This window comes from Monodelphis domestica, chromosome 7 (genome assembly GCF_027887165.1).
Source record: "Monodelphis domestica isolate mMonDom1 chromosome 7, mMonDom1.pri, whole genome shotgun sequence".
Classification (NCBI taxonomy): Eukaryota; Metazoa; Chordata; class Mammalia; order Didelphimorphia; family Didelphidae; genus Monodelphis; species Monodelphis domestica.
Genome location: NC_077233.1, coordinates 250,946,859 through 251,091,037, shown reverse-complemented (window position 1 = coordinate 251,091,037; position 144,179 = coordinate 250,946,859).

Here is a 144,179-nt window from a genome sequence, read left to right as displayed (position 1 = left end):
TGAAGAAGTGGAGAAATGCACTGCAGGAAAGAAAACAGGAGTGTTTACAGGTGGCTGATAATCTTATCTTAATTTTAATTTTGTATCTTTTTCATAACACTACAAAGGAAGTATTTTTAATTTGGTTTCCTTATTAAGGTACAGTATTTCGCAGCCATAGTTCAGATAATATTGCTTAGTACTATTGGCTTGCATGTCATCAACACAACCTTTTTTGAGGACCTGGAAATCATGACACTGAACAACTTTTTGGAGTTTTTGAACATATAGTTAAATGCTATACTGTTGCAAAAACCATTTAGAATGTCTGAGATATCCCAGGATTATTAAAACAAGAGAAATTATAAATCATATCAGTAAAACATGTTGTGAACTATGAACTGATGCATTTCCCTAGACTTTGGGTTAAAGCAGGGGGTATTTTTGTGTTTTAATAACTGTCAGCATTGGTAGACCTACAGCCTGCAGGGTACTTTGCAGCACTAAAGTGTTTTTATTCTAAAGCAGAATAAAACTGTTCATTTAAAAAAATACATAGTATACCAAAGTTTACAAACAAACTTTATCTTACTTGACTTGACAGCAACTCTAAAAGGGAGGAAATATAATTATCCACCATTTTACTAAGAAATTAGAAACTGCAAAATGGCATATCCAGGATCATAAATATAATACATATCTGTGACAGAATTTAAACTGAGGCCTTCCTTACACTAGTCCAATGTTCTATACCATCCAGCCTCCATGATGTAGGTATAGCATTAGTGATACTAAATAAGAATGGGAATCGAGACTAGCAATTAGTTCTAATGACAACAAAAAGCTATTTACATTAAGGGTGATTCAAAGATGAAGATGGTTATTTAGGATACCTAGAATGATAATAGAGAACAATAATATGAATGCCCAATTTATTTTTATTCTATATATTGTGAAATTGAAAATCTGTTACCCTAAAAAAGAACTACATTACCTGGGAGCCCACTGACTTCCTGTCATTATGTACTTCCTGTAGACAGGATATTAGCCAGTGGGAGATCCTCTTGGGCCTCTTTAGCATGATGACATTGAGCTTGGTGGCTGTGGTAAGCTAATCATGGGATTTTAAATGGATTGATCAGCCATGGGCACGTGCTCTTTATTTTGTATCCTCCTTATTACTTAATTTCTAATGATCATTAATAAATCTCCTAAAATATAATATTTTATTATTTGAGATTAATTTTAATTTTTACAATTTTAAGAAGAATGATCTCTGGGCTGGGAAGGATAGATAGAACAAACATAGATATTATGAAATAGAAACCAAGCATTTGAGTGGAAAAGGGACAATTGCAGGGCTGTTAGCTGATCCACTGGGTCTGGAGTTGGGAAGGGTCTTGTTCAAATATGGCCTCAGGCATTTAACATATTTAACTTGGCCAAGTCACTTAACCTCTGTTTACCTTAATCCACTGGAAAAGGAAATGGCAAACCACTCCAGTATCTTTTTTTTTCTTTTCTATTTTTAACCCTTACCTTTCCATCTTGGAATCAATACTGGGTATTGGTTCCAAGGCAGAAGAGTGGTAAGAGCTAGGCAATGGGGGTTAAGTGACTTGCCCATGGTCACACAGCTAGGAAGTGTCTGAGGCCAGATTTGAACTCAGGGCCTCCCATCTCTGGGCTTGGCTCTCAATCTACTGAGCTACCCAGATGGCCCCTCCAGTATCTTTTCCAAGAAGACACCATGATCTAGTATAGTCCACAGGATTTTTTAAGAGTTAGACATGACTGAATAACTGAACAAACAGAGTAAATTATTTTTATTCCTACCCCCCCCATGACTGTGCACAGTCACATGTGCCTTCTTTTATATTTATTCTTTCCTAATCTTTGGCAAATATGTACCCCTAATGGATAAGTCCAGAGTAGCAGGTGAGCTTTTGAGCTTGAACCATCGGATGGTGACGAGAGGACTCTGAAAGGAGCAGCTGTGTTGGCCCTATAGGTAGTGGCCAATGAAAGAGGAGCCTTCTTCATTAGAGAGAATGACAAGGTTGTCATTGACCTAAGGCTGTCCATTTCACCAGAAGAGAGTATGGAACAGACAATGCTGAGCTGAAACACAAAAAGCATATTCTATTTCTAGTAGTCTCATAAGCTTGCTTTGCCTTCTGATGGGGCTCTCATATCATCCCTCAGTCTTAGAGCGTCTAATATCATTAACCTCCCACAATGCCTATTTGCATGCTTTATCAACGTGTATGTGGAGGCTGAGATGAAACCTCAGTACTATTTTGATTTCTATTTCTCGTAGTATTTAGTGATTTGGAAATTTCTTTCATATGGTTACGGATAGTTTACAATTCTTTTGAGAATAATTTAATCTAATCTTTTGACCATCTATCTCTTAGAGAGAAGTTTTTGATCTTTTATATGTGTATTCCTAGTACACTGTCACTTTTTTATTTTGGTTAGAATTGCCATCCCAGATTCAAGTTTTTCATATTCTGCCAATTACTTCTGTGTAAGTAATAAATCCTACTTCACAATGATTTATTTTTATTTTTCTCTTGACCAATTTGGGAATAATTTTACATAATTTCATTCTCTCTCAGGAATCCATAGTGTTCTATTTCTTATAAGATATTGCCTCAATTTTCTTTGTCTTGCTATGATTATTTAAAGATAGTTTGATTCATTTAGATGGGAATGCCCATCTTCCTTTCTGTTTTAATTATTTCCTTCTTAACCTATTTGCTTATAATCAGAATTTTTAGTGAGTTTTGATCTATCTAACTGTACTTAAAGTTTTGAAATAAATTTTGTTCTTGAGATCTTAACTTCAATTTTTTTGGTATTATGTTCCCTTTTTGTGTGTATTTTAATTTCTCCCCCTCTGATGGCAGATATACCAATGACAGGGCTTCAGAGCAATCTCAGCCTCCTCACATATTGAGGAATTTATCTTTCACAGGTCTTTAACCTCACCCTTAGAGATTTTTGTGGGGTCAGAACTGGTCTTAATTACATGCAAGTTCCCTTTCTTTCATGCCTGGTTCAGCTGCACAATTTCTGGTTCCCAAATTGAACTGTCTCTGTTTGGTTCTTTGACTGAATAGTTAGCTGCTGCTCCAGGTGGAATATGCTTTGATCTTCCTATAACTCCACCTTCTCCAGAAGAAGGTCATTAGAGTTAACTTGTCATTAAAAGATGGTCTAAGGACTGGGGCAGGGTATATTGGAAGAAATGACAGCAAGACTATTGCTGAGTGTAATCCAGAGCATAAGCAGGTAGACTGGGGTATACAATCCTACCAGGGTGCTGAGTAAAGGTTGGGAATTAGTTATTATTAGTCTTTTCTCCTGTCACTTCATTTAATTGGTGCTTTGTTAGACTCACTGATATTTGGTTCTGAGCAGTAAGCTGAAATCACTTTGTCTCAACACATATTTCTTATTTTAGGGAACTCTGAAAGTTCATGGTTAAAAAGGAAAATGCCCAGTTCTCCATTTTGTTGGTCTTGTGATATGAAAGTTTACCCCCCCCAAACTCATCTATAGAATTGTTTATGTAATACAAAAAATTGCTTAGCCATTCTGTTAAATCACTCTGTTGATTTCTTTGTGGTACTCCCCGGATTTATTCTACTCCACTTTGGAATGAGTAAATGTGACCAAAAGCAAATGATATGAAGTAGATTCCAGGTGCAAGTTGAAATGAGGTCATTGGTGGTACTGTTGTACTATCCATTAGAAAGTGACCAGAGCCTAAACATGGAAGTAAACTTAAACCTGAATTTACAAACAGACACACACACACACACACACACACACACACACACACACACACAACTGAATTCTCTGATTTCATTGTGCTTTATTTTTTCTTTATAATGGAGAAATATGAGTTAGTATTTTCAATAATAATTCTTGCATAATTTCAAGAAATTTCATGAATTTTCAACAATCATCATTTATTCAAGATGAAATGATCTCATTCTCAATTTTCTGCTCCAAATAACACACTGCTTCAGATTTCCTTTAGATTCCTGTAATACATTTATTTTTAAGAATAGTCAAAAATTAATTAATTTCATTTTATTATTATTTTAGTTACATCAAGAAAACTATTTTTTCTAAGCAAATTTTGAGGTTTGGATATTAAGAGATGAGGAAGGAGATCTTCTTTCTGAATGATTAGGAAATTTAGGAACCTGACTTAATTTTTGAAAATTTCCCCAAGGCAGAAAATACTCATCTAAATCTAATATTAACAATGGCACTTGAGGTTTAAGGGAATGAAAAATACTTCCCAAGATGTAAACTCTTTTGGCATGAGATAAAATCAATATTACCGGAGGTTCTATAGTAATCATCATTTCTCCTGACTATGTTGGAAGCAAGCGATTGGCCAAGTTCAGTTCTTTCTCTTGTTGCTGTTGGGTTAATTCCATGAATTGATCCTCCATCTTAATTCAGGGTTGCTTAAAAAAAAAAAAAAAGAATGACATTATTGTGATGGTTATCCATACAGTGTTCCTACAGCTTGGAAGTAACAGAAGAATTCATGAAAGAATACTTGGAGCCTCTCAACAGCTGAGGTCATTTGAAAGCTCTCTGGCATTTAGTAAAGAATCAAATTTAAACTTTCCTTTTTGAATCAGAGGTACATTTGTGCTATGAAAACTACTTGCTCTAAAAATATGATTGTACACCATCTCTCCTTTTAACATATCAGTTCTTCAAAAGTTTGTAAATTCATCATTTTAAGTATTGCCTCTAATTTAAGCCAATCTGTCATATCTAAATATTATAGTTTCAATTTGTTGGGGCTACAAAAAATAATGGTGTAAAAAAAATGGTGTAAAAACAGAATACAAGAATTGAGTAGACCTCAGAGAAGTCCTGTGATCTAATCAATCCCAGAACAATAATCCATTCTATGATATTTTTGAAAGGTAGTCCTCTAGTTTTGATTTATAGACTTCCAACAAAAAGTAAATTACTAATTATGAAGCTCAAATTTCAATTCTTGGCCAACTATAATTTTTAGACAGCATTTGTTTTAAATTTTATATTGTACTAATTAATGTACATTGTACATTTATTATTGTAGCCTTTAGTACGAGTCCCCATACCTGTTGTAAATCTCATCTTCCACATGGCAGTTTTTGAAATATTTAAAAACTACTATCATGTCTTGCATTAATCATTATATGATGCAATCTTGTAGCCCTTCACCATTTTGATTATTATTGCTGATGCTCCCCAGTTCAATATCCTTTGTAAAACTGTCAATTGGAAGAGAATGCAGCTTGAACAGGGGAGAATACATGGAAGGCAGTGTGGTACAATGATTCTACAATATATAACGAAATTCAGTCATGTGGTAACTATAATCAGAGGATGTTGATTCAAATCCTATCTCTGATACTTTCCATGTGAACTGAAGCACACAACTTTTCTGGGTCTCAATTACCTTTAAATTAGAGGGTAGGACTAGATGATCTCTGAAGACTTCTTCCAGACCTAATTCTATCATTCCACATATACTAAAATGCTTAGTCTCATATAATAATCTTCACGATTCCATCTTAGATCACATTAGATTTTTGGCAGTTGTCATACATTGTTGGTCCTCAAATGGAGCTTGTAGTTCAATACAGCTAGATGCTTCAGGATTTTAATAGAAACTTCTGTCTCTTCTACTTTAGAATGATTTGATGAATCAAAGTGTAAAGGGAAGATACAAACAAACAAACAAACCCAATAACAATAACAAAATTATTCTGAAAGATTTGTGTAGGATGGAATTGTTTGTGTTTGGAAAGGGCTAAAGAAGGCTTTGTGGAAGAAGAAACATGCTGTTTGAAGACACAATCTTAACCATTTAATAACAGCATTCATTAACCTCTACAGAAAATAGCCCCTGCCCTTCCATGCAGATTTCTGAGCCTTATAGCCCTTCAGTATATTTTATACCCCCTCAGCCAAATTATTCATGAGTTGACACTTTCAACCTCTTCATCTTATTGAGTTTAACACAGGCTTAGAAGAATTAGATAGATGAACCCACCTACTACAATTTATTATAATGAAATATTGTAATTCCCTAAATTGAGACAACCCTGATATCTTTAAATAACAACACCTCAAACCCAGAGGAAACATCTACATAATACAAAACAAGACCAAAACATTCCCTTCATAAAAGCACAGAGTTTGGACCTAATAGAAAATCCAAATTCAGGATGTAAGGCTGGAAGAAGCTACAAACAAACAAAAATATACCAACAGTAAAGAGCTATTATAGAGAAAGATTTGCCAGAGGCACCAATCCAGAAAAAGGGAATGACTTCAAAACATCTACCAACAAGGTCTCAAAGAGTGTATGTTGTCAGGGTTCAAATCTGGCCTCAGACATTTCCTAGCTTCCTTGGGCAAGTCACTTGCCTAGCCCTTCCCATGTTCCTGCCTTGGAACAAATACACAGTATTCTCCTAAGACAGAAGGGAAGGGTTTAAAAAAATTTATAAAAGGAGGACAGGTTGATCACATGTTCAGATAGAATTCCTGAAAGATTAAAAAAAGAGAGAGAATAAATATTGATTAAGGACATGCATTGCTATGTTGTGAGGACAGAAAAAGAGGAAAAAGAAAGACCCTTGAGGGACTCACAAGTTAAAGGAGGACACTTTATGCAAACACATATACAAAAATCTATATTAGGATAAATATGAAAATGAAGGAAGGCACTAGAAGGAAGTAAGAAGGTTGGGAAAATCTTACTATGAAAGATAAAATTTTAGTAGACTTAAAGGAAGCCAGTGAGGTCGATTCAATGGAGAAGAAAGTATTTAGTATCTCAGAGTAGTATTTAGCTTGTGATCCCAATTCTCAAGACCCTTTAGTGTTACTATTCCTTAGGCTGCTCCCCACCACCCCAAAAATCTACTTGTTTTCCTGACTCATTTTCAAAAACCTTGAGAAGAGTTTATCTGTACCCTGGGAAGAAAGGCAACTATAAGATAAACTGAATGAGGGAAAATGCAGTGAGTTTCAAAAAAGTATCATTATGGTCCCTGCCTGGGAATCCCATGATAGTCACAGGTTTTCTGGATTATGGTGGTCTTTAGGGGAGCGTAATGCTGAAAAGCATGTGCTCAAGACTGTAAATCTCACAGTCACCCCTTCTATGAGATTGGACAGAGGGGAGGAGGAGAATATTGCATTAGGATTGTTATAAAATCTCTGATTGTTCCTAGAAGAAGAGAGGACATTTTTTGCTCTGAGCAAGTCTCTTGTGTGGGCAGAATTTCTTTTCCTCCCCTTTTTTTTCCATTTTCCCCCTCCCTGCTGTCCACTGTTTTCTCCGAATAAAACAGCTTTCCTCTTCCAGCATCTTATCAAGTCTCCTCTCTGCTAATTGGAGTGATTTCTGGGGATATGAGCATCCCTAGAATTCCATTCCACATGTCGAATCATTATTCTATGTAATGAACATTAACTAAATAACTTTCCAGTAAGATCAGAGATAAAATAACGTGTACATTGTCACTACTAATATTATTTGGTTGACTGCCAAGAATAATATCAATAGTATTAAAAAAGAAATTGAGAGAAAAATTAACAAATAGGTAACAAAAATGATTAAATATGTAAGTAAAAAAAAATTACTGACTTAGAGAACCCCAGAGAATGAACTAAAAATAGTTTATATAATAACTTAAAGTAACAGAATATAAAATAAATCTGCAACTCATGAACATATCTCTAAAGTACCACAAAAATGAGAATAAGAGACAAAGAGATAATTAGAAATTATATAAAATACTTGGGATTTTATAATCAAAGACACTATAAGAATTAAATGAATACAAATACAAAACTGTTTATGGAACAACCTAAATCATAGAGGAAATATCGATCCTGATGGTTAGATTGAATCAATATGATAAAATAATAATATTACATGTAGCAATTTATTTACTAATTGACATACTAAACAATCAAAAGATTAAGTTATAGAGCTAGAAGAAATTATATTAAAATTCATTGAGAAAAAAGTTCAAATATCTTTAGGAAAGTAATGAAAAATATGAAGGAAGGAAGCTAAAGGATATCATATTGCAAATTAAAATACAATGCAATAATCAGAAGAAAATTATATGATACCTGATAGAAATACAGAGTTGTGTAGTGAAACAGATTTGACACACAACATACAGAAGTAGAAATATATAATTGCTTCTTATTTGATAAATTCAAAGACCATACCCACTGTGGAACCTAATCATTATTCAACAAAAAGTAGCTAAAAAACTTGAATCAATCTATTATGAATTAATTTCAGACTATCACCTCAAACTATAATAAAATATAATCTACAGTTAGATATATGATGTAAGCATAAAAGATGGCATCATAAATAAATCAGAGGAAAAGGAACTTTTGCTGCATGAATAGGGAATGATATTTTGGCCAAAAAGTGGATAAAAAGGGATCACAAAAGATAAAATGGGCAATATTCATTACATAAAAATAAAATTTTAGCCAAATAAAACACATGCAGCTTCAATAAAAGGGAATATACCTATTTATGCATATTGATGATGGTGTATTGAGAACACTACAGAAGTGTTCATATCATCTCTTCAGAATAATGTCTTTATCACATATCAGTGTGGCTCCATTAGCACTAAGTAGCTGAAATTTACCATGGATTTTTGATCCATAAATAGCCTTCAGGGATTCAAAGAAGGATAGATATGTATAAATGTATGCATTTCAGAATCAGAATATAGCCAAAAGAGATAAAAAAAAAGATAACATATATGACATATATATGTATATATATGTTTGCACAAATTATGGTGTATTAATTCAAATAAATATTATTGCTCTATAAGAAAAATATCACATATGAAGGCTTCAGAGAAATATGGGAAGATTAATATGAATTGATGCATATAGATGAATATAGCATATGCTAAACCATAGAAACAATTTGTACAATGAGTATAATCAAGTAAATTATGTACCTCTAGTATTATTAAATATAAATTAAACTGTACCCCCTATGGTTATTGTGAGGCTAAAATGACATGCTTATAAAGCATTTGCAAAATATTGATGTATTCTGTATAAATGCTATTATTATAATTATTACTCATTATCGTTATTACTGCCTTTCTTTTTCATCTTCTTTTTATTCCATTTTTTATTTTTTTTAAGTTTGAACAAATAAAAATTAAAGTTATAAATATTGAAGCAGAGATGGGCACTAATAAAATTTGGTGCAGCTGTTAAATGATAGAACCATCCTGGAGAGCAATTTGAACCATATCCAAAGAACTATGAAATTGTGCATACCCTTTGACACAGCAATTCTACCATAAGATCTACGTCTCAAATAGAACAAAGGTAGGGGGAAAGGATCTGCTTCTACAAAAATATTAATAGCAGCTCTTTTTGCAGTGGTGAAGAACTGGAAATTGAAGGTATCACTCTTTGTAGATGACATGACGGTATACTTAGAGAAACAACCAAAAACAATGAAATAGTTCACAACTTTAGTAAAGTTGCAAGATATATAATAAACAAACATAAAATATCAGCATTTCTCTATTCTACCAATATTCTACAAAAAGATAGAAGATAAATACCATTTAAAATAACTATACTCAGAGGCAGCTGGATAGCTCAGTGGATGGAGAGCCAGGCCTAGAGATGGGAGATCCTAGGTTCAAATCTGGCCTCCGACACTTCCCAGCTGTGTGACCCTGGACAAGTCCCTTGACCCCCATTGCCTAGCCCTTACCACTCTTCTGTCTTTTATCCAATACACAGTATTGACTCTAAGATGGAAGGTAAGGATTTAAAAAAATAAACTAACTGCACTCAATACAATATCCCTGGGAGACCAATAGCAACAACAAAACATTTTTCATACAAATAAAGTCAGATCTAAACAACTAGGAGAAAAAAAAAACAAACATTAATTGCTCTTGGATAGACCAAGCCAAATTAATAAAAATGAAAATTCTACCTAAATTAATTCAACTATTTAGTGCCATACTAATCAAACTGCATAAAATTATTTCATACAGCTAGTAAAAATAATAAAATTCATCTGGAATAAAAAATGCCAATATTAAGGGGATTAATGAAAACAATAGGAAGGAAGGTGGTTTAGCTGTGTAGTCCTCAAATTGTATCATAAAGTAGCAACCATCCAAACAATCTGGCACTTATTAAGAAAAAGAATAGTGAATCATTGGAATAGATTAGGCACTCAATAGTCATAAATGACCATAGTAGCCTAGTGTTTGACAAACACAAAGATACAAACTTTTGAAAGAAAAACACTATTCCACAAAAACTGTTGGCAAAACTGGAAAATAATATGGCAGAAATTAGGTACAGATCACCATCTCAAGAGATATAGCATGTTAAATGCAAAGGTGATACATGATTTAGAAATAGACAGTAATATCATAAACAAATTAGAGATGCATGGAATAGTTCACAGAGACAAGGGAAGAATATATGTCCAGATAACACATTGAGAACATTTTGAGCTATGAAAAAGATAATTTTGATTAACTTCATTAAATTTTAAAAGTTTGCATAAACAAAACCAATGCAGCCAAGATTAGAAGGAAAACAAAAAGCTGGAGGAAAATTTTTATAGCAAATATTTCTGACAAATAACTTAGTTTTCATACTTATAGATAACTAAGTCAAATATATAAAAATACAGAGCATTTTCCATTTAGAAATGGTCAAATGGTATAAACAGGCTAATCTCAGATGAAGAAATTAAAGTTATCATTAGTTATATGAAAAATGTTCCAAATCACGATCAATTAGAGAAATGATAAAGCAATTTTGAGGTACCAACTCACATTTATGAAACTGACTAATGTGATAAAAAAGGAAAACTGTACTCATGGGAGAGGATGTAGAAAAATTGGGACACTAATACACTAGTGGTGAAGCTGTGAACTGATAGGATCATTCTAGAAATCAATTTGGAACAATTTCCAAAAGTCTACAAAACTGTGCATATTCTATGACCCAGTAATCTCACTAGTAGATCTGTATCCCAAAAAGAAGAAGAATTGGGAGAAAGGGTCTTCTTGTATAAAAATATTGATAACAGTTCTTTTTGTTTTGGTAAAGAACTAGAAATGGAAGAGATGTTCATCAGCTGGGGAATGGCTGAAGAAGCTGTGGCATATGATTATAATGGGACATTCTTCTGCCATAAGAAATGACATAAAAATGATTACAAAAATACAAACCTGGATTTATATGGAGAAGACAGTTAAAAAAATGTCAGAAAATTATTATTGAAAATTCTATTGATATGAAATTTGTGAAGAAAAATTAAAGAAATGTGTATTAAATTTAGTGGAAGATCAATATGCTTGTGGTACCTTTTGAGCTCACTTTTATATATATTTTTAAATATTTCAATGACATCCTTCATTCTTTTTGTTTTGCATTATTATCTCTACCCAAGAATCCCCCTCCTCATCTCCAAAAACCTTTCTACTAGCCAAAAAAAATCCCCCCAAATAAGAAAATATTTTCCTGGGTAACAGTTATTGTCAAGAAAATGCACATACATAAATACTTATGCACATATACATTGTCATTTAACCCTCATTGCCTAGCCCTTACCACTCTTCTGCATTGGTTCCAAGACAGAAGGTAAGGGTTTTAAAAAATAAATAAATATCCAATTGTCAAGTTTTAAAGATTATTTAAGGAGAAATAAATTATAACATTTTAAAGCCAAAAACAATCATAAAATACATTTGGACAACATTGGGGGAAAGCCGACACAAATCATGACATTTATTTTAATGGTATTTGCGTCTTCAACTCCTTTAATATCTTTTAACTTGAAATTTTACTCTTTCTACACATGAATAACTGTAAGAGGTCATCAGTGGTCCTCACTACACCTAAGTCCTTTTTTAGAAGTCAGTAAAGAAAATAGAGACTCTTAACCTCTAATATATATTTGTTTAGAAATAAGGAAATTATTTTTAATAACTAGGAATAAACACTTAGATAATTTTTAAGTCTCTGTTCTTATGCTTCAACTACCTCTTTCTATTTTAAAGAAATCTTGAAACATTTTGAGACCTTGCATCCTTTTCTTCTTTTTCCTGCTATCACCGAATATAGTTCTTCAGAGGATAAATCACGATTTTACATATATTATGACAGTGTGTCATTATAAAATATTTTATACCTGATGACCTTTGAGCATTTCTTATTCAAAGATGTATGAAAACTTAGCATGAGGTATGTCTAATGATCCCTGTATAAACACCCTGAAAGCTCCCTCCTACAATGACTCAGGCAGGTAGAAGACACATTTTCAACACTAGTCTTCAATCTAAACTTCACTGGTAGTGCCTGACAGGTCTCATTTGCTAAATAAAGTACAATATGTCAGTTTGAAATAAATGTAAATTATCACCTTTCTTCCTAGTTAATTAAGGTCTGATTAATGCAATCCTGGCAGTTGTTGAAAGTACAGTAAGAGAATAGCTTTTGTTGAAAAAACAAAAACTCAAATATAAATCATGGCCCTGTCTTATATGTTGGGTTTTGTGTTAAAAAGATTATCCAGGATCATTCGTACAATTTGAATATAGGCAGATCTTCATATCTAAATGAATGAAACCCACAGTTTGAGTATCAAAAGTCTCCAAATCTTCTCTATACATTTGAGATACATAAATCGAAGCATGCATCAGTCATTAAAGGTCAAATTCTTACCTAAAGTAAACCAATGTAATTCACAAGTAATATAACTCAAATCACATCCAAGTGATTAAAGGAAGACTTAGACACCAAAAGATGTATTTATTGTATTACACGTTATATTTTTATTGGGTCTCTACTGGATATTTTTTTCTATTATGGATCTAATTAAGTGTGATAGAAGGTGAACGTGATAAAAATTTAACAATTAAAGAGTATTTTAAAAACACATCAGATAATTGTTACTTTAAGGGAAATTAGAGTAAGTTGTGCTTTTTTATTGCTTGTCATTATTATTTTTATTAATAAAGGAAATTCTAAATCACCTAAAGATATAAATAAGCATTGTCCTTGAATTAGCAGTCAAATATAAATCAATAGATTTAGACATCTTGTCGTTCAATTTTAAGATTATACAAATAAGGTTTACAAGGAAGAATAAATGACTTGCTAACAATCACAAAACTTGACAGTATGAACCAGTACCATAATACATTATGAGATTATAAGAGATTTAGAACACTTTTTCATGTGTATTAATACTTTTGATTTCTTTAACTGAAAATTGCCTATTCATGTCACTTTCCCATTTTTCAACTGTAGAATGACTTGATTTTTTTGTACAACTGATTTAGCTCTTTATAAATTTGAGTAATTAGATCTTTGTCTGAAGTTTTATAATGAAGATTATTTCCCAATTTGTTGCTTCCCTTCTAATTTTAAATGCATTAGTTTTGTGTGTACAAAAAACTTTTTAATTTGATGTAATCAAACTTATTGATTTTATATTTTGTGTTTTTTTTGTAGCTCTTGCTTGGCTTTAAAGTCTTTCCTTTCCCAAAGATCTGACAATTATACTATTCTGTGTTCGCCTAATTTGTTTGTAGTTTCCTTCTCTGTATTCAGGTCATTTACTCATTCTGAGTTTATCTTGATGTAGGGTGTGAGATGTTGATACAAACCTAATCTCTCCCACACTGTCTTCCAATTTTCCCAGCAGTTTTTTTTTTTATCAAAAAGTGGGTTTTGGTCCCCAAACTGGGATCTTTAGGTTTGTCACAGACTGTCTTGCTGAGGTCATTTACCCCAAGTCTATTCCACTGATCCTCCTTTCTGTCTCTTAGCCAGTACAAAATTGTTTTGATAACCACTGCTTTATAGTGTAGTTTGAGATCTAGGATTACAAGTCCTCCTTTCTTTGCATTTTTTTTTCATGATTTCCCTGGATGTCCTTGATCTTTTGTTCTTCCAAATGAACTTTATTTTTTTTTCCTAATTCAGTAAAAATGTTTTTTGTTAGTTCAATTGGTATGGCACTGAATAAGTAGATAAAATTGGGTAGGATTGTTATTTTTATTATGTTAGCTCGTCCTCCATGAGCAACCAATGTTTTTTTTTTTCAATTGTTTAGATCTAGTTTTAATTGTGTGAAGAGTGTTTTGTAGTTGTGTTCATGAAGATAGAGTACTGTGGGAACAAAAAGAGATGCTATTTTAAAGCATTTTGAAAACCTTAAAGCTCTATATCATTGTCTATTGTTATTGTTATCATCACCCTCATCAACATTATAATAATCATTTTTACATGACATGAACTCAAGGTCCTCCATGTTATTGACTGTCCTCCTCTGGACAGTCTATATAGGGTTGTCAATATTCTTACACTGTATTTACCAGAATTGAACACAGCACTACCAGTATAGTTTGACTAACACATGCCAAAGAGACAGCTCTATTCCTGGAAGCAATACCTTATATTAGCTTGGGTTGACACATCTAATCCAGTAAAACCACCAGATCCTTTTCAGGAAGATTGCTGTCTAGCCATGCCTCTCTCAACCTGTTTTTCTTATTTCTTTACTCAAAATTTTCAGGTTTCCATTGTCTACCATATGAAGTAAAAAAAAAAAATTTAAGAGTATTCCCCAATCTTTCACTAATTTATTTTTATTGAATGTTACTCTTCATCATACTTTATACTTAGGCCAGATCACATTATTTGTAACTCTGCTAATATTCCCTGTTTTCTCTCTTCTCTGCCTTTGCCTAGACATTCTTTATGACTAGAATCCATGTACTACCTTTTCCACATCATCTCTATTGAAAGTCTACATTTTGACTTCCGGTTAAGATGGCGGCTTAGAGAAAGCTGAAGTTCAGATCTCCGGAAAACCCTTCCCGACCGATCTCAAACTAGAAGCTCCTAAGGCACCGAAATTCAAAACGATCAACAGCACAGACCCTGGGAACCCTCCTCCTGGACCTGGACCCGGTTCAAAAGGTACGGCTCCCCTTAAAAGCCAGAACCCGAGATCCCTCGGACCTCAGGGGTAGGAGCGCAGAGTCCAAGGCTCCCGGAAGCGGCAGCCGCGCCGGGCTCAGAGAGCAGGGTCTGAGGAACAACAACCCTCAGGGTCTTCTACCCAAGTCCCAGTCCGGGTGAAAGTTACTGCCTGGGGCCTCCGCTGCAGAGAGCTGGTCAAAACAACAGCAACCCTCAGGGCGGGCAAGACAGCCTCACGGGCTGGATCCTGCTATCCAAGTCTCAGTGAAAGTCTGTGCTCTCGGAGCTTGGGGAAGCGGCAGCCCATCCCCCCGCAGGCCGACGAAACAGCCTCACGGCCAGCGATTCTGAAGGCAACTTCCGGAAATCGAGCCAGGGGGAGAGTGTGGCCTCGTGGTCCGACCCTTCCATTCCAGTTCCAGTGAGGCATATTCAGTTTAACCCAGGGAACGCTCATAGAACCAACATCTGCCCAGGACTAAAGCCTCTGATCACCAGACAAAGACAAGAAAAGCCAATCCTCCACGTTCAGAGATGACAAACTCCACAGAAGCACCGAAGCCCCAAAATACCAAGAAAAATAAGAAGAAAGGGGCGACTCTGGACACATTCTATGGAGCCAAAATACAAAATACAGAGCAGATAGAAGAAGATATACAAGAAAATTCTCCAAAATCTTCCAAAGGAAATAGAAACTCTCCACAAACCCATGAAGAATTTGAATCAGAAAGGACCAAAAAGATGGAAGCCCTCTGGGAGGAAAAGTGGGAAATGATGCAAAAGAAATTCACGCATCTACAAAACCAGTTTGACCAAACTGTAAAAGAAAACCAGGCTTTAAAGCAAGAACTAATAAAGCAAAGCCAAAACACCAAGAAATTAGAAGAGAACATAAAATATCTCACCGACAAGGTGATAGATCTGGAAAACAGGGGGAGAAGAGAAAATTTAAGAATAATTGGACTCCCAGAAAAGCCAGAAATAAACACCAAACTGGACATGGTGATACAAGATATAATCAAAGAAAATTGCCCAGAGATTCTAGAACAAGGGGGCAATACATCCACTGACAGAGCTCACAGAACACCTTCTACACTAAACCCCCAAAAGACAACTCCCAGGAATGTAATTGCCAAATTCCAAAGCTATCAAACAAAAGAAAAAATCCTACAGGAAGCCAGAAAAAGACAATTTAGATATAAAGGAATGCCAATCAGGGTCACACAAGACCTTGCAAGTTCTACTCTGAATGATCGTAAGGCATGGAACATGATCTTCAGAAAGGCAAGAGAGCTGGGTCTCCAACCAAGAATCAGCTACCCAGCAAAACTGACTATATACTTCCAAGGGAAAGTATGGGCATTCAACAAAATAGAGGACTTCCAACTTTTTGCAAAGAAAAGACCAGAGCTCTGTGGAAAGTTTGATACCGAAAATCAAAGAGCAAGGAATACCTGAAAAGGTAAATATTAAGGAAAGGGGAAAAATGTTATCTTCTTCTTTTACTCAAACTCTCTTCTATAAGGACTACATTTATATCAACCTATGTATACTAATATGTGGGGAAAATGTAATGTATAAATAGGGGGTAAAGAAAGACCAAATAGAATAATGGTTCTCACACAAAGATTCACAGGGGAAGGGGAGGGGAAGAAAACCCTATAAGAAGGAGAGGAAGAGAGGGGGGGGGGTTACTTATACCTCAATCTCAGGGAAATCAACTCTGAGAGGGAAAAACATCCAGATCCATTGGGATCTTGAATTCTATCTTACCTAACAAGGGTAAGGAGAAGGGAAAACCAAGGGGGGGAGGGGGAGAGGGAGAACAAAAAGGGAGGGAAAGAGAGGGGGGAGGGGGAGGGAACAAAAAGGGAGGGCCTAAAAAGGGAAACATCAAGGGAGGGGACAAGGGGGACTGATTCAAAGTAAATCACTGGACTAAAAGGTAGAGCCGAAGAAGAAAAGGTTAGAATTAGGGAAGGCAATCAAAATGCCAGGGAGTCCACAAATGACAATCATAACTTTGAATGTGAATGGGATGAACTCACCCATAAAACATAGACGAATAGCAGAATGGATTAGAATCCAAAACCCTACTATATGTTGTCTTCAAGAAACACACATGAGGCGGGTTGACACCCACAAGGTCAGAATTAAAGGATGGAGTAAGACCTTCTGGGCCTCAACTGATAGAAAGAAGGCAGGAGTGGTAATCATGATATCTGATAAAGCCAATGGAAAAATAGACCTGATCAAAAGGGATAGGGAAGGTAATTATATTTTGTTAAAAGGGACTCTAGACAATGAGGAAATATCATTAATCAACATGTATGCACCAAATAATATAGCACCCAAATTTCTAATGGAGAAACTAGGAGAATTGAAGGAAGAAATAGACAATAAAACCATACTAGTGGGAGACTTAAACCAACCATTATCAAATTTAGATAAATCAAATCAAAAAATAAATAAGAAAGAGGTAAAAGAAGTAAATGAAATCTTAGAAAAATTAGAATTAATAGACATATGGAGAAAAATAAATAGGGATAAAAAGGAATACACCTTCTTCTCAGCACCACATGGCACATTCACAAAAATTGACCATACATTAGGTCACAGAAACATAGCACACAAATGCAAAAAAGCAGAAATAATGAATGCAGCCTTCTCAGATCACAAGGCAATAAAAATAATGATTAGTAATGGTACATGGAAAACCAAATCTAAAACCAATTGGAAATTAAACAATATGATACTCCAAAACCGTTTAGCTAAAGAAGAAATCATAGAAACAATTAATAATTTCATCAAGGAAAATGACAATGGCGAGACATCCTTTCAAACCTTTTGGGATGCAGCCAAAGCGGTAATCAGAGGCAAATTCATATCCCTGAAAGCTCATATTAACAAACAAGGGAGAGCAGAGATCAATCAATTGGAAATGCAATTGAAAAAACTCGAAAGCGATCAAATTAAAAACCCCCAGCAGAAAACCAAATTAGAAATCCTAAAAATTAAGGGAGAAATTAATAAAATCGAAAGTGATAGAACTATTGATTTAATAAATAAGACAAGAAGCTGGTACTTTGAAAAAACAAACAAAATAGACAAAGTACTGGTCAATCTAATTAAAAAAAGGAAGGAAGAAAAGCAAATTCACAGCATTAAAGATGAAAAGGGGGACAGCACCTCCAATGAGGAGGAAATTAAGGCAATCATTAGAAATTACTTTGCCCAATTATATGGCAATAAATACACCAATTTAGGAGAAATGGATGAATATATACAAAAATACAAACTGCCTAGATTAACAGAAGAGGAAATAGAATTCTTAAATAATCCCATATCAGAAATTGAAATCCATCAAGCCATCAAAGAACTTCCTAAGAAAAAATCCCCAGGGCCTGATGGATTCACCTGTGAATTCTATCAAACATTCAGAGAACAGTTAACCCCAATACTATACAAACTATTTGACATAATAAGCAAAGAGGGAGTTCTACCAAACTCCTTTTACGACACAAACATGGTACTGATTCCAAAACCAGGCAGGTCAAAAACAGAGAAAGAAAACTATAGACCAATCTCCCTAATGAATATAGATGCAAAAATTTTAAATAGGATACTAGCAAAAAGACTCCAGCAAGTGATCAGAAGGATCATTCACCATGATCAAGTAGGATTCATGCCAGGGATGCAGGGCTGGTTCAACATTAGGAAAACCATCCACATAATTGACCACATCAACAAGCAAACTAGCAAGAACCACATGATTATCTCAATAGATGCAGAAAAAGCCTTTGATAAAATACAACACCCATTCCTATTAAAAACACTAGAAAGCATAGGAATAGAAGGGTCATTCCTAAAAATAATAAACAGTATATATCTAAAACCAACAGCTAATATCATCTGCAATGGGGATAAACTAGATGCATTCCCAATAAGATCAGGAGTGAAACAAGGATGCCCATTATCACCTCTACTATTTGACATTGTACTAGAAACACTAGCAGTAGCAATTAGAGAAGATAAAGAAATTGAAGGTATCAGAATAGGCAAGGAGGAGACCAAGTTATCACTCTTTGCGGATGACATGATGGTCTACTTAAAGAATCCTAGAGATTCAACCAAAAAGCTAATTGAAATAATCAACAACTTTAGCAAAGTTGCAGGATACAAAATAAACCCACATAAATCATCAGCTTTTCTATATATCTCCAACACAGCTCAGCAGCAAGAACTAGAAAGAGAAATCCCATTCAAAATCACCTTAGACAAAATAAAATACCTAGGAATCTATCTCCCAAGACAAACACAGGAACTATATGAACACAACTACAAAACACTCGCCACACAACTAAAACTAGACTTGAACAATTGGAAAAACATTAACTGCTCATGGATAGGACGAGCCAATATAATAAAAATGACCATCCTACCCAAACTTATTTATCTATTTAGTGCCATACCCATTGAACTACCAAAATACTTCTTCACTGATTTAGAAAAAACCATAACAAAGTTCATTTGGAAGAACAAAAGATCAAGGATATCCAGGGAAATAATAAAAAAAAAACACATATGATGGGGACCTTGCAGTCCCAGACCTCAAACTATATTACAAAGCAGCAGTCATCAAAACAATTTGGTACTGGCTAAGAAACAGAAAGGAAGATCAGTGGAATAGACTGGGGGAAAACGACCTCAGCAAGACAGTATACGATAAACCCAAAGATCCCAGCTTTTGGGACAAAAATCCACTATTCGATAAAAACTGCTGGGAAAATTGGAAGACAGTGTGGGAGAGACTAGGAATAGATCAACACCTCACACCCTACACCAAGATAAATTCAAAATGGGTGAGTGACTTAAACATAAAGAAGGAAACCATAAGTAAATTGGGTAAACACAGAATAGTATACATGTCAGACCTTTGGGAGGGGAAAGGCTTTAAAACCAAGCAAGATATAGAAAGAATCACAAAATGTAAAATAAATAATTTTGACTACATCAAACTAAAAAGCTTTTGTACAAACAAAACCAATATAACTAAAATCAGAAGGGAAACAACAAATTGGGAAAAAATCTTCATAGAAACCTCTGACAAAGGTTTAATTACTCATATTTATAATGAGCTAAATCAATTGTACAAAAAATCAAGCCATTCTCCAATTGATAAATGGGCAAGGGAAATGGATAGGCAGTTCTCAGATAAAGAAATCAAAACTATTAACAAGCACATGAAGAAGTGTTCTACATCTCTTATAATCAGAGAGATGCAAATCAAAACAACTCTGAGGTATCACCTCACACCTAGCAGATTGGCTAACATAACAGCAAAGGAAAGTAATGAATGCTGGAGGGGATGTGGCAAAGTAGGGACATTAATTCATTGCTGGTGGAGTTGTGAACTGATCCAACCATTCTGGAGGGCAATTTGGAACTATGCCCAAAGGGCGACAAAAGAATATCTACCCTTTGACCCAGCCATAGCACTGCTGGGTCTGTACCCCAAAGAGATAATGGACACAAAGACTTGTACAAAAATATTCATAGCTGCGCTCTTTGTGTTGGCCCAAAACTGGAAAACGAGGGGATGCCCATCAATTGGGGAATGGCTGAACAAACTGTGGTATATGTTGGTGATGGAATACTATTGTGCTCAAAGGAATAATAAAGTGGAGAAGTTCCATGGAGACTGGAACAACCTCCAGGAAGTGATGCAGAGCGAGAGGAGCAGAACCAGGAGAACATTGTACACAGAGACTAATACACTGTGGTATAATCGAACGTAATGGACTTCTCCATTAGGGGCGGTGTAATGTCCCTGAACAACTTTCAGGGATCCAGGAGAAAAAAAAACACCATTCATAAGCAAAGGATAAACTATGGGAGTGGAAACACCGAGAAAAAGCAACTGCCTGAATACAGAGGTTGAGGGGACATGACAGAGGATAGACTTTAAATGAACACTCTAATGCAAATACTATCAACAAAGCAATGGGTTCAAATCAAGAAAACATCTAATGCCCAGTGGACTTACGCGTCAGCTATGGGGGGTGGGGGGGGGGAGGAAAAGAAAATGATCTATGTCTTTAACGAATAATGCTTGGAAATGATCAAATAAAATATATTTTAAAAAAAAAAGTCTACATTTTTTTACAATTTAATTTCATTTTCCCCCAAATACATGTAAATTTTTTTTAATTTTTAAAAAATAATTTCAAGTCTTGAAATCTTTCCCTCACCAATCCAAAATGGTAAGTACAATTGCTTACCATTTTGGATATATATATATATGTATGTATATATACAGGCTCACAAAGGTAGAGACAGTATATTGCAAGTCCTGTGCTCTATCCACTCCTATAGATGAGGAAGAGAACTGTTCACCAGGCAAAGAAGGGGTGAATCCATATCCTTGGATTGACAATTATAAATTCTTAATTTAAGTGTTGCTATTATATTTCTAATTATAATATAATATATATAATATATAATAAAATTTTTGCATCTTTTGTTTTTTTCAAGATTGTACACTAGCCATATAATTTTGATTAAGGAATTTATTTTTCTAAATCTAACATTTCTTTTTCTTATGAAAGTAATTAGGTTATAAATTGTTCAGTTGCTCAATTGTGTCCAACTATTCATGACTCTGTAGGTGATAGTACACCAATCAATTATCAATAGTAATTTCTTGGCAAAGCTACTGGGGTGGTTAATGATTTCCCTCTCCATTGGATGTAGGCAAATAGAATTTAAGTGATTTACATGAGAGTTGCAGAGCTAGTATGTTTCTGAGGCTGGATTTGACCTTGTCTTCCAAATTCCAGGCCCAAAACTCTATAGATTGAGCTAGAAATTTGCATTATACTCTGAGTAATTAGTTAATGTTTTTTTTTTTTTTACTAAATATCTACCTGAATTACATATATTAAGGAGAAACAGAGGTCTGAATTACTTAGAGGCCTTTTCCCACCCTACCAACATAAGGCAGAGGCAGCCCTATGATTCCCAGTGATCAATTAGGAGGCTTTTGTCTTTAGACCTAAAATGTATATAACAACTACAACAACAAAAGTCTATACAGGACCACTGAAAGAAACAATAAGTGATATGTTTCCATTATTCTATTTCAAAACCACCATTTGATGTTTTATATTATGATAGTAATGATAACTTCTAAAATGCTTTAATTTCCTCAAATGAAAATTTTTTATTAAGTACATTTCTTTAAAAAGGGTAACTATGGAGCACTTCTGGGTAAACATGGTGGCAGTGTAGATCTAGGAATCTTCCTTTCCTTACCACCTACCAATATACAATACCTCAAAAGGCCAATAAAAACCAAATTCATATGAACTAAGGGTTTCTACAGTAGGGCGCACCATTGAAGGTACCTGGGCATTTATATAGTGTGGGCATTTCCACACTATAAGTGGGGTATGACTTCCACCAAAACAAGAGCTCATCAACCCTCCCCTCCCCTACCTACGGAGCCAGAGACAAAGTCAGTGCACTAGAATCAGTGAGTGAATGAAGGGTACCTCTAGGTTCTTGGCAGCTGACTAAGACCACCAAAAACCTACCCCTGAGAGTAACTAGACCTGAGACTCCTGCAGGCTAAAGAATATAGACCTTGGGTGCCTGTGCAGAGATAGTGCAGAGAATGCAGAAAACATTAGAGGCTGTGGAGACTTGAGAGGTGGCCTCAGGCAAAAACCATGGTCCTTAGCTCCATACACAGAAAGACAGCCATCCTCACTCATACTTCTGACTGGAAGAGGAAGGAAAACCACCATAGTGATGGCAAACAACACCCAGGAAAAACAACTTCCCAACACCAAGAAAAACAAGAAGGCATTGACCCTGGAAATTTTTTTTGGAGGAAAAATCTAGACTACACAGGAAATAGCAGAAGAGGAAATACAAATAAATATTCCCAAACCTTCCAAAAATGCAAATTGGCCACAAGCCCTTGAAGAATTTAAATCGGAGCTTATCTAAAATGGAAGTATTTTGGTAAAAAAAGTAGGATATAGTTAAAAAACAAAACATTAGTTTAAAGGACAGTAACTCCCAATTGGAGAAACAGTTGGAAACAATGAAATTCAGTATAGACCAAACCAAAAAGAAAAGATTAGAGTGGAAAACCAGTCCTTAAAGACCAGAATTAGGAAATTGGAGACCAATGATCTTGCTAAACAGCATGAATTAAAAAAGCAAAGTCAAAAGACTGATAAAATAGAAGGAAACATAAAAATATCTTTCTGATACAATAATAGATCAGGAAAACAAGTGTCGAAGAGACAATTTGAGAATTATTGGTCTATCTGAAAACCCATAAATAAACAGAAATCTTGACATCATACAACAAGAAATTATCCAAGAAAATTGTCCTGATGGTCTTGAACAAGGGAGCCAAAATAGACATTGAAAGAGTTCATAGAACAGCCTCTAGACTAAATCCTCAAAAGACAACTCCCAGGAATGTAACTGCCAAATTCAAGAGCTTCCAAGCTAAGAGAAAATTTTACAAGAAGGCAAAAAGAGACAATTCAGATATCAAGGAGCACCAATAAGGATTACACATGATTACACAGGATTTGTCAGCTTCCACACTAAAGGACTGCAAGGCTTGGAATATGATATTCAGTAAGTAAATACAACACTCATTCCTATTGAAAACAGTAGAAAATATAGGAATAGAAGGTCCTTTCCTAAGAATAATAAATAGTATATATCTAAAACCATCAACAAACATCATATGCAATGGGGATAAATTAGAAGCATTCCCAATAAAATCAGGAGTGAAACAAGGAAGCCCATTATCACCTCTATTATTGAACATTGTACTAGAAACACTAGCAGTAGCAATTAGAGAAGAAAAAGAAATTGAAGGTAGTAAAATAGGCAATGAGAAGCCAAACTATCACTCTTTGCAGATGATATGATGGTCTACTAGTATTCTCTAGTATTCTTTTACTAGAGAATCAACCAAAAAGCTATTGGAAATAATCAACAGCTTTAGAAAAGTTGCAAGATACAAAATAAACCTGCACAAGTTATCAGCATTTCTATATCTCCAACACATCTCAGCAGCAAGAATTAGGAAGAGAAATTCCATTTAAAATCACCCTCAACAATATAAAATTTACTTAGGAATCTATCTGCCGAGACAAACACAGGAACTATATGAACACAACTACAAAACACTCTTGACACAATTAAAACTAGATCTAAACAATTGGAAAAAGACTGACTGCTCATGGGTAGGATGAGCTAACATAATAAAAATGACAATCCTGCCCAAATTAATTTACTTATTTAGTGCCATAACCAATGAACTACCAAAAACCTTTTTTATTACTGAATTAGAAAAAAACCATAACAAAGTTTATTTGGAAGAACAAAAGAAGAAGGGAAATCATGAAAAAATGCGAAGGAAGGAGGCCTTACAGTCCCAGATCTCAAACTATACTCTAAAGCAGTGGTCATCAAAACAATTTGGTACTGGCTAAGAGACAGAATTGGAGGATCACTGGAATAGACTTGGCGTAAGTGACCTCAGCAAGACAGTCTATGACAAGCCCAAAGATCCCACCTTTTGGGTCCAAAACCCACTATTTGATAAAAACTGATGGGAAAATTAGAAGACAGTATGGGAGAGATTAGGTTTGTATCAACATCTCAACACCCTACAGGAAGATAAACTCAGAATGGATGAATGACTTGAATATAAAGAAGGAAACTATATATAAGCAAATTAGGCAAACACAGAATTGTATATGTGTCAGATCTTTGGGAAAGGAAAGATTTTATGAACAAGCAAGAGTCAGAAAAATTACAAAATTTAAAATAAATAATTTTGATTATATTAAATTAAAAAGATTTTATAAAAACAAAACCAATGCAACCAAAATAATAAGGGAAACACCAAACTGGGAAAATTTTTCATAACAAAAACCTCAGACAAAGATCTAATTACTCAAATGTATAAGGAGCTAAATCAATTGTACAAAAAAAAATCAAGCCATTCTCTAATTGAGAAATGGTTAAGGGACATGAATAGGCAATTTTCAGTTAAAGAAATCAAAACTATTCATAAGCACATGAAAAAGTGTTCTAAATCTCTTATAATCAGAGAAATGTAAATCAAAACTCTGAAGTACCACCTCACACCTAGCAGATTGGCTAACATGACAGGAAAAGAAATTAATGAATGGTGGAGGGGATGTGGGAAAATTGGGACATTGATGCACTGTTGGTGGAGTTGTGAATTGATCCAACCATTCTGGAGGTCTATTTGGAACAATGGCCACAGGGTGCTAAAAGCCTGTCTGCCCTCCAACCATAGCACTGCTGGTTTTGTACCCCAAAGAGAAAATAATGAACAAGACCTGTACAAGAATATTCATAGCTGCATTCTTTGTGGTGTCAAAAAATTGGAAAATGAGAGGATGCCCTCCAATTGGGCAATGGCTGAACAAATTGTGGTATATGTTGGTGATGGAATACTATTGTGCGCAAAGGAATAACAAACTGGAGGAATTCCATGTGAACTGGAACAACCTCCAGGAATTGATTCAGAGTGAAAGGAGCAGAACGAGATGAACACTGTACATAGAGACTGACACACTGTGGTACAATTGAATGTAAAGGAGTTCTCTAGTATTAGGAATGCAATGATCCAGAAAAACTCTGAGGGATTTATGAGATAGAACACTATCCACATCCAATGGAAGACCTGTGGGAGCAAAAATGGAGAAGAAAAACAACTGCTTGATTATATGCGTAGATGGGGATATGATTGGGGATGGGCATATGGACTCTAAATGATCACCCTAATACAAACATATGGAAATAGCATCTGATCAAATCCACATGAAAAACCCAGTGGAATTGTGCATCGACTCTGGGAGGGGCTTGTGGGAGGGGAGGGAAAGAGCATGACTCTTGTAATTAAGGGAAAATTTTTTAAATTGACTAATTAAATAAAATTTTCAAAAAAAAAAAGAAAAATTGTAACAATGAAAAGAAGACATCTTATCTATAGGGTAAGCCTATGACACATACACATATAGTCCTACACCCATTAATATGTATATGTATATATCCAAATATGTTTATATGTTTATGTATATTTGTAGAAAATACATATTTTTGTAAAAACATATAACACTTAAAAATAATCACATACATACATATACTCACATACACAGGCTGTCCCAAAAATATTAGTAATGTTTTAAACATTAATAACCTCAGAAGTATAAAGACTACAAAAATTTTAAAAACATTTGAAACCTTTATTATTTAAAATTTTACAGTATTGATGTTTCTTTTTGAAATTTAAGCAATTACCATATTGTACTATAGAGTATACTATATATGTATATAGTATGTCCCAAAGATATTAGTATATTTATGTATACATATGTTTCATCGGCAAGTTATTCAGTTCTTAAGAAATAATTCAATTGGTCTTCATTGGTATTAAGTTTTGTTTAAACAATTGAGCCAAAAAGAAAAAAATGGGACTTGTGTTATCAACAAAAATACTGCCTTCAACTGGCAACATAATAGAGGGACATAGTATGGAAATGACCTTGGCTAGATCAGAGGTTATTTCTTCATGGGTTATAAAATATTTATAGTAAAATGAGTAGATCTTGAATGATCATTTTTCCAAATGGAAAACGTTTACAATATGGTTGATAGAACAATGTAAAAAAGAAACATTTAATTTAATTTTGTGTGGATGTGTATAGCATTAGCATGTTGTACAAGAGATAAATTGTTTTTATAGGTTTATTTTTAGAATTATACTCAAGACCCTGATGAATCTACTTCAAAAAACATTTCCTATGCTGTGTGGGAAGAATTATAGTCTGCCTTAAAGAAATATGTGAAGCAAAGATTTTATTTTATTTTTTCAGCAAGAGTAATTTTTTTTTACTTTCACATAATTGTAGCAATTCAAAATAGGCTAAAAAATTACTGACAAGTAGGTGTTTTCCTACTATCTGATTTCATGACATGAGCACATTTTATATTTAGGATGGACATTTTATATATGTAAATTCATTGGCTGAAGATTGAGTAGGCTAAAGACTCATCCTGTTATTATTTTTATATTGTGAGTTTGCCTTTTCCCAGTCAGTACAAAAGGAACATCAGCCCAGCCCCTTTTTTAATGATCTAAATTCTAACTCAGTTGTTTCTGAATAATTATTTTATTGTAGCACTTAATTTGCTGCATCAAGGATAGTGTTCATCTTTACCACTGGCTTTGATCACAATCTTTATCTTTGTATAAAAAGACTGTATTTTACTTTGAACTAATACATACAATTATTAAGCAATTACCCAACAGGCATTTCTGGTTAGTAATTATCTTTGTTTAAACAAACACATCACTTGTGTAACAATAGAATTGTGCTACTAGACATTTTACTTCTATCTAGTGAAGTCTTACACTCTGATGCTTATTATATTGCAAGCCCAATATGGCACGAAGTCTGACTAGAGTTAATATCCCTCACTAGGGATAGTTTAATAAAAACTAAAATTTCCTTATTATTTAGAAAGAAAATCTTCATCAAAGTGACAAATATTTTCTTGACTAGAATTATTATTCTTTGGTAATGAGCAATATTCTTAGAAAATAAAGATTTAAGATGCAGCCAATTAATAAAAATATTAGTCAATTACCAAACTGTTTTCCTTGTTAAATATTAATTAATATCTAAAATATTTTTAATAAAATTAATGTAGAAAAACAAATGAAAGGAAAGGGTCAATTTAATTTATTAATCAAAATAATCTTTCATCTTTTATTTTTATATCATTTTATCAAAATAGATTTGTGGTCAATTATTACCACATTATCTTAGCACTTAGAAGTAACATTTACTGGCAAAAATATCAAAATATTTAAAAATGCTACTTTGTATTAGAGAAAAGAATGATTGTTTGCAATTAATATATAGATTACAGTTGTAACAATTTTTTGTATTTATACTGGTAAAAAAAAATCAGAGCAGAAAAGTCACAAGAATGTCAAGAACATCTCATCAAAGTAGTTGAATTGAGTATTTAGAGATGGTAGAATAAAGGCAGGGGCTCATTTGAACTTCCCCATAATCCCAGCCAAAACTTTTAAGATAGAAAATAGTGCCACAAATTGAATTCAGGAGTGGCAGAATGAACAGAAAGGTCAATGTAAAACAATTTTCTCGCTAAGGACAAATTAGTAAATCAATATGAAAGGTCTATAGGGTAATAATGGTTAAACCTAAAGTTCATTGAAGATCTTGTAGAAGCATGAGCTGCAGGCAGAGGAGGTAGTTAATCAGCAACAAGTACAGCTTTTGGTAACTCTCAAAAGACAGACAGTAACGGGATTGGACAATTGGTCAAAAGGAGATTACAGAGGTCCTTTTAATGACAATGGGCATAAGACTACTGTATTGCCTATACCCAGTTCCAGTTTTAAGTCTCAGAGTTAAGAGGAGTGTTCATCAGTGCTTGTCAGGGATACATGGACACAAGGCACAGTTATAAAGTATAGAAGAGTGCTTGTGGTTGATTACAGACCAGAGTACAGGCTATTAGAGTAGTAAACATGATTCTCTTTGGATCATATCACCTTTAAAGAACTGAAAACTTATAGAATTAGCTTTGAAAAGAGCAGTGAAAAAGTCTTGAAGCTTTGGAAATTGCCTTGTCAACCACAGATGCAACTTTAACACAAAGTTCAAATTCAAGAAATAGGCTGAAAAATGAAAAAGCAACAATGCAAAAAGAGTCTTACTATGAATATTACAATGGTGATAGGGAAGACACAACATACAAACTCAGAAGAAGACAAGAAAGCCAAAGCAGGATATAGAATGACTTCCGGGTAATCATGGCTGCAATCTAGACGCGGCACGTTTCCTCTCCCCAGCACCGAACGAAATAGACTACATCAAAGGAGCATAAAATCACCTTTGGAGGAACAGAAGGACTCCCCAGTACCCCACAGAGGCAAAGGTACGTGGGGCTTGAACATTTCCACACTAAAATAAGAAGGAAAAGCTTGCACAGAAAAGTGAACTGAGCCGCCCTTCCCCCACCCCACCTCCCCCACTAAACCAGAGTGAGCTACCTGAGCGCTCACCGGGACAGCGAGTGAGTGGGGAGCGTCTCTGTCTGGGCGGGCACTCCAGGGTCCTTGGGATCTGGGGACTGCCAGGAAAAAACGTCTCAGGGCGCTTTCACTGGAGAAGCCAGCTGACTTCGGGCAGGCTGCGCTGAACAAGGCGCGCTGATTATCTGGGGGGAGCTGAATACCTGGGCTCGGAGGCTGGGAAGAACTAGTCTGAAGCAACCTAAATTCACAGAAAAACCACTCTTATAACCCAGACCCCAGACCAAAAAGGAAAGGGAAATAAAACCACCAAAGGGATGGCTCACATGGCCCAAAATCAAGCCTCCAGGAAGAAAGGGAAAAAAGTGACTATTGAAAACTTTTATGGTGGAAGTACCCAAGGAAAAGAGAATGAGGAGGAAATCCAAAAAAATTCAGAACACGCCTCCCAAAATGGAAACTATCAACAAGCTCTGGAAGATCTCAAACTGGAACTTATCCAAAAGATGGAAACCTTCTGGAAAGAAAAATGGGAGAAAGAGATCAGCTGTCTGACAGATAAGACTGCTCAATTGGAAAAAGAACTCGAAGCATCCAATACAAGGGCAGACAAGGCTGAAAAGCAAATCCAGTCCCTAATGACCAGAATCAAGCACCTAGAAGAAAGTGAGATGATAAAACAGCAAGAATCAATAAAGCAAACCCAAACAATTAATGAATTGGAAGAAAACATAAAATATCTCACTGAGAAGGTCACGGACCTGGAGAACAGAGGAAGACGAGAAAATCTCCGTATCATCGGTCTCCCAGAAAAACCAGAGGTAAACAACAAATTGGATTTTATTCTAGAGGAGATTATAAAAGAAAATTGCCCCCACGTTCTGGAGCAAGGGGGCAAAATAGAAATAGAAAGGATTCATAGAACACCTTCTATACTAAATCCCCAAAAGACAACGCCTAGGAATGTAATTGCCAAATTCAAGAGCTTCCAAGTAAAGGAGAAAATCCTACAAGAAGCCAAGAAGAAGAGCTTCAGATATAAGGGGGCTCCCATAAGGATCACACATGACTTAGCGGCTAACACACTAAGAGACCGCAAAGCATGGAACACGATATTTAGAAAGGCAAGAGAGCTGGGTCTCCAACCAAGAATCAACTACCCAGCAAAACTGACTATATACTTCCAGGGGAAAGTATGGGCATTCAACAAAATAGAAGATTTCCAAGCATTTGCTAAGAAAAGACCAGAGCTCTGTGGAAAGTTCGATATCCAAGCACAGAAAGCAAGAGAAACATGAAAAGGTAAATATGAAAGAAAGGGAAAAGGAGATAAATCTTATCTTTCTCTTTAAGTCAAACTCTCTTCTATAAGGACTACATTTACATCTAATTATATATATTAATATGTGGGGAAAATGTTTTGTGTAACTCTCATAAATTGTATCATCATAAGAGTAGTTAGAAGAAACATGCATAGGGAAAGATTGGGGAATCAAGAAGATTTGGGGAAAGTTGGGGCAAAAAAAGGAAAAGGGAGGGGGGAACCGTGATAATACTAAGATTAACTTCAAGAAATAGGGGGGGAATCAATAGAATAAACTTTCCCATATAAAGATACACATGGGAAGGGGAGGGGAAGAACTCTCATATGAGAAGGAGAGGAAGAGAGCGTGAAGTGGAAGTACTTAAACCTTACTCTCAGTGAAATCAAATCTGAGAGGGAAGAACATCTAGATCCAGTGGGATCCTGAATTCTATCTTATCCATTAGGGCAAGAAAGAAAGGAAAATTAAGGAGGGGGAGGGGGGAGGGAGTACAAAAAGGGAGGGAAGGAGAGGGGGGAGGGGAAGGGAGCATAAAAAGGGAGGGGCTAGAAAGGGAAGCATCTCAAGGGAGGGGACTAGGGGGACTGACCTAAAGTAAATCACTGGTTCAAAAGGAGAAAGCTAAAGAAGAAAGGTCAGAACTAGGGGAAGACATCAAAATGCCAGCGAATCCACAAATAACAATCATAACTTTGAACGTGAATGGGATGAACTCACCCATAAAACGCAGACAAATAGCAGATTGGATTAGAACACAAAACCCTACCATATGTTGTCTTCAAGAAACACATATGAGACGGGTTGACACTCACAAGGTTAGAATTAAAGGTTGGAGTAAGACCTTTTGGGCCTCAACCGATAGAAAGAAGGCAGGAGTTGCAATCATGATATCTGACAAAGCCAAAGTACAAATAGACCTGATCAAAAGGGACAGGGAAGGTAAATATATTCTGCTAAAAGGAAGTATAGACAATGAGGAAATATCACTAATCAACATGTATGCACCAAATGGTATAGCATCCAAATTTTTAATAGAGAAACTAGGAGAATTGAAGGAGGAATTAGACAGTAAAACCATATTAGTGGGAGACTTGAACCAACCACTATCAAATTTAGATAAATCAAATCAAAAAATAAATAAGAAAGAGGTAAAAGAGGTGAATGAAATCTTAGAAAAATTAGAATTAATAGACATATGGAGAAAAATAAATAGGGACAAAAAAGAATACACCTTCTTTTCAGCACCACATGGCACATTCACAAAAATAGATCATACACTAGGTCATAGAAACATGGCACTTAAATGCAGAAAAGCAGAAATATTAACTGCAGCCTTTTCAGATCACAAGGCAATTAAAATATTGATCGGCAAGGGTACATGGAGACCCAAATCAAAAATTAATTGGAAATTAAATAACATGATACTCCAAAATCGGATAGTTAGAGAAGAAATCATAGAAACAATTAACAATTTCGTTGAAGAAAATGACAACGGCGAAACATCCTTTCAAACCTTATGGGATGCAGCCAAGGCAGTACTTAGAGGAAAATTCATATCCCTGAGTGCATATATTAACAAATTAGGGAGGACAGAGACCAAGGAATTGGAAATGCAAATCAAAAAACTTGAGAATGAACAAATTAAAAACCCCCAGAAGAAAACCATACTAGAGATCCTAAAAATTAAGGGAGAAATTAATAAAATAGAAAGTGACAGAACTATTGAGCTAATAAACAAGACTAGAACCTGGTACTTTGAAAAAACAGACAAAATAGACAAAGTACTGGTTAATTTAATTAAAAAAAGGAAAGAAGAAAGGCAAATTAATAGCATCAAGGATGAAAAGGGGGATCTCACCTCAAATGAAGAGGAAATTAAGGCAATCATTAAAAACTACTTTGCCCAACTATATGGCAATAAATTTACCAATCTAGGTGATATGGATGAATATTTACAAAAATATAAATTGCCTAGACTAACAGAAGAAGAAATAGTTTTCTTAAATAATCCCATATCAGAAATTGAAATCCATCAAGCCATCAAAGAACTGCCTAAGAAAAAATCCCCAGGGCCTGATGGATTCACCTGTGAATTCTATCAAACATTCAGAGAACAGTTAACCCCAATATTATACAAACTATTCGACATAATAAGCAAAGAGGGAGTCCTACCAAACTCCTTTTATGACACAAGCATGGTACTAATTCCAAAGCCAGGCAGGCCAAAAACAGAGAAAGAAAACTATAGGCCAATCTCCCTAATGAATATAGATGCAAAAATCTTAAATAGGATACTAGCAAAAAGACTCCAGCAAGTGATTAGAAGGGTCATCCACCATGATCAAGTAGGATTCATACCAGGGATGCAGGGCTGGTTCAACATTAGGAAAACTATCCACATAATTGACCACATCAACAAGCAAACCAACAAGAATCACATGATTATCTCAATAGATGCAGAAAAAGCCTTTGATAAAATACAACACCCATTCCTACTAAAAACACTAGAAAGCATAGGAATAGAAGGGTCATTCCTAAAAATAATAAACAGTATATATCTAAAACCATCAGCTAATATCATCTGCAATGGGGATAAACTAAATCCATTCCCATTAAGATCAGGAGTGAAACAAGGATGCCCATTATCACCTCTATTATTTGACATTGTATTAGAAACACTAGCAGTAGCAATTAGAGAAGAAAAAGAAATTGAAGGCATCAAAATAGGCAAGGAGGAGACCAAATTATCACTCTTTGCAGATGACATGATGGTCTACTTAAAGAATCCTAGAGATTCAACCAAAAAGCTAATTGAAATAATCAACAACTTTAGCAAAGTTGCAGGATACAAAATAAACCCACATAAGTCATCAGCATTTCTATATAATTCCAACACAGCTCAGCAGCAAGAACTAGAAAGAGAAATCCCATTCAAAATTACCCAAGACAAAATAAAATACTTAGGAATCTATCTCCCTAGAGAAACACAGGATCTATATGAACACAACTACAAAACACTTTCCACACAACTAAAACTAGACTTGAACAATTGGAAGAACATTAACTGCTCATGGGTAGGACGAGCCAATATAATAAAAATGACCATCCTACCCAAACTCATCTATCTATTTAGTGCCATACCCATGGAACTCCCAAAAATTTTTTTTACTGATTTAGAAAAAACCATAACAAAGTTCATTTGGAAGAACAAAAGATCAAGGATACCCAGGGAATTAATGAAAAAAAATACAAAGGAAGGGGGTCTTGCAGTCCCAGATCTCAGACTATATTATAAAGCAGCGGTCATCAAAACAATTTGGTACTGGCTAAGAGACAGAAAGGAGGATCAGTGGAATAGACTGGGGGCAAGCAACCTCAGCAAGACAGTATATGACAAACCCAAAGATCCCAGCTTTTGGGACAAAAATCCACTATTTCATAAAAACTGTTGGGAAAATTGGAGGACAGTGTGGGAAAGATTAGGCTTAGATCAACACCTCACACCCTACACCAAGATAAATTCAAAATGGATGAATGACTTGAACATAAAGAAGGAAACTATAAGAAAATTAGGCGAACACAGAATAGTATACATGTCAGACCTTTGGGAAGGGAAATACTTCAAAACCAAGCAAGAATTAGAAAGAATTACAAAATGCAAAATAAATAATCTGGATTACATCAAATTAAAAAGTTTTTGTACAAACAAAACCAATGTAACCAAAATCAGAAGGGTAGCAACAAATTGGGAAACTATCTTCATAAAAACCTCTGACAAGGGTTTAATTACTAAAATTTATAAAGAACTAAATCAATTGTACAAAAAATCAAGCCATTCTCCAATTGACAAATGGGCAAGGGACATGAACAGGCAATTCTCAGCCAAAGAAATCAAAACTATTAATAAGCACATGAAAAAGTGCTCTACATCTCTTATAATCAGAGAGATGCAAATCAAAACAACTCTGAGGTATCATCTCACACCTAGCAGATTGGCTAACATGACAGCTATGCAAAGTAATGAATGCTGGAGGGGATGTGGCAAAGTGGGGACATTAATTCATTGCTGGTGGAGTTGTGAATTGATCCAACCATTCTGGAGGGCAATTTGGAACTATGCCCAAAGGGCGATAAAAGACTGTCTGCCCATTGATCCAGCCATAGCACTGCTGGGCTTGTACCCCAAAGAGATAATGGACAAAAAGACTTGTACAAAAATATTCATAGCTGCGCTCTTTGTGGTGGCCAAAAATTGGAAAATGAGGGGATGCCCCTCAATTGGGGAATGGCTAAACAAATTGTGGTATATGTTGGTGATGGAATATTATTGTGCTAAAAGGAATAATAAAGTGGAGGAATTCCATGTGAACTGGAACAACCTCCAGGAAGTGATGCAGAGCGAAAGGAGCAGAACCAGGAAAACATTATACACAGAGACTGATACATTGTGGTACAATCGAAGGTGATGGACTTCTCCATAAGTATCAATGCAATTTCCCTGAACAATCTGCAGGGATCTAAAAAAAAATACTACCCACAAGCAGAGGATAAACTGTGGGAGTAAAAACACCGCTGAAAAGCAACTGCTCGACCACAGGGTTGGAGGAGATAAGACTGAGGAGAGACTCTAAATGAACACTATAATGCAAACTCCAACAACAGGGAAATGGGTTCGAGTCAAGATCACATGTGATAACCAGTGGAATCATGCGTCGGCTATGGGAGAGGGAAAGGCGGGGGGGGGGGGGGGGGGGAGGGGAGGAAAAGAAAACGATCTTTGTTTCCAGCGAATAATGTATGAAAACGACCAAATAAAATAATATTAAAATTAAAAAAAAAAAAGAAAGAAAGCCAAAGCAGTTACATGCAAAGCTTCAAAAGAAAAACTGAATTTGTCATAGGTCCAAAAATAATTCCTGGAAGAACTCAAAAAAGGATTTAAAAATAACTAAATAAGAGGGTCAGAGAGCAAACTGGGAAAATAAATAACAATGATACAAGAAAATTATGAAAAGGGAATCGATAGCTTGGTAAAGGAGGTACAAAAAATACTGAAGAAAATAATATCTTCCCAAACAGAATTGGATAATGGCAAAAGAGGCACAATAATCCACTTTAAAAAAATCTTAAAGAGGAGAATTGGTCAAATGGAAAGGGAGGTATAAAAGGTCACTGTAGAAAATAATTTCTTAAAAATTATAATGGAAAATAATTTCTCCATGTGACATCAAGAAACAACAAAACAAAGTCAGAAGAAAGGAAAAGAGACATATGTTAAATGTATCAGCAGAAAAAATGACATGGAAAATAGATCAAAAGGGAATAATTTAAAAATTATTTGACAATGTGAATGCTATGATAAAAAATGAGCATAGATATATTCCAACAAATTATCAAATAAAATTGCTCTGGTATCCTAGATCCAGAAGGTCAAATAGAAATATAAACAATTCACCAATAACTTCCTAAAAGATATGCAAAAATAAAATTCTCACAAATTTTATAGCTAAATTCCAGAGCTCCTTAGTCAAGAATAAATTATTGAAATTGGTCAGAAAGAAATAATTCAAATATCATGGGGTGAAAGTCAGATTACGCCAGATTTAGTTATCCTTTATTAAAAGAGAAGACAGCCTTGAATGTGACATTCTCTAGGGTAAAGGAACTAGGATTACAACTAAAAACCAATTACCCAGCAAAGCTGTATGCCTTCTGGGGAAAATGGATATACAATGATATAGAGGCCTTTCAAGGATTCCTGATGAAAAGACTAGAGCTAAAAAGAAAATTTTACTTTCAAATATAAGATTCAAGGAACCTAAAAAAAGTAAATAGGAAAGAGAAACCATAAGGGATTAAATAAAGTTAGATTATTTGCATTCCTTCATGGGAAGATGATATTGTAACTCTGAAAAACGTTATTTTCATTAGGTCAGTTAGAAGGAGTATACATAGATAGAGCACATGATTGGGGGTTGACTAAGATGGGATTATTATTTTTTTAAATAAAATTAAGGGAAAAGAGAGATGGCTCTAAGAAAAAGAGGAAAGGGAGAAGTAGAATGTGGTAAATTATCTTACATAAGAGGCATGAAAGGAAGAGCTTTTACTTTGAATGGGAAGATGGAGGAAGATGGGTAATTATTGAACCTTACTCTTTATATAATTGGCTCAAATTGAGAATAACAAAAACATTCAGCTTAGTATAAATTTCTTTCTTACCATACAGAGAAGTAAAAAGAAATGGGAGAAGAAAGGGAGGGTCTGAGAGATGCAAGACTGGATTGGGGGAGGAAGTGGTAAGAAGAAAAACAATTTGGAGAAGAGACATGATAAAAGGAGATAGATAAACAGAAGGAAAATAAGATGGAGGAAAATGCTGCTAATAATCATAACTATGAATATGAATAGGATGAACTCACCCATGAAGTGGAAGTGGATATCAGAACAGATTAAAAATGAGTATCTAATAATATATTATTTACAGGAAATACAGTTGAAACAGAGAGATTAAAACAGAAGGAAAATGAGAGGCTGGAGCAGAATCTAATATGATTCCACTGAAGAAAATGAAAATAAAAGCAGCAATGACAATCATGATCTCAACCAAGGCAAAAGCAAAAATAGATCTAATTGAAAGAGATCAACAAGGAAATTACATTTTACTGAAAGTACTATAGAGAATAAAGTAATATCAATATTATACATTATGGACTAATGCAAGCCATTCAAATTCTTAAAATGAAAGGTAAATGACAGTAAAATCATACTAGTAGGAGACCTCAACTTTGCTCTCATATAACTGGATAAACCTAATCAAGAAAGAAGATGAGGAGATAAATAGAGAAAAAGTTTTAGATGAATTGAATGGGAATAAAAAGGAACATATCTTTTTTTTTCAAGTACAGTTCACCTACATAAAAGTTGACTGTGTATTAGGACATAAATACCTCACAACCAAATACAGAAAAGCAAAACTATGAAATTTATTCTTTTCAGATCATGATGTAAAAATTTACATTAAAACAGCTATGTAAATATAGATTAAAATTAATTGTAAAGTAAATATTCTAATCCTACAGAATGAGTAAATCAAAGAATGAATTACAGAAATCATCAATAAAATCCTTAAAGAGAATGACAATAATGATACAATATACCAAGATTTATGGGATGAAGCCAAAGCAGTAATCAGGGGAAAATTTATGTCTCTGTTTTCATCAATTAAAGAGAGAAAGAACAGTTATATGAACTGGGCATGCAACTAAGAATAACTAAGATAAAGGGGGAATTTGCCAGTTAATCAACAAGTCTGGAATTCAGAAAATCAAAGGAGAAATTAATAAAACCAAAAGTTAAAAAAAATTGAACTTATAAATAAAACTAAGAGCTTGTTTTATGAAAAAATAGATATTTCATTTAATTTGATTTTTAAAAAGTAAGAGGAAAACCAAATTAACACTATCAAAAGAAGATTAAATTAAACTAAATAAGAGGAGCTATTTTGCTAATTATAAGCCAATTAATGTAATAGAAATACATGAATATTTACAACCATATAAATGGCCAAGATTAAATAAAACAATTAAATAACTCTATCCTAGAAAAATAGGAATTGAAGAAACAATAAATGAACTCTGTAAGAAAAGAAATCCCCAGGACTAGATTCACAAGTGAATTCTACTTATGGTTTAAACACCAATTACTTCTAATTTAATATAAACTCTGCAGAACAATAGGTAGAAAAGGATTTATCTAATTCATTTCATGCCCAAATGTTGTGATAGTATCTAAACAACAAAGAGTAAAAATAGAGAAATATATCTATAAACAACTTTCCCTAACAAATATTGATGCAACAATCTTAAATAAATACTAATGAGGATATCATTATAAGATATCATTAAGATCATATACTATGATCATTTGAAATTTTTACCAAGAATGTAGGTCTGGTTCAGTATATGAAAAACTATCAGCATCATTGACCATATCAGTAACAAATAAGAAAAACCAAATAACTATCTCAATAGATGCAGGAAAAAAAAAAAACTTTTGACAAAATGCAACAGGTTTTCCTATTAAAAACACTATGCAGGATTTAGGTGACTCAATAGATTGAGAACCAGATCTAGAGAGGGAGGACCTGGGTTCAAATCTGGCCTGAGACACTTTGTAGCTCTGTGACCACTGACTAGTCACTTAACCCCCATCATCCAGCCTTTATCGCTCTTCTGTCTTGGAAACAAGATACAGAATTGATGGTAAGATGGAATATAAAGGTTTAACAAAAACAAAAACAAAACAGTAGAAATCATAGGAATAAATGGAGCTTTCCTTAAAATGATAAATTGGTATCTATCTAAAATCAACAGCAAATATTATCTGTAATATGGAATGTCTTTGCAATAAGATCATGGGTGAAGCAAGGATTCCCATTAGTATTCCTCTTATCCAATAGTGTTATTAGGAACACTACCCATCACAATAAGATAATAAAAAGAAATTGCAAAACTAGAATAGGTCATGAATATACAAAACTATAATTTTTTTTTCAGAAAACACCATAGTATACTTGAAGAATCCTAGAGAATCAACTAAAATAACTAATAGCATATGCAGATTTTCAGGATTTACAATAACCCCTTTGTAAATCATCATCATTTCTTTATATTACCTAAGAAGGAAGATATCTAGAAAGAAAGAGGAAAAACAAAACAAAACATTTAAAATATGCCTGATTTTGATATTAAAAGTGAAAAATAACGTGGCAGAAAGTTGGTAGAGATCAATATCTCATGCCAAGATAAGGTCAAAATCAGTACATAATTTAGACATACAAGAAAATTTGATAAAAAATTAGGAGAGCATGGAAAATTTTACCTGTCACATCTATGGATAAAGAAATAATTTATGAGCAAACAAGAGATAGAGAGCATTACCAAAAATAAGATGGTAATATAGATTAATTTTAAAAGATTTTGTACAAACAAAACCAATGATATTAAGATTAGAAGGAAATAAAAACTGGGTAAAAATACATCAAATCTCTCATTTATGTATAAATACATCAAAGGTCCCATTTATCAAATGTATAGAGTCTTTACTTAAATTTATAAGAATATATTTCATCCCTCATTTATAAATGACCAAAAGATATGGACAGGCAGATTTCAGAAAAAAATAAATCAATACTATCATCATATAAAATATCTAAATCACTATTGATTAGAAATTGCAAATTAAGCAGTTTTGAAGTATCACCTCACTTTGATTAGACTGGCAAATATTACATAAAGATATGACAAATGTTGAAGTGGATATGGAAAACTTGGGAGACTAAAGAGTTGCTTTTGGAGTTGTGAACCAATCGAACAATTCTGGAAAGTGGTTTGGTATGAGAATCACAGGATTATAATTCTGTTTCTCCTGTGATCCAGAAAAACCAATAACATTTCTATATTTCAATAACATTCTATATTCAATGTTTGGCAATAAATTGGAAATTGATAAGATGACAATCAATTGTGGAATGATTGAACAAGTTATGGTATATGATTATAATGAAATACTCTTGTTTTCTTAGAAATGATAAGCAGGATGGTTTCAAAAAAACCAAAAGACTTATATGATCTGAGGTTAAATGAAGTAAACAGAACCAGGACAAAACTGTACAACAGTAATATCAATGTTGTTCAATGATCAAGTAGGAATGACTTGGATTTTTCTCAGTAATACAGTGATCGATGACATTTCTGAAGGACTTATAAAAGCTGCTGTTCACCTCCAGAGAAAGAACTAATGGTGTCTGAATGCAGATAGAAGCATAATTAAAAACATTTTTTCTTTATATTTTGATCTGTGTTTCTTTTTCAACATGACATATGAAAAAAAGTTTTACATGTCTAGACACATATAATCAATATGAAATTACGTTACATTTTAAAGAGGAGATAGGAAGAGGTAAAATTTGCCACTTAAATTTTTTTAATAAATTAAAAATTTTTTCTTTATAGAATGGAAAAATATATAATGAGAGAAAAAGAGCATATACATTTCAAGTAACAAGGAGATTATGAACTTTTCAGTCATTGAACTGAAAGGAAAACATTGTAAAGTAATATAATTTATAAGCAATTAAATTGGTGCCAGGACACTGGGGTACTAATCTGATTTCTACCACTAACTAATTGATCTTAGTAAGTCACTTTGTTTCTCAAGGCCTTGGTTTCTCACATATCAGATATGTGAGCTATTCTAGAGAATTGTTGAAATTCCTTGTAAGTCTAAAATTCTATGATGATATGACATTGGTAAAGACTGAAGAAATATTTAGAATTAAGGATTAAAAACGGCTACTTTACCCTGAAGATCAAGGTGATGCCCTATAATTGGACTATTGTTCTTTAAAAGAAAAGTTCAGAAAATTATTTAAAAAGGTCATTTGATAACGAACTAGATTTGGGGGATGTGGGAAGTAAAAGATTTCATACATGCTATGAACCCATGTGCCTAGGATAATGATGGTGCCTTTAATAGTAATATGGAAGTTTAGAATGGGAGAGAGTTTGGAGGAAAGATTGTGTGTCTAACTTTGAACATAAGATGTCTGTGGGATATCCAGTTTGAGAAGTTTAATATGAGGTTGATGATCAAGTCTGGATATTAGAAGAGAGATTAGGGTTAAATAAATAGATACAAGAACCATCAGTACTGCAGTATCAAATTGAAGCATATTGCATCATGTACTAATTCTATATCCTTTATGATGAGACTTGGTGCAATTCTATTTCCATGCCATGAACACTCTCTACTCCTAAAGCCAGATTATCTTATTGCTAGTTTAGTCATTCCCTTCATCCTTCAAACTGGATGCTAGCTGCCCTTGGGAAACCCATGTATATATGTATATACATATATATTTCATTGAATTTCTATTTTTTAAAAATTACTGCTTATAATAAAATATTCCACTACATTCCCATCATATGTTCTGCCATTTCTTGATCATAAAATACTTGAGTTATTTCTATTTAAAAAAATATGAATCATACTGCTAGTAATAGTTCTAAACAGACAGATCTCCCCCACCACCCCATTTTAAGTAACACGAGTAACAAATAAAACTTTTTAGTAACCCCAGCTGCTAAGATCACTGGGTCATAGGACTGATGAAATTTTTTCCAGGTATAGATTCAAGTCCTAGAGACAAAACCCTTTCTCAAAAAAAATGGGCTCATAATTTTCAAATTTCCCTCAGAAGAAACTTATTTCAAAGCCTCTTTCTTTTACCATAGACATACACTACAATCCTTTTCCTGTAGTTTTTTTTTTTAGAGAAAGCTATTTTCCTTTCCTATATGAGATATTCTTTTTGCCAGAGTTTCAATTCCTCCTGCATCCCATTGCTTTTTTAAAAAATTGTATTCTTCCTTAGGGTCCTACTCTTGCTGAGGGGTTAATAAAATATTATTCTTTATTTGTTTTCTTATTGACTTATGGTTGCATATCTAGTAACCATTTATTTCTTATCTTCTTTCTTTTCACTTTTGAATAACTCCCCATTGTTTTCCCTCCCCGAAAGATATTGATTAACTTAGAGGGGATCATAGGATTTAGTTTTTGGAATTATTTCATATCTTCTTTTCTTCTCCTGATTCTCTGAGTTTCCTTTAATTCTTAAGCTCATTAGGTAATTTTTGCCTTTTGATAATTATCTCTTTGTTATTTCTTTTACTCATCAATTCAGTACATTTCTAAGGCAAAAATAAATAGCACATATAATAGATGGAGGAATTGATTTCCTTAGTCTATTCATTAATTCCTATTGAATTTGCTTTCCTGTATTTCACTTATTTAGAATATTCAAAAATATTTTGATCACTTGAGTTTTATTTTGTTATATTTTTCATTTGTTTTGAGGATATCTCAAATGCTTTTCTTTTGTTGAATCTTCTTTCTTGATTATTAGGATCAAGTTTTCATGATAGTACTTTGGGTGGCAGCTTCAAACCCATTGCTTTCTGGGGCATTCTATGGCATTTTCTTTTGTTATTTCTCCTAAATGAGGAGTAAATCTGCACTTCTGAATGTGTTCTTTTATAGTTTAAAGTATTTTTCCTTATTGCTCAAAATTTTATTATTTCTCATGGAAATTAAGAAATGTAAATAATACATCCATTGAGGATAAATATTGTTTTCTTGGCAGCAATAAACAGATTCAATCCAAAAATGTTCTCTTTTGTTTTTGTTATTTTTGTATGCTAATAATCTAGTCAATTTTTCTAGTCTATTTTCAGTACTATTTTGGTAGTGCTTTCAAATTTGTCATGTTCTTCTAGCATACCTGTTATCTTAAGCTTCTCATTACACACTCCATCTTTAGAATGAGTTTCTTTTTTTTTTAAACCTTTACCTTCTGTCTTAGAATCAAAACTGTGCTTTGGTTCCAAAATAGTAGAGTGGTTAGGGCTAGGCAATGGGGGTTAAGTGATTTGTCCAAGGTAACACAGTTAGGATGTGTTTTCAATGAGATTTGAACACAGAACCTCCCATCTCTGTGTCTGACTCTCAATCCACTGAGTAATCCAGGTACCCCCACAACCTAAGAGTGAGTTTCTTTGACTTGTATAGAATTGATTTATTCTTTTATCCTTGTTAACATTTCCTTTTTTTCCTTAAAAAAAAAACTTACAACTTCTGCTATATTCATGTACATATCCCAGAATGTATCCAATCTCAACTGATTTCTAGATTTTTCTGTTTGTCTTTTTTAATGCTATGTAAAGAAGTCTGAATTCTGTTCTAATTTAATTTCTCATTTCTTCTTCCATGAGTTTTATTTCCATTTGAACCATTCTGTACTTTCTTTTATTCCAGATCTCTGGGGAAAAGGATTAAGGTTTTTTATTTTTCTTCTCCTCTGGGGAATTTTGGTTCTTTTCCCTTCATATGTTATTCTCTTCATATGTATGTATTCATATGTATATCTCTTGATTTATCTCATCAGCTAATTTTATAATTAGAATCTCAACTTCTGAATTTCAAGCTTTTAACCTTTCTCCTATTATCCATTCCTTGCTTCTAGTTTTTTTTTCCTTTCCCCTTTAGATCCTCCTTCTTTTTCCACTACACAAATTGCCAGATTCTTATGCATTCCCGGGCACCTTTTATTGGAGAGAAAAACAATCTATTCTGTATTATGATCAGAGTAAATTCCTGATGGTGAGAATGAATAAAGAGATTCTTTCATTTTATCCATCTTAGTGCTGCATTTCTCAATGCTCCTGTCTCTTCCCCTCTAGTTCTCCCTTTTATTTATTTACATGACAAGGTTGTGTCAATATTTTCTCTCTTATAGGGTTAAGGTGGGGCATATAGACTGAATTATTGGTAATAGAGGACTGATCAGTGACCCTTAAAGCTGGATCCTAATGCTCATGTCTGTGAAATTGCTTAAACATCTTGGACTCAGTGAATGGAATGTTTTGGGAATTGTCATTTTGAGTGATAGACCAGAGTAGTTTTATTTTAACAATAATATTTTACATTTTGCTTCCTTTTATTGTATTTTTTCTGTTTACCCAGGACATTCGGGTTTCTTTTTTCTGGAGTTTTTGGGTTATAAGACTTTAAGGAATAAATCTAATGCTAATCATATGATATTTCTCATGTTTGACTGTCATTGTTTTATGTTTACCTTAGTGTGTGTTTTGTCAGTCTATTCTATGGGTTTTATTTAAGAAATTTTTGATTAGGATGAGAAAAAAAGAACATTTAAAAATATTTTAGATTAGTGACTTGGAGTGAAGTTATAGAGTTCAATTATATATCTTAGGTCTCATCTAGCCAGAAAAGTCTGTGCTATTGAGTTTCAGTCAACACTACTATTACAAACAAGTCTTTGAGGTCCGTATAATGGGAGAAAATAGTACTGTGACTCATTGGTTAAGAATGGAGCTCTACATACTAGATTTAAGTTTATCAGAATTTTTCAGCACCTGAACTTTATCCTATTTTATCAACTTAATCAGGACATATATAGGGATTTGGAAAATTAATTATGTATCAAATGTAAGAGACTTTACTAGCACCAATGCAATGACCCAGGAAAATTGAGAGGAACTTATGAGAAAGAATGCTGTCTACATACAGAGAAATAACTATGGGAACAGAAATGCAGAAGAAAAACATATGATCTATCACATGGTTTGATGAGAATATGATTAGGGTTTTGATGGTAAAAGATCACTCTATTGCAAGTATGAATAACATAGAAATGGGTTTTGAACAATGATACATGTATAACACAATTGAATTGCTTGTCAGCTCCAGGAGGGGGGAGAAAAGAGGGGACAGAAAAATCATGAATCATATAACCATGAGAAAATATCTTAATATAAAGAAAAAAATAATTACTTACCATTATTTAATTTTCATTTGTTACTGCTAACTATATAATTTATATCTGTATCACTGCTATTATCTTTATCTATATATCATCATCTTATAAAATCATTATTATCTTCAACTTTAACTTTAAAGAAAAATAATTTTGGCCAAATAATACGACCTTTAATAGTTTTTTTTAAACATATTTTGATGGTCCTTTAATTCTTCAAGGGTCTATGATTGCATCAGCATGGATATCCACTTCTATGATATCAAACATGACCAATGCATAACTTTGCAAATGACCTTTGAGAACTATTATGACAAAAAGTTCAGCATTTATAGGGCAAACAATGATGTCACTCTCTGACTAGACCCTGACTAGCCTAAAACCTCACATGATGGTTGTATTTCATCATTAGACCCATATTTGAAATATTTCTAGCTCAAGGATCCCTGTTAGAATTTATATTCTCTTGCAGAGTCTTCAAGAATACTGGGTCATGTTCAAGCAATGATGATTCATCAGAGTAGAAATTCAATGATGATAGTCATATATGCATATATTTTAAGGTACAGACTGATATTGCAATTGGGGGTGATATATAGATCCTGCCAATGAAATATGGTCAACTTTCTATTGCTGCCAATATTTTAATGAAGTTTGGTGAAGTGTAAAAGCTGGGAAGTGCTATAAGATTTTAGTAACATTAGAAAAGAGACCCTGGGGCAACTCCCTTGGGCAATGCCATGTTTGGGAATAGTAATATCCTTAATCAATTTGGCTCCCCACCCCCAATTACATTTGGAGGAAAGGGAATATGATTAGTACTATATAAAGTTGAAGTGAATATAAAACAAACAGGAAGAGGCGGGAGAATTTGATCCTGATAATGGAAGGAAAAGCCTTCAGGAGACAAAAAAAAAGTAATTGACATTTTTTCAGCAAGGAGAGAAAGTAGATTCTAAATTAGTGACATTTAATGACTGCCTATTATTTATCACATATAAAGCATATAGCACAAGCCACTTCTCTTATTTACATTGACTCTATTGATAGTTATTTTCACACATGCTGAATGAAACCAAAATTTTAATAAACAAAGTGAATTTGGGCACATGTATTGAATATTTAGATGACAACACTGTATAAGTATCCAGTTATAACATCAGGAGTTCCCAATTAATGATTTGACTTCAATATTCAAATTGCCTGTTCTTTGCTTGCCACTGTCAAATTCATTTAATCTGGAAACAGCACAATTTTTTTTTACATATAATTACATTTGAAAAGCCAGTCAATGTTTGGGAACAATGACTTGCATCATTGTTTTTTCTTTTTATTTTAAATTAATGAATTAATTTATTTAGGATATTTTTCCATAGTTACATGATTCATGTTCTTTCCCTCTCCTCCTCCATTCCCCCCATCCCCCAGAGCCAAGGAACAATTCCACTGGGTTTTATATGTTCAAAATCTACTTCCACATCATTAATTTTTCAATAGAGTGATCATTCAAAGTCAATATTCCCAATCATATACCAATTGAATCATGTGATCAATTGTGTATTTTTTTCTGCATTTCTACTCCCACAGTTCTTTCTTTGGATATGGATAGTGTTCTTTCTCACAAGTTTCTCTGGATTGTCCTGGGTCATTGCATTGTTTCTCATAGAAAGGTCTCTAACATTTGATTGTGTCATAATGTATCAGTCTGTGTCCAATGTTCTACTGGTTCTGTTCATTTCTATCTGCATTGGTTCCTGGAGGTCACTCCAGTTCCCATGGAATTCTTCCAGTTCTTTATTCCTTTCAGCACAATAGTATTCCATCACCAACAGATACTACAATTTGTTCAGCCATTCCCCAATCGATGAACACCCCCTCATTTTCCAGTTTTTTTTTTTTTTTGGCACCACAAAGAGCATAGCTATAGATATTTTTGTACAAGTCTTTTCCATCCATCATCTCTTTGGAGTATAAAACTAGCAGTGTTATTTCTGTGTCAAAGAGTAGGCAGTTTTTAAAAGCCCTTTGGACATAGTTGCAAATTGTCTTCCCAAATGGTGGGATCAATCCACAACTCAACCAACAATGCATTAGTGTCCCAATTTTGCCACATCTCCTCCAATATTTATTATTTTTCTTTTACTGTCAAATTGGACATTCTGCTAGATGTGAGGTGGTACTTCAGTGTTGTTTTGACTTGCATTTCTCAAATTATGAGAGATTTAGAAGGCTGTTTCACATGCTTATTGATAGTTTTTATTTCTTTATCTGAAAACTGCCTATCCATGTCCCTTGCCCATTTATCAACTGGGGAGTGGCTTGATTTTATGTACAATTTACTTAGCTTCTTATAAATTTGAGAAATTAGACCTTTGTCAAAGGTACTTCTTATTAAAATTTTTCCTGATTTGTTCCTGCTTCACTTCTGATTTTGTTTGCATTAGTATTGTTTGTACAAAAACCTTTTAATTTAATGTAATCAAAATTATTCACGCTATATTTTGTAATATTCTCTATCTCTTGCTAAGTTTTAATTTTTTTTCTTTCCCATAGATCTGACAAGTATACTTTCTATGCTCATCTATTTTACTTATAATTTCCTTCTTTATATTTAAATTATTTACCCAATCTGAATTTATCTTGGTATAGGATGTGAGATATTGATCTAAACTTAATCTGTCCCAGACTGTTTTCTAATTTTCCCATCAATTCTTGTCAAATAGTGGGTTCTTGTCCCAAAAGCTAGGATCTTTTGATTTATCCTACACTATCTTTCTGAGGCCATTTATCCCAAGTCTATTCCAATGACCCACTCTTCTGTCTTTTAACCTGTACTATATTGTTTTTTATGGTACAGTTTTATTTTTATAGTGTATCTTTATATACATATATGTATATATATATACACATGTATATGTGTATATATATATATATATATATATATATATATATATATATAAACAGTTTAAGATATGGTATTGCTATGCCACCATCCTTTGCATTTTATTTAATTTTTTAATTAGTTACTTTGATATTCTTGATCTTTTGTTCTTCCAAATGAATTTTGTTATATTTTTTCTAATTCTATAAAAAAGTTTCTTGGTAGTTTGAAAGGTATGGCACTGAATAAAAAAAGTATTTGGGTAAGACTGCCATTTTTTATTATACTAGCTCATCCTACCCATGAGCAATTAATGTTTTTCATGGTATTTAGATCCAGTTTTAGTTGTGTGGAAAGTGTTTTCTACTTCTGTTCATATAATTCCTGTGTTTGTCTTGGCAAATAGATTCCTAAATATTTTATATTTGACAGGGTGATTTTAAATGGAATTTCTCTTTCTAAATCTTGTTGCTGAGTTGTGTTGGAAATATATAGAAATGCTGCTGGTTTATGTGGGTTTATTTTGTATCCTGAAACTTTGCTAAAGTTGTTGATTATTTCCACTAGTTTTTTAGTGAATTCTCTAGGATTCTTTAAGTATACCATCATATCATTTGCAAAGAGAGATAGTTTGGTCTCCTCATTGACTATTCAATACCTTCAATGTCCTTTTCTTCTCTAATTGCTACTGCTAGTGTTTTTTTATTACAATGTTAAGTAATAGAGGTGACACTGGGCATCCTTGTTTCATTACCAATCTTATTCGGAAAGCTTCTAGTTTATCCACATTGGACATGATGTTTGCTGAAGGTTTTAGATATATACTGTTTATTATTTTTAGGGAAGGCCCATCTATTCCTATACTTTCTAGTGTTTTTAATAGGAATGGGTGTTGTATTTTGTCAAAGGCTTTTTCTGCATCTATTGAGATAATTACATGATTTCTGTTTATTTGGTTATTGATATGGTCAATTATATGGATGGTTTTCCTAATATTGAATCATCCTTGCGTTTCTGTTATAAATCTCACCAGGTCACAGTGATTAATCCTCTTGATAACTTGCTGTAGTCTTTTTGCTTCTACTTTATTTAAGATTTTTGCATCTATATTCATTAGGGAAATTGGTCTATAGTTTTCTTTTCCTGTTTTTAGTCTTCATGGCTTTAGAATCAGTACTATATTTGTGTCATAAAAGAAATTTGACAAAGTTACTTCTTTGCTTTTTTTGTCACATAGTTTATGTAGTATTGGAATTATTTGTTCTTTAAATGTTTATTAGAATTCACTTGTGAATCCATCTGGCCCTGGGGATTTTTTCTTAGGGAATTCCTTGATGGCTTGTTCAATTTCTTTTTCCAAAATGGGATTGTTTAAGTATTCAGTTTCCTCTTTTGTTAATCTGGGCAATTTATATTTTTGTAAATATTCACCCATTTCACCTGGATTGCTATATTTATTGCCACATAATTAGGCAAAATGGCTCTTAATAATTACCTTAATTTCCTTTTCATCCTTTTCATCTTTGAAACTGTTAATTTGATTTTCTTCTTCTTTTTTAATTTACCAGTACTTTGTTTTTTTTAAAAGTACTAGCTCTTAATTTTATTTAATTCAATAGTTTGTTTTACTTTCAATTTTATTAATTTCTCCTTTGAATTTTAGGATTTCCAATTTAGTTTTTAATCTGGGGATTTTTAATTTGTTCTCTTTCTAGTTTTTTAAGTTTAATGCCCAATTCATTGACCTCTTCCCTCTCTGATTTGTTTATATTTGCACTTAGGAATATAAAATTTTCCCTGAGTACTTCTTTGGCTTCATCCATTAGATTTTGATATGTTGTTTTCTCATTGTTATTCTCTTCAATGAAATCAGTAATTTTTTCTTTGATTTGTTCTTTGACTTACAAGTTATTAAGAATTAGTTTGTTTAGTTTCCAATTAATTTTAAATTTGCCTTTCCATAACTACTTATTATTATTTTTATTGCATTATGTTCCAAAAAAGTGACATTTATTATTTCTGCTTTCCTACATTTGTTTGCAATGTTGTGTTTTTTTTTGCCCTACTATATGTTCAATCTTTTTATATGTACTATGTGGTGCTAAAAAGAAGGTATAATTATAATATTTTTATCCCTATTTATTTTTCATCAGATGTTTATTAGTTCTATTTTTTTATCATTTCATTCTCCCCCTTTACTTATTTCTTATTTACTTTTTGGTTTGATATATCTAGTTCTGATAGGGGAAAGTTGAGATCCCCCACTTGTATGGTTTTACTATCTATTTCCTCTGCATGCTCCTTTAGTTTCTCCTTTAGAAATCTGAATGCTATACCATTTGGTGTATATATATTAAGACTACTATTTCTTCATTATTTACACTGCCTTTCATGTTGCATCATTGTTTAATCAGTTAAATGATCAGACATGGTGTCATTATATGTATGCACATACTTTAAGAATACTCAAGAGATTTTGGTGCTATTTCTCAATTATTTATCAGAGGTTAATAGGAATTAAGAAATTAGTACTTGGGACTTCCGGTTAAGATGGCGGCTTAGAGAAAGCTGAAGTTCAGATCTCCGGAAAACCCTTCCCAACCGATCTCAAACTAGAAGCTCCTAAGGCGCCGAAATTCAAAACGATCAACAGCACAGACCCTGGGAACCCTCCTCCTGGACCTGGACCCGGTTCAAAAGGTACGGCTCCCCTTAAAAGCCAGAACTCGAGATCCCTTGGACCTCAGGGGTAGGAGCGCAGAGTCCAAGGCTCCCGGAAGCGGCAGCCGCGCCGGGCTCAGAGAGCAGGGTGTGAGGAACAACAACCCTCAGGGTCTTCTACCCAAGTCCCAGTCCGGGTGAAAGTTACTGCCTGGGGCTTCCGCTGCAGAGAGCCTGTCGGTTCGGGTGAAAGTTACTGCCTGGGGCCTCCACTGCAGAGAGCTGGTCAAAACAACAGCAACCCTCAGGGCGGGCAAGACAGCCTCACGGGCTGGATCCTGCTATCCAAGTCTCAGTGAAAGTCTGTGCTCTCGGAGCTTGAGGAAGCTGCAGCCCATCCCCCCGCAGGCCGACGAAACAGCCTCACGGCCAGGGATTCTGAAGGCAACTTCCGGAAATCGAGCCAGGGGGAGAGTGTGGCCTCGTGGTCCGACCCTTCCATTCCAGTTCCAGTGAGGCATATTCAGTTTAACCCAGGGAACGCTCATAGAACCAACATCTGCCCAGGACTAAAGCCTCTGATCACCAGACAAAGACAAGAAAAGCCAATCCTCCACGTTCAGAGATGACAAACTCCACAGAAGCACAGAAGCCCCAAAATACCAAGAAAAATAAGAAGAAAGGGGCGACTCTGGACACATTCTATGGAGCCAAAATACAAAATACAGAGCAGATAGAAGAAGATATACAAGAAAATTCTCCAAAATCTTCCAAAGGAAATAGAAACTCTCCACAAACCCATGAAGAATTTGAATCAGAAAGGACCAAAAAGATGGAAGCCCTCTGGGAGGAAAAGTGGGAAATGATGCAAAAGAAATTCACGCATCTACAAAACCAGTTTGACCAAACTGTAAAAGAAAACCAGGCTTTAAAGCAAGAACTAATAAAGCAAAGCCAAAACACCAAGAAATTAGAAGAGAACATAAAATATCTCACCGACAAGGTGATAGATCTGGAAAACAGGGGGAGAAGAGAAAATTTAAGAATAATTGGACTCCCAGAAAAGCCAGAAATAAACACCAAACTGGACATGGTGATACAAGATATAATCAAAGAAAATTGCCCAGAGATTCTAGAACAAGGGGGCAATACATCCACTGACAGAGCTCACAGAACACCTTCTACACTAAACCCCCAAAAGACAACTCCCAGGAATGTAATTGCCAAATTCCAAAGCTATCAAACAAAAGAAAAAATCCTACAGGAAGCCAGAAAAAGACAATTTAGATATAAAGGAATGCCAATCAGGATCACACAAGACCTTGCAAGTTCTACGCTGAATGATCGTAAGGCATGGAACATGATCTTCAGAAAGGCAAGAGAGCTGGGTCTCCAACCAAGAATCAGCTACCCAGCAAAACTGACTATATACTTCCAAGGGAAAGTATGGGCATTCAACAAAATAGAAGACTTCCAACTTTTTGCAAAGAAAAGACCAGAGCTCTGTGGAAAGTTTGATACCGAAAATCAAAGAGCAAGGAATACCTGAAAAGGTAAATATTAAGGAAAGGGGAAAAATGTTATCTTCTTTTACTCAAACTCTCTTCTATAAGGACTACATTTATATCAACCTATGTATACTAATATGTGGGGAAAATGTAATGTATAAATAGGGGGTAAAGAAAGACCAAATAGAATAATGGTTCTCACACAAAGATTCACAGGGGAAGGGGAGGGGAAGAAAACTCCTATAAGAAGGAGAGGAAGAGAGGGGGGGGGGTTTACTTAAACCTCAATCTCAGGGAAATCAACTCTGAGAGGGAAAAACATCCAGATCCATTGGGATCTTGAATTCTATCTTACCCAACAAGGGTAAGGAGAAGGGAAAACCAAGGGGGGGAGGGGGAGAGGGAGAACAAAAAGGGAGGGAAAGAGAGGGGGGAGGGGGAGGGAACAAAAAGGGAGGGACTAAAAAGGGAAACATCAAGGGAGGGGACAAGGGGGACTGATTCAAAGTAAATCACTGGAATAAAAGGTAGAGCCGAAGAAGAAAAGGTTAGAATTAGGGAAGGCAATCAAAATGCCAGGGAGTCCACAAATGACAATCATAACTTTGAATGTGAATGGGATGAACTCACCCATAAAACGTAGACGAATAGCAGAATGGATTAGAATCCAAAACCCTACCATATGTTGTCTTCAAGAAACACACATGAGGCGGGTTGACACCCACAAGGTCAGAATTAAAGGATGGAGTAAGACCTTCTGGGCCTCAACTGATAGAAAGAAGGCAGGAGTGGTAATCATGATATCTGATAAAGCCAATGCAAAAATAGACCTGATCAAAAGGGATAGGGAAGGTAATTATATTTTGTTAAAAGGGACTCTAGACAATGAGGAAATATCATTAATCAACATGTATGCACCAAATAATATAGCACCCAAATTTCTAATGGAGAAACTAGGAGAATTGAAGGAAGAAATAGACAATAAAACCATACTAGTGGGAGACTTAAACCAACCATTATCAAATTTAGATAAATCGAATCAAAAAATAAATAAGAAAGAGGTAAAAGAAGTGAATGAAATCTTAGAAAAATTAGAATTAATAGACATATGGAGAAAAATAAATAGGGATAAAAAGGAATACACCTTCTTCTCAGCACCACATGGCACATTCACAAAATTTGACCATACATTAGGTCACAGAAACATAGCACACAAATGCAAAAAAGCAGAAATAATGAATGCAGCCTTCTCAGATCACAAGGCAATAAAAATAATGATTAGTAATGGTACATGGAAAACCAAATCTAAAACCAATTGGAAATTAAACAATATGATACTCCAAAACCGTTTAGCTAAAGAAGAAATCATAGAAACAATTAATAATTTCATCAAGGAAAATGACAATGGCGAAACATCCTTTCAAACCTTTTGGGATGCAGCCAAAGCGGTAATCAGAGGCAAATTCATATCCCTGAAAGCTCATATTAACAAACAAGGGAGAGCAGAGATCAATCAATTGGAAATGCAATTGAAAAAACTCGAAAGCGATCAAATTAAAAACCCCCAGCAGAAAACCAAATTAGAAATCCTAAAAATTAAGGGAGAAATTAATAAAATCGAAAGTGATAGAACTATTGATTTAATAAATAAGACAAGAAGCTGGTATTTTGAAAAAACAAACAAAATAGACAAAGTACTGGTCAATCTAATTAAAAAAAGGAAGGAAGAAAAGCAAATTCACAGCATTAAAGATGAAAAGGGGGACAGCACCTCCAATGAGGAGGAAATTAAGGCAATCATTAGAAATTACTTTGCCCAATTATATGGCAATAAATACACCAATTTAGGAGAAATGGATGAATATATACAAAAATACAAACTGCCTAGACTAACAGAAGAGGAAATAGAATTCTTAAATAATCCCATATCAGAAATTGAAATCCATCAAGCCATCAAAGAACTTCCTAAGAAAAAATCCCCAGGGCCTGATGGATTCACCTGTGAATTCTATCAAACATTCAGAGAACAGTTAACCCCAATACTATACAAACTATTTGACATAATAAGCAAAGAGGGAGTTCTACCAAACTCCTTTTACGACACAAACATGGTACTGTTTCCAAAACCAGGCAGGTCAAAAACAGAGAAAGAAAACTATAGACCAATCTCCCTAATGAATATAGATGCAAAAATTTTTTTTTTTTTTGGCTTGATCAAACTTCTTTTTTTTTTTTTTTAAATATATTTTATTTGATCATTTCCAAGCATTATTCGTTAAAGACATAGATCATTTTCTTTTCCTCCCCCCCACCCCCCATAGCCGACGCGTAAGTCCACTGGGCATTAGATGTTTTCTTGATTTGAACCCATTGCTTTGTTGATAGTATTTGCATTAGAGTGTTCATTTAAAGTCTATCCTCTGTCATGTCCCCTCAACCTCTGTATTCAGGCAGTTGCTTTTTCTCGGTGTTTCCACTCCCATAGTTTATCCTTTGCTTATGAATGGTGTTTTTTTTCTCCTGGATCCCTGAAAGTTGTTCAGGGACATTACACCGCCCCTAATGGAGAAGTCCATTACATTCGATTATACCACAGTGTATTAGTCTCTGTGTACAATGTTCTCCTGGTTCTGCTCCTCTCGCTCTGCATCACTTCCTGGAGGTTGTTCCAGTCTCCATGGAACTTCTCCACTTTATTATTCCTTTGAGCACAATAGTATTCCATCACCAACATATACCACAGTTTGTTCAGCCATTCCCCAATTGATGGGCATCCCCTCGTTTTCCAGTTTTGGGCCACCACAAAGAGCGCAGCTATGAATATTTTTGTACAAGTCTTTGTGTCCATTATCTCTTTGGGGTACAGACCCAGCAGTGCTATGGCTGGGTCAAAGGGTAGATATTCTTTTGTCGCCCTTTGGGCATAGTTCCAAATTGCCCTCCAGAATGGTTGGATCAGTTCACAACTCCACCAGCAATGAATTAATGTCCCTACTTTGCCACATCCCCTCCAGCATTCATTACTTTCCTCTGCTGTTATGTTAGCCAATCTGCTAGGTGTGAGGTGATACCTCAGAGTTGTTTTGATTTGCATCTCTCTGATTATAAGAGATGTAGAACACTTCTTCATGTGCTTGTTGATAGTTTTGATTTCTTTATCTGAGAACTGCCTATCCATTTCCCTTGCCCATTTATCAATTGGAGAATGGCTTGATTTTTTGTACAATTGATTTAGCTCATTATAAATATGAGTAATTAAACCTTTGTCAGAGGTTTCTATGAAGATTTTTTCCCAATTTGTTGTTTCCCTTCTGATTTTAGTTATATTGGTTTTGTTTGTACAAAAGCTTTTTAGTTTGATGTAGTCAAAATTATTTATTTTACATTTTGTGATTCTTTCTATATCTTGCTTGGTTTTAAAGCCTTTCCCCTCCCAAAGGTCTGACATGTATACTATTCTGTGTTTACCCAATTTACTTATGGTTTCCTTCTTTATGTTTAAGTCACTCACCCATTTTGAATTTATCTTGGTGTAGGGTGTGAGGTGTTGATCTACCCCTAGTCTCTCCCACACTGTCTTCCAATTTTCCCAGCAGTTTTTATCGAATAGTGGATTTTTGTCCCAAAAGCTGGGATCTTTGGGTTTATCGTATACTGTCTTGCTGAGGTCGTTTTCCCCCAGTCTATTCCACTGATCTTCCTTTCTGTTTCTTAGCCAGTACCAAATTGTTTTGATGACTGCTGCTTTGTAATATAGTTTGAGGTCTGGGACTGCAAGGCCCCCATCATATGTGTTTTTTTTCATTATTTCCCTGGATATCCTTGATCTTTTGTTCTTCCAAATGAACTTTGTTATGGTTTTTTCTAAATCAGTGAAGAAGTATTTTGGTAGTTCAATGGGTATGGCACTAAATAGATAAATAAGTTTGGGTAGGATGGTCATTTTTATTATATTGGCTCGTCCTATCCATGAGCAGTTAATGTTTTTCCAATTGTTCAAGTCTAGTTTTAGTTGTGTGGCGAGTGTTTTGTAGTTGTGTTCATATAGTTCCTGTGTTTGTCTTGGGAGATAGATTCCTAGGTATTTTATTTTGTCTAAGGTGATTTTGAATGGGATTTCTCTTTCTAGTTCTTGCTGCTGAGCTGTGTTGGAGATATATAGAAAAGCTGATGATTTATGTGGGTTTATTTTGTATCCTGCAACTTTGCTAAAGTTGTTGATTATTTCAATTAGCTTTTTGGTTGAATCTCTAGGATTCTTTAAGTAGACCATCATGTCATCCGCAAAGAGTGATAACTTGGTCTCCTCCTTGCCTATTCTGATGCCTTCAATTTCTTTATCTTCTCTAATTGCTACTGCTAGTGTTTCTAGTACAATGTCAAATAGTAGAGGTGATAATGGGCATCCTTGTTTCACTCCTGATCTTATTGGGAATGCATCTAGTTTATCCCCATTGCAGATGATATTAGCTGTTGGTTTTAGATATATACTGTTTATTATTTTTAGGAATGACCCTTCTATTCCTATGCTTTCTAGTGTTTTTAATAGGAATGGGTGTTGTATTTTATCAAAGGCTTTTTCTGCATCTATTGAGATAATCATGTGGTTCTTGCTAGTTTGCTTGTTGATGTGGTCAATTATGTGGATGGTTTTCCTAATGTTGAACCAGCCCTGCATCCCTGGTATGAATCCTACTTGATCATGGTGAATGATCCTTCTGATCACTTGCTGGAGTCTTTTTGCTAGTATCCTATTTAAAATTTTTGCATCTATATTCATTAGGGAGATTGGTCTATAGTTTTCTTTCTCTGTTTTTGACCTGCCTGGTTTTGGAATCAGTACCATGTTTGTGTCGTAAAAGGAGTTTGGTAGAACTCCCTCTTTGCTTATTATGTCAAATAGTTTGTATAGTATTGGGGTTAATTGTTCTCTGAATGTTTGATAGAATTCACTGGTGAATCCATCAGGCCCTGGGGATTTTTTCTTAGGAAGTTCTTTGATGGCTTGATGGATTTCAATTTCTGATATGGGATTATTTAAGAATTCTATTTCCTCTTCTGTTAGTCTAGGCAGTTTGTATTTTTGTATATATTCATCCATTTCTCCTAAATTGGTGTATTTATTGCCATATAATTGGGCAAAGTAATTTCTAATGATTGCCTTAATTTCCTCCTCATTGGAGGTGCTGTCCCCCTTTTCATCTTTAATGCTGTGAATTTGCTTTTCTTCCTTCCTTTTTTTAATTAGATTGACCAGTACTTTGTCTATTTTGTTTGTTTTTTCAAAGTACCAGCTTCTTGTCTTATTTATTAAATCAATAGTTCTATCACTTTCGATTTTATTAATTTCTCCCTTAATTTTTAGGATTTCTAATTTGGTTTTCTGCTGGGGGTTTTTAATTTGATCGCTTTCGAGTTTTTTCAATTGCATTTCCAATTGATTGATCTCTGCTCTCCCTTGTTTGTTAATATGAGCTTTCAGGGATATGAATTTGCCTCTGATTACCGCTTTGGCTGCATCCCAAAAGGTTTGAAAGGATGTTTCGCCATTGTCATTTTCCTTGATGAAATTATTAATTGTTTCTATGATTTCTTCTTTAGCTAAACGGTTTTGGAGTATCATATTGTTTAATTTCCAATTGGTTTTAGATTTGGTTTTCCATGTACCATTACTAATCATTATTTTTATTGCCTTGTGATCTGAGAAGGCTGCATTCATTATTTCTGCTTTTTTGCATTTGTGTGCTATGTTTCTGTGACCTAATGTATGGTCAATTTTTGTGAATGTGCCATGTGGTGCTGAGAAGAAGGTGTATTCCTTTTTATCCCTATTTATTTTTCTCCATATGTCTATTAATTCTAATTTTTCTAAGATTTCATTCACTTCTTTTACCTCTTTCTTATTTATTTTTTGATTTGATTTATCTAAATTTGATAATGGTTGGTTTAAGTCTCCCACTAGTATGGTTTTATTGTCTATTTCTTCCTTCAATTCTCCTAGTTTCTCCATTAGAAATTTGGGTGCTATATTATTTGGTGCATACATGTTGATTAATGATATTTCCTCATTGTCTAGAGTCCCTTTTAACAAAATATAATTACCTTCCCTATCCCTTTTGATCAGGTCTATTTTTGCATTGGCTTTATCAGATATCATGGTTACCACTCCTGCCTTCTTTCTATCAGTTGAGGCCCAGAAGGTCTTACTCCATCCTTTAATTCTGACCTTGTGGGTGTCAACCCGCCTCATGTGTGTTTCTTGAAGACAACATATGGTAGGGTTTTGGATTCTAATCCATTCAGCTATTCGTCTACGTTTTATGGGTGAGTTCATCCCATTCACGTTCAAAGTTATGATTGTCATTTGTGGACTCCCTGGCATTTTGATTGCCTTCCCTAATTCTAACCTTTTCTTTTTCGGCTCTACCTTTTAGTCCAGTGATTTACTTTGAATCAGTCCCCCTTGTCCCCTCCCTTGATGTTTCCCTTTTTAGTCCCTCCCTTTTTGTTCCCTCCCCCTCCCCCCTCTCTTTCCCTCCCTTTTTGTTCTCCCTCTCCTCCTCCCCCCCTTGGTTTTCCCTTCTCCTTACCCTTGTTGGGTAAGATAGAATTCAAGATCCCAATGGATCTGGATGTTTTTCCCTCTCAGAGTTGATTTCCCTGAGATTGAGGTTTAAGTAACCCCCCCCCCTCTCTTCCTCTCCTTCTTATAGGAGTTTTCTTCCCCTCCCCTTCCCCTGTGAATCTTTGTGTGAGAACCATTATTCTATTTGGTCTTTCTTTACCCCCTATTTATACATTACATTTTCCCCACATATTAGTATACATAGGTTGATATAAATGTAGTCCTTATAGAAGAGAGTTTGAGTAAAAGAAGATAACATTTTTCCCCTTTCCTTAATATTTACCTTTTCAGGTATTCCTTGCTCTTTGATTTTCGGTATCAAACTTTCCACAGAGCTCTGGTCTTTTCTTTGCAAAAAGTTGGAAGTCTTCTATTTTGTTGAATGCCCATACTCTCCCTTGGAAGTATATAGTCAGTTTTGCTGGGTAGCTGATTCTTGGTTGGAGACCCAGCTCTCTTGCCTTTCTGAAGATCATGTTCCATGCCTTACGATCATTCAGCGTAGAACTTGCAAGGTCTTGTGTGATCCTGATTGGCATTCCTTTATATCTAAATTGTCTTTTTCTGGCTTCCTGTAGGATTTTTTCTTTTGTTTGATAGCTTTGGAATTTGGCAATTACATTCCTGGGAGTTGTCTTTTGGGGGTTTAGTGTAGAGGGTGTTCTGTGAGCTCTGTCAGTGGATGTATTGCCCCCTTGTTCTAGAATCTCTGGGCAATTTTCTTTGATTATATCTTGTATCACCATGTCCAGTTTGGTGTTTATTTCTGGCTTTTCTGGGAGTCCAATTATTCTTAAATTTTCTCTTCTCCCCCTGTTTTCCAGATCTATCACCTTGTCGGTGAGATATTTTATGTTCTCTTCTAATTTCTTGGTGTTTTGGCTTTGCTTTATTAGTTCTTGCTTTAAAGCCTGGTTTTCTTTTACAGTTTGGTCAAACTGGTTTTGTAGATGCGTGAATTTCTTTTGCATCATTTCCCACTTTTCCTCCCAGAGGGCTTCCATCTTTTTGGTCCTTTCTGATTCAAATTCTTCATGGGTTTGTGGAGAGTTTCTATTTCCTTTGGAAGATTTTGGAGAATTTTCTTGTATATCTTCTTCTATCTGCTCTGTATTTTGTATTTTGGCTCCATAGAATGTGTCCAGAGTCGCCCCTTTCTTCTTATTTTTCTTGGTATTTTGGGGCTTCTGTGCTTCTGTGGAATTTGTCATCTCTGAACGTGGAGGATTGGCTTTTCTTGTCTTTGTCTGGTGATCAGTGGCTTTAGTCCTGGGCAGATGTTGGTTCTATGAGCGTTCCCTGGGTTAAACTGAATATGCCTCACTGGAACTGGAATGGAAGGGTCGGACCACGAGGCCACAGTCTCCCCCTGGCTCGATTTCCGGAAGTTGCCTTCAGAATACCTGGCCGTGAGGCTGTTTCGTCGGCCTGCGGGGGGATGGGCTGCCGCTTCCCCAAGCTCCGAGAGCACAGACTTTCACTGAGACTTGGATAGCAGGATCCAGCCCGTGAGGCTGTCTTGCCCGCCCTGAGGGTTGCTGTTGTTTTGACCAGCTCTCTGCAGCGGAGGCCCCAGGCAGTAACTTTCACCCGGACCGACCAGCTCTTTGCAGCGGAGGCCCCAGGCAGTAACTTTCACCCGGACCGACAGGCTCTCTGCAGCGGAAGCCCCAGGCAGTAACTTTCACCCGGACTGGGACTTGGGTAGAAGACCCTGAGGGTTGTTGTTCCTCAGACCCTGCTCTCTGAGCCCGGCGCGGCTGCCGCTTCCGGGAGCCTTGGACTCTGCGCTCCTACCCCTGAGGTCCGAGGGATCTCGGGTTCTGGCTTTTAAGGGGAGCCGTACCTTTTGAACCGGGTCCAGGTCCAGGAGGAGGGTTCCCAGGGTCTGTGCTGTTGATCGTTTTGAATTTCGGCGCCTTAGGAGCTTCTAGTTTGAGATCGGTCGGGAAGGGTTTTCCGGAGATCTGAACTTCAGCTTTCTCTAAGCCGCCATCTTAACCGGAAGTCCCTTGATCAAACTTCTTCTAGATGCAAAAATTTTAAATAGGATACTAGCAAAAAGACTCCAGCAAGTGATCAGAAGGATCATTCACCATGATCAAGTAGGATTCATACCAGGGATGCAGGGCTGGTTCAACATTAGGAAAACCATCCACATAATTGACCACATCAACAAGCAAACTAGCAAGAACCACCTGATTATCTCAATAGATGCAGAAAAAGCCTTTGATAAAATACAACACCCATTCCTATTAAAAACACTAGAAAGCATAGGAATAGAAGGGTCATTCCTAAAAATGATAAACAGTATATATCTAAAACCAACAGCTAATATCATCTGCAATGGGGATAAACTAGATGCATTCCCAATAAGATCAGGAGTGAAACAAGGATGCCCATTATCACCTCTACTATTTGACATTGTACTAGAAACACTAGCAGTAGCAATTAGAGAAGATAAAGGAATTGAAGGCATCAGAATAGGCAAGGAGGAGACCAAGTTATCACTCTTTGCGGATGACATGATGGTCTACTTAAAGAATCCTAGAGATTCAACCAAAAAGCTAATTGAAATAATCAACAACTTTAGCAAAGTTGCAGGATACAAAATAAACCCACATAAATCATCAGCTTTTCTATATATCTCCAACACAGCTCAGCAGCAAGAACTAGAAAGAGAAATCCCATTCAAAATCACCTTAGACAAAATAAAATACCTAGGAATCTATCTCCCAAGACAAACACAGGAACTATATGAACACAACTACAAAACACTCGGCACACAACTAAAACTAGACTTGAACAATTGGAAAAACATTAACTGCTCATGGATAGGACGAGCCAATATAATAAAAATGACCATCCTACCCAAACTTATTTATCTATTTAGTGCCATACCCATTGAACTACCAAAATACTTCTTCACTGATTTAGAAAAAACCATAACAAAGTTCATTTGGAAGAACAAAAGATCAAGGATATCCAGGGAAATAATGAAAAAAAAAACACATATGATAGGGGCCTTGCAGTCCCAGACCTCAAACTATATTACAAAGCAGCAGTCATCAAAACAATTTGGTACTGGCTAAGAAACAGAAAGGAAGATCAGTGGAATAGACTGGGGGAAAACGACCTCAGCAAGACAGTATACGATAAACCCAAAGATCCCAGCTTTTGGGACAAAAATCCACTATTCGATAAAAACTGCTGGGAAAATTAGAAGACAGTGTGGGAGAGACTAGGAATAGATCAACACCTCACACCCTACACCAAGATAAATTCAAAATGGGTGAGTGACTTAAACATAAAGAAGGAAACCATAAGTAAATTGGGTAAACACAGAATAGTATACATGTCAGACCTTTGGGAGGGGAAAGGCTTTAAAACCAAGCAAGATATAGAAAGAATCACAAAATCTAAAATAAATAATTTTGACTACATCAAACTAAAAAGCTTTTGTACAAACAAAACCAATATAACTAAAATCAGAAGGGAAACAACAAATTGGGAAAAAATCTTCATAGAAACCTCTGACAAAGGTTTAATTACTCATATTTATAATGAGCTAAATCAATTGTACAAAAAATCAAGCCATTCTCCAATTGATAAATGGGCAAGGGACATGGATAGGCAGTTCTCAGATAAAGAAATCAAAACTATTAACAAGCACATGAAGAAGTGTTCTACATCTCTTATAATCAGAGAGATGCAAATCAAAACAACTCTGAGGTATCACCTCACACCTAGCAGATTGGCTAACATAACAGCAAAGGAAAGTAATGAATGCTGGAGGGGATGTGGCAAAGTAGGGACATTAATTCATTGCTGGTGGAGTTGTGAACTGATCCAACCATTCTGGAGGGCAATTTGGAACTATGCCCAAAGGGCGACAAAAGAATATCTACCCTTTGACCCAGCCATAGCACTGCTGGGTCTGTACCCCAAAGAGATAATGGACACAAAGACTTGTACAAAAATATTCATAGCTGCGCTCTTTGTGGTAGCCCAAAACTGGAAAACGAGGGGATGCCCATCAATTGGGGAATGGCTGAACAAATTGTGGTATATGTTGGTGATGGAATACTATTGTGCTCAAAGGAATAATAAAGTGGAGAAGTTCCATGGAGACTGGAACAACCTCCAGGAAGTGATGCAGAGCGAGAGGAGCAGAACCAGGAGAACATTGTACACAGAGACTAATACACTGTGGTATCATCGAACGTAATGGACTTCTCCATTAGTGGCAGTGTAATGTCCCTGAACAACTTTCAGGGATCCAGGAGAAAAAAAACACCATTCATAAGCAAAGGATAAACTATGGGAGTGGAAACACCGAGAAAAAGCAACTGCCTGAATACAGAGGTTGAGGGGACATGACAGAGGATAGACTTTAAATGAACACTCTAATGCAAATACTATCAACAAAGCAATGGGTTCAAATCAAGAAAACATCTAATGCCCAGTGGACTTATGCGTCGGCTATGGGGGGTGGGGGGGAGGAAAAGAAAATGATCCATGTCTTTAACGAATAATGCTTGGAAATGATCAAATAAAATATATTTAAAAAAAAAAGAAATTAGTACTCAACAAAAATTTTTGGAGAAGAAATATATTGCCATGAAAATAATCTCAATTGCTTCTTTAAATAAGGCAATTGTGTTTGTATCTATTTTCATTGCATTTTCAGATCATCTGTTAAATCAGAATATAGACTATAACCAAACAACAAATTGGAATGCAAGGAGATATGAGATTTCTTTTCCACATTCAGATCTAACTCCTGATCAGGATTATTAAACCAAACCAATTAATCAACTCTTAACTTCCAAACAGGGCATTTACTGTGAATACTAAATGTAAACAAATGAATGCTTATTTTTAGGATCAGTACTTTCTAAGACTGGAAAATAAGATTTCATTCTGATGACTTCTAAGATTCAGTATTCATAATGTTGATTTCATTTTTCATGGGAAGAACTTATATCATGTATTCTAAGTGTCTCACCTATACTAGTATGCAAAAGTAATGTATATGTGATTGAGTACTTGCTACTAAGCTTTCTTAGAGTTATGCATGCTTAGTGATCGTTCTCCTAGAAGTGTCTGAAAAACGTAGAATGGATGGACCTGGTTCTCCAATTAGTGCATATGCAGGTATTCTTTGATCATTTTCTATATAGTGAAGAAACACTTTTTGTTTAACCTCTCATTTGGGATTAAATGTGCACTAGAAAGGGGACTAACTGGCCAAATTGACCTCATTCTTTCCTGGGTAAGAATCAAGGCAAAAGTAAACTATATTTAGTATTAGATTAGTTTTTTTTTTCAAATTTTTGACTAAAAGTAGTGTGTTCTTTAAAATCAAGGAAGCTTAAAGATGACATACTGGAAATGTCTTAAATTAATATATTCCGTATCTATTTTACTAAAATTATATTTTATAATCATTTTACATGATTTTACCCACCAGATAGGGTAACCAAAAATACTCTTTGATGGTCATTTATCTTTTATTCACATATAGGATCTCAGTATCTAATATTGTAGGGCATATTTCATTTTCAATTCTTCTTTCAAACTCGAGTTCTTTCAAAACTAGTCTAGTACCACTTCTTCCATTATTCAATCCTTTGCTTGCTTTCATCTTTTCTTATCCTCTCTTCCTGAAACTGAAAGTAAGAGCTTTATCCAGTAATTTTCTCAAAGAACTTCACCTCTACATGAGGTTTGCATTTATCAACTTTTTCTTAGCATCATATTATTTGTGTATTTGTCATGTTGATTCAATAAGCACTTCAGTATTTTGTAAGAGGACACTCTTCCAAAACTTTTCTAACCTATGTACCAGTTTGGATTTCTATGAAATGGGTCTGTAAATTTTTTTCCTGTTAAATGAGACACTAATGACAAAGAAAATAAATCATTCTCAGATGATATTTTTGGGTACTTTTCAAAGTATCCTTTATTTTTACTTGTGTGCTTATATATTTTAGCATCAAAGCAATCATGAGAAAAATAGGAAAAAAGTTTATGATGAGACTTTCTTAATATACTAATATCAATAGTAATTTCACACCAAACCCTAATCTCTCAATTTCTCTTTTCTTTCTGGGTCATTCCTCTCTAGGTGGCACCCTGAAATTTCTCTGTCAGTCCTCAGAAACCTCTTCATCCTGGAGCCCACTCCAGTCCTGGAATTCACACAATGAGAATACTTTAAGGCAGCCTCTCCATCTGATTCAACAGCTCTTTCCAGACCCTCCATTTGAGGATTGTATAGGGTCTTATTCCTCTTTCAGCTGACACTCATGACCTATTTTTACCAGACTCTGAGCCACTTATCTTTCTCATCTCCCCTTTGTCTCCATCTTTTCAGTTTCCTTTTATATCTTGTCTCTCCTATTAAAATGTAAACTCTTTGAGGAGATGGACTTTCCACTTAGATTTTTATTCCCTGGACCTGACATAGTGACTGGTAAATGATCTTGGTAAATGGGTGTCTGTCATTTTTTTATCTTACCACATTGTTGATTCACTAATTATTTCTTAATCAATTCAATGAATCTTTTAAACACCTATTGTACATTAGGCATTATGCTAGTTGCAAGAAATACAAAAATATTTAAGGCAAAGGCTTTTTTCAAAAAGATTATAAGGTAATAGGTAAAAATAGACAAATATTAGTCTTAGGATGCAATGGTAAAATAAATAATATGAGAAATCCAAAGTAAAAAAGGAAGGAAATGAGATAGGGGACATCCTATTGTGTGAGGCTCAAAGAAGAAAGGATAGAAGTCTTCCAGGAAATATCACCTGATTTGGGCCTTGAATCATGGTCTCTTTAGTCAGTCATTCAGTCAGCAGGTGTTTATTAAGTGTTGGAAATATAAAGAAAGGCAAAGACACCCTTCACCCTCCAATAGCTCATATTATAATGGGAAAGGCAAAATGAAAACAGCCGGATATATACAAATTCCATACACATTAGAATGGAAGTAATCTCTGATGATATGCAGAAACAGTGAATTCTACAAGGGGAAAAATGAACTATTAAGGTTCAGTTTTAACCTGCACAACATCATAGTATCATAGACTCTCACAATCAGAAGGTACTTCATATCCTAAATCATGCCTGAGCAAGCAAGTCCTTTCTACATATTGCCCAATATATTATCATCTATCCTTTACTGGATTGTAACTCCATAAACATGGGATTGGAACTCAAGTTTATTTACATATGATATAGAACTTGATGGGACATTAGAAATAATTTTATTCAGCCCAGGAAGCTTATAGATTAAATAACTCAGCTCCAGAGATTTTAAAATAATTGTTCATTCCTGGAAGAGAGGTGGGAGATGAGATAATCTTACTAATTGAGTAAACCTGGAACAATGCTGACCTAATGAAGTTTGAAGGATTAGTAGCTTTGAAAAATCCCTTAATAAACAGTTAAATACCTGTAATTCACCAAACTGTATTGAAAACTTTAGCAAGGAGAAGGAATCTTTTCTACCCAAGTCAGTTAAAGTCAGATAAACTGTCCAATCTGCTGCCACCTCTTCTGATCTTGTTCTCAGAGAATGACGAATCAATATTTCCATTGCTACTGGGACTGGCATAGCAATCTATTGCTCTATGGCTTTACTGAGATTCCCCTTGATTATGTAGCATGGGTTGCCTAGGAATCCCAGTAGTAGCTACTCTTCTCTCCCTCATACCCTTCAATGTTAATATTATCCCAACTATTTCATTTTGTTCTTTAGGTTTGCCTTCTGAAACTCTCATCCTACTATTAACAAATTGTCCTTAAAATCCTGTAACCTCTCCTGATGCTCTCTTGAAATTTATTTGCATAGGTCTTACATATAAATTTTAATATGCATATTGACCTCTTTAACCAAATAAAATGTAAGTTCCTTGTGGACAGAGACCTTTAAAAGTGTCTTTGCTTTCTCAATACTTGGCTTTCTCCAGATGCGTAGCAGGTGCTTAGTTAAATTTTTTTTCTCTTCTTCCCATGTTGTTTTTAAAGACCTTAAAAATAAATATACATAGTAAACCAAAATTAATTTTTACATTGGACATGTCAAAAAAAATCAACCAACCAAGAGATCTTGCATTCAAGACCATCATCTTTCTGTCATAAGATTATAAGTCAGTTTCATCAAGGGTTCTTTGGAAACATGATTGAACCTTATAATAATCAGAGATATTGAGTATTTATAAGTTGTTTATTACTATAATGTTGCTATCATGTTAGTTTTCCCCTTGGTTCTCTCCCTTTAGTTTGAAATAGTTCATATGAGTTTTATTGGGGTTTTCCCTTCAAAAATTCTTCTAGAAAAAATATTCTTTTTATTAATATGGCATAATCTGTTCAACCTTCTCTAATTAAAGGTCATATCACTAGGTATCTAAGGATTTATCTAACAGGAAGGTGCTTAGGTTATAAATTTTTACCACCAAAAAGAACAACTATTAGCATTTTACAACATATATTTCTTTTTCTTTAATCTTCTTGAGTCTAATGTCTTGGATCTAATGTCAGTATCACTGAATCAAAGAGTATACACAGTATAGTAACTCTTGGGGATATAGTTTTAAATTGCCTTCTATAATGGACTGATTCATATCACTCTCCATTGTATATTAATGAACATTGAAATTGTCTTTACCTATAATCCTTCCAACATGTCATTTCCCTTTTGTGTCAACTTTTACAATCTAATGGGAGTAAAATAAAACCACCAAATTACTTTAATTTGCAGTTAGAATTATCTTTATATGACTATTGATAAGTTTAATATCTCCTTGCAAAGTTTTCCTGTATATATCCTTTGACAATTTATCCATTCGTACAATTTCCTTATTTTTATTAACTTGAAACCATTTCTTTACATATTTTGGAACTGAAATATTGTCATTCAAACTTGCTTAAAATTACTCCATAGTTTTGTATCTCTCTTAATTATAATTCCATTACTTTTATTTATGGAAAAGCTTTAAAATTTGTATATAATCAAAATTATCCACCTTTCCAGTTATGATCCTTTCTATACTTTGTTGGGTCATGAACTTTTCCCTCATTTATATATCTGAAATATATTATCTTCATTGTTTTGATATTTAAAAATTATCATCCTTTAAAAATTATTACCAGGCAGAGTCAAGATGGTGGCTTAGAAGGAGCAGAAGTTCAGACCTCTGAATACGCATCCTCACCGATCACAAACTGAATGCTCCTAGGTGACTGAAAAATCAAACATAAGAACAAGACATAGCCAAGGAACCCTCCTGCTGAACTCAATTCAAAAGTTACGCACCCTGAAAAGCCAGAATCTGAGAACACTTGGGTTTAAGGGGAATGCAGAAGGAAGGTTCCAGGACCCATCACCCCACCCACCTAGAGCTGAGACTCCAACAGCAACGGAAACTTCTGGGTGGAGAAAGGTTCTGGTCTGGAGGTTATATCTTCTGGGCAGGGCTGTGCCAAGTTCAGAGCTTCGAACACAGACAGTGGGGAAGGATTTAGAGAGGGAGCATAGAGTTGGCAGCCTGGCCAGAGCTATGGAGATCCTCCATATTTGCTCCAACCTGCCAGGAGGTTTTGGATTCAGACCACACCCAGCCCAACCAAACTGAACCTAATCCCAAAAAAAGCCTTTAGAATTCAGGGAAGCCCAGGCTCCACACCCCTCCTAATTGACTGCTGGGCTATAATCCAATCAAAAGCCTCCAGAGGACAAGGAATCTTAAACCCCCAACAAACCTCCCCCAGAGACTGCAACTAGAGAGATTCTGTCAAAACTCCAACAGGGGAGACTGACAGAAGTACCCAAAAATGAGAGGAGCAAGAACAGAGACAAATATGGGGATCAAAGAAGGGGTGAATATGAGCAAACAACAGAAAAAGAAGAAAGAAATTACAATACACAGCTTCTATACAATGAATGGAACAGAGGGGGAGGGAACAGCAAATGATAAATCAGAACTCCCAGTGAATTGGATACAGACTGTGGAAGAACTCAAAATGCAATTCAAAACACAATTAAGAGAGCCTGAAGACAACTGGGAAAAGAACTTAAAAACTAAGATAAGTCATTTGGAAATACAGGCACTTGAAATAAAATGAGAAAATAGTGTCTTGAAAGCCAAAATCAGCCAGCTGGAAAATGAGGCAAAGGAGATGAAAGATGAGGTAAAGAGGATAAAAGATGAACTTCAAAGAAAATCAGACCAGAAGGAAAAAGATGACCAAAAAGCCAGGGATGAAATCTAGTCTTTAAGAACCAGAATAGAACAACTAGAATTAAGTGACCTCAAAAGGCAGCAGGATACTATAAAAAAAAAAACCCAAAAGAATGAAAAAATTAAGGAAAATATGAAGCCTTTCATTCACAAAACAGAGGATTTAGAAAATTGTTCGAGGAGAGACAATTTAAGAACCATTGGTCTGCCAGAGGACCATGACAAAAGAAAAAGCTTGGAAATAATACTTCAGGAAATTATTCAAGAAAACTGCCCTGATATCCTAGAACAAGAGGGAAAAGTGGAGATTGAAAAACTCCACAGATCACTTCCTGTACTTAATCCCCAACTGACAACACCCAGGAATGTTATAGCCAAATTCAAGAACTATCAGACCAAAGAAAAGATAAAACAAGCTGCCAAGAAGAAGACATTCAGATACCACCGAACCACAGTGAGTATAACTCAGGATTTGGCTGCATCCACACTGAAGGACCGAAAGGCATGGAATATGATATTCCAGAAAGCAGGGGAACTAGTCTACAACCAAGAATCAACTACCCAGCAAAACTGACTATATTCTTGCAGGGGAAAGTATGGTCATTCAACAAAATAGAAGAATTCCAAGAATTAGTAAAAAAAAAAAAGGCCAGACCTGAAGAGAAAATTTGATGTCCAAGCAGAGAACTCAAGAGAATCATCAAAAGCAATTAAAAAAGAGGGGAAAAAGAAAAACAAAACAAAACAAAAATATTTAAGAGACCAATAAGTTAAAATGATATGTATCCCTATAAGATAAGAGGTCATTGGTAACTCTTAAAAACTGTTGCTATCACCTGGACAGGTAGAAGAATTTCACTTAGAGGGAGCAGTGACAAACTGTATAGGATGAAAGGACAAGACATAAATAAGTATATAGATATAGGCATGTATAAATACATATACATGTGTGTGTTTATAGATATAGATATATACAATTATAGCTTAAAAAAAGGCTAATACTAAAAGAAATGGGAAAAGAAACAAATGGTTGTAAATTTATATGTCACAAAGAAGCTCATGGCGGGAGGGGGGAGAACATCAATATACTGGAAGGGTAAGAAATACTCAACTCTTATGTGTTTTGAAATTGACCTAAAGAGGGAACAAAAATCCAATCCATTGGGGCAGATAATATATTTGTGCCCTATAGGGAAGTATAAGGGTAACAAACAGAGACTGGTGGGGAGGGAAGCAGTACAAGGGAGGGAGAAGGTGAGGGGTAACTTTAGAAAGACTACAGGGAAAATAAAGTGGGGAATAAGAAGGGATGGGGGGTAGAAAGGGAAGTAAAATAAGGGTGGGAACTAAGGGGACTGATTAAAAACAAACATTAGTGTAGAAGAAAATAGTGAAAGAATAAAAGGCAGGATCAGGAGTAGAAATCAAAATGCTAGGAAATACACAGCTAGTAATCATAACTCTGAATGTGAATGGAATGAATTCACCCATAAAATGCAAGTGAATAGCAGAGTGGATTGGAATCCAAAACCCTACCATATGCTGCTTCCAAGAAACTCAAATGAGGAAGGTAGATAACTACTATCCACATTCAGAGGAAACACAGTGGGATTGAAAACACTGAAGGAAAACAACTACTTGAATTCTTGCGTCGAGGGAATATGGTTGGGGATGTAGAGTGTAAATGAACATCCTAGTGCAAACCACAACATCGAAATAGATTCTGATCAAGGACACAAATAATACCCAATGAAATTGCCGGTTGGCTGCAGGAAGAGTGGGTGGAGGGGTGGGAGGGAAATAATGGGATTATTGTAACCAAGGAATAATGTTCTACATTGACTAAATAAACTTATTCAAATGGAAAAAAAAGAAATTTTCAGTGGGACTCAAAATAGATGCTAGATTTGAATCTGTTTTTCATAGTTAAAAATACTATCTCAATGTAAGGTAATGAGGTAAGAGAGGCCAATGGTTTATGAATCATTTAGAAGCCACAGGACTAAATAACATGAATATGTTTGTCACTAGCAGAGTTAGAAAATTTGGCAGAAGCAGGGATGATATATTTGGCAATAGTAGAGCTGGAAGAAGCTGGACATTGTGCATTGAGGGCAATATGAAACTTGCTCTTTTAAATGGACAAGAAAAGATGATTACTGATGAGAGAGTATTTTCAGAAATAACTGGGTATAGTCATTTTACTAATGTAAAGGTTTAAAATAAACACCAAATAAGGATGACATTACAAACAAATATAAAGGCACTGATCTGTCCTCTTAAAGTGGTTAACTTTGAAAAGTGGACGTGGATGAAAGTTAAGATACCAACTCTGATTATCATTATTTCTTAGGAATATTAAAATTATATGAAAAATCAATAAAAAGTACATAAAATCACATTTAAAAGGCTGATTAAGACACCATTTATTCTGAAAATTCTTTCTCAATGTAAAGTAAAGAGACATGGTATTCGAAGTCAATAGTAATTTTTAAGTACAAGTTCATTTTCAAAGCATCCTAGAATAAGGAAGATGGAAGATTATAGGCTTCTTTACCTCAAAAGATAGTAAAAAACTGTGACAAGAAATGTTTGGTGTAAGATTAGCAAGAGACTCAACTAAGCTAGATGATCTAATGAACTGAAACTTGAAGGAAGAAAAAAGAGAAATATGAAATGAAACAAACCTTCAAGTATTTCTATAGTATCCTTCAATAACCATAAGTCCTGGTGGTGATGTAATAAATATTATATGACCTCAGTGAAATTAAAATGCCACCTCACCAGGTAATGGAAAGATAAATTCAGAATGGGTGAATGACTTAAACATAAAGAAGGAAACCATAAGTAAATTGGGTAAATACAGAATAGTATACATGTCAGACCTTTGGGAGGGGAAAGACTTTAAAACCAAGCAAGACATAGAAAGAATCACAAAATGTAAAATAAATAATTTTGACTACATCAAATTAAAAAGCTTTTGTACAAACAAAACCAATGTAACTAAAATCAGAAGGGAAGCAACAAATTGGGAAAAAATCTCTGACAAAGGTTTAATTACTCAAATCTATAAAGAGCTAAATCAATTGTACGAAAAATCAAGCCATTCTCCAATTGATATATGGGCAAGGGACATGGATAGGCAGTTTTCAGATAAAGAAATCAAAACTATTAATAAGCACATGAAGAGGTGTTCTAAATCTCTTATAATCAGAGAGATGCAAATCAAAACAACTCTGAGGTATCACCTCACACCTAGCAGATTGGCCAACATGACAGCAGAGGAAAGTAATGAATGCTGGAGGGGATGTGGCAAAGTAGGGACATTAATTCATTGCTGGTGGAGTTGTGAATTGATCCAACCATTCTGGAGGGCAATTTGGAACTATGCCCAAAGGGCGATAAAAGAATGTCTACCCTTTGATCCAGCCATAGCACTGCTGGGTTTGTACCCCAAAGAGATAATGGGGAAAAAGACTTGTACAAGAATATTCATAGCTGCGCTCTTTGTGGTGGCAAAAAATTGGAAAACGAGGGGATGCCCTTCAATTGGGGAATGGCTGAACAAACTGTGGTATATGTTGGTGATGGAATACTATTGTGCTCAAAGGAATAATGAACTGGAGGAATTCCATGTGAACTGGAACAACCTCCAGGAACTGATGCAAAACCAGGAGAACATTGTACACAGAGACTGATACACTATGGTATAATTGAACGTAATGGACTTCTCCATTAGTGGCGGTGTAATGTCCCTTAATAATCTGCAGGGATCCAGGAGAAAAACACTATTCATAAGCAGAGGACAAACTGTGGGAGTAGAAACACCAAGGAAAAGTAATTGCCTGACTATAGCTTTTGAGGGGACATATCAGAGGAGAGACTCTAAACGAACACTCTAATGCAAATACTAACAATATGGCAATGGGTTCGAATCAAGAACACATGTGATACCCAGTGGAATCACGCATTGGCTATGGGGGGGGGGGGCGGGAGGAAAAGGAAATGATCTTTGTCTTTAATGGATAATGCTTGGAAATGATCAAATAAAATATTATTTAAAAAAAAGAATCTAATGTATTCAAGAATCCATTGGATTCTTGATGTTATCATATAACTAAATGGAATATTAGCTGCATTTTGCTCTTGAAACTGAACCATACCACAGGTCAGGGTGGACTAACTAGGACCAGGCTTAAACAAAATAAAGTTTAGAAACTCCTGCTTCTTCCTATAATCTATCTTTCCTTATTCAGATGGACAATGGGCTTATTGCTTCTCACTCATGTCCATAGACATGATTATAGATGTAGAGTTATAATTAACCTTAGAAGCAACTGATTCCAACCTCCTCATTTTACAATTGAGGTATCTGAAGCCCAAAGAGATTGACTTGGTCAGGATCCTACAATTTGCTATGTTTATGAAACAGCAAGAGAGACTATACACACATGGGGTCTGCAGGGTTCACTTATATATTCAGTTTCAGATATCCATATGTTATCTTGGCATTTCTTGCAGATTCAAGTTCTACTAGAATAATAATGAAGAAGGAGGAGGAAGAAGAACTGGTATTTGTATATTGCAAAGCAGTTAATAAAAGTGCCTTCAATGTAAGTGGTAAAAAAAAACAAAAACAAAAAACATTACCCTTTAAATTTGTTCTGTAATCATTTAAATCCTATATTGGTATAATGATGTGAATAATTCACATATATCTAGTTTTCTGACATTTGGTCTCCCAGTTTTCCCATCAGTTTTCATCAGATAGTGAGTTCTTATAATATCACTTGAGATATTTGGATTTACCCAACAGGAGGGTGCTTGTTTCTCAATTCAATTCAATTAATATTCTTAATTACTTACTCTGTGCCAGGCATTATGCTAAGCACTGAAGATGTGAATCAGATAAAGGAAGTCCCTGCCTTCCAGAAGCTTACAATCTAATGGGGAAGATAAGACAAAAGAGGAAATGAAAAAAGAGGGGCAGGCCACCAGGAGTGTACATTGTGAGGGCATGATATTCATGGAAAACTGAGAAGAGATGGTGATGGAAAGTGATGAGTATTCCTGAGAAGGGATGTTCAGAGCTCTCTTTAAAGAAAGGTTTTGGGAAGAGTTTTAGTCCTACAGTCACAGGGAGAGGCTACTGAGTAGCTGAGAAGGTGCTAAGAGTCCAAAATTGAGACAAACATCATGATGATATTTCAGGTAATCACCGTTTCTAGGTAAGCATCTTGTTCCTGCAGCCCGAAGTAAGCAAAGTCCGTGATGGAAAGTAAAGAGTTACCTAGAAAATTCTGAAAGTTCAGAAACCTATAAAGAAGCAGGCTTGTACATACTGTGTATACAATAGATGTTGAAGATTGATCTCTCATTTTAAACTAGTACTAAATAGTTTTGGCAATTACTGTTTTGTAGCATAATATGAAATCACATTAGTCCCCTTTCCTTTACATTTTTTCATGAATGTCCTCTTAATTTTTTTTTATTCTTTAGATGAATTTCATCACTATTTATTTCTAGCACCATGAAGGAATTCTTTGGTAGTTTGACTGATATGCCACTCAGAAGTAAATTAATTTAGGTGGTCATCTAATTTTTATTATATTGTCTCAGCAATACCCATGAGAAATTAATAAGCTTCAATCATTTTGCTCTGATTTATTTGTGAAAAGTGTTTATTGAAGTTGAATTTATATAGCTATTTTGAGAGTCTAAAAAGGCAGAGTACCTTCATTTTTTTTTACATTCTGCAGTTATTTTAAGCAGAAATTCTCTTTTAATCTTTATTTTCCTACTCTTTATTTAGAATATACAGGAGTACTGATTTCTTCTGAGGTTTCTTTTTTTAACTCTTCAGTTTTTCTATATATTGTTTAATTTATTTTTAGTTGGCCCACTAGAGTCCCTAAATCATCATATGTTTTGTGAAATGCCATTATTTTGTTTTCTAATTTTCCCCCTTGTGTTGCTAGAGGTAGCATTTCAAGCACTAGTGCAAAGGTTAGCTGGATCAGGGAAATTTTTTCTTTACCTCTAATATTTTTGTGAAATGATCTTGATTATTTACATTAGCAATAATTCAAGTTCTTCACTTTAAATAGATGCTACTAATTGAAATAAGAAAACATCATTTTCCTAATGTTTCCTAATATATTTAATTGGAATAAGTCTTTATATTATCACAAGTTTTCTCTTCACATATTTGTATAATTATTTGATCTCTGTCATTCTTACTATTAATATGATCAACTATGTTGAAATTTTTCCTAAAAATGAATAACTTTGAATTTTTCTTACATGAACTTAGTCAGCATATATAATTTTTGATATGCTGCTGAAATCTCCACTAATATTTTGCTTTTTTCTTGTCTTGTTTTTATGGATATTCGTCTCTAGTTTTTTTGTTTTTTTTTCTGTTTAATGTTTCCCTGGTTTTGATAGGAAGACCATGTTTATACCATAAGTGAAATTACAGGGGATTATTCTTTTCATATTTTAAAACATCTTTTGTAATATTAAAATTAATTGTCCTTTAAGATTTGAATAAAACCACTTGCAAATCTGTCTGGAACCAAGTTCTTTTCTTTGGAAATTGATTTAAGTTTTGTTCAATTTCTTTTTCTGATCTTGGCCTAAATCATGTATTTCTTATTCTGCTTACCTAGGTATTTTATTATCTATATTTTCAAATATTGAATAATTTAATTTCAGTTATCATTTGGGGGAATATAATTGAACAACTTAATTTATACTCATTTATTTTATTTTTTCATCGTTTGTTGTAAAGTCACTGATCTCTTTTACACTTTAATTTGGTTTTCTTTTCTTTCTTCCTTCCTTTTTTCTTTGGGAAATGATCATAAAATATCATAAGCCAATTTAATTGGATTTCAGATTACTCTATATCACTTTTATTTATTTAATTTTCCTTTCAATTATTTCCATCACTTTTTGACATTAAGGATTAATATTTAGCTCCTTTAAAAAATTCAAGGCATTGGGGGCAGCTGGGTGGCTCAGTGGACTGAGAGTCAGGCCTAGAGATGGGAGTTCCTAGGTTCAAATCTGGCCTCAGCCACTTCCCAGCTGTGTGACCCTGGGCAAGTCACTTGATCCCCATTGCTTAGCCCTTACCACTCTTCTGCCTTGGAGCCAATACTTGGTATCGACTCCAAGATGGAAGGTAATGGTTTAAAAAAAAATCAAGGCTTTGTTTTTTCCTTTGGTTTATGCCTAAGGAAATCATCTGGTCTTTCTCTATTTTGTTGATTAAAGTGTTATAGATATACATGTTCCCCAAAACACTTCTTTACATATATACATAAGTAATTTTTAATTCCTGATGCAATAACATTTTATGAATAGAATTGTATTGCTCCCTGGGCAATAAAGTCCTTTTCTGTATGTTTTTCTGTAGTTTTTTGGATGTTTTTAGTTTAAATCTGAAAAGGAGACATAGGGATTTCCTTAATATTATAATTTTACTGTTTTTTGCTCTGTGGCTAATTTGACATTCTTTATAGTTAATTAAGTTAGTATTGTAAAATTTAAATTAATATCCAATTATTATATTTTATAAGATTTATTAACAATACTAATATTATTAATATTAATAATCACTTGAAGTAGAAGAAATACAAGAACAAAAAGCCTGAGTAAAGCCACATGATTAAAATTCTCCTGCCTGGCTCTCCCCAAACTCCACAACTGTGTTCCCGGGAAATGAGAGAGACAGGGCAGAACTACACAAAACTTCCCTATGTTAGTCCATTAAGGTGCTAATGCTGGGAGAGAGAGTCCTTGGGAAGAAAGTTCTAATTATACAGTATAATAATAATTTATAAGTATATAATAATATATTTATATATTTATGTAAAATTGTATTAATATAAATAATGATATTTAGATAACATTATAGCATTCTTTATATGTGTATTGTGTAATTAGAATGTTACCCTAAAAACTACTATCCCACCACCCCACTCTCCTCATTTTATGTGCTGATGTAGGGAGGTTATAAATTTTGAATAGATCAGCCACTCTCTCGATCAGATTAGTTTGGTGGAGGTGGTGTGAAGTGAAAGGCAGGAGAAACTTAGTCACGTGGTCTTTTTTTGTTACCTTTTTATTCCCTACTTCAAGTGATTATTCATAAACTTTATAAAACATAATACTTGGAGTATTGAATATTAATATGAATCCTACAGTATGTATTTTCAAAATGTTTATGTAAATTGTCTGTGCAACATCTAGCCATAATATTATTTTGTTACTTATCTCTTTTGATCAAATCTAATTTTACTCTTCCCTTGTCTGATATCATTGCTAACCCTGTCCCACCTTTTTACTTTGGTTGAAGCATAATAAATTCCATTGTAGCATCTAATTTTAAATATATACATGTATGTATGTACATTTAGATGTATAGAATATATATATATGAAATTTAATATTACAATGTGTTTCTTTTATACAACATATTTGTGTTGTTTTCTTAGCTCTTATTTTTTTCCCATTTTATAGATCAGTTTATTCCATTTGCACAAATAATTATGATGGGCAATTATGTATTTTTCTCCCTATTTTCCTACTTTGTTTCCTTCACGTTGCTTCCTGCCTCCTCTTTAATGACTCCCAGGCCCCATATTGGTAATAGTAAACAAAGAGTATGCTTAACACAATCTTCCTCTGCTCTCCTCTTCCCTTCTCTTTCCCTCACCTAGTAACCAAATATAAGTCTTTGCCCTTTCTTTCTTTCCTTTAAAATTTTAATTCTCTGGTTTAATTTATTTTTGCTTAAGATTAATCCCTGCATGAATCTTTCCTGAATTTACTTTTACTTCCTGCTACCCCTTCATCCTCTTACAACTTGTATGAAATGTATTTCTGTACCCAACTCTTTGTATGCATACTATTCTTTATACAGCTGAAAAGGAGATTCTATTTTCATCCATTACTCATACCTCTTACTTGTTTATATAATCTTTTGCTGGCTACCCAGATTATATGAAATCATTTCCATCATTCTTCTTCCTCATTTTCCCCTTGCCTATTTTTCCTCTTTCCTTTTCTTTCTTCCTTTAATATAGTCAAAAATATGAGAAAATCTCTCCTTTGCACCCTGTTTTACTCTCTATATTACTCCTGATTTTAACAAGATTCTGAAGACACTTATATCACATCCCCCTCTTAGTAAGTAGACATTTCATCACTGCTTAGTCCTTTCTTAATCCCATTCCATTTTCTTTTTCATTAAATATTTCTCTTCACTCTTGCTGTTTCTATTTAAAAGTTTCTGGTTAGCTTTGTTCTTTTGTCAGGAATGTTTGGAAATTTTCCATTTCATTAAAGCTCCATTTCCTTTTCTATCATATTATACTTGGTTTCACTGGCTAAGTAATTATTAATTGAGAACCTACATCTTTTGGATATGTAATATTGTATTGTAAGCTCATTACTCTATTAGGTGCTGACTGCTATGTCTTACATGATGCTGACTGTGACTACGTGCTACATGATTTATTTTTCTCCACTGCTTCATGAAGAAGGTAACATGTGAGCTGAGTCAAGAAGGAGGATAAGATTCTATGTTTGATTTTGCCCACCATGATATTTCTGAGGGTTTTTCTTCCCCTGCACCCTTTGTTCTCACTTCTAGTGAATTATTTTTATTTTTACTTTGCTCCATAGTTCCAAAATATCTAGATTATTTCTCATTTTTCCTATTTTCCCATTATCTAATCTAATGCCTAAAACATGATATATGTTTAATAAATGCTTTTTGATTGATAAAATTAAATGAAAGAAGGGCATATTTAAGCATTTGTGAAAAAAGACATTACTTAAAATATATGTAATAGATCAGTGGTGTTTAAAAGACTAAGGAAAAAGGAGAAGCCCATAGCATATACAAGGATATTTCAAAGGATGAAGAAATATATTAAGGAGTAAATATTTGTCAGTAATCTTAGTTTTTGTAAACATGAGCTTTAGATATATCCTTGGGACATGTCAGAACAGGAAAAGCTAAATACCACTGTCTGTATTCCTTGGGGATTTGAAAATTGTGTGTTCATAATTAGAACAATAATTGGATTTGAGATGTTCACTTAACAAAACAACCCAAATTTGGGATCTAGTATAGCCCAGTAGAAAAAAAAAATGGATTCCAAGGACATTGGTACAAATTTGACTTACTACTTGGTTTACCTTGAGGACGTGTCCTATATTTTCTGATTTCAGTTTCCTTATATTAAATGAGAAGATTGGACTGTAACCTGTAAGGTACCTTCTGGCTATAAGTTTATGATCCTGTAGCTATTTCCGTTGTCCAGTATCTGCCTTGCTTTCCAGTGCATTATATACTTTCTGTATACAGACAAGACCATGTGATAAATAAGTACCCCAAAAACTGAATGTTCATTCTTCTACTTGCTAAAAGTTTAAGAGGTTTAGCTAAAAAGAGTATTATCTATAAATATACTATTTTATGGCAACTTAGATTTCTCTTATATTACTGTAAATGTAAAAAAAATCAACAGAATTCTCTAGCCACAGTTTTAGTTTGTTCTCTTGAGGCTTATTTATCCTCAGTACCCCGAAGTCTTTTAAAGGCTGTTTGAGTATATCATAAACAAGCTTATTTATAAAGAATCATCCTATTTTATCGCTATCCTGAGGTTTTGGCTGCCCTCTAATGAAGTAGGAAACTGAGGCCATTCTTCAGGAAATTACAGTCATAAATCACAGAATGTTAGAGCTGGGAGGGACTTGGTAAACATCAACTCCAATGCCCTCTTTTTAAAGATGAAGAATTGCATTCACCTGGAATACCCACAAAAGTGAGGCAGAAGCCTATTTGGAAGATCTTTTTTTTTTTCCTCCTTTCAATCATAACCAGATAATTACTGTGATTGTTCATCTGACTTTACATATGTCAAGACAAAATTGTTGTCAATAAAAAATCCAAACCAAAGCAAACACAGTTGCTTTTTATTTTTGAAATTTGTGCTTTTTAAAATGGTTAAATTTAAGTTTAAAACCAAATAAAATTTTACTTTTTGGTTTAGGGAAAAAATAATAGTTCTTCAGTCATGGAACCACACATTATTTTGTTGGAAGAGTAGAATCCATAATATCACTGGCATCTTTGCAGATATGGTAATAACCTTGAGGTTTGCCAGAGAATCACTGGCTCAGAGATTAAACATTACTACCATACATATTTGCCAATAATGTCCACTTATTTACTTAAAATCCAAGCTGTGTGACCTTGACTAGTCACTTAACTCTCAGTTTCCTTAACTATACAATAGAGATAATGATAGCAACTATCTCACAAGATTGTTTTGAAAATCAAATACCATACTATTTTTAAATGCAGTTAGTATTATTATTGTATTATTTTATGTTGCTCTTTAGGGTTGTAGTGTTATCATTACATGTGACCATACCTATATCCCCCCAAAATAGAAAACCTAACAAAATAGTATGAAAAGGGGAAGAAATAGAGTTTATTTTATTTCCCTGATTCCTTTCTCCATGTATTGAGATATTTTTGGGAAATGTTTATAAGTCATGTTAGAACAAAGATATTCTTACTACTTGGGATAATGCTTGTATTATTTTAGTATATTTTCTACAATTAAAGCCTCCACAATCCAAACCTTTTGTTTAATTTCCAAGTGATCTGGACTAACTTCTAAGCCTTTGTCTTGTAGGCATGTGATTATTTCTGTGGTTGATTTATATCTTTATATTGTAGATATCATCTTTAGGACCTGAACTTCCTTAAAGAAAATCTATTCTACTTTCCTCTTAACTATTCTATTTGTGCTTAAGAAAATTTGCCAACTTTGAAGTAAAACAACAACAGTATATCCCAAGCTTAAGGAGAAAATTCTGAATGTTGAATCCTTCATGAAGATGAGAAATGGATAATTGCTTTTACTGTAAAGAATGGGTGACAGGTTCTATGAGCTCATTTACTCACTTCTCTTTATCCTCTTACACTTGCATTTCTTTCTGGAATTAATTCCTACTGTATAACTGGGTCATTCCCTTTGGAGACAAGTCCTATTTATATGGCCAAGAGTTCCCTAAGTCAAGGTTGGCCCACTTTATTCCCGAAGATTTGTTTCTATCTCATTTTACTGACTAACATTAATGCAACTTGTGAACTATATATGCAGCTCATTAGCTTTTGCTCATGTGCACACTTCCCAAATTAGCATTGCTTATATCCTGTGACTGTGGCCAGTCTTAATGACTCTTGTGATGCTTATGGGTAGAGACAATTCTCAATTATGTTTAGTTTGGATAAGTGAAAACCACAGATAGTGAAAAGTTTTACTTTGAATATGAAATTAAAAAAAAGAAAGTTTTGATCAGTCTTTGGAAGGAACAGCACATAAGCAGAATAATAATAATGAATTTTACAATGTATTTTTCTTCCAGCTGCTATAATGGAAGAAGAAAGGAAAGGAATGTGAGTCATTGAATGCATAAAAATTATCCTTGTCATGGGTAGTCTTCTCTTCCAATAGCATTTTATAACTTCATCTACTTCTCAATGGAACTAAAATTTTCCACATCATCCAGTTAGGAACCCTCAGAATTACCACTCCTTTTTCTCCTATCTTTTCCAATTTAATCATTCACCTTAATTAAGTATTACTAATTAATAATTCCCTTGATTTTGCTTTCAAAATGCCACTTGTATCCACCCCTTTCTTTTCCCCTCATTTCTAGTGTGCTAGCTTAGTTTTTTTATAAGAATAGCTGACATCATGCTTAGGCTATTGCAAAAGCTGCACTTGTCTCCTTCCTTCTGCAACTTTTCCTATTCCAATAAATATTGCACACAACTGAAAATGACTGAACAACAAATTACTGGAACTTTCTTCAGAGGTTCTCTGACAATATTTATATAATCTTTGTCATCACTATCCTCAGAGCATTTCCAATTGGATAATACCACCCAGAGTTTTTTGCTCTCTAATAATTTGCCTTAAAGAATCATTTTCACATCTCATATCTGCATACTATTGATAGTTTTGTACATGACTGAAAGTTCCATGAGAAAAGATTTGACTATTATTGATATTTGTCCTCCTTAGTATAATGCAGTAAGTATAGTATTTGCTCAACAAAACTTTACAGAAATGATGAATGGATGAAACAAACTTCAAATCCCATTTATAGAACAAATGGGACCGATAATAAAACATGGACAGCCATTGTGCAGTTGTTTTTTTTTTACTTTTTCACTTTTTATTTTTCTCTTATTATCAGTTTTTCCTAAGGACAAGCATACAACCAAACTAGAAGTTTGAGAATGGCAGAGCTGAGTTTTTTAATGAAGAAGTTTAGGGACTTTTTCCTAGAATGAGTTGGTATTAGCCAAAGAATTGTAATTTGTCCCTAAATTTATTTAAATTGGTTACCCTTTGCTTTGTGAGCTTAGAAATTACAGACATAGTAGTACCAGTAGAAACCTGAGTTAGTAACAAACTCCCACAAGTGGAGGCATTGATAGTTGCTGTAGGAGTAATGGTGAACAACAGAAGTACCTCAATATGTGGTTAGAATGACAGTCACTAGTGGCAGGAAACAGCTTTGAGTGGCATGGTTTTTGAGGACACAAGTATCTGCTATTGGTCTAACAAAGGTCCTTGATGCCCAATAGAAAGTCACACTTAAGAGGAACTCCAAATAGTTTGGAGATGCTCATTTACCATTTACTTTCCCCACACTTGTACTTTACTACCATTACATTTTAATCAACAATACTTTTCTTAAGAACCTTGTATGTTTTCTATGAGTGGGAAATATGTGGTATCAGCTTTCCTTGAAATATCTTTGCTGAAAAATCCCTTTTCTCAAAGTTAAAAAAAAAAACAAAAACACAAACTAGCAAATAACCAAAGAATCAAACACAATGAAAAAATAGATGCCACCATTTCTCTAAATTCTTTGAGTGTCTTGTGCTGGAGCATCAAACACATTTAAAAGATAAGAAAAATCAAGTCTGGAGTCCTTTCCTTTATATAAGACTATTCCATCTACCTTATCAAAACATCGTTGAAAAATGGGACAAACTAACAAATTACAGGATCATGTAGGACCTCAATGGTCACATTAAAATACAGTGTTAAGAATAGTCTAGGGATTAAAATGACTAAAATGGGATACACTAATGGTTGTCTACCAGGTAGATCATTTATTCTTTTTAAACACTTCTTAATTTTTGCCATGTAGTTACTTATTTGTGTTAACACAGTATCTTGCATGCACTTTTTAATGTGTGCCAAATCATCATCCAGATCTATTTTAATATTACGTATTCCTGGTAACAGGAAAAATGTGTCAAGACTCATTTTCCCTGGGTCCAGTATAATTACCCATATAGATAGATGTTCAATTATCTTTTTGATGACAGAATAAGGCAATTGACGACATTCTGTTATCCTTTGCACGTAGAAGAATATGCTCATGTTAAAAGAGCACAGAGTTTTGATGAAAGCAAAATGCTACAAATTTACCTTCTGAACTCTCTGGTAGGATATAAGTTATTACAGGTCCTACATATATCTCACAATAGAGTGGAATGAGCTGAGGGCAGATACTTAGCTTCTGAAATGACTTGCAGCAAAATACTAAACTCTATAAATCTTATCTTTTCATGTGTAAAAATAAGGATTTAAAACTGCCCATTTTCAAAGTTTCTTCCATATTATTATATTTGTTAACTTCAGATATGGACACGCATCAATTAATCAACCAATCAAAATAGCATTTATGAAGCACTTATGTGCCAAGCACTGTGCTAAGTACTAGTGAAGCAATCACAAAAATAATATAATTTCTGCCTTAAGGAGCTTCCACTTCATCTGAGACAAATATAAAAATGAATTAAATATAAATCTGATATTCTATAGATATAGAGATAGATATAACTATATGTAGATAGATAGATAATAACTATATGTGTTCAACATACATACATTTTGGATTATCATGATTATATAGTGATTTCATAAAATTTCAAAACATTTCCCCAAAATATTCTTCTAATTAAAACATTTTTTATTTCTTATGAATTTTATGTGTAGATAGAGTGGCACACATTAAAATTAAGCCAACACAGAGATAGGGAGTCAGTTTTCTGAATAAGTTTTCACTAATATCTCTAAACAAAAAATACCTACTAGGAAATTAAACAATGATGGTTAGTTACATGGGTTACTTCATTAAACCTATTGCTATTTCTCAAAATTCAGAAGGACTTTGTACCTCTTCATTGAGAAAATAAAAGCTTTAAATACATAATTTACACATATTTATATACATCCAGCACATTATCCCTTAGAAATCCAACCAGGTGGCACTGTAGAAAGAGCCCTGAGCCCCTGGAGTCAGGAAGAACAGAGCACAAATCCAGCCTCAGACACTTTTTAGCTTGAAACCCTGGACAAATCACTTCACCTCTGTCTTCCTGTTTCCTCAGTTGTGAAATGGGGATAGTAAGGGCAATTATCTCGCAGATTTATTGGGAGGATCAAATGAGCTAATATTGTAAAGCAATTATCATCATGTTCTAAGCACATAGTAGGTTCTCAATGGATACTTGTTTCCTTCCTAATAAAATCATGACCTTATTGGCACATGAAGATTTTATTTTCAAATTCATAAACAACATATATAACTTATATGTTGTGAGTTTTAAAATTAATATTCAATAACTAAGTATTATATTTTTAAAGTTTTATTAACAATAACTAGGACAAAAGAACAGTCTGAATTCAGCCTGATCACAGGTTCAAAAAGAGGAAGAAGGAGGAGTTACAGTCACTTAAATACAATCACACATAACACGGGGAAGCAGGAAAAGGGAATTTTGGGAAATACTAAGGGACTTCTGGGGGATGAAGTCCAAAGGCTCAAAATCTCCATTTATACAATGTACTTATATGTGCACATATGAATAAATACACGTGTGTAGAGAGCATATATTATTCAATACAATTTTAAATTATTCAATCTGTTGATATAAAATGGAAGGAAAAGGTAGGGAGAGGAAGGTAGCTGGGGGTCCCCCAGTCCCAGTAGGGAAATTCACCAGACTTTTCTTTTACTAGTATAATTATGGCTTAGAAATTAAATCAAATCAAACCAGAATGCAGGGATTTTTAGATAGGTTTATTTTTGCTCTGAAAATAAAGGTCTAGAAAGGTTAGAGAAAACTAGATCTCTAGCTCAGAGGGTAAAAGGGTCTCAGGGTAAAAGGCTCTTCTGTAGAAAAGGCACCCCAAACCCATCCTTCTCTCTTCTTTTTATATCTTCTCAGACACATCCCACAAAGGAAGTGGGAGGTGTCTGAGGAAGTTGGGTAGAGAGTCCTGGGAGATGTAGTCTCCCAGGGTTCAGAGTCATTTTAAAACTCACAAATCAAAGCACCTCAGTTCAGATCCCAACTTAGGTACACATACTTTCTGGGCATGCAGCATGTTGGAATAGATGGATAAAAAAAATAAGGATATAGAGGTCAGGCTTACTGTTTCTAAGATGTAGTTCCCATGACTATTTCTTGATGCTTTCTTGGAATTTAGCCAATGTATGCCACTTTTGTGTACTTTTTGGGGATGAATATGGTATTTGTTGCCTCCATCAAGGCTACTCAGAAAGACAAGACACAGAAGATAGCCCTACTTTGTTGTCTATGCTCTATTATTGTTTATATAGCATGAGACTACTTTGCTTTGCTCTCAAGCCTTTTTTGCTTGCCAGGAAGGGTGGTTTGCTTATTGTCGTATCCCTTTAGATCTGCAGCTCTCACTTAACAGGGATAACAGTGATTCAGGGCAACTTCTTGCCCACACATGGGGAAGATATTTTACAGTTCCTTAAGGCAACCTCCTATTGGGAGAGGGAGTAGTGGAGTATTGTTCTTTTCAATCATATTGCCATGGGTGTTTGTCGACATGAAGATATCACATTCTGTTCCTGTGAGAATGGAATAGTCCATGCATGTGGTAGCCACAGTACCCTTGATCTGAGCTCCCTGTGGCAGCTTCTCAAATCTTAATGTAACATCTCCCTTAGAGAGGACAAGAATGACATTAACCTGCATTGGCATGTGGGATTTAAAAGCCCTTTTTTTGCTCATTTCCTGAGACAAACAAATATTATATATTTTGGGACTTTGGTAGGAATAAAAGGGAGGTCCTTTGGGTCCAGAATGGAGCATGCCACTGGTTTAATACCAACGGCATGAGATTGAAGTAGAGAAATGTGAATGATTTTGGAATGTTTCAGGGGACAGACAATGGTGTGTTATGTATTTGAGAGTCACTAAATTCTTTGAATATATCTGAGAGTTGGGTATCCAGCTAGCAGATATGTAAAATGTTGGTAATACATGTCAATCCTAATAATCTTCCAGTATGAGAAAAAGAAGGACTTATTTTGTATTAACCTAAAAATAGGGTTTCTATGTGGGGTTCAGAGTTTGATGAGAAAAACCAAGTACCCTTAAAAATCAGTCTTGCCTCACTTCTTGCTGCTATAGTTTTTACCTCTTCCTTTTCCCAGGTAGGTGATGGATTGGGGGAGGATAAGCATTTATAAAGTATTTATTTTGTGCTAGGTGCTATAATGAGTCCTTTACAGATATTATCTCATTTGATCCTCCTAATATCCCTGAGAGGTAGGTATTTTTATTATCCCCATTTTACAGTTGAAGGTCAAACATTTAGTATGTATCTGAGGTCAAATTTGAATCCAGGACTTCCTGACTGCAGACTTAGACTTCTATCTACTGTTCCACTTAGCTGCTGATGCTAGATATTCCTTTGTTGTTGCCTTAATGGTGTTGGCTTTTTTTACATGTCTGAGAGAAATCCCTAAAAGCTGTCTAAAATAATGGATCCTCCTTCCTCTACCTGAATAGATTGCCAGAGAACCAAAGGTATCTGGGACTCAAGTCCAAGGGAATATTTAGACTTAAAACTGGGGCTGTACTCTATGGGAACCCAACTAAATTATGAATCTAACTAGTATCTTTCCCATTCCTCTCTCGATACTGAGGTTATGGAAGCACCAAAGGGGGATTATGCCTCCAAAATATTAATGGAGTAAGTTGGTATGTTTGTGATGTTTTTGATCTTTGGAAGAAATTATTCTTTGTCAAAAATTTTTGGGTATACCCTTTCTTCTCTTTCTTTGGACTGCCAGAACTCTTCTCTTGACTGACATTCCTTAGAGTGTTGAAAAAACCAGGCTGTGGCTGTTTTTTTTTTTCCAGTTAGACAATAGATCTTGGTCCTACAACTTGATCAAACACCACATCCTCCAAGAATCTATTCCTGCCCTCTCCTAATTGTCATGGACTTTAAGGTTTCATTCCATCTACTTAAATATGGATCTAAATATTTTCATATTCGCCTCTCCAGTAAGAAGGTGAGCTCTTTGAGGGTAAGGATTTTTTCTTTTGCCTTCTCTTTTCATTCCCAGCACTTAGTAAAATACCTAATAGATAATAAACACTTAATAAATGTCTATTGATTGATAAATTAATGAAGGAATTTCTATAAGGGAATGGGAAGAGAACAAGCATTTATAGAGTACTTACTTTGTGCCAGGCACTTTGCTAAGTACTTTAAAAATATTGATTTGTCAAATCCTCACAACAACACTAGCTTATAGATGCTATTATTATCTCTATTTAATAGGGAAGAAACTGAGGCAAACTTAAGGAAAGAATTTCCTCAAATTCACATACCTAGTAAGTGTCTTAGCCAGTATTTGTACTTGCTTTGGCAGCTAGGAATGGAGGCACCCCATTTCAAAACCTTTACTATTTATCTGTATGTCACAGGAGGTTTGAGTAACTTGACATATAAAATTAGCAAAGCCTAAAATAGAATTCACCTCAGACTTTTATAGAAACATGAATGAAATGTATGGAACATATGTGATGGTTTCCAGAGAATTAAAGACCAATGAAATTTGAAATTGGAACTTAGAACTCATTCATCATACTCTTCTTGATTTTGGAATCTTTTTAATGACATCTGTACTAGCTACTATTTCCAGCCTCTAACTGAACATTTCTCATGGCGAGGATCTTGTTACATTTTAAGGCAATTCAGTCCACAGTAGGTAAGCTCTAATTTTAGTGAATTTTCAAATAGAGAATGAAACTACCTTTGCATATTATCCTGTAGTTCTCTCTGGCCAAATAGAACGTCAACCCTTTTTTTATTTGACAGCTCCTAGAATCCTTTTGTGAGTACTCTATAGCTTGTTAATGTCCAACTCTCTTAAAATGCAGTGCTGGGAGCTAAACACAATGGTTTAGTTTTGGTCTAATCAATTTCACATGGGGTACAGTGACACTTTCCCCATAATGTGTATATTTTGCTTTTCTTAATGTAGTCTAAGATTATATTAGCCTTTCTAGCAGAATCTTATACAGTTGGCAGAAATGTTCAACCAAAACTCATAGGTTTTTGTTTTGTTTTGTTTTGTTTTGTTTTCCCATGAAATACTTAATGAGTACTTTGAAACTGCACACCTTAGTGACTGGGGACTTCTTAAAGACTGTATTCACAAAAGAACAATTAATCTGATAATTGCTTTAATGTTAATCTTCCCTTAGGATAGAACAATACTAAGTCCTTATTAATTCACTCATGGAACCCTAAAGTTACTTTTTGGACTCTGTTGTCAACTCAGAGTATGGATAAGTAGGAAAAAAAATTAAAGTCCTAAACCAATACTGTAGATTCAATACTAAAGAGGAAATTAATTTTATTCAGATTTAGATCAGCATTATTTTCTTACTTAGGCCCTACCTGCATCCCTGGAAAATTATTCCAGAATGAAGATACACTAATGTCTCATCAATCCAAGGAACCAAAAATAGCCCATGTCATAATTCAGTAATCGTTTCCTTCTATCTCATGTCTCAACTTAACCATATTCTTTACTAGATTTCTTTCATTCATCCCCTAAATGTGAAAGGCCTCTAGAGTAAAGAGCTTTGAAAAGTATTTTATTAAACATATGATTTAAAGCATAAAATATTCATTTGACTATTCTGAAGATTTCAGTAGTTAGGGAATTTAGCTATAGCATCAAATATATAGATTTTTGATCGGAATTTTTGACTTTTGTCTTCTTGACTTTTGACACAGTTTTATTTCAATTAATAATTTAAACTGGATGTTTTAACATTCAGTATTTTATTCTGCTTCTTTTAATAATTTAGCATGGTCAAGTCTTTAGTACTCTGAAAGATTCTAATCATGTTGACATGAGAACCAGCCCCAAAGGACTCTTACTATGGGTTTATCAAATTAAAAATTAAATAAATTTATCTGATTTAAGTTATGGTTAGCACAAGGTAATTCATATGTACTATGGAAGGTGCATACGTATATCCACATATAAATGATATATGTACACAGTGTAAGAATAATGAATTTTGTCTGAAAAGGATATAATTTAATAAATGGGTAGGAGTATTTCAATCGAAATGGAATATCTTTCCTACACAAAATAATGAATTGCAAGGCATCAGATGCTAGAGTATTGGCTTTTTTAGATAAAACATACATTATAACCAGAACTTAAAATAATTTTTGACTATTTTAAATAGGTAAACTCAATTTAAATGAAGACTTTAACAATGAGTGTCTTAAAGACAGAATACAATCTTAATTTAGTATTTGCTAGTTTGATGTGAAATGTTTTTTTTTTCCCCCATCCATTACCAGGGTAACACTTTTAATAAATATTTTATTTTATGTAAAAGTTTTAATGAATGGGTTTGATAATACCACTAAGATTCTGGTGATGAAGGGAAACTTTGCTTGAAACAAGAGAATGGATGGTATTTTCTCCACTGCTACCCAAAATCCTTCCCAATTATACTGAAGGAATTAAAATTTTCTTATTTAAAATATTATTTTTAACTCATCAAGAAGGATTTAAAAATATACCCTCAATTTTTTTGAAGGCAGTACCCACTAGTAATGGAATGTGTTACACCCAAGTCAAACAGAAAATGAAACCTTTTGTGGTAGTCACAGGCTTTCGAAGCACAAGTTGAAGGGAAGCCCAAGAAAGGGTCAGATATCATTCAGGGTTAAATGTAAGCTTTTCAAATTTGCCCTTTAAAAGTTAATCAATTTAAATTACAATTGGTAATTTGATAGGATATTTTATTGGGGAGGGGCTTAGTTTGATTTGTATCTAAGAAAGCGAGTCAATGCAACAAAATATTTGTGTATTAGCAAGCATGATAGATTTCAAAAGTGATATATCTTTAAGATGCTTTTTCTCCCTCGTGTCTTTTCATAGCTTTTTTTCCTCCCTTTATTCTACTTCCTCCCCTGCTCCCAGTACATTGCCAAAAAAAAGTCAATCTTTATTATCTCTGGTTTCTGATTTTATGAGTTGCATGGGGAATATGCAAAAGAAAAGCTATTAAAACATCTATATCTTTAGCAAAACCTATGCAGGATAGCTATATTTCTAGGGGTGAGATGTTAATTGTTCTTTTTTCATTTCTGTAATATATTTTTCAGGACAACTATCAATGTAACATTAGGAAAGAAAAAGAATCAATATAACTCACAACGAGGTTGCATCAGGGTCCTTTATGTGTTTTGTTTTCCATTCCAACTAGAGATGGGCAGTTTCATGGATGTGTGCTATTCCTTTTTCTTACTTTGGATATTTTTAAATTCTAGTCATTGTGCAGGAAGAATGTGCAGGTGCTTCTCAGAGAACTTTTTCCCCTCTAGCTGGATGTGGAAAGGACAATGCAATTAATAACAGATGGCACGGGATGACCACGTCCTTGAGAGAATGCCTTATTGGCACCTCCTGCTAATTGTATCACATATAACACAACTAAAAGCATAATAAATCTGAACTAGGGGACATTTTATGCAAGAGCTCTTCTCCTTTTCCAGACGGTAAATTGCTCAGCTCTTGAAATATCTATAACCTTGTGACACCCAACTTGCATTAGCTTAATTGCCTTTTTTCTTTTTCCTCCCTCCCCCCTCCACTCCCTACCTCTCTGTCTCCCTGTCTCTCTATATGCCTTCTCACTCTCTCATTCTCTTTCTTTCACTTTTGGGTTTAAAAGCGGTCCTTTTCTGTTGGGCTACCTGTTTTAGTGCTGAGTCTAAAGTGATTTGATTTGCCAGCTTGCATAGAATTTGGTCAGGGTCTGATCTCAGGCTTAATAGAAAACTGTCCTTTTAAAGGGCTTTAAAGCACTTCCCTTACTATAAAAGTGAAAAAATGTATGACTAACTGCTGATGGAATTTAATAAACCTCTAGGAGGGATTTCTCATTAAATGTGAAAAAGGATAAGTTTCGAATTGACCAACATATATACCCTTTTTGATTTGCAGGTGGTACCTCCAGCTGTTAAACAAAGCAGAAAATAATGGAAGTTAATGCATAGGGATTTTTTTTTCCTTTTTGGTTGTTAAACGGCAACAACCAAGGATGCTATAGAAGCATTAAAAAGGATTGAGGTCTCGCTAGCTTAATGCCCTGGTCCAATAGTAACAATTTTAAAGGCATGCTTTTATGTTTATAGTAGTAAGCATTCCCATAACAGACATTTCTTGTTTCTCCCCTGGAGATACTGCTTTAGGTAGCTGTGCAGACTGTCTTAGTCCCTATTCAAGCATGTCTTTTCTAGGGCTCTAGTATTGACAGAAGAACCATTCCAATTTCTATAGATTCAAAACCATGATTATTTCATATTTATTTACAAAAAAACGAATTAAAAGCAGAATATTGGCTGGATTTTTTCCTACAGTCTTGTCATGAAGGGAGGTTGTCAGCCACTGAGTGCACATTTACATATGTGAACTTTCTCAGTTATTTTGGCTTCTATTAAAAATCCACGACCACTGATCCTCGCCCTAATAGTTGATACGCGGTGTTGATGGGGGTCCTAGTATTAGAAGTGAAGGTCTGATCCAGTCTCTAAAACAATCTGACAGTGATTACAGCCCATCCTGAAAAATCATATACGTAGGCATTCAGCAAAATAAATGTCATCTCTTTCCTGGGTCATTCCAGCTTTGGTTCTCTTCGTAGATGCTCTCTAATGATTAATCGTCCAGTTTTGTACTATACAACTTCTGTGTTGCTTCTGGACCAGAAATGAATCTTAACTAGTGCCCAAGGTATAAGAAAGATGTTCATGACCTTTAAATAGCATCAACTACTTTCAGTGAAGTAGCCTTAAAGAACCAGCACTAACACCAAATCAAGTGTAAGGATGCTATTAATGTCCCTATGAAAATATCTTTTTACTAACCTAAAGGAATTTTGTGCCATTGCTCCCTCTCCGTAAAGGATCTTTCTAAGTGTTTTAAGTTAGTGAACCAAAACACATGAACTCAAATGGGATGGTTCAGTGTAGTCAGTTCTCTTGGTTGCTTCAGCTGTGACATATCTAATTTACTTGTGAGATGAGGTCATCATTGAACTGATTTATATTGTTTATAACGCACATTTGTTTCTTAACATCTAGGCTTTTCAGAATATCTGTAATTGGTGCACAATTCAAATATATTTTGCAAATTTCACAGATTACTGACCTATCTGCTTGTCTCATGGTGTCTACTATATTTACTTTCTCAGATTTCCTATATTTATGATCCTCAATCCAGAGGTGAGTATTTAAAAAGAACTGTTAAGTATAAGACTGAGAATGTTAACTTTTATATTAAGAAAAAGTGAGGGGAGAAGAGTGATCATCTCTCATTAACCAGACTATCATCAGGGGCCTTTTTTTGAACTGAGTTCTTATGTAAACTCATCATTTTTATTGGATAATCCCTTACTTGTTTCAAGGTCACTAAACAAATGAAGCAGTTATCCTAAACACTGAATTGATACAAATTGTATATTATTAATCATGAATCACTAGAGAGTACTCAATCTTGGTTGTCCTTATTAGTTATAAAATATTCATAGGTTTTTTTTAAATTTTGTTTTCCCCCAATTACAGGTAAAATAGTTGCCAGCATTTTAAAAAGAATTTTAAGTCTTAAATTTTCTCCTTTCCTCCCCCCTCCCCCACCCCCACTTCTCTGTCGAGAGGTTAAGCAGTGTGATACAGAATTTACTTGTGCAATCATGTAAAACATTTTCCCATATTAATCCTCTTTATGGAAGGAAACACAAACAAAAAAATTAAGAAAAAATGTAAAAAAAAAGTTAGATTTGGTCTAGATTCAGACTTCATCAGTTCTTTCTCTGGAAGCAGATGGCATTTTTTATTATGGGTCCTTTGCAATTGTTTTGGATAATTATATTGCTGAGAATAACAAAGTTATTCAAAGTTGTTCATTGTACAGTGTTGTTGTCACTGTGCCCAGTGTTCTCCTGGTTCTGCTTATTTCCATCTGCTTGAGTTCATGTCTTTCCAGGTTTTTCTGAGCTTCTCCTGTTCATCGTTTCTTACAGCACAATATTATTCCTTTATAATCATATACTCTGAGTTTCTCAGTCATTCTCCAACTGATAGGTATCCTCTCATTTTTCAATTCTTTGTCTCCAGAAAAAAAGAAGCTTGAAATATTTTTGTACATATAGGTCCTTCCCCATCTTTTTTATTTCTTTTGGATATAAATCAACTAATGGTACCGCTGTGTCAAAGGATTTGTACTATTTTATAGACTTTTGGCATAATTCCAAATTGTTCTCTGGAATTGTTGAATTAGTTTAAAACTTCCTCACAAACGTATTAGTGTCTCAATTTTCTCACATCTCATCCAAGTTTTTCATTTTCCTTTTCTGTTGAAATAATGAATCTGATGAGTGTTGAGTGGTACATCAGAGTTTTTTGATTTGCATTTCTCTAATTAACAGTGAATTAGAGCATTTTTCCTCATGAATAAATAGCTTTATTTACTTTGTCTTAGAATCATTTATTAATATCATTTGTTGATTTTTCAATTAGGGAATCATTTGTGTTCTTATATATTTGACTGATTTATCTATGTATTTGATAAATGAGGCCTTTATTGGATTTTTCACTATTATAATTATCACATATTCCTTCCATTCTGTTACCCCATTTATCCTTTTCTCTCTCCTTTCATTTTGTCCATCCTCCAAAGGGTTTAGTTTCTGACTAACACATGTCCCAATTTGCCCACTTTTTTGACATTATTTTATTTGGTCATTTCCAAACATTATTCATTGCAGAGAAAGATCATTTTCTTTTCTCCCCCCCCCCCACCTCTACCCTAGCCAACACATGATTTCACTGGGAATCACATGTGTTCTTGATTCAAACCCATTTCCATGTTGTTGGTATTTGCATTAGAGTGTTCATTTAGAGTCTCTCCTCAGACATGTCCCCTCAATCCCTGTAGTCAAGCAGTTGCTTATCTTCGGTGTTTTTACTCCCACCATTTGTCCTCAGCGTCCACAGTGTATCAGTCTCTGTGTACAATGTTCTCCTGGTTCTGCTCCTCATGCTCTGCATCACTTCCTGGAGGTTGTTCCAGTCTCCATGGAATTCCTCCACTTTATTATTCCTTTTAGCACAATAGTATTCCATCACCAACATATACCACAATCTGATCAGCCATTCTCCAATTGAAGGGCATCCCTCCATTTTCCAATTTTTGGCCACCACAAAGAGCAAAGCTATGAATATTCTTGTACAAGTCTTTTTCCTTGTTATCTCTTTGGGGTACAAACCCAGCAGTGCTATGGCTGGATCAAAGGGCAGACAGTCTTTTATCACCCTTTGCTGCCTACTTTTCTATCAGATGCCCACTTTCCCTTATCCCCTTCTCTTCATTCTTTCCTATAGTTTAAGATATATTTCTTTACCCAAATAATTATGTATGATCTGCCCACCCTGAGTCAATTTCATTGAGAGTAAATCTCATGTTGCTCTTTTCCTTACCTTCGCTATCTTCCTCTCCATTGTAAAAACTCTTTCACATCTTTTATGTTAGATAATTTATCCCATTCTATGTCTTCTGTCCCCCTTAACTAATACATTCCCCTTTATCATTTCTTAATTTTATTTTTTTAGATATAATCCATAATATTCAACTCATATTCCTGCCCTCTGACTCTATATTCCATTTCTAACTGCCTTAATAATGATGAAGATCTTAGGAGTCACGAGAATTATCTTCTCATGTAGGTATTTTAAAAAATTAATTATTTTTGAATGTCTTTGGAATTATCTTTTCTGTTTACCTTTTTATGCTTTTCTTGAGTCTTGTATTTGAGAACCAACTTTTCTAAATGGCCCTGGTCTTTTCAACAGGAATGTTTGAAATTCCTCTAGTTCATTAAAAATCCTTTTTTTCCTCCTGAAGGGTCATGTTCTGGGTAAGTGATTCTTGGTCGAAGTTCTGACTCTTTTGCTCTGTGGAATACCATATTCCTGGCCTTCAAATTCTTTAATGGGGAAGCTACTAAATTACATGTTGTTATAACTATGACTTCATGACATTTGAATTGTTTCTTTTTGGCTGCTTGCAATACTTTCTCCTTGACCAAAGAGCTCTTCAGGAAACTTTTGCATCTACTTTTTCATTTGGATAATTTTTCTTTTTAAAACATAGTTAATTTTTGTACCTCATTTTCCACATGGCTAATTCTGCTTGTAAAAGGAGTTCTTCTCTTCAGTGGATTTTTGTTTCTCTTTTACCAACTGGCCTATTAGCATTGCTGAACCTTTTAGAGATCAAGGTACCTGTGAGCCTCCTGCTTTACACCAAAGAGCAGAGGGAGGAAGTGCTCTCATTGATGTGCTAGACAAAGGGGCAGGGCATGCAAAATGTCCTCAAGAATAGTGGAGAGGGTGAATGGAGCAGCCCCCTCCAGCATACCATGGTATACATGCCATATCTTTGCCAATACAAGCCTATTCTATTTTTCAGGTATTATTTTCTTCATTATTTTTGTGCCTTCTTTCCAAGCTGTTGATTCTTTTCCCCACCTTCATTTACCTATGTCACTCTCATTTCTTTTCCCAGTTTTTCTTCTAACACTCTTTTTTGACTTTAAAAATTTTTTTAGTTTTTCCATTAACTCTTTTTGGGTTTGAGACCAATTCCTATTTGTCTTGGAGGCTTCAGATGCAGAAAGTATTGACTTTGTTGTCTTCTTTTCAGTTTGTGTTTTCTCCTTCCTTGTCACCAAAATAACTTTCTATGTTGTGTTTCTATTGTTGCTGTTTTCTCATTTTCTAGTCTTATTCTTTTTTCTTATATCTTGAAAAAAAAGAAAAAAAGTTTTAAAATAGGGTTCTATAACTGGTGAAGGGATCACTGTTCTAAGTTTCTGATTCTTTGTGTACCTGCTTTCAGAGCTAACTGTAGGAGTCTATTAGCTATTAATTCTTCCAAAGTGTCATGATCTAAAAGGGAGGGGGTGTTTAATAATTTCTTGGCTGTGCTCTGGTCTGTCAGAAATACCAAGCACTCTTTTTTGCCTCCCCTGTGGCTATGTTGGTGTGCCAATGATCTTTCCCACCCTGAGACTGTGACCCAGGACTGTATCCTGATTTTGTCTATGGACAATGTGACAAGAGTCTTGAAAATCCAGAACCAACAAATGGTCCTCTTTAGTCTCCTTCTGAGTCCTTGTCCAATTGCACTTACCATATGTGGTTGAGAGCTCACAAAATTTTTGCTATTGATACAGCTGTCCCCAAGGCCTCTATTCTAGGTGGTGGCCTGCCTAGTTGTGCTGCTTTTCTCCCTTCTTCCACATTAATGAAAAAGATCTTTTAAGGTAGCCTTCTAAGTTCTTTTGGGATGAAGAATTATTTCACCCCCTCCTTTTGTAGATTATTCTACTCTAGAATTCATTTTGAGGCATTATATCACAGTTTTTTTTGGAAGACAATTTGGTAGAAATCAGATGGGTATGGGTAGCTTCTTTGCCATGTTGGACACACCCCCTTGAAGTCATGTTTATAAGCTTTAGAGTTGTTAGAGATTTTGTTCATTGTCTAATTTATCACCCACATTTTACAGATGAGGAAACTAAGACCCAGGTGAAAGAGTTACTTCAAGATTACACAAGCTTTAAAGTATAGAGGCAAAATTCAAATCCAGGTCCTTAGATTCTAAATGTTGTGCTCATTCGATATTGTTGTTGTGGTTTGATTTGCTTTGATTTAGAGATCAAGGTTAAGGGGAAATAGACATTTACTCAGAACATAATGGCTCAGCTGTATTAATACGGGAGGAATCTTGGCGAGGTGGAATAAATACTGCACTAGGACTAAGGTTCAAATATAAGCTCCTTTATTAACTAAACCTGTTACCCTGGGCATGTCATCATGCCTGAGCTTTGTGATTTGGAAAATGAGCAAAATAATTCCCTCAATATTTAGTTCACATTATTCTCAGGAAAATTATATTAGAAATGAATTAGAAAATTCTTTATACATTTTTGAGTACAATGTACTTGTATGAAATTCTTATATATTAAGTATTAGGTCTAAGTCTACAATGCATTTTTAAGTAGAAAAATGATGATTCCCTGCCAAGGATATTATAGCCTTAGCTAGGGGCTGGAATAGTTGATATTTAATATTCCATATTGTTCAAAGATTTTATTATAACTTATTATTCAAGAGGTTTTCAAAATTGATATATTCTTGAATTGATAGGGTTAACAAATAATTTGGAGATTGGGGGGAGTAGGGATAGAGGGCAGAAAATACCCCCCTCTTTTTAGTACCTCATCCTCAATGTTACCTCTTTTATTTCCCCAAACCTATATTTATCTCTGGCCCACACAAACCTGGTGATATCTCACTTATATTATTGTAAATTATTTACATCACAAATACTAGGTCATGAAGCAGAGGTGATGGAATATTTTTACATTAAAATGTTGGAATACTGTTTTATTTTAAGCTCTTTGCACTAATCATTTTCTTTTTAGTGTGTCCTACATTGACTTCTACATATTGGGCAGAGCACATTGACTTTGATCAGTTATATGGCCAGCTGCCCATCTCTTTTGATTACTTCAGTGGCATAAATTATTTGACTAAGCATTGAAATATATTGCTCACTGGGCTGTGCTCAGGGAAGTTGCTTTTCTGACTCCAATTTAAAATGCCTATATGATTTTGGACAAGTCACTCAACTTCCTTAGTTGATTATTTTCTTTCATCAACAAAGAGTGAGGATACCCATTACTGATTCAGCTCTAAGAGCTGAAAACAGTTATATTAGCTGGTACTATTAGAATATTTATTGCTAGGTAAAATAGAGTTGAATTTTTAAAGGAGTTTTTAAAAAATATCATCCCAGATTACATTATTCCTGGGATAACCATTATAGACAGGGTCACTCAGTTATGAACATTTGTCAAGTACTTCCTCTGTGCCTGGAACTTTGCTAACTTCTGGGGTACTAAGAAAAACAAAATATATTCGCTACCCCTTAGGAACTTCAAGATCTTTTACTATGTAGATGAGAAACATACAAATAATCATGTTACAGAAGTGAAATCTGTTATATACAAAGACATATGCTGAAATTCACCAGATGTGCCTGATATGCTGTGGTTTAATATAAATTAAGTCGTGACTTAATGTAACAATAATAAAAAAGACTTACTTTTATGGGAGTAGGAACAGGAGACCATCAGATATGGGGCAAGAAATCTTATTCTCTGGAGCCTTCTTTCCAGTAGACACAGTGGCTACTCCCCCTGCTTTTTTCCTCTGCTTACCATTTGTTTTCTTTCTGCTTCTTAGTAGTTCTGTTATAGGAAGAGAGAAATACATCTGGTGACTTGTTTACCCTGAAATACGGAACCCTTCTATGACCTTCTTCAAAGCTCTCTGCACAATACAATTTCTTTTGCTCCACTATTCCTTCTGTTACTATGGGGGTCAGGTGGATTGTCTGCTCTCTGCTTTCTAGCATCAGAAAATCTCCCTCCCTCCTGATGACTACTGAAAAATCAAGGAAAAATAAAGTATGTTCTTTTGGTTTGTTTATTTCTCTCCTTCCCTCACCCTCCCCAGCACCAACTATACTTTGTCATCCATTTTCCAGCTTAAAGTCTTGGGTCTCTAGTTGGTGTGGTTTAAAAAGGAAAAAAAGTTAAAATTTAAAATTTTGAAAATATGTTCCTGCGATTACTAATGTTTAAATTCTATCAATGGTCTTTTATGATAAAAATTTTGGCCAAGGTGCATGGTACTGTTGAAACAATTCCTTTTTAACCAATAAAACATAGGCTGAAAACATTGTTCTGTATTTTTCGAAAAGAAGAGTTTAACTATAAGGATTCTTTGTCATAGATTGTATAATTAAATTAAATTTCATAGTAATTAATAAAAATTGAATTGAATAAAATGTTGAGTTTCAGTTTAGTTTGTTCAATAAAGCAATATTTTGTATATTTCATTCATATATATTTCTTTTTAAAAGAATAAAAATAAATGACCTTAATTCACAACCAATTGAAATGTGCTACTTATACTCATTGATATTAATAGGGAATTCTGACTTTTAAGAATGTCCAGAAGTCTCTTCTAACTCCCCCCCCCAAATGTTATAAGAATGGAAGAAAACTGGGAATAATTAATGAACTAAATGAGATTTGAATTAATGCTAAAAGTTGGATATGGTTTTTTTAAAGTAGAGGAAAGGTAGAAGAGAGGTCATTAAAAGTAGAGGGAACTTAAGAAATGAAGATATCAAGTAAGGAAAGCATGAGATGTGTGAGGTCAAGATTACATAGAGAAGGGCAGATTGGTCAGTGGTGGATAGAGTGCTTGACCTGGAGTTTGGAAAACTTATCTTCCTCAGTACAAATCTGACCTCAGATGCTTACGAACTGAGTGACTTTGGGCATGTCAATTAACACTGTTTGCCTCAGTTTCTTCTTCTATAAAGCAAATTGGACAAGGAAATGGCAAACTATTCTAGCATATTTCTTAATAGAACCACAAATGGGGTATGAAGGGTCAGGCACTACTGAAACTAATGAATGATAAAAGCAAACCTAAATGACTAGCTAGAGTATAGAGGAAGTAAAGGGAATAAATAACATGGATAAGAATAGAAAAGTAGAAGTCAGACTGTGGAGGCTTTTGAATAATAAATGAAAGAATTCAGACTTGATATGGTAGATAACAGAGAACAACTGACAGCTTTTTATTGTGCTTATATCTCCTTGATAATACATTTTACAAGACTACAACTTGTCAATCATCATTTGTTGAATACCTACTAAGTGCCAGTCATGGTACTAAGTATTCAGAATAAAAGTTGTTTTAAAAAAACATAAACAACACTACTTGTAATGGCTTACATCCTAGAGGAGGAACACACACATAAAAGAAAGAAAGAAAGAAAGAAAGAAAGAAAGAAAGAAAGAAAGAAAGAAAGAAAGAAAGAAAGAAAGAAAGAAAGAAAGAAAGAAAGAAAGAAAGAAAGAAAGAAAGAGAAAGAAAGAAAGAAAGAAAGAAAGAAAGAAAGAAAGAAAGAAAGAAAGAAAGAAAGAAAGAAAGAAAGAAAGAAAGAAAGAAAGAAAGAGAAAGAAAGAGAGAGAGAAAGAAAGAGAGAGAGAAAGAAAGGAAGGAAGGAAGGAAGGAAGGAAGGAAAGATGATATGGATATATATAAATATAGGTATATATATGCATATCAGTTAATAAATGAAAGTATATATTAAGTCATTAACTATAAGAAAGTTTAGAGGAAATGAACCAGTAGTTGAGAGAATCAAGAATGTTTTCATGCTATAATGGTACTTGACCTGCATCTTAAAAATTGAGAGGTACTTAATCAGAACGTAAAAAGGAAGTGAATTCCAAGCATGGGACATAGCAAGTGCAAAGGCAAGGAGATGGAACTCAGAATAATGGGAAGAACAAAGAGAAAACAAGTTTAGTTGGTTTGCAGAGTGAGAGAGATGGGGAATAATATTTTTAAAGGCTGGAAACAGAAGATGGAGACAAATCAAACTGAGCTTTAAACATTAAAAACAAGATATTTAATTTTATCATAGAGGCAATAGGAAGACCTCAGAGTGGGTTGAGTAGAAGATTATATGATCAGACTTAAGGAAAATTACCTTGGAAACAGTTTACAGGATGGATTATAGTGGTGAAAGACTTGAGTGAGGGAAATCAATCAAGAGACTCTTGGAACAGGTCTTTTATACTGGGAATTTCTTTTATTAATAGACTATTAGGTCCTAGTTGGGAATCCTTCCATACATACACTTCATCTATACACTTAAGCATGCCCAAAACTTTCCTAGAAGACCCAAGATATATTAAAGATATTTCCCTAAATGTTCCCTGTTCTAATCCAGAGACAATGCCCAGAATTCACCATGCCTAGTCTTCCTTTAGTCATTTTGGTTTCCACCATGGATTGTGCTGATGTGCAAACTGGCTAAAGTGATTAGAATTTGTTTTCCAAATGACCAAAAGACCTTTATTGGTCATGCTATTGCTTTACTTACCACATTTAGATAGACTATTATTGGCTAGTTTAAAGTTCATAAGAGAATTTATCACCACTTGCTGTACAAACCTTAATACTTTCATTATGAGGATTAGCTGTTTTGCTATATGATATTTTTCTGATTTCTCATCACTTTTATTTGTAATACTAAATACTAATCCTGTTTTGCTGAGAATGTTGTACACATGCTAGCAGATCCAATTGTATAGAACAGAAAATAAGACTGATAATAGTTGCTGGAGAAGCAGCGCTGGCAAATTCAAAGAGGATTGTCAAACATTATTAGATTGGTAGCAGATTATAATAATAGTAGTTATTATCATAATATTATTATTTTAGGGGGAATTTTGTTCACAAGATATTATTAAAACTAATATTACACAGAACAATTATAATATGACTTAATTAAACAAAGCCCTATATCAATGAAATCATAGATTTATGAAATATTGAGTTAGCAAAATGTTGAATAAAAGGTTATACTAGGAAGAATATAGTGAGCAGAAAATTTTTTATTTACTTTTGTAAAAACAAACCTAAAAACCTCCCACAAGTAGTAAAATATTTTCTACGAATGATATCTATTTCATCTCCAAGAATAATTTTCTAAAAGATACACATTTTTTTACTTGTTAAGATTTAAGAAAGTTAGTCTTGTTTTGTGTCTCTCTCCCTCCCTCCTTATTCCTCTCTCCCTTAGTCTAAATGAAAGGGGAAAAAATCATGAAAAAGCAGTTCTTTATACACCTCAGTAGAAGGAGCAGATGGAATTTGAATGCAGACTGAAGCATACCATTTTTCACTTTATTTCCTCCTTGAAATTTTCTGTGATGCAAACAATATGTCTTCTTTTACAATGTGATAAACAGGGATATATGTAGGCATTGGTAACATATATAGAACATATATCACATTACCTGCCTTCTTGGGGAGGGAGAAGAATGGAAGGGAAAGAATATGGCTTGCAAAATGTCAGAAAACAAATAGTAAAATTATATCAGCATGTAATCTGGAAAAAATAGAAATTAAAAAGGAAGAAAAAAGTTATGTCCAGCCCACAATATATTTCCCCATGTCACATTAGTCCTTTTCCTTGTGGGATGGTAGAGAAAATAATTGATCTTGGGCTTTAAAAAAGAATAAATTCCTTGTAGAAAGGCAAGGTTTCAAAAGATGTATGTTGGGGAATTATGCTTTTTCCTAACATGAAAAGATAGTTGCTCTCATTCTCTACAAAAAAATATTAAGTGTATTGAGAACAAAAAAAAGTAGAAGGCACATGAGAAGGAAAGATAAGAAGAAATTTTGACAGTATCAGAAAAGGAGATTTATAAATTTATTTGAATTTTTATAATTATCATTTATTAAGCATATTTGTGCCTCTGAGAAAATTTCCTCTTTTAAAACTATATTTTATTCATAGATTGTCACTTCACTGAAATTCCTGCTGTATCTCTCTTTTTCCCTTCCCAGAGAGTTATCTAATATAACAAAGAATCAAAAGAGAAAAAGAAAAATGGAAAAGTCAGCAAAATACATCAATAAATCAAAAAAATGATAATATAGGCAATATTCTCTATTTTTAGCCTCTCTCCTTAAGGAAAGGAGTTGGAAAATGTTATATAGACATTTTATTTTAACCATTAAGCCCCTATCAAATGCGTGAGATAGTGAGGGGAGTAATAGCCAGAGAAAAGGTCTTTGAGTCAGGAGGACCTAAGTTTAAATCCTATCTCTCACATAACAATGGCTAAACTGGTTAAGTCACTAAATTTCTCAGTTCCTAAGTAGATTTCTGAAATTTATTTATTACAGATAAATTGGTGCTCTGGGTTGTTAGAGGGAGTTTCTACACAGTTGATTCTTGTACTGTTGAGTTCTATATGTAGATAAAAATCACAGGGTTGTCCCTCCCCTCCAGAAAAATCATACACGTAGCAAACATCCATTGGTCATCAGGTTCCCGTTTTGAATTGTCATTGAACATTCCCACTGTTGTATGCTTTAATGCCTTCAGCCTCACACATAAAATCACATTTACTGCAAGTATTGCTTGATTTATAATTCCTGAAAATATTTTGGGACAGGTCAAAATAAAAATACTATTTCCTAATGGTAAACTTTAATTTCTCTGGATATTCACTGATTTATGTGTACGTAGTCTTTCTTCCCAATGGCTGTTGTGTCATGTTCAAGCAAACATTGTCTGGAACTTAAAGCAACAGCATTCTAAACACTATTGGAAAACAATAGCTACAATGAAAAAATAATGTCTTTGTTAGTCTCAGAACACCAATCCAAAGCATATTGGTTTAAAAAAAGTCATACTACCATGGTCACAAGAGGGCACTAGAAAGAAAATAGACACCATAAATAACACCGAAAAGAAATATAACTGGTGTAAATATGGACATAAACATAGAATAATTAATAATGGGTTAGGTTAGTGAGTGGTAACCACCTAGGTTCTCCATGAATAAACTTTTAAAAATAATTTTGGAGAAAATGCACAAAGATAACATTATGAGGTTTCAAGTAGCAAATAAATCTTCATAAAAATATGGAATAGGAAATGCTTTGACCTTTTACATTCTACAGTTTCTTACTTAGGGTTTCTTTCTTGTTCTTGTTCTTGATGAGATTTTCAGTCATAAAATCAATGTCCCTGTATCTCTGAGTTGTGTTGTCAAATGTGTTGGAAATTATATTCCTTATAAGGATAAATATAAACTCAAATGGAGAATGGATGATACACCACAATGGAAGATGTAACCCTGGGCTATTAATCAGTTTGCAATCTACTGAACCAATAAGGAAAAGAATATAAAATCACATCCACATTATCTGTGAAAAAAATGAGAAGTAGTCAATATTCAAAATTTAAAGGGAGACACAGCAAATAAAGATAAAATGAAAGAACTTATAAGAAATAAATGTCATTGAAATTGATAATTTATATGAATTGTATATTTCAAAAAGCATAAAATACTAAGATTAATTGAACAAAAATATAGTATATTAATAATTCAAAGAGAAAAAATGTAATTTAATAAGGCATAAAAACTTTTTTAAAATGGTAAAATATTAGAACAAGATGAACTTGCAAAAGAATTGTATCAACTATTTAAAGGACAATTAATTTCAATATGAAAAATAATATTTATATGATGCCAGCAATATAAAGATGCATTATGCTAAGTACTGCATAAGTACATAGTGTTATCTTATTTGATATGACATGCATTTTTTAAAAATAACTGAAATGATTCTAATGTATTCTTTCCATGAAATAAATGTCTTTATAAATTTTGAAGGGAATACACAGAGAAAGAAAACTAAAAATCAATAACCATAAAAAATGTTGAGGTGAACATATTGAATAAAATATTAGAAAAGAGACTCTAAAACATATAAAATATATATTATGATTATATTATATTCATAATTAAGATAAAGTTTTATTTTAAAACTAAGAAATTAGGAATAATAGACAATGATGAAGAAATAAAATCATGGTTATATCTATAGATGAAAAAAATTTTGAAAAATGGCAAAGCTCATGAAAAAAAGAAAGAAAATTGGAATTAAAGAAAAATGGATCTTTACTCAAAAGAGTAAAAATATCTATCTACAATCAAGAGCTGACATTATTATTTAATGGAAAAATGCTAGCAGCATTTATGACAAGTTCAAGGGCAAAACAAGGATGTCCTTAGTCATCATTATTATTTGTTATAATTGTAGAAATGCTTGCTGTAGTAAAAAAAAATACCCCAAACAGAAAATTGCAATGAGAAAATAAGAATAGGTGAGGGAAAAGCTTAAGTATAATCTTTTGATGATGAAATGATACTTTACTTAAAGAATCCTAGAAATTCATCTGCAATTAATAAAATAACCACTTTAGCAAAGTTATAAGATATAATCTCACCAAATTCATCAACATTTCTATACTTGAACAACAAAATCTAGAACAGATAAAAATAAAATTCCATTCAAAATAACTACAAAATATATAAAATATTTGGAAATCTATCTAAGGAGATACACACATGATTTACATATATTAGAAAACACTTTACAGAATTAAAGACAAATAATTAGAAAAAATCATCATTCCTCCTCTTTGTGCCATAACACTTAAATTGTTAAATTCCTGATTGTATGCTTTTGTATTTTTATGTATGCTCATGTGTTTAATCACTATAAAATCAAAAGGATACTTAATTTCTGCTCATATAATTCATTCTCGATAAGATAAAGATTTTCAAAATGTTTTCCAAACTCAGTGAGAGCCATTATCTGTTTTTTAGCCAAATAAGTATAGGGGCCTAGGTGATACAAGAAAGATATGCCTAGCCCATTTGATGGGGGTGGGAAAAGGAGTAACAGACAGAGGTGCAGAGTATAGGCATGGGCTGCAATAGAGCTTAAAGAGGGAATTTTCTTCTTCCCTCCCTTCCTTCCTCTGTTCATTCCTTCTTCCTTTCATTTTTTTCATTCTTCCCTTTCTCTCCTTCCTTTCCTTTCTCCTCTCATCCCTCCCCTTCCTACTTTCTCTTTTCTCTTATTTTTTCTTAATTAATTTGCATTTCAATGTTTTTATATGTAGATTCAATTTTAATAATTGTTTTTTGACATTTTGTAATCCATGTTGGCTGCCTTTCTCCTACCCCTCGCTCATCCCTAAGAAGGCAGCTAATATAATAGTTTGTACATTCACTGGCATGAAATATATATTTCAATGTCTATCATGTTGTGAAAGAAGGTACATATTGATGCTAAGAAAAGGGAAGGAAATATGTATGAAGAAAGAAAAACAAAGGAAATAAAGTAAAGAAAAGTATGTGTAAATTTGCATTTACATTCCTTCAGTTCCTTCTGTGGCAATGGATGGCCTTTTTTTTTTTTTCATGAGTCCCTTGGAGTTGTCTAGGATCCTTGCATTGGTTATAACAGTAATGTCATTCCCTGCTGATCATCTTACATTCTCACTGTTACTTAGGACAATGATATCCTGGTTCTGTTCACTTCCCTTTATGTCACTTCATATAAGTCTCTCCAGGTTTTTTTTTTCTTTTTTTCTGATCTCTTTCATCATTTTTATGGCATAATAGTATTCTATCACAATCATATACCACAACTTGTTTAGTCATTTCCCAGTTGATGTATATCCCTACAATTTCCAATTCTTTGGAAACAAAAAAAGAACTGCTATAAATATTTTTATATGTATGTCTATATGATATGTAGCATACAGTCACACAAAATACCTATACTATATGTTTTCTTTTCTTTGATCTTGCGATACAGACCTAGTAGTAATTTTGCTAGACCAAAGGGTATGCACAGTTTTATAGCATTTTGCAGCATAATTCCAAATTATTCTCAAGAATGGTTGAATTAGTCTCCCATTTTCTCCTCCTATTCCCCAAGACATACCCCCCAGATAATCAATAGTGCTTTACTACTTCCAGTGAGAAGCCAGACAATGATTTCTAGGCAGCCTGTGTTTAGAGACTGACAGAAGTTGAAGTGTCTTCTTTGCAAGAGAAACTGAAGAAAACAAAAGCACGTTTATTTATCAGTTCCTGCAAAGCTAATTATCTTCTTATTTTAAATATCTAAACATTCTAAACATGAAAGGATACATAACCCATTTGTCATAGACAATATGACACCTTTGGTCTTACTACATCTTAATGAGAAAGCGTATTAGTTTTATGATTGTTGAAATAAGTGCTTGAATCTGGAAATATTATTATATTTTACTTATTGCTAAATAAAAAGTTCTCTTGTTTACAAAACAGGAAAGGATAATTTTACTATCATTTTAAATAGGATATCTTTGTGATATTGAGTTTTCTGTTATAGCTGCTCTAAAGGCAAAATATCTATTTCAAGTATTTAAATGCAAGACACAAATGAATCTGTCATCCCATTGGTATCCTAAACAACATATTATCAATAACTAGCTGTAAAACTATAGATAAGATATCTCATTTTATATTTGAGGGAATAGAGGCATAGTGACATTAAAACACTTGTCCAGAGCCACCAAGACTGGTAAAGTACTTTGCTAAACTATTCATCAAAAAGCAGTCTCTGCTGTCAGGACCTGTTAGAGAATGTATTCCACTTAGCATGGCCTTCTAGAACACTGGATCCCCCTTCATGTCATGATAAGACCTCAGTACATTTTTTAGAGGTGATAAAGTTTTTAAAGTGAGAGTTAGAGGCACAGAGCAGAGCAGGAACCACATAAAAGTGGATGAGAAGTAAAAGTCATCACATGCAGTCAATTTTTGGTCTCTAATTGGAAGTTCCTGTACTTTAAACTGTTATTTTCTTTTTTAACTATTTCTCACTTTTCTTGCTAAAATTGTTCCATCTTTTTCATATGCTCTGATTTAAATTCTTCAACCACTAATGGCCAATTTCCATTTTTTTGAAGATTTGGATGCATTTATTTGTATGTCCTCTTCTGCTATTTCCTCTGTAGTCTGGATTTTTCCTCCATAAAATTATCCAGCGTCAATGCCTTCTTGTTTTTCCTTGGCATTGTTTGCCATTACTAGACTGGTTTTTACTTCCATTTCCAGTCATAAGTCTGAGTGAGGAGGGCAGGTTCTCTGTGTATGGAGCCAAGGAACACATTTTTTGCTGGAGTCTACCTCTCAAGTCTCCGCAGATTCTACTGTTTGATGCCCTTCTCTGTGCTATCTTCTCATGCCCCCAAAGTCTCTGCTCTTCAGTCTGCTGGGGTCTCAGGTCTAACTGTTCTCAGAGGTAGGTCTTTGGTGGTCTTAGTCAGCTGCCAAGGACATGGAGATGCCCCTCCCTCACTCTAGAGGTGCCCCTCAATTGCTCACTGATTCTAGAGCACTGGCCCTTACTCTAGTGCACTGGCTATCTGTGTGTGGGGTAGGGGAGGGTTGATCAGCTTGCTTTTTGGTAGAAGCTATTTCACCCCCTTTTAGTGTGGAAATGCCCAAATCCCAGGTACTTTTAATGCTGTGCCCTACTGTGGAGTCCATTCATATGAATTTGGTTTTTTTTTTTTTTTGGCCTCTTGAAGTAGCCTATATTGGTAGGCAATAAAGAGAGGTAGAGTCTTGGATCTATACTGCTACCATGTTCACCAGGAAATCCCATTACATGCAGTCAAGAATAACATAAGAAATAAAATTTTCCCAAAAAAAAAAAAAAAGAATTGCATGAGACTGAGATGACAGAATAGGAAGAATTTTCACCTTGTAGTGAAGATGACATGAAATTCAATCCTGACACCAATATTTACTAGCTACATAACTTTGGACAAGTCACTCTTACATCCACTTGTCACTTGGAGTAATGATAGGTATAATACTTATGTTAAAGTCCTCTTCCTTCATTAATCAGTTTCACCTGTAATCTTCATTTTTTGAAAGTCCTCGGATCATCCATCCTTTATTTTCTGCTTTTTCACCTCCATGGACCTTGGATCTTTACTCTCTGTTTTTCAGTCCCTTTTATGTGGTCTGCCATTAGAATGTAAGCTCCTGAGTGCAATCATTGCCTTTCCTTTTGCTTATATTTTTATCCCTAGTGTCTGACACAGAACAGGCACTTAATAATGCTTGCTGTTGATTTAACAGGATTGTTGGAAGTATGCAGGCAGAAAATGTATGCAATGTGTTCTGTCAACATTAAACTAGTATATGAGGGTCAACTGTTTTTTGTTTTTGTTTTTACTGTTGAATGGTTTTGAAGAACCAACAAACTTGGACTTTTCCTAACTTTTTGGTCCTCTATCTATGGCATTGACTAATTACATCATTTCGCCTAAGAAGCAGATATAAAGGAAACCAAAAGAATTTTCCCTATTTCAGGAGTCTGTCCAGGGAGAAAAAAGGAAAAAAATAGGTCAGACAAACTTTGAATGAACAACTAAACAATTATTTATTTTTAAGGAGCAAATATCCAACGACATTCTTTTCCTTAACAAATGAAAGGGAAAACTATCTCTGTTCTGTAATGCTCAAAACACTAACTCATACTAAATAATTTTGGCCAAGGATTAATGAAGCTGGAAACAATAGTCTTAGGAAGCCTTAGAACAATGACCACAGATGCAGCAGTTTAGAATTACACACAGCTGGGAAATTTTCAATTTTACTGTTGGCCTGTACATAAAAATACTGTTAGGGCTATAAATACATTAATCAAGAAGGAGATGGTGAATGGTGATTCATCTAATACTTAAATAATCTTGTGATCTATTTGGAACAGGCTGTCAACATTATAAGAAATAGTAAATGCTTTTCCTGTTAAGACCTTGCTTAGTTCACTTACAGTAATTCTTTGTTCTTACATGACTATTCTCTTAAACTTCTTCATTTTACATTAACTTCTCTATATAGTGATTCCTGTTAGTGCTGAGAGCTCTGGATTTCAACCAAGGAAAAGTGAAATCTAACTGGAAGCCAGATGGTGGAGGAGATATAGGGTATCTGGAATACCCAAGTCCAAATGCTGCCTCGGATACAGGTCATCTCCTGTTTGAGCCTCAGTTTACTCATCTGCAAAATGAGAATGATCACAAAAATAAAATCTATCTCACAAGATTTCTATAAGGACCAAATGAAATAATATGTAGAGAGTGTTTTGGAGACTTTATGCAATATAAATGGTTGCTATTTTTTTATCTTAGTTCTTTTACTTCTTACCTGTTAAACATGGGCAAAGACTCATTAGGTCTTATTTTTTTTATCTGTAAACCTAATAATATTTGTAGCACAGACCTTTAAGCTTGCAAAGAAAAATCTTTATAAACTTTCCCTTTAAGTGTAAATATAATTTCTTCTTGTTATAATATAACATGGTAGTTAGATGATACTTTCATATTTTCCTGTTATAAGCATATTTAAAAAATTCAGGATATACTTGATAAAAGCTATTGATTTCTCCCTCTCTTTCAGAATGGAAGAAAATAAAGGAAAAAACTATAATGAAAGATGATAATTCCTTCTTTTGACCTCAATTAATTACATCCATATTGCTAAGATTAAAACACTACCTACTATACAATCTTGGTCATATTTCCATGGCAACAAACCTGAGTCAATATTTCATAAGCAAAATCTTTTGGTGATTGACCCTAGGAAGGTAGCTCCCTTTGAAATAGTGGTCACTAATTTGGTACCTAAGAGAGTGCAACTGATTTGAATATGATTTGAAATGAACTTAATAGAAATATTAAATTTCATAAAGCATTATGGACTTAATTATATACACACTGACATGTATCCCATGTATTGGAACTACAAATGGACATTTTAACCAACTTTAGAGGAAGGAAAATGGAGAATACATTTACATTCATGCCAGACTCTCTGTTTTGCCTTTAAAAAAGTAATCATTAAAAGAAGGTATCAGTCAACAGACCATTTATTCAAAATCTATTAAACCAAATTAACTCACTATTGATTTGTTACTCATGCAGGGTGATGAGTTGGTAGGCTACTCTGATGTTTCTGATATGAGAGAAGTGGACAGTTCTTTTCTTCCCAAGATTGTTCATGGAAAACGAATTCTTTTAATTTATGGTCTCTACAGAAATTCAGTCTACCTTCATTAAAAGATGCCATAGAGAAATGGAATTTTGTCATTTATTTTGAAGATAAGTGACCATTCCTAAGTGCCTGTTTACTCATACACATTTACATGAAAACTTAATGCTGAAGGTTTTATGATTACTAACCAATACCTATATATCTCAGGGCCTTACAAATACTTAGAGATGAATTATTAGAGAAAAAAATAGAACCAAAAATGCAACCATGAAGCAGATGCATGAAAACATTATGTATTTGCCTGTGTCTCAACCAGTAACAACAAATGCATTAAGAAAATCTATTACTTACATGAAACTTTCTTTATCTCTATCTCAAATATCATCACTTATATTCAATTGTCTTTACCTTCCATTATGTTTGATAAGTTTTGACATTTTGAAAAGAAAACTGTTTTTAACAAACTGCACAGAGAAGGAAAGGAATACACTTAAATCTTTTCAAATAATGATTGATGTGGTGAAAAATAATTCATGTTTTTCTTATATAAGTAGTAGCTATAAACCAGTTAAATGAGGATTTTTAAAAGAATTATATTTGGAATAATATGAATGAAAAATATGTATGTATTTACAGATTGAAAAGAACTCAGTCAATGAACATTTATTAAGTAGTTACTATGTGTCAGGTACTGTGCAAAACACTGAAGATACAGAGAGGTAAAAGATAGTTCTTGTTCTCAAGGACTCACAGTCTCATGGGAAAGACAATATGTAAGCATCCATGTACAAATAAGCTATATTCTGTATTAGATAAATTGGAGATAATCAAGAGAGAGAAAGTATGGGAATCAAGGTACAAATCTTCCTGTAGAAGGAGATTTTAGCTGCTATTTGAGGAAGTCAGGAATACCAAAAGGTGGTTCTGAGGAGGGAGGGTATTTCAGACAAAGGGAATAGACAGGGAAAATGCTTAGAATAAAAAAATAGGGATGAGCAACAAGGAGATCCATGTCACTGAACAGAAGTGTAGATGGAGGGGAGGAATAAGAACATGGGAAAGGTATGGGGGATTGGGAGTAGTTTATAAAAACCTTTGAATACTGGATAGAGAATTTTGGGTTTGATCTTGGAGGTGATAGAAAGTCAGTGAAGTTATTGAGTGTTTATGCACATGATCAGACTGGAACTTTAGGCAGATCATAGTGGCAGATGAATGGAGGATGAACTAGAGTGGAAAAGCCTGGAGTCAAGGAGACTAACCAGTGGGCTATTGGGGTAATCTTAGTATGACATGATCAGTGCTTGCACCAGAGTGGTGGCAATGCCAAAGTAGAGAAGGAGAGGCATATATGCAAGACATGAAGGTAACATCCCCAGGCCTTAGCAATGAATTAAATAAAGAAGGAATTAGAAAAAGGGTTTGAGAGTTCTAAATGTCTAAAATACAACCCATCTAAAAAAGTGGGCATCTTTCCTATCATTTTAACTCATCTTTGAATCATAAAATACCATATCTGAAAAGACTTTCATGTATCCAGAACTGTACTAGACTCCAGATAGGATAGTAAGGACATATGTCATAGCCACGACATTACAGTGTGCATAATGAAAACATAAAATGATAATTTTATGAAAGAGTTAGAAATGATTTTGTCCAATCCCTCAATTTTGCAGATGAGGAAACTGTTCCAAAGAAATTAACTGAGATTTTCAAGGTCAAACAAGTATTTGACCGAACTTTGATAATCTTCCTAATATCTTTTCAACTTTACTTTTTGTTCATTGCTACTGATCCAAAGAGGACACCAGGTGATTTTTATGCATGTTTTCAATTTCCATAATTTTTCAGAAACAAAAGAGGGAATTGGGGAGTCTTTTGTATCCTAAGTTCTTCTCTAAATCATTTTACTATCCAAGAATGAGAGGGATAGAGGTCCAAAATATCCTGAAGGGACATAATAACATTACTTAGCACTTTTATAATTCGTTTTGTCTTCAAAGCATTCACCTAATTAATTCTAATTAATCTTCACAACACCCTTGTGAGGTGATAAATAGGGAAGCACCATTCCCCTTACCATCATAATTAGTTGGAAGTATGCAAAAATACATATTGATGTATTTCACCACTTATATGATACGTGTCCCTCTTTGTATCTTTGGTGACCTGAATGGGATATCAGTGAAATCAAGTTCTTATTCTATTAAGACAAATCACTCTAGAATCAAATATATTACTTAGGAATTAATGCCTTCTGTTGTAAAGGGAGAATATATTAATAGTCAAAGTGGCATGGCACCAAAAACGAATTAATGCAATTACCAAACTGCATAATATAGTCATAATACCCAGAAAGAAGGAGGTAACAAGCCTCTTATACCATTGTTCTCTCAGTTCTGTACACTACATTTTAGTAAGGACTTCTATTAGATGGAAGGAATTGCAATAAAAGGGAAATCATACTGTCATGATTTCTGTCATGATGCTGTCATGGAAGGATCATTTAGAAAAATGGTAACTAGCCTGTAAAATTGACTTGATACTACATTGACAGGAATTCTGCTGGTTTTGTGGGGCAGAGGGAGCTGCTCAGATATGTAACTGAGATGTTAGCTTTTATGGCTACATCTTGCTACTGACTCATATGTATCTTGCAGTCCATTACAACATTCAAAGCTTTGTCAGAATAACTTCTATCTAACTAGGCTTCCTCCATCTTATAATTGTAAAGTTCATTTTTGTACCTTAGTGGAAGATTTTTCATTTGTTCATTTTGAATTTGTCATGTGATTTAGCCCAATGTTCATTTTATTTTACTATCTATTTTAATTATATTCACTTATGTATATAATTTTTTAGATTCATTTCACATTTTTTAATTTATAGGTTTCTTTGAATTCTGTTAGTTATTTATTACATTTCAATAATATTATATCACCTATATGTGTAAAAATTTATTTAGCTGTTTCTCAATAAGAATTCACCTTATTTCTAGTTCCTTGATAACACACATGCACACATGTGTGCATACACAAATGTTGTCATGAATATTTTGCTACACATGGATCTTTTAGTTCTATCTTTATTCCCCCTGCTTAACATGAATAATAGTGGAATCTTTAACCAAAGGAGCTCAGGAACATTTTGGCAATGCTTAAATTTATTTATTTATTTATTAAATTCAATTCAAAATTTATTTGAAGACTAGAAAGGTCAATCCCTAGTTCCACCAATAATGTGTTGGAATGCTTGTCATTCCATAATTTCTCAACATTGATTAGCTTTATTAATGTTCCTTTTTGCCAAGATTCTGGGTGTGTTGAAACCTGAGTGTGTTTTTAATTTAAATTTACTTTATTAATAGGGAGTTCTGAGTAATATTTTTATATTGCTTATAACTTGCAGTTATTTTAAAAAACAATTTATATGCCTTTATTACTTTTTCAATGCTGGACAGAACTTATTCTTACATATTTCTATTAATATACACCTTATCTTGTTTATGATGACCTTAAAAGAGATATTTGATTATGGTGAATATAATTCTGATAGCTTGTGCTTCAGGTATTAAAAATTAACTTATTAATTATATAAGCAATAATCAATAAATTAAATATTAGTGTTGTCTTTTAGTGACCAAAGAAAATACAGAGTCTTGGATCACCTCAAATGCCTTTCTGTCTTCATGAGAGGACATTATTGGACCCTCACTTAAACAGACAAAGTCATCTCTACTTAGTACATTATTGAGTCGTCTCCTAAACATGAAAAGGAGGATCTAACTGCTGGACATTTAATGAAGAGATGAAGATTCAGATCATCCCAATCATCATATTGTTCAGAGTTGTAAGGTCAGCTTAAGAACATGGTGTTGTTATGAGATTTTAGCAGATCCCCAAATTTTGGGTGATAAAAATCAACATCATTCTGGAATCAAGGACAGAAGCTCATCTTCCTGGGAGAGGAATCTAACCCAAACTGGAATCTGTTTAAAGAACTCAGGTTCCCATTTGGGTGGGTCCTAGTCGTATCCATTTAAGGAACAGGGGTTTTAGGAGAAGAATGTAATGATAATCCTTGGGTTGTCCAGGAGGGGCATTTCTTTACCTTAAGAGAAGAGATGGTTATTTTTTAATAGAGAAGAGAATATTACAAATTGATATTAAGAATCAGACCATAAAATTTATTTTTCCTCAGGTTCAAAATCATTTTCCTCAGATGAGAGTTCCTTTCTATTTTTAGCTGCATCTATTTTGTTTGTTGAAATAGTTTTTTTTAATTTTAAAATTATTTATTTTAGCTTTTCAATTTTCTATCCTTAGTTTGGTTAAGAGTTTTTCACAAAGTCATAGGCATGAAGGATAATTACATGCATTTTCTGATGTAAATATTTGGACTTAATTCAAGTATGCAATTTTTTTTGTAGTATGTGGTGTATGGTTCTGATTTAAATTTTTTTGACAAAATGCTTTTCAGTTTTGCCAGTTTTTTTCAAATAGAAAATTCTTGAACAACTAATTGATGTCCTTGAATTATTGAACATTACTTTTTTTTCTGATTCATGATTGTCTCATCTATTCCTTTGATTTGCTCTTTTATTTATTTTTCAGTGACAAGGCATTTTATTGGAAATTTCAAATGAAAGCTATACATATTTGTATACACACACACACATACATATATATATATTTTTTTTTTGCTCAGGGGAATATTCTTAAGATTTAGATTTTGCTTTTTTATTTCTAATAAGTAATAAATAATTTTTAATGACTAAGTGCTTTGTAGTATAATTTGAGGTGTGATTTCTCCTTCAGAATGATTTTGTTCTTGTTTTTCCCTTTAGAATCTAGAACTTCGGTCCAGATAAAATTTTGTTATTATTTTGTCTAACATAAGAAACCTTACTTTATTCTTATTGGTATAACACTATAAATTAGTATGGGTTATATTTTATCATGTTGACATTGAAATTTATGAAATACTACAAGACTAGGAATGTTTTACTGTATAAAGTAAAAAATTGTTAAGCCTCTATAGAAGGGCATGAAAAAAATAGTTTGGGTAAGCTGATTTGTATGAGTGATCTATGATTGGAAATGATGGATAATGGTCTTGACTGGATGATGAGGGAAATTAGAACTTATCTAAAAATACTGGGTTAGATAGATAGGAATCAAAGACCAACTTAGATTATTGATAAGAAATTACTGGAAGATGGCTAAAAATATCTCACTAAGACTCACTAATATCGCAGAAGAACTCAAGACCAAGAAAAACTTACAAATACAAAAAAAATAGTTTTAAAGAAGAGAGAACTATAGATGGGTAGCATTTCTATAGAGATTCAATATTTTAAAAGGATTTTATTTATATTAACTCATTAAGTCTTTGCAACAATCTTATAAAATGGTTACTATAATCAACACCCTTGACCCATTCATCTCTCTTTTGATTATGCTTTCTGTACTAAGGAATGACCGTTGGATTAGAAATGACAGAACAAAAATGTTTATTACCCAGTTGATCCTCAAGATAAATAGTGACAAATTAAGTGAGCACTTTACTATCCTTTATGATTGAATTACTAAGCTCATGAAATCTATATATCAGGAAACTAAAATAACCCCATGCATATGGTTGCTGTGATATTGTCAATGATGTTCAAAAGATTGTGTTGAATTGGACAAGTGTCACATTATTAAACAATATAATGTTATGATTTTTTAAAAAAGATAGAAATGGAATTTTCAAACTATATAAGCTTGATTCCAGTGCCTTTAAAACTATAATATCGTATTAAAAATATAGTCAGTGACTATCTACAAAAGGATATGGTATTACAAAGGAGCCAACCTAGCTTCATCAAAGATAAATCATTTCAAGCTAATATTATTTCTGTCTCAGGAAAGATCACTAAATTCTTAATTATCTTGTGTATATAGTTTATCTATACTTTAACAAAGCATTTAACAAATCCACTCCTGCTATTATAAAAAAATGACAGAAAGATGTGATTTTTCAATTGAATCACTAAATTCAAGGTTAGTTATCGATGACTTTTTTAATTTGCTAGGGTTGTATTTTCTCTGTAATTAAAGAGAGAATATATAAAGTTCTTTAATTTTCGGTGACATGTTATCTTATTAAAAGAAACAAAATTCATAGATAGGGATAAGCTTTACTATTATTACTACTACTACTACTTCTACTACTACTACTACTACTACTACTACTACTACTACTACTACTACTACTACTACTATTACTACTACTAAAGAGTTCAGAAGCTGCTTCATTTTATATTTAAGGGAACTAAGGTGCAGTGAAGTCAAGAGATTTGCTCAGTATCACAGATACTCAGTGCCAGGGGCAACATTTAAAACCAGGTACTCTGACTCCAGGGTCAGTGAGTTTTCCACTACATCACATTAACTTCCACTGCAAATTAAATAAGTCCTGGGCTATATAACTTAGCAAAATAAGCCTCAAAAGGCCCAGCTGTGATTGCTTTTGGCTAAAGAATTAGAAAATAATGATAATGATGAGAAGCTAAGTGCAGAGCCAGGGGGTGGTGCCTAGTGGAAAGACACAGGGAAAGGTGTTAAGGTTGTTTTTATTTAATGCCTTTGTTAATGATCTGAAAGGAAGAGTGAGAATATCATTAATTAAATTCACTGATATGCTATATTGGGAGGTGTTACTGACACTAGGGAGGATAGAGAGAATAATACAAAAGGACTTAAAGAAGTGAGATGCTGGAGCAGGAAATAAGATGAAATTCCACCTGTCAGAGCACAAGCCCAGAAGACATTAAGGGGAACTAATTCATATTAAAAAAAATGAGTTGCAGAGAAATATTTAGAAAGTCTTATGAATATATCTGTGAAAATTCTGATTATCATTTTTATTAGAAGAAAGCTATTAAATATTAAGTATGATTTTTCCTCCTATGGAGAGAAAACACCAGGAGGGCCCTTGTCTGTCACAAAATTAGCTCATTTACTTTCTGAGCTCAGTCATCATTTCATATTCATTTCTAATACTGCAGAGTCCATCTTTGAGCACATTCTATGGAATTGTTTCAGCATTTATTTATTCAGTCAGTCATTTATGCAAACAATATTTATTAAATACCTTCTAGGTATACTAATGATCACTCACATTTTTATAAGCCTTTAGGATTACAAAGAAAAGTTCCTTACATAAACCCACGAGACAGATTCTTAGAGTAAAACAAAGTTAAATAATATCTGATCCCTGCCCTTAGGAGTTTATGGAGGGAGGGAATCCTGGGAATACATAATTAAACCATTCTTTCATTGTATTTCCCAGAACTGGCCTATTTCTTTATTTCTTTTTCTTCCAAAACTCTCTCTTAAAGAATGTGGTGTCAAATGAGGTGATTCTTTAGAGTAAGTAAAGCCTCCGTGAGTTATCCAGAATTGGCAACAAGAAGGAAAGAAAGAAATATTTATTAAACTCATACCATGCATCAGGTACTGAGCAAAATGCTTTACACATATTAGCTCATTTGATCATTTTAACAACCCTGGGAGGGAGGTGCTCTTATTATCCTCATTTTACAGAAACAAATATACAGAGAGGTGAAGTGACTTGTTCAGTCACACATCCGAGTCTGAAGTTAGTTTGAACTCAGGACTTCCTGACTTGCAAATTCAGAGGATTATGCTCTGTGTGTGTCTAGATGTCTATACTACTTTTAGTAGTACCTTGCATTTTTATTTGCTTTATGGTTACAATAAAAGCTTTATTCGTCTTTGCCTTACCTGAAGAAAACTGAATGAGATAGGTGGGCTAGATATTTTATTGCCATTTTATATGTAATATCTCTGCCTCAGGTCAAATGATTTACCCAGTCATACAGCTAGTAAGGAAAAGTTCCTTGTCTAGAAATAAAATCTGTTTCAAAAAGTCAGGTTCAACAAAATTAAATAAACAAATTAGGTACATGAAGAGATTTAGTGATTTTTTTCAAGATATTAATATGCTCTTTAATAATTTTGTTATATTTAAAAGTGTGTATTAGTATGTTAGGACTCCACCTATAAAGCATGAGACCAAATTTAAGGTACTAAAGACAACTTGCTTTTTTATGTCCCCCATAATTAATCATAAAAACAAAGACTTTTATTTGTTGGAAGAGACTTTAGGAACATCTAGTTCCACTGACAGGTTTTACAGATAAGGAAACTGAAGGTCAACAAAGTGAAGCAACTCAAAGTCACATAGTTAGTTAGTAACAAAACCATATCTAAAGTCTCTTGACTTCTAATCTGTTGCTTTTTGTCTAAAGATACACTGAATCGGTTTCCGTAGATGTAATAGTAGTAGTAGTAGTGGTAGTAGTAGTAGTAGTAGTAGTAGTAGTAGTAGTAGTAGAAGTAACAGCAGCAGAAGCAATAGCAGTAGCATTTATAAAGTACTTTAAGTATTGAAAAATGCTTTAAAAATATTATCTCATTTTATTCTCATCAAGAGTCTGGGATATAGTCCCTATTATCAGTCCTATTTTACTGCTAACAACATGCAGACAAAAAGGGGAAAGTGACTTGAATAGGATCACAAAGCTAATAAATGGCTGAGGCTAAACTTGAATTCAGGTTTTCCTGTCTCTAAATCTAGCATTCTATCCAGTATATCACTTAGCTGCCCTAGGTAAAATCTGTTTAAAAATTTTTTTAAAAAGAAAGAAGGAAGGGAATGTGCCCTGCGAGGGGAAGCTTGGACCCCGAGGTATGGAGAGGAGGAAAAGGAGGAGAACCCCCCCTTCCAACAAAGTGGGGTTCAGAGGAGAACAGCGGCTGTAACAGGTTGGCTCAGAGAGAGGAGAGGGGGTTTAAAGATTTTCCCCCTTCTGCCTTCCCTCCTTAGCTAAAACTGTTCTCCCCAATACACTCTTGTCCCTCTTGTCCCCCCTTCACTACTTGAGACAGAAGGGTCTCCCCTTGATTCCATTCACTCACACTCAGCTTGGGGAACAGATTAACTTTTAATGTTAATTCAATCAGGTAATACAAAAGGGAATAATGGGCAGGGAAGAATGGGAAAAGGAAAGTGGGGAAAGGGGGTCCCTGTCTCTAACTAAACCCTTTCCTCCCTCCTCAAGTTTGGGGGGAACTCAGGCCTTGGCAGCCTGAGCCCTCTGAGAGAAAGTCAGGTTGAGTCATCCCTGGGCAATAAGAGCTGAGGTAAAGTCTGCTCAGGTTTCTCTTCAGAGAGTCCCTTTAATTGGGAAGTGTTGGGAGAAAGATTTCCAGTCACCAGCAGGAAAAATGAGTAACCCTCAGGAGAAACTCTTTATCTACCTTCTCTCTTCAATGTCTCAAGACCAAGAGACCCTCACCAGAGTCTTCTCTCCTCAGGATCTCACTCCTGGGGTCACTCCCCCATTGAGGTGATCAGTTTCACATACTCTTCAGTCTGGCACTTTTTCTCTAGTGCCAGCTTCTATCACAACTCAAAAGGAATAACATAATGAGGAAATACAAAAGATACCAGGCATGAGGACTGATTTTCAGCATCAAGGAGGGGAAATATAGTAAAATCTGAGTTTACTTCTTTTTAATAGGGACAAAAAACATTTACTAAAATGCTCTGGATCATTATGTGCTATAAAAATAGTCTAGTGGGCATAATCAAGATGGTGGCTTAGAAACAACGAAAGTCATAATTATCCTTCTTCTGTGACTATCCTTCCACATCAATAAAAACAAAGGGCTTATAAAAGGACAGAAATCCAAACCCAACAACAAAATAGAGCCACAGGACTCTCCTAATCAATACAACTTGAAAGTCACACAAAGAAGGTTGAATTCTTGGGTAAAGGAGAAAGAGGGAAGATCCCAACACCCCTCCCCCACCTACTGAGAAGAAACCCACAGTAGTACTTGGGTTGGCAATAGGAACTTGAGGAGAGGGCAGCAACCAGGACAGAGTACTTTGATAGTACTATCTGAAGCTCAGGGCTCTGACAGTGGCGAGTAGAGAGGTGGCTGGCAGAAAGGAACAGAGGGAAAGACTGACTGGTTACTGCCTTGAGCCTCTACACCTTCACCTTTAGCCTTTGCAGGCAACTAGGAAAGATCTGGCCTAAGGGCAGATTAATTCAGCAGAACACATCACCTGGTAAAATTGAGTATATCAGAAGAGCAGAAAAGAAGCCCCTTCAGGGGAAAAAAAAACCCTCAAACTCACAGAGCCAGAAAACAACAGAGGAGCAAGTGTACAACCAAAAAGGGGGGGGGGATAACAAAAAGATGAGTAAATAGAAGGGAAAAAGAGGAAATTGCAATTTAAAGCATCTATTCAAATATAGAAAATAAACCAGAAGGAACAGAAGAATATCAAGCAAAACCTCAAAAACTCCAGTAAATTGGACTTAGTCTCTGGAAGAGTTCAAAAAAGAATTCCAAAAACCAATAAGATGGGTTGAAGAAAATTAGAAAAAGAACTTAAAAATCAAAACAGGTCATCTGGAAACAGAGACACATGAACTAAAAGAAGAAAATAATGTGTTAAAGTCCAGAATTAATCACCTTGAAAATGAGGCAAAAGAATTAAAAGATGAAAAGAATGATTTACAAATAAAAATAGAACAAAGGAAATAGGAGGATCAAAATTTCATCTATGAAATTCATCCATGCATAAAAGAATTAGAATTGATCGATTAACAATTGACTCCATGAAGTATCAAGAATCTGTGAAGCAAAATGAAAAGAATTTAAAAAAGAAGAAAATCGGAAACATATCAATGAAAAAAAAAACAACTGACATGGAAAATAGATAGAGGAGAGACAATTTCAGAATTATTGGACTACCTGAAGGCCATGACCAAGAAAAGGTCTAGATATCATACTACAGGAAATTATCCAAGAAAATTTCCCAGATATACTTGAACAAGAGGTTGAACAAGAGATTGAAAGAATCCATAGATCACCTCCTGCATTAAGTTCCCAAATGGCAACTCCTAGGAATGTTATAGCCATATTCAAGAACACCAAAACAAAGGAGAAAATACTACAAACAGCTAGAAAGAAACAATTCAAATATCATGGAGCCCCAGGATCACACAGGACATGGAAGCCTCCACATTGAAGGACCAGAAGGCTTAGAATATGATATTCTAGAAGGCAAGGGAACTCAATCTATAACCAAGAATCAACAATAGAGTAAAACTGACTATACATTTTAAGGTAAAGTATAGCCATTTAATAAAATAGAAGATTTCCAGGCATTCCTGAAGAAATGACCAGACTTGAACAGAAAATTTGAGGCCCGCCCAAATACAAAATCCAAGACAAGCATGAAAAGGTAAATAAGTAAGAGGAAAAAATTTAAGGGCTTCAATAAGTTCAAATGGCTCATATTCCAATATGGAAAAATATCTGTAACTCTTAAAAATTGTTATCATTGTCATGGTGCTTAAAATTGGATAAAATCTATCACATAAAGAAGCAAGGGGTAGGGTGAGGGGGCAGGGGAGAGAAACCAATATATTAACAGAAGAAAAGGAACAGGTTGGTGACAGGTAATACTAAAATTCTATTTTGGGTGGTGCATTGGTGGGGAAGGTAGAAATACAAGGGAGAGAGATGATTGGGGGAGGATGACTAAAATGTCCTATAGTAAGAGGGAAGAAAGAAGGAGGAAGAGGAGAGAGTAAGAGGAGCAATATAAGGGATTGGAAAGGGGGGAGAATGGATGAAGTTTGAAAGGTAGGAAATAAGAAGGGATTCCCACACTATAAGGAGGGAAACTGCACAAGGGACTATCTGAGAAATGAGACTTGGGGAAATAGCAGGGAGCTTGCTCCCACTTAGAAGCAGCAGCAGCAGTCCCAGCCGCAGCAGTTGAAGAAAATAGTCTCAGGGCAAAACATGGTACAGTGTTCTACATTACAGATACACACTTGAAAAATACCAGCCATAGGTGATGGGACTCGGAGCTTCAGCAGAAACAGCAAGAGCCGTAGCCAAGGCAGCAGCAACAATAGCAACAGCAGCAACAGGACCAACAAGTAGCAGCAGCAACAGGGGAAGTTCACACAAAAAACACCAGAGATCTACTTGCCCCTACATGGGCTTCTGAGAGGGAAGAAAAGATAGTACCAAGAAAAAAGTCCTGTGAGACAGAAGCTAAGAAAGCAATGACCATCAACATGCAAGAATCTCAATCCACTAGTGGAAAAAAAGAAAAAAACAATAGTAAAAAAAAAAGAAAAAAAAACAATAGTAAAAAAAAAAGCTCAGAACCCTAGACAATCCCTATAGAGAAAAGAGCAAAATTCAGAGGCAGCAGTGGAGAGTGACAAACAAGAAAACACAACCAATCTTTCCAAAAAAAATGGAAATTGATCACATGCTCTAGAAGAACTCAAATAGGTATTCAAGTACCAAGTACAAAAGATAGAAGAAAAATGTAAAGAAAAGTGGGATGAAATGAAAGTAATACAAAAAGAAAATAACAGTTTAGAAGACAAAATTGCCCACATGGAGAAAGAAGCACAAAAATTAAATGAATTGATAAACAAACTGGAGACCAGAATTGACCTGCTGGAAGCCACAAACAGCAGGATAGACCAATCCAAAAGCAAAATCAAAAAATAATAGCCAAAAATGTCTTTTCAGATAAGAATTGGACAAGTAGAAGCTAATGATCTCACAAGACAGTAAGAATTAATAAAGCAAAATCAAATGAAGGAAAAAATATAGAAGGAAACATGAACTATTTCATTGAAAAGACAACTGATGTGGAAAACAGATCTAGGAGAGAAAATGTGAGAATTGTTGGATTATCTGAAAGCAAGGACCTAAAAAATAAAGTCTTGACATCATACTACAAGATATTATTCAAGAAAACTGCCCTGATATTCTTGAATAAGAGGGCAAAAAAACCTTGAAAGACTTCACAGATCACCCCCTACATCAGTGCCAAGGAAGAAAACTACATCTTGATAAAAAAAAAGAACATAATTAAGAAATATCAGTACTTAACATATATGCACCAAATGCTACAACTTCCAGATGTTTAAAGGAGAAATTAAAGGATCTTAAGGAAGAAATAGACAATAGAACCATACTACTGGGAGACCTCAATTCTCCCCTATTAGAACTAGACAAATCAAGCCTCCCACCACCCCAAAAAAGAAAGGAAAAAATAAGGAAAGTAAATGAAATGTTAGAAAAACTAGAGCTAATTGATGTCTGGAGAAAATTGAATAGGGATGAAAAAGAATATACCCTCTTTTCTCCAGCACATGTTACATATAGAAAGATTGACTGTGTACTAGGACATAAAAACATAGCAAACAAATGCAGAAAGGCAGAAATAGTAGATATAACTTTCACAGAACATAATGTGAATAAAATAATGATTAATAAAGATTTATGAAGAGATAAATTTAAAATCAAATGGAAATTAAATAATCTAATTCTCCAAAATTGTTGTGTCAAAGAATAAATCTAGGGAAAAGTTACAGATTTCATTGATAAGAATGACAATGAGGAATCAACATATCAAAATCTATGGGATATAGCCAAAGCAGTAAGTGGGAAAATTTCCATCCCTGAGTGCCTATATCAACAAAATAGAGAGGGGGGAGATTAATTAATAGGCTATACAATTACAAAAATAGAAAAAGAACAAAATTTTAAATCTCAGGAAAAGCAAATTAGAAATAATAAAAATCAAAGGAGAAACTAATAAAACTAAAAGAAAAAATAAAAACTATTGAATCTATGAATGAGACTAGTAGCAATTATTTTGTAGAAAAAACCCAAAGAGATAAAGTATTATTTATGTTTTTAATTTTTCTTTATTTTTTTTAAAATTTTCTTTTTTTTTTCTTTATTTTTTCTTTTTACAAGTAATTTTTACAAGTAATTTTTTTAATTTTTAATTTTCTAGATTGTTTTGTAAAAAGACAAGAAAATCACATTGTGATGTGTTGCTTGAGAGGAGGCTGGAAAGAGTGTAAAAAAGTGACCAGTCTTTTCAGTCTTCTTTATTCACCCCATGTATAGGAGTATTATGAGGCAGGCTCAAAACATTTTTCTTAGAATTGCTAAACATCTTTTCAACTTGAAGGAGTTGAATCTCACATCAAGAATATTTGCCTCTCCAGGAAATATGAAAAAGTGGGCAGTTAGGTGGCATCAGAGGACGGAGTGATTTGTCCAAAGTCAGGAGTACTCATCTTGCTGAGTTCAAATTTAACCTTAGATACTAGTTGTGTGAATTTTGGCAAATCACTTAACTCTATTTGCTTCACTTTCTTCATCTGTCAAGTGAGCTGGAGAAGGAAATGACAAACCACTCCAGTATCAAAACCAAGAAAACTCTAAAGGGGGTATGAGGAGTCAAACATAATTGAAATGATTGAACAAAGGAACTAAAGGGAGTTTCTAACTCAGATGAGGCAGCAGAAGAGAGAATACATATAGTTCTTAGAAAAGTTGAAAGGAGAATTCAGGGAGCAACTGGGTAGCTCAGTGGATTGAGATCCAGGCCCAGAGATGGGAGGTCCTAGGTTCAAATCTGACCTCAGACACCTCCAAGCTGTGTGACTCTGGACAAGTCACTTAACCCCCAATATCCAGCCCTTATCACTCTTCTGCCTTGGAACCAATACACAGCATTGATTCCAAGATGGAAGATAAGGGTTTAAAAAAATAATACAAAAAAAAAATAAAAGAAGAATCCAAAATCAAACATAATCTTAGATAAAGCATATGTTGCCTTTTGTTAACCACTTTGCTTATTGGAAGAACATCATTACCATGGGACGAACAGAAGAGAGCTGCAGCTCTTTCCTATAGGTGATTGACTATTAACCAGAGTATCTTTCTGTGAATCTTAAAACACTAAAATTATCTTTACAGTTTTGACAATTCACAGTCTTGAAACCCACATTTTTGTTGTCACACTTCCCACAATACTTGGAGAAGATCCTTAACAACATAGTACCTGGAACCTAGGCTAGCTTTCTAGGGTACATGCATGAGGGGATGTCAGGTGCTACATATTTTTAAAATGAAGTATATTAATGCATTTTGTTTTGATAAAAGACACTAATAAACACCCAATCCCCCAACACCTACAAAGTCCTTAAAATAGTTTATTGACTATGAGAATTTAAGCTCTTTGAAGGCAGGGACTTCCTTTTGTCTTTATATATTCTGTGCTTATCCCAGGATCTGGTATGCAGTAGATGCTCAATAAGTGCTTTGTTGATTGATAGGTTAATAGAAAGAAGGAATATGTCCTTAAACATTCATAGTATTGTACTAACACCAATTATATTTTACCAGTTTTGTTGCCTCTCCATGTTGACTTTCTGTTACTGTGGTCATTGTATATATTGAGGTTTTTATTCTTTGTATCCCCTTTACTGATCTCTTCTTGTGAAACTGCCATTCCTACATAGATATAACCAAACCACATCTCATCATAAGCAAAATTGAAATATTTTGACAGAGAAAGTAGCAATAGTAGTGGAAGAAAGGAAAACAATATCGAACTTACCTTATCTTTCTAGACTGATTTCATATTACTCCTCACACAAGCCCTCTTACTGTTCATTTATTATTTCTGCTCTATTGCACATTTTGCAATGTTTTTATGTCATAATACATGGTCAATTTTTGTGAATGTACCATGTGCTGCTGAAAAGAAGTTATATTCCTTTTAGTTCCTATTTATTTTTCTCCACATATCTACAAACTCTATTTTTTTCTAAAATTTCATTCACTTCTCTTACCTCTTTCTTATTTATTTTTTTGGTTTGACTTATCTAGTTATAATGGAGGAAGGTTCAGGTCTCCCACTAGTATATTTTTATATCTATTTCATCCTTGAGCTCTATCAGTTTCTCCTTTAGAAATCTGGATGCTATTCCATTTGAGGCATACATGTTGAGTAATGATATTTCCTCATTGTCTATACTGCCTTTTATCAGGATGTAATTACATCCTTATCTTTCTTAATCAAATCTATTTTTACTTTGGCTTTGTCAGATTGCGACTCCTGCCTTCTTTTTATCAGTTGATGCCAAATAGATTTGGATCCATCCTCTTACTTTTACCCTATGTGTATCTACCTTCCTCATGTGTGTTTCTTGTAGACAGCATATGAAAGGGTTTTGTATTCTAATCTACTCTGCTATTTGCTTGCATTTAATGGATGAATTTATTCCATTCATATTCAGAGTTATGATTACCTGCTGTGTATTTCACAGCATTTTCTCCCAGGGGACTGAAAATCAAACCTAACAACAAGTCAGAGGCAAGGAACACTCATTCTGGACTCAATTAAAAAGGTATGACCCCCAAATGCTGGAATTCAAGAACACTCAGTTTTAATGGGAAGGGAGAAGAAAGGTCCCAGGACCCCATATACACACACCTAGAGTGCTAAGCTTCCAGGGGCAGCTGGAAACTCTCAGAAGGCAAAGGTGCTGGTCTGGAGGGAATACCTTGTGGTCAGGGCTGTGCCATGCTCAGAGTGTCAAATACAGGTGGTGGGGAAGGAGCTGGAGAGGGAGAGCAGAGAGAGTAGCCTGGTTGCAGCAGTGGAGACCCTCTATATTGCTCCCCCCTTCCAGGAGGTTTTGGCCTCAGGGCACATCTATTCCAACACAGCAGGACTTAATCCAATCAATAGTACTCAGAGGTCAAGGAAGTTCAAGTTCTAACACCTCTCCCTCACAGACTGCTGGACTTTAATACAATCAAAGCCTCCAGAGCACAGGGAAACAAAAGCTCCAATACCCCTCCCCCAGGGACTGCACTGAGAGACTTGCTGATAAAACTCCAAGAGGGAAGACTGACAGAAAAGCCCAAACCCACAGATCCAACACATACTGAGAGGAGGACGAGTGCAGGCAAATACAGTGGGAAAAGAAGGGGCAAATATGAGCAAACAAAAGAAAAAGAAAAAAGAAATTACAATAAACAGCTTCTATACTGCCAATGAACAAAGAGCAAACAGAGCAGAGCAGGCAGAAACAACAAAAAATAAAACAGAAATCCCAGTGAATTGGACACAGGTTTTGGAAGAACTCAAAATACCATTCAAAACACAATTAGGAGAGGTTGAAAACAACTGGGAAAATAATTTAAAAACTAAGATAAGTCATCTGGAAACAGAGGCACTTGAACTAAAATGAGAAAATAGTGTCCTGAAAGTCAAAATCAACCAGCTTGAAAATGAGGCAAAGGAGAGGAAAGATGAGGCAAAGAAGATGAAAGACGAGGTAAAGAGGATGAAAGATGATCTCCAAAGAAAATCAGACCAGAAGAAGGATGACCAAAAATCCAGGAATGAAATTCAGTCTTTAAGAACCAGAATACAACAATTAGAATCAAGTAACTTCACAAGGCAGAAGGACACTATAAAACAAAACCAAAAGAATGAAAATATTGAGGAAAATATGAAGCATCTCATTCACAAAACAGAGGATTTAGAAAATGGTTCAAGGAGAGACAACTTAAGAATTATTGGTCTACCAGGAGACCATGACAAAAGAAAAAGCCTGGACATCATACTACAGGAAATTATCCAAGAAAACTGCCCTGATATTCTAGAACAAGACAGAAAAGTGGAGATTAAAGGAATCCACAGTTCACCTCCTGTAATTAATCCCAACTGACAATACCCAGGAAAGTTATAGCCAAATTCAAGGACTATCAGACCAAGGAAAAAATATAATAAGCTGCTAAGAAGAAGTCATTCAGATATCATGGAACGACAGTGAGGATAATGCAGGATCTGGCTGCATCTACACTGAAGGACAAAAAGGCATGATATATGATATTCCAGAAATCAAGGGAACTAGGTCTACAACCAAGAATCAACTACCCAGAAAAACTGACTATATTCTTACAGGGGGAATTATGGTCATTTAACAAAATAGAAGAATTCCAAGCATTTGTAAAGAAAAGATCAGACCTGAACAGAAAATTTGATGCCCAAGCATAATTAATAACTTTAGGAAAGTTACAAAGGGGTACAAAAAAGGTACAAAATAAACCTATATAAAAATCATCCATATTTCCATATATTTCCAACAAAACTCAGCTGTAAGAGTTAGAAAGAAAAACACCATTTAATAATCACTCTAGGCAGTATAAAATATTTGGGAATCTATTTGCCAAGACAAACACAGGTATCATATGAATAAAACTACAAAACATTTTACACACAATTAATCTATATCTAATCTAATCTAAATAATTGGAAAAACATTAATTGTACATTGGTAGGACAAACTAATATAATAAAAATGACAATCCTATCTAAATTAATTTATTTTTTCAGCTCCATACCTATCAAACTACCAAGAAACTTTTTTATAGAATTAGAAAAAAATATTACAAAGTTCATTTGGAAGAACAAAAGATCAAGAATATCAAGTGAACTAATGGGAAAAAAAGTGAATGATGGATTCCTACTATAAACCTTAAAATTTCTTAGACTTATATATATATATATATATATATATATATATATATATATATTTCACCATTGGGAAATTTCATACTTGAAAAATTTCCTATTGATAGTGGGTCTTGGCTATTGGATTGTGAACCCCATTGGCATGGGAAGTTCCTCCTCCTTCCTTCTTAAGATTACTTTAGGACAGAAACCTTTTGCTAAACAATGGAAAGGGCTTTGACCTATGCTTAAGCACAGAACAGGAATTTCTTTGAGTCATGATTGATTTTAGAATTGATACAATAGAGATACTTGGAATGACAGAACCAGGTCTTGGAAAATACAATTTCCACCCCACTCAGTCCTAACAGGATTTAGGAAGGGCTGCAGCATAGATCAAAATTTAATTATTCCAATCTCTACCCTACTCAGGGTAACAGGATTTAGGAAGGGCTGTAGCAAAGGATCAAAGATTTAATTATTTGAGAATATGACCTTCAACAGACATGTGCAAAGCCACAGACCTCTGGGCAGTCCTGGGTTAAGCTAGAGCCACCATTGGCACAGGAAAGACATAGACAGTGATTGGTTGATGTGAGAATTGAGGGGAGGGAACTTGGATGGTTTCCTTAAAGATAGCGGGGTCTGAGGACTGAGAGGGGGTTGGTTGGAGAGTTTTGGCTCTGAGTGGTTGGAGAGGTGCTCTGAGAAGCTTGCTCTGAAGGAAGCTGGAGGTGGAGGCCCTTGAGACTGTTTCTCCATTTTGGTCATGTGAGTAATAGGGACTGATCTCCTTTTTTTGCCCCAGCTATCTAAGGGCTTGGGGCTTGGGCCTTTTGGCCCAGCCTAAACAGAAGGGGTATTTAAGCCCTATTCCCTTCTCTCCCCTTTCTCTCTCTCTCTCTCTCTCTCTCTCTCTCTCTCTCTCTCTCTCTCATTCCTTTCTTCCTCCTGTTTGTAATTAAACTCTATAAAAGGTTGACGGCTGACTTGAGTTTTCATTTAGGAATTACATAGCTGAATTCCTTGGCGATCTTAAATTAATATATATCAGCCTTTTAAAGTGATTTCCTTGTCACACTACCAGTACCAGTATACTCTACTCTGAAGCAGTAATCATTAAAACTACCTGGTACTGGTTAAGAGATAGAAGGGAAGAACAATGCAAGAGAACAGGGGTATATGACCTCAACAAGCTAATGTTCAGTAAACCTGAAGATCCCTAATTTTGGAACAGGAACTCACTATTTGAGAAAAACTGCTAAGAAAATGGAAAATAGTATGGGAAAAATTATGTTGAGATCAACATCTCATATCCTATACCAAGATAAATTAAAAGTGGATAAATGACTTAAATATTGAGTGAAATCATAAATAAATCAGGAGAACATATAATAGTATACCTATCTTATCTATGGTAAAGGAAGGAATTTAAGACCAAATAAGAGGTAGAGAACAGGACTTCCGGTTAAGATGGCGGCTTAGAGAAAGCTGAAGTTCAGATCTCCGGAAAACCCTTCCCAACCGATCTCAAACTAGAAGCTCCTAAGGCGCCGAAATTCAAAACGATCAACAGCACAGACCCTGGGAACCCTCCTCCTGGACCTGGACCCGGTTCAAAAGGTACGGCTCCCCTTAAAAGCCAGAACCCGAGATCCCTCGGACCTCAGGGGTAGGAGCGCAGAGTCCAAGGCTCCCGGAAGCGGCAGCCGCCCGGGCTCAGAGAGCAGGGTCTGAGGAACAACAACCCTCAGGGTCTTCTACCCAAGTCCCAGTCCGGGTGAAAGTTACTGCCTGGGGCTTCCGCTGCAAAGAGCCAGTCGGTCAAAGAGCCGGTCGGTCCGGGTGAAAGTTACCGCCTGGGGCCTCCGCTGCAAAGAGCTGGTCAAAACAACAGCAACCCTCAGGGCGGGCAAGACAGCCTCACGGGCTGGATCCTGCTATCCAAGTCTCAGTGAAAGTCTGTGCTCTCGGAGCTTGGGGAAGCGGCAGCCCATCCCCCCGCAGGCCGACGAAACAGCCTCACGGCCAGGGATTCTGAAGGCAACTTCCGGAAATCGAGCCAGGGGGAGAGTGTGGCCTCGTGGTCCAACCCTTCCATTCCAGTTCCAGTGAGGCATATTCAGTTTAACCCAGGGAACGCTCATAGAACCAACATCTGCCCAGGACTAAAGCCTCTGATCACCAGACAAAGACAAGAAAAGCCAATCCTCCACGTTCAGAGATGACAAATTCCACAGAAGCACAGAAGCCCCAAAATACCAAGAAAAATAAGAAGAAAGGGGCGACTCTGGACACATTCTATGGAGCCAAAATACAAAATACAGAGCAGATAGAAGAAGATATACAAGAAAATTCTCCAAAATCTTCCAAAGGAAATAGAAACTCTCCACAAACCCATGAAGAATTTGAATCAGAAAGGACCAAAAAGATGGAAGCCCTCTGGGAGGAAAAGTGGGAAATGATGCAAAAGAAATTCACGCATCTACAAAACCAGTTTGACCAAACTGTAAAAGAAAACCAGGCTTTAAAGCAAGAACTAATAAAGCAAAGCCAAAACACCAAGAAATTAGAAGAGAACATAAAATATCTCACCGACAAGGTGATAGATCTGGAAAACAGGGGGAGAAGAGAAAATTTAAGAATAATTGGACTCCCAGAAAAGCCAGAAATAAACACCAAACTGGACATGGTGATACAAGATATAATCAAAGAAAATTGCCCAGAGATTCTAGAACAAGGGGGCAATACATCCACTGACAGAGCTCACAGAACACCTTCTACACTAAACCCCCAAAAGACAACTCCCAGGAATGTAATTGCCAAATTCCAAAGCTATCAAACAAAAGAAAAAATCCTACAGGAAGCCAGAAAAAGACAATTTAGATATAAAGGAATGCCAATCAGGGTCACACAAGAACTTGCAAGTTCTACGCTGAATGATCGTAAGGCATGGAACATGATCTTCAGAAAGGCAAGAGACCTGGGTCTCCAACCAAGAATCAGCTACCCAGCAAAACTGACTATATACTTCCAAGGGAAAGTATGGGCATTCAACAAAATAGAAGACTTCCAACTTTTTGCAAAGAAAAGACCAGAGCTCTGTGGAAAGTTTGATACCGAAAATCAAAGAGCAAGGAATACCTGAAAAGGTAAATATTAAGGAAAGGGGAAAAATGTTATCTTCTTTTACTCAAACTCTCTTCTATAAGGACTACATTTATATCAACCTATGTATATTAATATGTGGGGAAAATGTAATGTATAAATAGGGGGTAAAGAAAGACCAAATAGAATAATGGTTCTCACACAAAGATTCACAGGGGAAGGGGAGGGGAAGAAAACTCCTATAAGAAGGAGAGGAAGAGAGGGGGGGGGGGTTACTTAAACCTCAATCTCAGGGAAATCAACTCTGAGAGGGAAAAACATCCAGATCCATTGGGATCTTGAATTCTATCTTACCCAACAAGGGTAAGGAGAAGGGAAAACCAAGGGGGGGAGGGGGAGAGGGAGAACAAAAAGGGAGGGAAAGAGAGGGGGGAGGGGGAGGGAACAAAAAGGGAGGGCCTAAAAAGGGAAACATCAAGGGAGGGGACAAGGGGGACTGATTCAAAGTAAATCACTGGACTAAAAGGTAGAGCCGAAGAAGAAAAGGTTAGAATTAGGGAAGGCAATCAAAATGCCAGGGAGTCCACAAATGACAATCATAACTTTGAACGTGAATGGGATGAACTCACCCATAAAACGTAGACGAATAGCTGAATGGATTAGAATCCAAAACCTTACCATATGTTGTCTTCAAGAAACACACATGAGGCGGGTTGACACCCACAAGGTCAGAATTAAAGGATGGAGTAAGACCTTCTGGGCCTCAACTGATAGAAAGAAGGCAGGAGTGGTAATCATGATATCTGATAAAGCCAATGCAAAAATAGACCTGATCAAAAGGGATAGGGAAGGTAATTATATTTTGTTAAAAGGGACTCTAGACAATGAGGAAATATCATCAATCAACATGTATGCACCAAATAATATAGCACCCAAATTTCTAATGGAGAAACTAGGAGAATTGAAGGAAGAAATAGACAATAAACCCATACTAGTGGGAGACTTAAACCAACCATTATCAAATTTAGATAAATCAAATCAAAAAATAAATAAGAAAGAGGTAAAAGAAGTGAATGAAATCTTAGAAAAATTAGAATTAATAGACATATGGAGAAAAATAAATAGGGATAAAAAGGAATACACCTTCTTCTCAGCACCACATGGCACATTCACAAAAATTGACCATACATTAGGTCACAGAAACATAGCACACAAATGCAAAAAAGCAGAAATAATGAATGCAGCCTTCTCAGATCACAAGGCAATAAAAATAATGATTAGTAATGGTACATGGAAAACCAAATCTAAAACCAATTGGAAATTAAACAATATGATACTCCAAAACCGTTTAGCTAAAGAAGAAATCATAGAAACAATTAATAATTTCATCAAGGAAAATGACAATGGCGAAACATCCTTTCAAACCTTTTGGGATGCAGCCAAAGCGGTAATCAGAGGCAAATTCATATCCCTGAAAGCTCATATTAACAAACAAGGGAGAGCAGAGATCAATCAATTGGAAATGCAATTGAAAAAACTCGAAAGCGATCAAATTAAAAACCCCCAGCAGAAAACCAAATTAGAAATCCTAAAAATTAAGGGAGAAATTAATAAAATCGAAAGTGATAGAACTATTGATTTAATAAATAAGACAAGAAGCTGGTACTTTGAAAAAACAAACAAAATAGACAAAGTACTGGTCAATCTAATTAAAAAAAGGAAGGAAGAAAAGCAAATTCACAGCATTAAAGATGAAAAGGGGGACAGCACCTCCAATGAGGAGGAAATTAAGGCAATCATTAGAAATTACTTTGCCCAATTATATGGCAATAAATACACCAATTTAGGAGAAATGGATGAATATATACAAAAATACAAACTGCCTAGACTAACAGAAGAGGAAATAGAATTCTTAAATAATCCCATATTAGAAAATGAAATCCAACAGGCCATCAAAGAACTTCCTAAGAAAAAATCCCCAGGGCCTGATGGATTCACCAGTGAATTCTATCAAACATTCAGAGAACAGTTAATCCCAATACTATACAAACTATTTGACATAATAAGCAAAGAGGGCATTCTACCAAACTCCTTTCACGACACAAACATGGTACTGATTCCAAAACCAGGCAGGTCAAAAACAGAGAAAGAAAACTATAGGCCAATCTCCCTAATGAATATAGATGCAAAAATCTTAAATAGGATACTAGCAAAAAGACTCCAGCAAGTGATCAGAAGGATCATTCACCATGATCAAGTAGGATTCATACCAGGGATGCAGGGCTGGTTCAACATTAGGAAAACCATCCACATAATTGACCACATCAACAAGCAAACTAGCAAGAACCACATGATTATTTCAATAGATGCAGAAAAAGCCTTTGATAAAATACAACACCCATTCCTATTAAAAACACTAGAAAGCATAGGAATAGAAGGGTCATTCCTAAAAATAATAAACAGTATATATCTAAAACCAACAGCTAATATCATCTGCAATGGGGATAAACTAGATGCATTCCCAATAAGATCAGGAGTGAAACAAGGATGCCCATTATCACCTCTACTATTTGACATTGTACTAGAAACACTAGCAGTAGCAATTAGAGAAGATAAAGAAATTGAAGGCATCAGAATAGGCAAGGAGGAGACCAAGTTATCACTCTTTGCGGATGACATGATGGTCTACTTAAAGAATCCTAGAGATTCAACCAAAAAGCTAATTGAAATAATCAACAACTTTAGCAAAGTTGCAGGATACAAAATAAACCCACATAAATCATCAGCTTTTCTATATATCTCCAACACAGCTCAGCAGCAAGAACTAGAAAGAGAAATCCCATTCAAAATCACCTTAGACAAAATAAAATACCTAGGAATCTATCTCCCAAGACAAACACAGGAACTATATGAACACAACTACAAAACACTCGCCACACAACTAAAACTAGACTTGAACAATTGGAAAAACATTAACTGCTCATGGATAGGACGAGCCAATATAATAAAAATGACCATCCTACCCAAACTTATTTATCTATTTAGTGCCATACCCATTGAACTACCAAAATACTTCTTCACTGATTTAGAAAAAACCATAACAAAGTTCATTTGGAAGAACAAAAGATCAAGGATATCCAGGGAAATAATGAAAAAAAACACATATGATGGGGGCCTTGCAGTCCCAGACCTCAAACTATATTACAAAGCAGCAGTCATCAAAACAATTTGGTACTGGCTAAGAAACAGAAAGGAAGATCAGTGGAATAGACTGGGGGAAAACGACCTCAGCAAGACAGTATACGATAAACCCAAAGATCCCAGCTTTTGGGACAAAAATCCACTATTCGATAAAAACTGCTGGGAAAATTGGAAGACAGTGTGGGAGAGACTAGGAATAGATCAACACCTCACACCCTACACCAAGATAAATTCAAAATGGGTGAGTGACTTAAACATAAAGAAGGAAACCATAAGTAAATTGGGTAAACACAGAATAGTATACATGTCAGACCTTTGGGAGGGGAAAGGCTTTAAAACCAAGCAAGATATAGAAAGAATCACAAAATGTAAAATAAATAATTTTGACTACATCAAACTAAAAAGCTTTTGTACAAACAAAACCAATGTAACTAAAATCAGAAGGGAAACAACAAATTGGGAAAAAATCTTCATAGAAACCTCTGACAAAGGTTTAATTACTCATATTTATAATGAGCTAAATCAATTGTACAAAAAATCAAGCCATTCTCCAATTGATAAATGGGCAAGGGAAATGGATAGGCAGTTCTCAGATAAAGAAATCAAAACTATTAACAAGCACATGAAGAAGTGTTCTACATCTCTTATAATCAGAGAGATGCAAATCAAAACAACTCTGAGGTATCACCTCACACCTAGCAGATTGGCTAACATAACAGCAAAGGAAAGTAATGAATGCTGGAGGGGATGTGGCAAAGTAGGGACATTAATTCATTGCTGGTGGAGTTGTGAACTGATCCAACCATTCTGGAGGGCAATTTGGAACTATGCCCAAAGGGCGACAAAAGAATATCTACCCTTTGACCCAGCCATAGCACTGCTGGGTCTGTATCCCAAAGAGATAATGGGACACAAAGACTTGTACAAAAATATTCATAGCTGCGCTCTTTGTGGTGGCCCAAAACTGGAAAACGAGGGGATGCCCATCAATTGGGGAATGGCTGAACAAACTGTGGTATATGTTGGTGATGGAATACTATTGTGCTCAAAGGAATAATAAAGTGGAGAAGTTCCATGGAGACTGGAACAACCTCCAGGAAGTGATGCAGAGCGAGAGGAGCAGAACCAGGAGAACATTGTACACAGAGACTAATACACTGTGGTATAATCGAACGTAATGGACTTCTCCATTAGGGGCGGTGTAATGTCCCTGAACAACTTTCAGGGATCCAGGAGAAAAAAAACACCATTCATAAGCAAAGGATAAACTATGGGAGTGGAAACACCGAGAAAAAGCAACTGCCTGAATACAGAGGTTGAGGGGACATGACAGAGGATAGACTTTAAATGAACACTCTAATGCAAATACTATCAACAAAGCAATGGGTTCAAATCAAGAAAACATCTAATGCCCAGTGGACTTACGCGTCGGCTATGGGGGGTGGGGGGGAGGAAAAGAAAATGATCTATGTCTTTAACGAATAATGCTTGGAAATGATCAAATAAAATATATTAAAAAAAAAAGAGGTAGAGAACATTACAAAATATAAAATAAATAATTTTTATCATATTGAATTAAAAAAGGTTTTGTACAAACAAAACTAATGCAACCAAAATTAGAAGGCAAGCAGAAATTGGGGGAAAATAATAACAAAACTCTCTGATAATGGTCTAATTTCCTAAATATATAAGGAACTAAGTCAAATTTATAAAAAATTAATCCATTCCCCAATTGACAAATATTGAAGGGTCATGAGTAGGAAGTTTTTAGATAAAGAAATAAAAATTACCAATAAACAAAAATTGTTCTAAATCCCTCTTGATTAGAGAAATTCAAATCAAAACAATACTGAGGTACTACACCTTACACCTAGCATATTGGCCAATATGACAGTAAAAGAAAATAATAAATGTTGGATGGGATGTGGCAAAATTGGGACACTAATTTATTGCTGGTGGAGTTCTGAAGATATATTCTGGAAGGCAATTTATTATTATGCCCAAAGGACCTTAAAAGAATACATGCCCTTTGATCCAGCAAGGATACTCCTAGTTTTGTATCCCTAAGAGATAATAAAAAACAATTGTACAAAAATATTCATAGCCACACTCTTCGTTGTGTTAAAAAAATTGGAAAATGAGAGGATATCCATCAGTTGTGGAATGGCTGAACAAATTATGCTTATAATGGTGATAGAATACTATTGTGTTACAAAGAATGATTAACTCCTTGATTTTCTTATGAACTGGAAGAACCTTCATGAACCAATACAGAGTGAAATGAGCAAAACCAGAATATTGTATAGAGAAACTGAGACATTGTGGAATAATCAAATGTAATAGTTTTTGCTACTTATAGCAATGCAATGATTCAGAACAGTCCATAAAGCTATCCACATCAAGAGAAAGAACTATGGGAGTAGAAACAGAAAAGAAAAACATATGACTTATCACATTGTTCTATGGGTATATGATTGGGGCTATGGGTTTTAAAAGATCACTCTATGACAAATGTGAATAATGTAGAAATAAGTATAACCCAGTGGCATTTTTTTAATGTACTTGGAGGGGGGAAATAAAGGGGAGGGAGAGAACACAAATCATGTAATCAATGAAAAAATATTCTAAAACAGAAAATAAATTAAAAAGAAAATAAATAAAAGTCTAGAAACGCTGAGTGTATAAACTTTTCAAGAAAAGCCTGCTTTGTTTGCTGCAAGTGAACTCCCCCATTACTATAATATTAGCAGAACAAATACAGTATGTGACCAATACATTACAATATGCTTCATGAAAGTTGAAAATAATGCCTAATAGTGAAGCTCATTAGGACAAACTACTGCTAGACCTTAGACACTTGGGAAAATGACACAGATTTAGTGGTAATTTAAAAAAATCTTGATTATTTTTTCTGCCTTAATTGTTTTTGTCAGTCAACAAACTCAATTTGAGTATGTTGAGTTTGTGAAAAATTAGTTCTTATTGAAATACTGGATAATAGTAACTGAAATTTATGTAATGCTTTATGATTTGCAATATTCATTCTGTATATGATCTCTCATAGAAATCTTGAGAAGCAGATACTATATTCTTCCTTTATAGATGAGGAATCTGAGAATTAGATCTTAGGTGACTTGTTCAAAGTTATCCATAGCCAAATTTTAAAACTATGTCTTCTGATTTCACTCAGTATTCTTCTATTAAGATTGATTGCAAAGCAAGAGGAACCCGGAACTGATATAAAAGAGACTTGGGCTCTAATCCCTAGCATGCTGTTTACCACAAGTTTTGTGAACCTGGAAAGATTAATTCACCTCTACTAGACTTAGTTTCAATATTTGCAAAATAAAAGGACTGTATTTAGAGATCTTAATGGTTTCTTTGAGCTAGAAGAATTCATTGTTAATTAATTTTCTTCTAGAGCAAGGGAGGTTAGGTGGCTTTAAAATGAAGGAAAATAGAATTACACAATATTTAATAAATATACAATGCAAAGTCTCATAGATGGAAACATAAATTAATATGATAAAAGGGATCTCTTTAAACAATCTCATAGAGAATAAAAACAACAACAACAAGAGTTCTATGTGTACTCTTTATGTTTCTGAGATGTTCCTAAATAGATCAGTGCTCTTTAGGACGCAACATGGCAGCAGATAAAATGAAATCATCTTTCTGACATTTATTAGATCTGTGAACTTGGAGAAAGCATTTTACCTCTCTGAGTTCCTGTTATTTTATATATAATGTGATAGTTGTGATAGATGATCATTAAACTCTCTTCAGCTATCATCTTAATATTTATATTGAGTCTGAGAACAGTTAGTAAGTTGAAAGATAGATTGTCAAGAGGGGAGGAAAATGAAACAGTGTGTTCGATGTGAAAGAGAAAATAAAAATTCATTAATAAAGTAAAAACATGCAAGAAAAAAATTAGAAGAGGAAATGAACAGAACAATTTTGTTATGATTATTTTAAATATAATGTCTAATTTAAAAAAGAAACTACACATATTATATGTTTATAGTTTCATACTCAGTCCTCTCTTTTTCTTCTTTATGTAGAGAAATTTATTTCTTCATGACCATTAAGTTCATAATAAAAAAGAAAACATTAAAAAGTAAAAATTATTTTTACCACGTGAGCAATATGAAATATTTAATAATTAAAGACACTATCTAAAATATTTTATTATATAAAGCATATTTCTGATGATATAAATGTATATGATATCATATTCCAAAGTTATATGGCTGTCAAAGAAGATGGGCCAATCAGAAGAGATAGGTGATGGATAGCCCATGTACTTTACTTCATTAATTATAACTGGGATTCTAGAAGTAAAAATTCCAACATGTTGGACTACCCACCTCTGAATAATTTATGAAAAGATGTAGATTAACAGCTGTACAGAACAAGATGTAGAAAAGCCCAAATCTGCATTGTGGCAGGAAGTACCTACATTGTAAAAATCATAGATCCATTGAGAAGATCTAGAAAACACAAAGTTTGATGTATATGCCTACATATAAACACACATATAAATATATATGCATATATTTCATATTATTATATATATTTGAGTGGAAAAGGAATGGTACTGATATTGATTTTATTAAATGTTTCTAAAATTTCTGAAACTACATTCTTCTTAGAGAAAGAAAGTTTGACTTCACCATACCAAATATATTTAACATGTCCTACTTACTGCATCCAAGCCATTATACTATTTTTGGGGTACATGAAAATGAAAAAAAAATGACAGTACCTGTCCTAAAGACTACAGACTAAGTATTATATGTATAGAAAAAAGCATAATTAGAGATAATATGTGAGAGGGACGTAAGAGCTATTCATTCAAAATTCTCTAGCAAAGCTAGAAGAGACACTTGAGGCCAGAATGTCAGGGAGACTTCATGGGAGAGGTGATATACTGACTAAACTTTGAATAGACAAATAAATATCTGAAAATCCAAGTTCGTTTGAGAATTTAAATTGCCATTTGAGATGTCTTAATTAGACATATATCCTTAAATTATATTTTGAGAGCTGAGCGGGGTCAAGATGGCAGCTTAGCAAGCAGCAAAAGTTCAGACCTCGTGGAAGACCCTTCCTTAACTGATACAGACTGAATGCTCCTAAGGCACTGAAATTCAAGCTGAACAACAGGACAGAAGCGGGGAACCCTCCTTCTGGACTCAAGTCAAAAGGTAAGACCCCCCAAAAGCCAGAATCTGAGAATGCTCAGGGCTAAGGGAAAGGCAGAGGGTAGGTCCCAGGACCCCTTCCCCACAACCCAGAGGGCTGAGCCCCCAGCAGCAGCGGGAACCTCTGAGCGGGCAAAGGTGCTAGTTTTCAGGGTCTACCTTGTAAGTAGCAGGGTGCCGGACTCGGAGCATCCAGCTTGGACAGTGGGGAGGAAGCCAGGGAGAAATAGGCCGTGGCTGGGTCCTTCCATCAGGCTCCAGTCTCACCCTTGCCTCGGGCACATCCAGACCAATCCAGTGAACTAATATCATCAGAACTCAGAGTTTAGGGAGGCAGGCAAAGGTACTTGCCGACAGCGGAGAAGCAGCTGGAGAGAACTGGAGAGAGCCTGGGTGACCCAGCCTTCCAGGAGTCTTCAGAGCCTCAGTGCTTCATACCACATACAACCGAACCCAATTGAGCTCAATCCAATCAAAAGCCTCCAGAGGACAGGGAAGCTAACATTCCTCCCAATGAGACTGTACCAAGAGGTCTGACAAAGCTCCAAGAGGGGACTGACAGCCCCAAAACCAAAAACAAAATGAGAGGATCAAGAGCAGAGCCAAATACGGGGAGCAAAGAAGGGGTAAACTCGAGCAAACAACAGAAAAAGAAGAAAGAAATTACAATAGACAGCTTCTGCACAGGTAATGAGCAAAGAGTGAATGAAACAGAGGGGAAGGACCCAGCAAAGGAAAAATCAGAAATCCCAGTGAATTGGATACAGGCTTTGGAAGAACTCAAAATGCAATTCAAAACACAATTAAGAGAGGCTGAAGAAAATTGGGAAAAGAACTTAAAAACTAAGATAAGTCATATGGAAACAGGAAATAGTGTCTTGAAAGCAAAAATCAACCAGCTGGAAAATGAGGCAAAGGAGATGAAAGATGAGGCAAAGCAGATGAAAAATGAGGTAAAGAAGATGAAAGATGACCTCCAAAGAAAATCAGACCAGAAGGAAAAGGATGACCAAAAAGTCAGGGAAGAAATCCAGTCTTTAAGAACCAGAATACAACAACTTGAATTGAGCAACCTCACAAAGCAGCAAGACACTATAAAACAAAACCAAAAGAATGAAAAAAATTGAGGAAAATATGAAGCCTCTCATTCCCAAAACAGAGGATTTAGAAAATCGTTCAAGGAGAGACAATTTAAGAATTATTGGCCTACCAGAAGACCATGACAAAAGAAAAAGCTTGGAAATAATACTACAGGAAATTATTCAAGAAAACTGTCCCGAAATCCTTGAACAAGAGGGAAAAGGGAAGATTGATGGAATCCACAGATCACCTCCTGTACTTAATCCCCAACTGACAACACCCAGGAATGTTTATAGCCAAATTCAAGAACTATCAGAACAAAGAAAAGATATTACAAGCTGCCAAGAAGAAGTCATTCAGATACCAAGGAACCACAGTGAGGATGACGCAGGATCTGGCTGCATCCACACAGAAAAAAAGAAAGGCATGGAATATGATATTTCAGAAATCAAGAGAACTAGGTCTACAACCAAGAATCAACAACCCAGCAAAACTGACTATATTCTTATAGGGGAAAGTATTGTCATTCAAAAAAATAGAAGAATTTCAAGAATTCGTAAAGAAAAGACCAGACCTGAACAGAAAATTTGATGTCGAAGCACAGAACTCAAGAGAATCATCAAAAGGTAATTAAAAAAGAGGGGAAAAGAGAAAAACAAAAAAAAATTAAGAGACTCAATAAGTTAAAATGATATGTATCCCTATAAGAAAAGAGGTCATTGGTAACTCTTAAAAACTGTTGTTATTACCTGGGCAGCAAAAAGAAATATACTTAGAAGGAACAGTAACAAACTGTATAGGATGAAAGGACAAGACATAAATAGGTATATAGATATATGCATGCAAAAATACATACACATGAGTATGCATATAGACATATATATATATATATATATATATATATATATATATATATATATAACTAGAGCTTAAAATAGGTTAATATTAAAAGAAATGAAAAAAAGAAAGAAATGGGGGTAAATTTATATGGCATAAAGAAGCTCATGGTGGGAGGGGGGAGAACATCAATACACTGGAAGGGTAAAGAGGTCAGAGACAGGAAATAGTCAACTTTTACATGATTTGAAAGTGACTCAAAGAGGGAAAAACAATTCAATCCATTGGGGGCAGAGAATAGATTTGCACACTATAGGGGAGTAGAAGGGTAACAAATGGTCTGGTGGGGAGGGAAGCAGTACAAGAGAGGGAGGGAGTGGGGGGTTAATTTTAAAAAGACTACAGGGAAAATAAGGGGGGGATAAGAAGGGAGGGGGGTAGAAAGAGAAGTAAAATAAGGGTGGGAACAAGGGGGGCTGTACAAAAGCAAACATTAGTGTAGAAGGAAATAGTGAAAGAAGAAAAGGCAGGTAAAGGAGCAGAAATCAAAATGATGGGAAATTCAGAGCTAGTAATCATAACTCTGAATGTGAATGGAATGAACTCACCCATAAAACACAAGCAATTAACAGAGTGGATTAGAGTCCAAAACCCTACCATATGCTGTCTACAAGAAACACATATGAGGACGGTAGATACACATAGGGTGAAAGTAAGAGGGTGGAGACAAATCTGTTGGGCATCAATTGACAAAAAGAAGGCAGGAGTCGCAATCATGATATCCAAAAAAGCCAAAGTAAAAATAAATCTAGTTAAAAGAGATAGAGAAGGTAATTACATCCTGATAAAAGGCAGTATAGGGAGTGAGGAAATATCTGTACTCAACATGTATGCACCAAATGGCATAGCATCCACATTTCTAAAGGAGAAACTAGAGGTGCTCAAGGATGCAATAGATAGAAAATCTATACTAGTGGGAGATCTGACCCTTCCTCTATCTGAACTAGATAAATCAAACCAAAAAATAAATAAGAAAGAGTTAAGAGAAGTGAATGAAATCTTAGAAAAATTAGAGTTAGTAGACATGTGGAGAAAAATAAATAGGGATAAAAAGGAATATACCTTCCTTTCTGCAGCACATGGTACATTCACAAAAATTGACTATGTATTAGGGCATAAAAACATTGCAAACAATTGCAAAAGAGCAGAAATAATAAATGCAACTTACTCAGATCACAATGCAATGAAAATAATAATTAGTAAGGGAACATGGAGAGGTAAATGGAAAATTAATTGGAAATTAAACAATAAGATTCTCCAAAACCAGTTAGCTAAAAAACAAATCATAGA